We start from the raw sequence: 144179 nt of genomic DNA on the forward strand, positions 1-144179 counted from the left end.
CTTTGATTCATGCTGAAAGGACAGCATTAGTTTGCCTGGGCCAGAAAGAAAGAAACATTCACCATTTGCTAAACTTCAGCTTCAGCTTCTTAAAAAATTAACAGGGGAGAATTGAAAAAGATAAGGGGGGCCATTTTAATTCAATGAATAATCTGTGTTTTGGGGGCCTCTTTTATTGATGCACAGGGGAAAAGGTTCGGGAATAGTTAAGGTCAAAGCTTTCTCAGAATTGAAATGGGTAAGCTCTACTGGGTTTGGCATAATCATCAATAGGACTCAACTCAGCAAAGGGCGTGCTATTCCATTTAATCTCCAGGGCATGCAGCTCTGTGTAACAGGCTTTGACACACACTGTAAGGCTGCAGCAAGTTACCCCGAGCACAGACAGGCCTGCTTTTAATGTGTGTGACAAAATGAGTGAGAGTGAAGCAGGTAGGGTTGAAACCATGGTTTTTATTGTCGATTTGTCAGTTGCTTTTTGAGGCCAGGATTGGCGTGTTTGTCTTGTAGCCACAAGAGAACTGATGTAATTCATTTTGTTTCACTCTGTTACTCTGTTAACACTTTGTAGACTGCAGTAACATTGCTTCATTCAAGGAAGGAATATAACCGTGTCATGCAAAAATATTGAGTGAAATGGTCTTTGCTCTTGTTTTCTTGAACTCTATTTCACAGTAGTTGACTTTACAGATGTACAAAGAATGGTTTATACTTTGCATCTTTACAGAGGGGGTCTGTGACAGTCCGTCGAAACTGATGCCATTTTCTCAACATGAATTTGGATACAATGAAGATTTTAAGTAGACAAACATTAATTTTGAACCCCTTTGGAATTGGATGCTCGTGCTCCTTTCAAACAAAAGCCACAACTTGTCATACTGGAATAATTTGATGCTTCCCCTTTTTTGCCCAGTGAAGAAGGCAAGAAACCAACGTATTTACTTACTGACCACTGAAACCTTCCAATCAGATGCAAGAAACACCACGAGGGCAGATTGCTGTGAGCCCGCTCCTTCATGTGCCCTGTAAAGTGGGAAAGTGACTTCCCCCAGCTCAACCTCCTGGATGGGGAATGAAAGTCAATTTTCAGGACTGGATCAGCCAATGGATATATGTAGGTCAGCAAGTACCACCAGACCTCTGACCATCACTGCCCATCGCTCAGGTTAATGAATACATGAAGACTGCTGTTGCCCAATTGCGAATGTGTGTATATGTGTGTGTGTGTGTTTGTGTGTGCATGTTTGTGTGTATGTGTTTGTATGTATGTGTGTTTGTTTGTTTGTGCATGTGTGTTTGTATGTATGTGTGTGTTTGTGTGCGTGTGTGTGAGTCCATAAATCAAGTTCAAATTCAGCTGTGAGGCCTTCCAATGGTTGAAGTCTTCTAACATCCACTGTCATATCAAGATTGGCATTTGGACAAAGGAAGCAAAAAGGCTGCCGGTGCTGCGGAGGGGTACCTCACATCGAGTCACTGAGGGGGAGGAGAAAAGGTCGGAGGAAAAGAATTGATTCCAAATAAAGCTTTGGCTCATCAGTAACAAAGTAGGCCTGGACCCTACTTCACGTGGCCACAGATAGCTGATAAGTTTAACACCATGGTCCCCTGTTTGCAACTGGAGGTGGGTATAATGCACATCTCTGATAATTTGTGGCACTACTGACAAAGATTCATTGAAAAATCACAATAGAAAACAATGGAAATCATGTGATAGTTTGCAGGCAGTTAATTTGCAAGCGAGTCAAAGAATTTGAGCTTGTGGAGCAGCCAGAATTTGACTTGCCTTCCATCACCACTTTAAGAGCGTTTTACTAGAAGACAATGTTGTAGGATTGGCTAGTAACCATAGGAACTGGAATTCCTGCCCGGAAGAATTAGTTACAATTACTTTTGAGTCAGAAAGTTTCACTTGCAGTTCAGAAGAACCAGCAGTCTTGGAAATGATAGGTAAATAACGGGAATAATGAGGACATGACAGCAATGCAAATGTCGGAGACATTTAATTTCAGGGATAAAGCCAAAGCTTTTATTTGATTCATGCTGGGGAGCAAAGGGATGGTTAATAGAATTAAAACTCTATTTAATAGGATTAACTTCTATGAGCAGAAGCACACACATGCTGGTAAACTAATGGAAAACTAAAGTGAAGCAATAGAGTTTGGTGCCTCTGAACCAAGATGGAGTGGACCTAAGTTCCCCAGCAGGTGGGCAAGGAGAATTGAGAGAAATCAAAAGAGCAACTGAGGGCAATGAAGGCCAGTATTAGCAATGCTACAATTTATAGTGGAAAACCATAGTCGCAATGGTGAACTATTTTCCAGTTATGTTCAAAGTCAGGAATCAATCAAAGACAGTATTGTTCCTTTGAGATATTTATGAGGTCAGGTTAGGTATGAGGCCAAATAAATGAGTGCTGAGCTAACTGGGTGCTTTGCATCAGTTTTTACTTCTGAAGATGATGCTGTAGCCATAGTACAGAAAAGTGTAGAGCTAAAGTCGAGATAACCTCAGAAACTGAAGATTAAGATGCTCATGGCTGATTGGGGTAAATCGAATCTGGTCCAGATTAAAGAGTGCTTAAGGAATATGTAAGTCACTGATTCATGTAATCAATAGCATGCCAAAGTTTGGGTTATTTCCCATGAATTGGAAGAAAGTTAATGTGTTCCTATAATTTAAGAAGGGGAACAATTCAGACCCTGGCAATTATCTGTTTGACATAGAGTAAACATTATATGTGATTTCTGATCACTTAAAGAGCTTGCTAGTTATTAAGGATTCTTTATATTGATTCAGGTTGTGTAAGTCCCATTTCATTAACCTAATTGAGTTCCTTAAACAAATGATCAAAATAGTGGATCTTGGCATTCCTATTGATGTTGTATACATGATTTCAAAAAAGCCTTCAATAAAGTTGATCAGAGAGGCTTATTGAAAGATTAGACTTTAGGGGATTAGAGGGCAGATATTAGGCAAGATAGGAAATCTGTTATCAACATATCTTGTGAACAAGAGTGTTATATCAAGGGGAAGCTTTGAGCGAAACCCAGTCATAACAAGGCTCCATGCTGGGACAATTCACCATGTTCATCCCTGATTGGCTGACAGCACGAATGGAACTAATTCGGATTTGACAGATAAAACAAAAATTGTGCATAGGGGTTAATAATTGAGATGGAATCAGTCAGCTAACCTATCTCAGGTAGGAGAATGACCTTGTGAATGGCAAATGCACTAAAATGTGCAGAATGCAGAATCATCAGCTGTCCCTTGATTCGGGAGCGACATCTACTCAGAGTTGCAAGTTTCCGCCATGGGTTTTCATGTGACTGAACGGGCCAATCCCCGACCCACAGATCTTTGAACAGATGAGGCAGGACGTCCACTGAGGTAGTGGGATCCGGAGGCCCGGATTTGCCTCCTTTACTTTCCTTCTTTGCTGCCATTCTGCCTCATCATTAAGCTGTTGGGACTTGAAGTGTGATGCAGCTTGATGGACAAGTTGTCACCATTCTGAGTGATTGGTAGCAAATTATTAAGGCCAGTTATTCAGAATGCAGAGGACTGGGCTTAGATTGATTACACCATGCATTACAGGCAATGAATAACACAGATGGAGTAGATGTTTGCATTTTCAGAGTGATTTAGAAAGGCAATGAGGGCTGCAGTCACTGATTATGTACATAGAGAGACATTCTGGTTTCACTGAATAAGCAAAGGGACGAAAGTGTCAGCAACACACCACAAAACCAAGAAAGGACAAAGCCAATTCTGGAATGGGGAGTTAACAGAGACTAATATTCAGCTACGAGTGCGAAGCAACTCTGGACCTCGTATTCAGGTTAGAAACCTGGTGTTCTGCTTTGGCGGAGACAAACAGCCTCAGTGATATGGAGTCAAACACACGATATTATCCAATTGGTTTCAACTCCAGAAAATAGAGCCCATGCAGATGTAGCTCCTCTTCTGTACAATTTTATTGTCACTTTATTGCCTTGTATCCTCATGCTTTGTCCTTTTCTTGGTCTCAGCTTGCCAGAGACACAGTGACTGGAGAATTGCAATTGACAGTGTCAAAGAAAAACCTTACTTGAATGTTCAGAGGCACAGCAACAGCAATGTGGGGCATTTAGGACATGAAGAACTTCAAATGTGACTGGGATCTAAGGCTGGTGCACTGTTCTGTTTGCTCATTATGCCACTGGTGTTTGGCAATATCCATTTTCAACTGATGATCCCAAAAGCAATACCTTCATTCTAAACTTTGTATAAACAACAAGGTTGTCAAAAAGTGAATTGTCCTGTTTATGGAGCACAGGGTAGTCCAATGAATTGAATATTTGATCCACAAATTGATTGGAGATAAGAGTTCATTGAACAGAGATCCATGGAAAGAACAAGCTTATGTTCAAAGATGCATGGACGTTGTGGTTTCAGCAAATACTTGATAGTCTCCCTTAGACAGGATGTTACTCTAATGTGATGTGTTTGGATGTCCCTCTGTTGTATACAGTGTCCCCTGCTGCTGAACGCCTGAGATACATTCTAGGAGAAGATTACGATGGCCCAACTCCAACACTTTTTACAGAGATGGATACCCTGCAGCATGATGGGGATGAGCTAGAATGGAAGGAATCTGCTAGGTGAGTGATTAAAGTCCAGTGAGATTTACTTCTGTTAAATGAACCTTTTCTAGGTTGTTGTTCAGCTTCTTTGTTTTAAGTGCCAGCCAGTATGATGGAACTGTTGTGGTGCAAACAGTGGTTTGCTGGGTTACTATTGCTGTATTTGAAGCACATTGAAACCATGTGAAGGAATACTATACAAATAAGTAGCAAAAACAAGACACAAAAAGATTAATGTCACCAATGCCAAGTCTATGATCAGAACAAGTTCTATAAATGTACTTTAAGCCGGTTAAGACTGCAGCAAAACTAAAGAAAATGAGAACTGTTTGTTCTCGCATCCTGCAATCTTGACTGTCAGAATCCCTCTAAATTATCTCTGCTGGGAATGTAACTCAGAGTGACACGACAGTTACCAAGGCTATTGAGACCACACAAATTCTAAACTTCAGCTTCCTTGTGTAAATCATTGCCATGGCAATGGAGATCCCATCTATTTATACAAAGGAAGAAAGAGTACCTGATTGGTGGGGTGCAGGAGGAAGGGGCGGCAAGAGGAGAAATACAGGGGGCTAAATTAGATAGCCCCCTGAAAACAGGCATGGGGATTGCAATGTATGTTGAGCCTGTGCCCATTCATTGTAATGCAGGCAGCTTGCCAATCTCACACTGCCTGCTCATTTGAATGATTGCTGTGTGCAGCCACTGCTAACCGTGCTCTTCATTGGCTGGACACATCAGCAGGGGGCCCAAAATCGTAATTTCCTAGAACCACTTAAAGCTAGACTGCACTGATTAAAGGTGGCCTGCGCCTCTGAAAGGGGAGGTTCATTGTGGCTGCAGCAGGTACTGGCAGTTGTGCAGGAGGTGAGTTTAACCTGGGAACCGACGAGGAGTGGCACAACATTGGAGAGTGCAAGCTCCAAGGTTTTCAAAGCCTGCATGGAGGCCCGAGTGAAACAGATGGAAAGGAGGAGAGATGTCATCTATCCTCAGGAGGCTAGGAGGCCCTCCAGAGGGAGCAGTCAAATCCTAAGGACCAGGATGCAGTGCCACAGGAAGCTCAGTGATCTCACACTAGCGTTCATGGTTAGAGAATGCATGTTCTTTGGGTCGCTTTGCTCAGCGAACATGGTCGCACATCTATCTACTGGTGACTGAGTTGGTAAACAAGATACTGCAGACGCAGAGACCAATGTAAGGTGAACCACATGCTGTTTATTAACATAAGTAACAGAGCACTAACACGTGTGCTTCTCTAACCAGACCCTATTCTAAACTACTGATTAACATTGTAGTCCACATTACACAGCAATTGAGTCACGTGGTCAATGTGCTCACATTCTCTTAAAGGTGTATTGCACCTCAGATTACCACATTCCTCCCCCTTTACTCAAAAGTATAATTTACAATCTTTACAATATATCAACTATTTACATAAATAAACTATTTACAAATCCAGTCTCTCTGGAGGCTCCTTCAAACGTGTCGAACGTCGTAGTTCTACAACTTCGGATGTTTTATCCGAGGCCTCCCTCTCAGGAGTCATCTGTCCACTAGGCTCTCCAGTAGGAACCTGTAAGTTTGTTTCTTCAGACTCCCTCAGGCTTAACAGATCCTATAGGCACTTCCAAACCAAGTGGAGTTCCTTCCATATGTGGTGTAGACTCTAACAGGAATGCTTGGCACATCCTTTCTTGTAGATCTGTTTTCCTTTTCCTGATGTGATCTACATGTCTCCTAATTATCCGACCTTCAACCGATATGTGATAGGAAAGGGGTCCTGTCACTACACTAACTTCACCTGATAGCCGTTTGGGCTCAGCTCCAAAGTTCTTTGCAAAAACTGTGTCTCCAACGATGAAGTTACTTTCACAACTGGTAATCGTGTCCATTTTTCTGGGCCTCCTGACTTCTCTCTACTCTCTCTGAAATTCAGCCTTATGAGACTCAAAACGTATCCTGAGACATCTCTTCATAAATAACTCTGCGGGGACAATACCGGTGTGGCGTAGTCCTATAGCTGTGTAGGAAACTTGATAATCTAGTTGCAATAGAGTCTCCATCCAGTTTTTTCATTCCGGACTTGAAGGTCTGGACAGTCCTCTCAGCCATACCATTGGATGCCGGGTGGTATGGTGAGGTCTTAACATGTGTTATGCCATTGAGGCTTGTAAATCTTTGGAATTCCCCGCTGGTGAATGCCATTCCATTATCAGACACTATTATGTCTGGTAAGCCTTGTATCAGAAAACTCTTTGACACAGATGTGGGTAATCGCACCTCGTATACATCCATCCACTTCAAGTAGGCGTCTATAATCAAGATGAATATTGTGCCCAAAAACAAACCCCAGTATTTAATGTAGAGGCGAAGCCATGTCCTTCCTAGCCATTCCCAGGGATGCAATGGAGCAGAAGGGGGCCATTTCTGTACCTATTGGCAGTGTATGCAGCTCTTGACTAAGTTTTCAATTTCTGTATCCATTCCTGGCCACCATAAGTAGCTGCGTGCCAACATTTTCATTCTAGAGATGCTGGGGTAAGCACTATGCAATTCGGACAATAATGACTTTCTTCCTCTCGATTCCCACAGCAAGATGCCATCCTGGCAGGTGAGCTCGTATCTCCTATTAAAATAGGGCTTCATTTCATCAGACTTTGGCTCATTAAACCATCCCTGTAAGACTTGTTCCCTTACGTGAGACAAAACTGGATCGCGGTCTGTCCACTTTCTGATTTGTTTGGCATGTACTAGTGATGAATCCAGAAAGTTTAATAACAAGACAAGTTCTTGAGGAATTGGGGTGTTCACATTGCTGTCTTTTAGAGGTAATCGGCTCAGTGCGTCGGCATTTGCAATCTGGCTTCCCAGCCGGTGGATAAAAGTATATTTGTAAGCAGCTAGAATCAGTGCCCACCTTTGGATGCGTGCAGAGGCAATTGGGGGTATTGCCTTATCTTCCCCGAACAAGCCTAGCAGTGGCTTGTGATCGGATACCATGGTGACGTGGCAACCATGGATGCATTGATGGAACTTCTTAATGCCACATACAATGGATAAGTCTTCTTTCTCTATTTGTGAGTATCTTCGTTCTGCAACATTGAGTGTTCTTGAGACATAACCAATGGGCCGTATGGAACCATCCGCCATCTGGTGGGAGTGTACTGCCCCTACTCCATAAGGGGATGCATCACAGGTCAAAATTAATTCTTTCTTTGGGTCAAAGTGTACCAACAAGGCCAATGAATGCAACAACTGCTTTACTGTCATAAAAGCCTATTGTTGTGGAGCATGCTAAGTTCACCTGTGGTTTTTCTTGAGCAAACCGTATAATGAAGCCAGTACGGTTGACAAATTTGGGAGAAAACGGCCATAATAGTTAATCATTCCTAAGAAGGACTTGAGCTTTATGGCGTTTTTCGGTGCTGGCGCCTCACGAATAGCTCTCACTTTGTCTTCTACTGGATGAAGGCCCTGCGAGTCGACCCTATGATCCAGGTAAACCATTTCTTTAGCTTTGAGGATACATTTTTCTCTTTTCAAACATACTCCGGCTTGTGAGAAATGCTTCAGTACCTCATCCAGGTTGGCCAGGTGTTCTTCATCAGTTAGTTCTGTTGCTAGGACATCATCGAGATAAACCACAACATGGGGCAAACCTTGAAGTAAATTTTCCATTGTCCGTCGGAAAATGGCACAAGCCAAAGAGACTCCAAAGGGTAACCTGGTATATTGATATAACCCCCTACGTGTGTTGATAGTCACAAAATCCCGAGAGGCCTTTTCTAGCTCGACTTGCTGGTAAGCGTGGCTCATGTCAAGTTTCATATATGCGGTTCCCCCTGCCAGCTTGGAGTACAATTCATCAATTGCCGGTATAGGATGCTTGTCAAGTCTGGCCACTTTGTTAACGGTCAACTTGTAGTCACCGCATATTCACACGCTCTGGTCAGTCTTTAGTACTGGAACTATGGGTGCTGCCCATTTGGGAAATTGTACAGATTGTAAGACTCTCAAGCTTTCCAGCCTGTCCAATTCAACATCAACTTTTTCTTGAAATGCATAGGGACTGGCCTCGCCTTCAAGAATATGGGGGTTGCCACAAGGGATCGACATGGATTTTAGCTTGCAGCCCTTGAATCTTCCCAAGCTCTTCCCTGAAGATGGAGGCATATTTCTGTAATAGTTCTTGCAGATCTTTCATTCTGAGTTGAAAAATCTCCATCCACTCCAACTTTAATTCCCTCAGCCAGTACTAACCAAGTAGACTTGGATCCTTCTCTGCTACTACTGTTAGGGGTAAATTAACAGACTGATTTCCATATTGTATTGGAACCTTTTAATATACCTATTACTCGTATGTCTTCAGTAGTATATGTCTTTAATTTAGCATCTGAGTTTTCCAGATTTAATGGGTGGTCTCCCCCATTCAGATATTTGAACGTATGTTCACCTATAACTGTCGTGGATGCCCCTGTATCCACCTCCATTTGGATGGGTTTCCCGTTGACTTCCACTGTCATGTAGATTGGCTTTGTTTTACCAATTTTTTAGTTGTGTAGTGAGTAAATATCTGACTCTTATTCTTCTGGTTCTTCTATTATCTGGATTTTACAATTTCTACCTTTTTGCTTAAAGTTTTGTCTTAATCTGTCTTTACAATATCGCGTAATGTGCCCATTACGATTGCAGTAGAAACATTTGGCTCTTTTAAATTGTCATTCATTTGCAGGCTGTCTGGTTCCATTTCTGGCATTATTATTGCAGGTTTTTCCTGTTAAACCATTGCTTTTTGCTGGCCTGTTAATGGTGGCTATTTCCCGCCCACGGAGCCCTGCACTTCCACGCCATTTCTAACTGATGCTTCCCTCCCAATGTGAAGTACGACGCCATTTTGTGCTCCCTTTATTGCTTCTGAATCCTTGACTGTGCTTCCCATTGCGGGTGCCAACTCCAGCACCTTGCTGAAGTCTAAATTCGTTGCTGACAACAACCCTTTTTGAATGCCGTCTTCATTAATCCCACATACTAATTGGTCTCTTAACATGTCGTTAATCGATGTCCCGAACTCACAGCGCTCTGTCAGTTGTTTTAAGGCTGCTACGTAGCAAGCGACTGTCTCTCCATGGGCACGACTCCTTGAATTAAATTCAAAACACTACGCTGTTACAGAGGGTTTCGGCTGAAAGTGGCTTTTTGCAAGATTTACCAACTCATCAAAGCTCTTGGAATCTGGGACGTTGGGTGTCGTTAGACTACAAATTAGGCCATATGTTTTACTGCCACATGTCGATAAGAGGACCGCTCACCTCCTCTCCTCCCCTGATATGTCATTGGCCAAAAAGAAGAATGCAAGGTGTTCAATATAATGTGATCGGTGGTCTGATCAAACGGTTCGATATGATCAAACTGTGGCATACTGGAGGAGATAACTTCGACGACTATGGTGAAGGCTGTCCTTATAGTCACTTTGCAAGGTACAACTGATTTACTTCTGTTGAATTTCCGTGGCTTTCTTTGGCAATGTTAACTGTTCGTGTTTTGCCTCGTCACCAGCTGGTATGTTCCTGCTGTCGGGGCGCTTTGCTCAGCGAACACGGTTGCACGTCTATCTACTGGTGAGTGAGTTGGTAAACAAGATAACTGCAGACGCAGAGACCAATGTATGATGAAGCACATGCTGTTTATTAACACAAGTAACAGAGCACTAACACGTGTGCTTCTCCAACCAGGCCCTATTCTAAACTACTGATTAACATTGTAGCCCGCGCTACACAGCAATTGGCTAAAACAGTCACGTGGTCAATCTGCTTACATTTTCTTAAAGGTGTATTGCACCTCAAATTACCACAATTCTCAAATTCCATATCCTTCCAACTGTCTCTAGCATCAGATACTGCTTAATTCACCACCTTCCCATCATTCATCTACGAACAATGTCAGGACTCATAGCTCACATTCATAACTTTCCCAAACCTTAACTCACTTGGCACTGCTACAAGTCTGAAACTCACATCTGACAGCTTGCACACTTCCCGCTAGTCAAACATGACAGCTACATCAGCAAAACACATTACATAACATTCACTGAGAGACTTCCCTCTGCTTTGCAGAAAATGGTAGCGCACAACTGGAGCTAGCAGCAATTAACCAGAGGGAGACAGGCATGCCTGCATGTCCTAACCCCATTAAGGAGACATTGCTGGCCATTATTAGGATGGCCATTGCTGAGGCTGTGATCAGCAACAGGACTGAAACCATTGAAGATGATGGCACCCTCAGAGCTAATCCCTCTTCTCACATCCCACTTTCCTCTCACCACACAATCTCTTCTGGTTTACAAACCAGATGGCGTCAACATTCCCCCTCCACTCGTCTGCTTTTTCAATGGTGGAACATCAAGAAGTGAGTGATGATGAAGGCACAACACCATCAACTGTTTCATAATGGCAGCCACCAGCTCAGATACTGACACAGCGAATATCTGAGAGGATAGGTCAGAGGTGGAGTCTGCTCGCGGTGAGACACTGAGCACAAGTGGGCAGCAGCTAGGGCGGGGGGCAAGAATAGCGCTGGTGCCAGCTCACCAGAGTGTGGGGTCACACACGAGTTCCTCTGCAGAATAGGAGTTTAGAAGAGTAAGAGGTGACTTAATTGAAACATCTAAGATCCTGAGGGGTCTTGACAGGGTGGATGTGGAGAGGATGTTTCCTCTTGTGGGAGAATCTAGAACTAGGGGTCACTATTTAAAAATAAGGGGTCACCCATTTAAAACGGAGATGAGGCGAAATGTTTTCACTCAGAGGGTCATGAGTCTTTGGGACTCTCTTCCTGAAAAGGCAATGGAAGCAGAGTCTTTAAATATATTTAAGGCAGAGTTGGATAGGTTCTTGGTAAGCAAGGGAGTGATAGATTATCGGGGTAGGCGGGATGCAGATTTGAGAATACAATCCGATCAGATATGATCTTATTAAATGGCGGAGCAGGCTCGAGGGGATGAATGGCCTACTCCTGCTCCTTGTTCGTATGTTCATATGACATTGATGGAGCAGTTTACAGAAGAACAGTGATGGATATGCACAATGAAGGGCTTGGGGCAATGGGAAGCCTGCTGGAAAGCAGTCAATATCAAAGAGCATGGAGGAGTTCAGCACTAACTTGGCACAGAGCTTGGAGGCCATCCTTTCCAGTATGTATAACTCTGTTCTCACACTTCTAGACCCAACAGTGATGCAGGCACATGATGGCCAATGTTACAACTTCCATTGCAACATGTTTTTACAGTATCTCCTGCAGTTTCTAATCCAATGACTATGGCATCTCAGGATTTGTTTGCACATTAAACAAAGACGTCACGAGAATGGGAAGTTATTCAGTCAAACACCATGATTTGTTTATTGAAAATATATTTTCCAAACACAACTCTTTGAAGTCAATAAATAGCTGTAATCTGCAGCATGACTTAAATCATAATTTAGACTTTAGGATTAACAGTTTTGCTTTTCTAGAAAGGGCCCTTTGTGCCGGTTTAATTATATTTTGCTCTGATACCTGTGTACACCACTAAATCACAAGAAGACCAGTCTGTACCAAGGAAGCCAGAAATCATGTTATAATTAAATTATGGTTTCCTAAGCTTTTTTTCTTGCACGTTTTGCTGGAGCCTTGGCACCCAATTGGCAAACTATCCTGGATGGATCTAGTGTACCTTCAACACCTCTTTGTCCTTTTGTCTGTGACATCTTTTGGTTATCTCCACCTATCACTGGCCCTCTATCCAGCTCTACTTGTCCCACCCCCCCCCTCCCCCCCATTAAACCAGCTTATATTTCACCTCTCTTCTATTTTTACTTAGTTCTGTTGAAGGGTCATTCAGACTCGAAACATTAACTGTGCTCCTCTCCACAGATGCTGCCAGACCTGCTGAGTTTTTCCAGGTATTTTTGTTTTTGTTTTGGATTTCCAGCATCCGCAGTTTTTTGCTTTTATCTTAGTGTACGTGGCTACCTAGAGTAAGAGCGAGAGGGAATTAACCACACTCCATTGTTTTCAATACATATTTAAGGGTTTGTTTTAGATTAGAATGCTCAATTAAACACATTGTCATAACTTTTAAAAGGAAAGTGGATCAATAAAGAAATAAATACTTACATTTATGTAGCACCTTTCACAACCTCACGATATCCCAAAATGCTTTTGAAGTAATTTTGAATTAAAATCAAATGTATTTGAAATTGCATTTATTTTTGACAAATCAATTAAGCAGAGCATCAATGTTGTAATGTAGGGGCTGAAGAAAGATCAATTTAAAAAGGCTAAAGGGAGAATGATGAGCATAGAAGGGCTCCTCTAGGGCAGTACAGGCAGCGACAATGCTGTTTAAGCACTCCAGTGGTGCACTCAATTCCATGTGGCAGCTTGGCTTTCATTATATTCATGCTGTGCTTCAGTTGCAGAGGTCTGTCATGGGCAAGGTGGTTAGCGGATAGCCCTTCTTGCCCAGTAGTCACCCTGTAGCTCAGTATATTGGCTCAAATACTTATGGTACTGCCCGCTGGCAGAGAACAAAAGCATCAAGAGTACTACCAGGCATTCACCTACATGATGTGCTGGGCATTGTCACATACCAGCTGCACATTCAGGGAATGGAAGCCTTTCAGGTTGTGCATCTTTGGTACCCTGCCAAATGTGGAGAGGCCTGCACTCATGGCAAGGCCACATGCACATCCCACCTGCTTCTATCTGGTCGAAGAGAATGCAGTATTCTTCCTTCTCCTGGCGTGCAGTATGCCAGTCAGCTCCCTTCTACAACAGTGGATGGCAAACGGGCAGATGTTTCAGACATTGCTGGCTTCAGCCTGGAAGTATCCTAACACAAATATCCTGGCCATTGCCATCCACACAGCCAATGGCAGCGCCTTCCTCACCCTACTCTGAGGCTGCAGATCTACTTCAAGAGGTAGGTTTCAGTGAGTATCTCCATCGTAACACTGTTCTGTGGTGAGGTTGAGGAAAGAGACTCTGCAGACCCTGGGTGCATGATAAGGCTCCCTGCTGCAGCCCTTAATCTCTCCCTCCTCCCTACCCCCACCGTCCCTCTACAAGCACCTTATCTTCTTCTGTGTTGCCTCTGATCAATCTCCCTGTCAGACTGTTATTAAAGGAGATGTAACTCTAGCACCCATGACTGGCAGCAAATGGTCTAAAACCTTCAAGTCCCGAAACAAGCCCTTCACCACATGCAGCACCGCTTCCTGACCACTCCACCAACTTTAAGTAGCAGTATAAACCTTTAAACAAACTCAGACAGAGCCAATGGGAATCAATTAGCGACTAACATAAGAGTGGTTGATGATGCCTCTGGTTCTTTGTGCTGCTGAACACATGTTCAGCTTTGCATGTTTGAGAGACAGTGTTAGCTGGAGGTTGAAAATGGCAGCACTGGTGTTAAATCAGCATACACACTGACTGATGTCAATTTTGGACATATGCTCCTAACACCAGGGTTAATTTTCTCACCAAAATAGAGTCCTGCATAGGCTACACCAGAAGCAGTACACATGCGCTGATGCCATTTTTTACCCAAGTCAGCACCTCAAGCATCATAAACAGATGTGCCAAGGAGTGAAATTTTGCAGCCTGTGATTTTGTGTGTGAATAACATGAATGCGTCTAGTGAGAAGAGAAAGATGCCCTTCTGCTAAAATGTTCAAATGCTGCAGCAATGCAAAATTAACCAAAGACCATCCCTATTGCCTTCTCCCCTACCTCTGAGTAAGTGTGACTTGATCCACCCCTCCCCAGCTCATGACACAGCTACAAGCAGCAGCTGCCTGTGCGAGCAGTGGAAGAAACTTCAACTCACCTCCTGCCTTGTGGCGCTGATGACAATATAGCAATAGGGCACCTTCCTTGCTCTTTATTTTGATTGTGTTTATTAATTGCCATGAGATCAAACTGCCGCAGTGAGTGGTGTGAGTTTGTGGTGTGAAACCCAGTTTGTAAGTAGAATTTGTAGATTTCCAGCAAAACATTCCATTAGCTGCTAATGGGTTTCTGATCCTGCGCACAGGAATCGCTTGCCAATCCCACACAGTTTAATCGACTGGCATATTCTGGTATGCCTTGTGGAATGTCCACTTAATGCAGCTTTATCACTACAACAGCAGAGGAGTGAGATGTCACACGTAAGGACCACAACTTCTGTCATTTTCCTGCGTTGCCAACATCATAAGTTTAAATTATAACCATGATCTCAGAAAGCAGTTGCTGTTAATGACACGGCTGTAACCATTTACAGCTTCTCTAGATCAACCTTTCGCTTCTTTGTTTGTCTTGTCACCATCCCTGTTGCCATGTGTATTGTCATTTAATCACTCCTTCCTACTTCCCTATCACAGCACCATTGCACACCCTCAGCCTGCCCCTTCCCCCCTGCACACCGCCCACTATCCCACCGCAACCACCAACCCCATCCCCCACCAACCCCCAGCCTCCACTGGTTCTTTAATTGCTTCTAAATTGCCATATTCTCTAACTTCATCCAGTTCTGATGAAAGGTCATTGAACTGAAAAGTTCACTCTGTTTCTCTCTCCACTGATGCTGCCTCACCTTCAGAGTGTTTCCACCATTTTCTGTTTGCATGTCGGTGATGTCATGTTGTATAATTTTCTAACTTATGTTGTGAAGCATTTAACATTGCTTTGTCTATCATCAATTACACAACTTTTGTCCCTGGTGAGTTGAAACAGTGAGTTGGAGGCTTGCTCTTATTTATATCTTCGTGTTTTTCTCTCTATTTCCCCTCTGACCTTATGTGCAGCAGCACTCCCCACTTCCTGTTGTTCCACCATTGGCCTCGACCTCTGGAATTTCCTCCCTAAAACTCTCGGCCTATCTATTTCTCTCTCTCCTCCATGGAGACTGTACTTTAAAACTTTGTTGATCCTAATGTCTCCTCTTTTGGCTAAGGGTCAATTTTTCTTTGTTCCTGTGAAACACCTTGGGATGTTTTACTATGTTAAAGGCGCTATATAAATGTTGTTCACATTGCAGGTTGATGACTTGTCATCAGGTCATCGACCCAAAACTTTAACTTTGTTTCTCTCTCTACAGATTCCTCCTGGTCTGCTGAGTGTTTCCAGTATTTTCTGATTTTATTTCTGTCTTCCAGCGTCCATAGTTCTTTGTTTTTATATATTGTTGTTGTAGATTGTTTTTTACTCACTCCTGGGATGTGGCATCACTGTCTAGGTCAGCATTTATTGCCCATGCCTAATTGCCCTTGAGAAGATGGTAGTGAGCTGCCTTCTTGAACCGCTGCAGTCCATGTGGTGTAGGTACAGCCACAGTGCTGTAGGGAGGGAGTTCCAGGATTTTGACCCAGCAACAGTGAAGGAACAGTGATATATTTCCAAGTCAGGATGGTGTGTGGCTTGGAGGGGAACTTCCAGGTGGTAGTGTTCCTATGTGTCTGCTGCCCTTGTCCTTCTAGATGGTAGTGGTCATGGGTTTGCAAGGTGCTGTCTAAGGAGCCTTGGTGAGTTCCTGCAATGCCTCTTGCAGATGGTACACACTGCTGCTACTGTGCGTTGGTGGTGGAAGGTGTGGGTGTTTGTGGAAGGGGTGCCAATCAAGTGGGCTGCTTTTTCCTGGATGGTGTCGAGTTCTTGACTGTTGTTTGAGCTTCACTCATGCAGGTAAGTGGGGAGTATTCCATCACATTCCCAACTCGTGCCCTATAGATGGTGGACAGGCATTGTGGAGTCAGGAGGTGAGCTATCACCGCAGGGTTCCCAGCCTCTGACCTGCTCTTGTAGCCACAGTATTTATATGGCTAGTCCAGTTCAGTTTCTGGTTAATGGTAACCCCAAGATGTTTATAGTAATAGCAGGGTTGTAGTAATATCAGAGTTTGGGTTACTAATATACAATGTTCTGGACAAGGTCCGAATTCCTCTTGTTAAGCATAGCTAAAGAGCCTGTGCTAAATCTTTTTCACTCTCTTTTTCAGATGGGTAAAATTTGAAGAGAAGGTAGAAGAAGGAGGCGAGAGGTGGAGTAAGCCTCATGTGTCTACATTATCTCTACACAGTCTGTTTGAGCTGCGGACATGTCTCCAGACAGAGACAGTACTGTTAGATTTGGATGGATATTCATTGCCACAGATCATAGGTAAAACATTGTTTTTTCTTCTGCTATGAGCTGGTTAAAAATCTTTCAAACCAAGTAAGTCAGTGCACATGACCTGGACTATAATCTGTGTGAAAATGTTTCAAACTGAATTAAAGTAATGCAGAACGCCTTCTAGCTTCTCCCACACATCAACATACCAAAGCCAACATTATTGTTAATTCTGTTAAATGTGACACTAAGCATACACTGAGTATGCTCAATTGGCATTCTGATAAGATTTGGGCAAGCTGAAACTCTTCTGCCTTCAAAACAGATGCAGCAGGTGGATCCTTGTATAGGTGTACAAAATATTTAATGGGATAGAGAAAAGAAGCTTAGCACAACACTTTCAAATACAACAGAATAAGAGGTGGGAGAGTTTGAAGGGCAAAATTAGAACAGATGCCAGGAACATATCAATAGCTGAGGCATGTTGCCAGGAAGGCTTGTTGGGGCTGGTACACTGTTATAATGGTAGATTTAGCATTTTGAAACAAGAAGATTAAATGGACTGAAATATTTTCATCCAAGACTTATCTTCTGATCTTACAGGAAAGTGACAGAGTTACAGCAGAGTGTGGAAGGATGTAAGTTTGCAACCTTGGTTTCCCACCTGTTAATTGAGAGATCACAGATAACTTGAAACGCTAAAAGGTAGAAAAAGGCAATTTGGCCCACTAATGCCGAGTCAGTGTGACTAAATGACCAAAATATCTACAATTGCAGATGACATCATTGACAAGCAAATTGAAGATGGACTTATTAAAGCAGAGGTTCGAGACCAGATATCATACATCCTCCTGAGAAAGCATCGCCACCAAACCAAGAAACCCATCCACCGCTCACTGGTCGACATCGGGAAATCATCAACAGCATCATCAGGTAAGGAGAACTGCCCAAGCCCATGCATGAGGTGTCACTGAGGTCTTCATGACAAACATTAATGACAGTTCTTGAATAAGAAATCAACCGTTAGGGATGGGCTTTATCTCTCTTTTCATTTCTCCGCGTTAACAGATTTCACATTTGGGGTAATTGCCACACTGGGCAGCAATGTCTCGGTTTGAGCAACATTCTGACTTTTGCTGTGGCAAGGGTCTCTGTTATCAAAAAACCCTGCGTTATTCTCGCTTTTGTCATCAGCTGACTTCCTTCTAATTTGTTACTGTCCTGTTACACTCAAAGCCCTTTTAGCAATTAAAATAATGTCAGATTGTGTATTTTATAAATTGCTTTAAAGGCAGAGGTCCCCAAAATTCTTCTAGTCTGCAGTTTTGTGTTGGTCAGTTTCTGGATACTCAGTGTCTTTTGTGACTAACTTGTACCTCCTGTAACTTAGAGATAATTTCTGAACATACCAAATTGGAGGTGCTTCTCATTGCCACTTCAGTGCCTGCCCAAAATATAGTCAACTTAAGAGAAGGGGACTGCACTTATAGAAACAGGAGTTGGCCACTCAGCCCCTCAATCCTGCTACACCATTCAATTAGATCATAGATGACCTTTGCCACAACTTCATTTACCCACTTTTACCCTTGATACTCTCACCTGAGAAAAATACATTGATCTCAGTCTTGAACATTTCAATAAACTCAGCATCTACAGCCTTATGTGAGAGAGTTTCAGAATTCCAGTAGCTACTCTAGCAATAGCAGTAAATATGGTGGATTTGGACCGAGTACGGAGGACAATTAGCTAATTGTCATGTATCAGGGTTGGCAATCTGGTGGATTGAAGAGGCTAGAAACGCCAGTCTGCTTACCTAAATATCTGAGCTCTGATACATGAGAAATAAAAAAGATTCTGACCGGCAAGGTAGTAAAACATAATGATGCTCCACCAAACTGTGCCAGTGGACAAAAAGAAAATGCATTTGCTGCTGCTCCTTCCCTACATGCTGATATCCTAATATCTGTCTGAACAATCTTAGGGAGGTGTCAAGCAGAAGTAAGGCCCCATTTGGAGGGATTGCTGAGAAAGGAAACTTGAGGGGCAATGTTCTTCTGCACTTTACTGCAGCTTGCTTTAGAAGAGTAATGAGACTGAAGCTTGTTGCTTGCTAAATTTCGCTCTGACATTTGGTACAGTGTGTGAGATTACAAAGGGAGTAGCTCAAAAACCAATGTCATCTTCAAGTGTGTGATTGGACATCCTGTATTGATGGTGCTTTGTGTATTGGATCATCTCATTCTCACCTTGTGCTACATTATGTACAAGTATAGGATCTCTGCACTTCTCTAATTCTGGCCTCTTGCGCATCCTTAATTTGCTTTGCTCCACCATTGGTGAGTGTGCTTTCAGCTGCCAAGGCCATGGTCTCTGGAATTCCTGCCCTGAATTACCCCACTTCTCTACACCTCTCTTCTCCTTTAAGACACTCCATAAAACCAATCTCTTTGACCAAACTTTTGGTCACTTGCCTTATAATTCCTGATGTGGCGTGATGTCAAAGTCTGTTGGGTAATGCCACTGTGAAGCAGCTTGCAACATTTTACTATGTTAAGAGGTGCCACATTATTGCAAGTCACTTTTGTTGTGTTACTTCATGGCTCCAGATAATGCAGCGAGACACGTGAATGGAAAAGATACGCGGGAGTTCCTTTCCTCTGAACACTATCTGCCCATCGGAAGCAAAACAGAGCTTGAGAAAGATTCTTTTCCACTCTCAGCTAGTGTGAGGTTTCAGCACAAACAGTGCCCAGGAGGATTTGCAGCCTGGCTGAGGCAGAAAAATGAGGCTGGTGTACGAAATGGAGATTGTCTCACGGATGGGCCAAGGATTAAGGCAGCAGAGAGCGATAGGTTTGCTTGTGTATGCTTTCTTTTTTATAATGCTGAGACTGGCAGCCAAAGTGGGAAAGACATTCCAGTGCCCAGTAAGAACAGAGAGAGAGAAAATTCTTGCCATGCTTGTTTCATGTAGACACGTTCCAATGATCCCCCTCACTAACTATATATCTTTGTTTCTTCCTTTACTAACTGTTTGAATTACCACGTTGCCTGCAGCTCGCAGTCCCAACCGAATCCCTGGCACTGGGACAAACTTTTACCGATCCACTGAAGACTTGGGAATGAGGCAGGCTCCCAGTTATGGACGGCTACGTAAGTCACCTACGCAAGTTACCCAGTGACCGGGTAACTAAGATGAAGGCACCGCATGTAGCCTACATGCATGCAATCTTTCCTTGGTTAATGTCCAAACAAACTTGCCAATGAATTGAAGGATTTCCTTCAGTTCCGAACCACCAACTCATTCGTTCCACTATCCCCTCAGCCCTTTCTTTTTCTGTTAGAGATTATCCTTGTGTGTTCCAAATTGAGTAAGATAATTATGTATTTTTTCTACGTTGCAGGTCGTGCTCAAAGTAGAAGCATGAATGACATTGCAGATACTCCCAGCACAGACCAGGTAAGTCTCAATCATGGCCTATGGATGGAAACCATCATCATGCACTGGTTATTTGAACTGTTAGATGATTTCCGTTTTGAAGTTAAATTAGCACCATTTTCATGATCATGTTAGCTGAATTTTTCCTGCCAGACTCAGCAAGACTCTCCTCTCTCCCTGGGGTGAAGGTTTCCAGCATGCTGTATTTGCCAGGGCACAGCAAGGGCAACTATAACTGGCCTCAGTTCCCTTGGCTGTGAGGAGCAGCATAGAAAACTTAACCTGAGTTGCTTTTCCTGAGAGGTATCCCATGAACCCTGCTACAATGTAAGTGTGTATGGACTCCAGTTAAAGACAGCATTGACATCAGATGCAATGCTCTTACTGCATCACTGCTAGTGGCTAGCAACTGGAAAAAATACTGCACTTGGTGCATTTACAATGTTGAAGTGAAGGTGTATTTGTTAAATAACTAACAAATTATATCATGGATGAAGTTGCACATCTCTTGGGAATCTTAGGAATTCACGTGCGTTGTATTTCCTGGACTGAGTCCTCAACACTTCCAAGTATCCCATCACTGAAAATAAAGCAGCACAAGTCTCAAAAAATGTTCATTGGAAGCCTTTGCAGGTTTGTTCATTGACTAGGATATTTACCTGCATCCCTTTGATTCTAGCGTTGTCATCACCTCCAGTTATCCACCAGAAGAACAGAAAACATTTCAGTCATTAAAGTATTATAATTAAATTCTACATTAAGACAATCCCGTGGCACCATTCAAAGAAGAGCAAGCAGTTCTCCTAGAATTCTTATCAACGTTCTTTACTCTTCCAACACTTGGAACAAAAGATATATTGTTCATTCACCTCAATTGTTTGTGGGATCTTGGGAAAATTGGCAGCCACATTTATCCAATGTAACAGTATTGACTATACCTCAAGAGTAATTCATTGGTTATGAAGCTCTGAAGATTTCTTGAGAAACTTTTTTACTTTTAAAAGGGAACTCTGTATCCATTAACAATTGGCTGAGGAAGGAGATGATCCAGCTGTGTTGTGCCTTCAGAAACGATGGGCTGAATAATGCGCTCCAAAAATGGGAGCGATTTCCATATCAGGCATGTTATCGGGTGTGATGACGTCAGGCGGCGTTTCCAACATCATCACCCCGGTTTCAAATAATGCAGTATGCAGTCAGGCCTAAAAGTCGGAACTCCATCAATGCTATGATAATCTCAATTAAAAATGTAATTAAGGTCGTTAACAACCCAATTGACTGCCATAATACGGTCTGAAGGCAATAATACAGCCTTAGTATCAGAATCGCGCCCAATGGGGAATCCATTTTTTAATGGGTAAGCTTGTTAGGGTGGGTTTAATAGCTGCAGCTGAGCAGAGTCTCAGCTTAGCAGTTAGTACATCAGTGATTGCAGGGAGTGCTCATTTGGGTGAGTACACTAAGCATTCTGAAATCATTTGAGTAGAGGCCTTTTCTTGGCTGTGGAGTGCTCTGCTGAACGCTAGATTTTGTTCCTGCCCATCTCACAGGGCAATAAAGTATCTGTGACATATAGGCATTGTGGTCTCAGTGGGAGACACGACCTCCAGTGAGGAGGAGAGGAGAATGAGGAGGAGGGGGAGAGTTAGGGGAGGAAGGGCAGAGCGGGAGGTTCAGGATGCAGTGGTGGTGCTTGAAGGGGCCAGAGCAGTGCCAGAGCTTAAGGGTCCGGAGCCACTCAGAGATCCTCAGTGGAGGCGTAGAAGGTCTCATTCAGCTCCTAGAGTCTACAGACAGTGATTGAGCTATCTGTAATTGTCAGACACTCAATGCAGGAGAAGACTCAGGCTATCAGGAGCTATCAAGAGCCACAGTCACATCACTCTGTGACATGCTCACAGGGGAGATCTCCTCCAACTGCATAGGGGGGCACCCGATGCCTGTGGCTCTGAAAGTTACTGTCGAGCTCAACCTCTTTGCAATAGGCTCATTCCAGGCAGACTGTGGAGACCTTAGTGATATCACACAACCTTCTGCACACCACTGCATTCACCTTAGAAGCCTGTAAACTATTAAATCACACTTCTGCCAGAGACCTTTTACTCGATGCTGCATATGCTGGGCCCCTTGACACTGTCCCATGCCAGGGTGTCCTTTAAAGTACTGGCCGTGACCTGGTCCCAGGTCACGAGCTACGACTTTGGAGGCTGGACACCCCACCCTCCAGTACTCATTAGACGAGATGAAGACCTCAAACCCATCCTATGGCTTGATTAGCCCCAGTCAATGTATTATCGGGCGCGTTCTGAAGGCGGGACCGGAAGTCGAAAGGCCGCCAAATTCCGGGTGCGGAGCCCGCCCTCAGTGCCCCAGCATTTTATTCAGCCCGATGATGAGCTAGATTTATCTGCAATGCAGTCAAGAAGTCCACATATTGAACTCTGACCTTTTGGTTCATTTCATCTTTGAACCTCAAGTCCTATTAACTTCAGTGTATCAGGTAGAACATGAGGGAACCCATCGTTATGTACAATGTGAACATTCGCTCAGTTCCTCACACTACTGGGCTCAGAGTTTTCCTTGGCCCAGAGGCAGTATTCAAAAACACAGGCACAATAAATATGCTGGTACATAATTGCTCTTCAGCATCAAACATAGAACTTAGTGAGGTGAAGTCTTTTCCAAATGCACTGACTCTTGCTGAGAGGTGAATGCATCAAAGCTGCCACCAGAAGTGGTTATTCTTCATTATTGAGCTGAAGCATAGTGCTCACAGGTTATCCAACATCCATACATCACTGGTCAGGATTGAAAGTAATTGCTCATTCTTCTCCTCCCTGGGACCAAATGCTGTTCTCAGCTGAGAGCTTGGCACAGTGTGGGAGTCAAACCTCGGACTGTCTGATGTGCTTGAAAACAAATGATATCTTCACTTAGCCTTTGAGGGAGCTTAAAGATTTATTTGAAAGAAATTCAGGCACAAAACATAAAAGTGAAAATATTGGTATTGAGTAGTGCAAAGAACAGATATATTCAATAACTTGATGCAGTTCACCTCAAGACTTATATTAAGTCACTAACTAAACCCACATTGAAATGATCACACTGAACGTGAACTTTTTTGCCTGTGATTTTCAAAGTTGGCAGCTCAGAAAGAAAAGTTATAGCACTATGGTCAACAAAATAAACAAAACCATCAAGTTCGATTTACCATGGTTTAGTTTTAATAAAATATGCCACATTTTTGAATTGTTAATCAGATTATGAAGTAGCAGATTGCCATTGATTGGAATCACGAGAATGGAGCTTAGTTCTGTGCTCACATTCCTGATTTTACACCCTGCTTATAGACCTCAACATGTTGGCTGGCGTATTGAACAATATAGGGTCCAGCAGCTGCCAATATCTGTGGGGAGTTTGTGTAAAGGTTTCCCTGTTTGTTTTACAAAGTGAGTTTGAAGCTCAGTTGCTGTGCTTTACTGCAAATCCTTTTTTAAAAGAGGAGGCTTGGTTCTTGTCCAACCCCTGCATCTTCAGCTTCACCACCTTTATGGGATGTTTAATGATGCCTGGGTTATGCAGGTATCTGCAGCTAAGTACCCTCAAAGCCACAAAGAACTGTCATTTGTCAATCACTGGTTCAGTTGTCTTAGCAAACCCAGGATTGTAGGTATTGCAATGTCTTATCATTATTAAATGAACCATCCTGCCATTGCAACATTCAATTTTGGTAACAAGTGATTTGGACAGATGATAGCACATGCAACAAGCTTGGGGAGATGGTGGCAATGTCACTGAACTAGTCACTCAGAGGACCAGGTTAATGAATGCTCTGGGGACATGGGTTCAAATCCCCCCATGGCAGCTGGAGAATTTAAATACAGTGAATAAAAAAATCTGGAATTGAAAGCTAGCCTCAGTAATAGTGACCATGAAACTATCATTGATTGTTGTAAAAACCCATCTGGTTCACTAATGTCCTTGAGGGAAGGAAATCTGCCTTCCTTACCTGGGCTGACCTACATGTGACTCCAGATCCACAGCAACATGGTTGACTCTTAACTGCCCTCTGAAATGGCCCAGCAAGCCATTCAGTTCACTTAGGGCAATTTAGGGATGGACCTTTTGGCTAAGATCAAGTGTAGTCGTGAAGCGATGGCTATAACCAGTTGAGCCCCATACCATGGAGTACGTAACACCGTCCGGATGACGGTGAAGGACAGCGAAGGAGGAGCACCCATGGATCAGGCCTTCTTCATCAAGCGGATCCTGTTGAAGGCGTGTGGATTTGAAGCGGTGGAGATCTACTCCCTGCAAGACTTTCCCAGCGCTGGATGTTTCGACGTGACTTTCAAGCGTGTGGCAGCTTGCGTCAAGTTCCTGAAGGTGTTCGAGGAGAAGAGAGACCAGCCAGAGATGAAGATACTGATGGTGGAGCCGCTCTTTGCACTGCCCTTGCAATGGGACCATGTGGTGACTGTACATCTCTACAACCCCTACGCCCCTGTCGCCGACATGTTCACCTTCCTCGCCAGGTACGTCGACAAGGTCGGGAGCTGCACCGAGGTTAGAGACGCCTTCGGGATTTGGACATGCAAACACCAGGTTAAGGTCACGCTCAAGACTTATGGGAAGGGAGCCATCTTCCACCCTTCTTCCAGCTTCGCTATCGGGGGAAGCCGTGGCTACCTTGTCTACGCTGGGCAGCCCAAACTTTGTAGCTTATGCGGCAAGTCTGGTCATGTGGCAGCCAACTGCAGCGCTGTCCTCTGCAAGAACTGCAAACAGGAAGGGCACCAGACAAAGGACTGCAAACAGGCTAAGTGCTGCAACCTGTGTGGCGAGGCAGGTCACCTCTACAGGACCTGCCCCAAACGCTGCCTCACTTATGCACAGGCAGCCAAAGCCAACGAAGGGGAAGCAGAGGAAATGCTTCGTGTCACTGCTACCAAGGATACTTGCAACACTCCAACCACCAAGGCCCCCAGTGAGAACAACGGGTCAAAGGAGGACACAGAGAGAGACAAGGTGGAGGAAAAGATTGAGGCAGCAGACAGCCAATCAACAGCACTGCCCCCTGAACCTCCCACTCCTCAGGAGAGCGAATCAATGGAGGAGGAGGAAGCAGCAGAAAATCAGCAGGGGGAGTGGCAGCTGGTGAAGAGAGCCAAAAGGAAGAAGGGGCTAAGAAGGGACCAAGCCACTTCCCAGACAAGTGGCAAGAGGCATCTCCCATCCGACATGGATGACAGGGGCAGCTGCTCTTCGGACGAAGAAGAGAAAGGGCGGCATCTACAGAAGAAGCGGCAAAGCTCTAGGGAGTTGGAGGACGAGACACCCGAGCTCCAGAACATTGGAGACAATGAGGAGACCAGCGCATCCCAACTTTGCCCACAACCCGAAGAAGCCAGCGCACTCCAGCCCCAGGAATCTGGGAGCAGTGAAGCGCTTAGCGCACCCCAGCTCCGGGAAGCCGGGAGCAGCAACGCCCCAGAGGAGGAGAGGATTGGAGAAGCTTCTCCAACAGAGGACATTTCATATCCCATTCTCTGCACAAACCCCCAGATGCCACCTGAGCAGAACATTGCCAATGGGGTGGTTCAGGACAGTTTCCTCAGCCCATCCAAAGTGAGGCAATTTGTGAACACTATGGCTATGCAGGAGCAGACCAAAGGTCTGGGACTCTCAGAGACAACAGGTTTGGTAAGAGACTAAATGCTTTAAAATGGGTGTAAAGATTGTATCCATAAATGTGCGTAGCATTAAATCTGCTATGTGATGTGTTGTGACCTTGGACTACCTTGCCAAGGTCAAAGCTGACCTGTTTCTGCAGGAGTATGCGATACCGCACCTCAGCTCCTACAGGCAATGGTCACGATGGTGGTCCCATGGGCCATCGATCTGGTCGGGAGTAAACGACTCTCATTCCTCCAGCCTGGGTATTCTGCTGCGGGGAGGCAACTTCACCATCTCCGAGGTTAAGGAGGTGGTGGGCGGGCGCCTCCTCATAGCAGACGTAATGTACAAGAATGCTCCACTCCGGTTAATTAACATGTACGCCCCGTCACAAAAGGGCGAGCGGCTGGAGGTTTTTCAGCAGCTCCCACTGCTGCTGGCGACCTCCAGACCGGTCATTCTGGGCAGTGACTTCAACTGCATCATCGATGCGGCTGGACGATCCAGCAGGGCCGACAGCAGATTGGACGCAACGTCCAGATCCCTGATGGAAACAGTTAAGGATGCCAAGCTGCACGACATCTTCAGCAACCCTGCAGACGGAGCGCAGCATAGATACACCTGGTCGCGGCCAGACAGGTCCATACATTCCAGGATAGACTTCCTGTTTGTGTCCCGCGCGTTCGCAGTCAGATCCACCGACGTCAAGCTGGTGTTCTTCTCTGACCACTGCCTCCTACTGGCTGACTGCCACTTAGAGAAAGACCAGAGGGTGGGCAGGGGGTGCATGGAAGCTATACATGCAACTGCTGACCCCAGAGAACATTGAGGAGCTCAAGAGGGATTATAAAGGTTGGAGAACCGTGAAACCCCTCTTTGAGTCCTTGACACACTGGTGGGAAGTGATCAAGGGAAACATCAAGAGGTTTTTCATCCCCAAAGGTGCCCAGAAAGCTAGAAAGGAACAGAGGGAAATGTCCCCACTCCAGAAAAACATGCAGAACCTGCTCCGGCTGCAGTCGATGGGGGTCGATGTCAACGAGGAACTCCAAGAGGTGAAGAGCCAGCAAGCCTCGGTCTTTGCCTCGGAGGCCTCCAAGATCATCTTCCGTTCCAGAGTCCGCTCCGTGGAGCAGGATGAGACGTGCTCACGTTTCTTCTTCCAAAAGGTACACAGAGAGAGCTCTGTGATCAGCAGCCTGAAGGAAGAAGACGGCTCAGTAAAGTCATCGCAGTCCGACATTTTGAGGATCAGCAAATCCTTTTGTGCCGGATTGTATGACGAGAAGCCCACAGACAGCACAGCCTCCCAGTCCTTCCTGTCCTCTATCATGGAGGTCTTAGACGACAGTACACGGGAGAGCCTGGACAAACTGCTAACTCCTGACGAATTGACTAAGGCACTTGAGTCCTTCGAGAAGAGTAAAACTCCCGGAAGCGACGGCTTGCTGGTGGAGTTGTATTCGGTTCTGTGGGACTGGATGGGCCCAGACCTGCTAGAAGTGTTCGAGAGTATGCTTCTGGCCGGCAGCATGTCAGAATCCATGAGGAAAGGCATTATCACCCTCATCTACAAGCACAAGGGGGAAAGGGAGGAAATTAGAAATTGGCGACCCATTTCACTTTTGAATGTGGACTATAAGATTCTGTCCAAGGTCATCGCCAATCGGGTCAAATCCGCTCTGGAATTGGTGATCCACCCTGACCAGACCTGCACTGTGCTGGGCAGGAAGATCTCTGACAGCCTCGCACTGCTCAGGGATACGATTGCCTATGTACAGGACAGGGGTGTGGATACTTGCCTCATCAGCCTGGATCAGGAGAAGGCCTTTGACAGAATATCGCACACCTACATGGTGGATGTGCTCTCCAAAATGGGGTTTGGGGATGGAATTCGCAATTGAATCCAACTGCTCTACACTAACATCAGTAGCGCAGTCTCAATCAATGGGTGGGAATCAGATAGCTTCCCTATTAAATCTGGAGTCAGGCAGGGCTGCCCTCTCTCCCCTGTCCTGTTTGTGTGTTGCATAGAACCCTTTGCTGAGTCCATCAGGAAGGATCCGGGCATAAGAGAAGTGACAATCCCAGGCAGTGGAGGCACTCAGATCAAAGCCTCCCTGTACATGGACGATGTCGCCGTCTTCTGCTCGGATCCGCTGTCAGTGCGCAGGCTGATCCACATCTGCGACCAGTTCGAACTGGCCTCGGGAGCCAAGGTAAATTGTGGGAAGAGCGAGGCCATGTTCTTTGGGAACTGGGCTGACCGATCCTTTGTCCCCTTCACCATCAGGGCTGACGGCCTGAAGGTGCTGGGGATATGGTTCGGAGGGACCGGGGCATGCGTTAGAAACTGGAAGGAGCGAGTGTCTATGGTGCAAAGAAAACTGGGCATGTGGGAGCAACGCTCTCTCTCCATTGCGGGTAAGAACCTGGTCATCAGGTGTGAGGCACTCTCGCTGTTGCTGTACGTGGCGCAGGTCTGGCCCATTCCAGACTCCTGCGCGATGGCGATCACCTGAGCCATCTTTCGCTTTATCTGGAGGTCAAAAATGGATCGTGTCCGCAGGGACGCGTTGTACAAGCCTCTAGATAAAGGGGGAGAAAACATGCCCAACATCGCCCTCATACTGATGGCCATCTTTGTGTGCGGCTGCATCAAGCTGTGCGTAGACCCTCGATACGCAAACACCAAGTGTCACTATGTGCTGAAGTTCTACCTGTCCCCGGTGTTGCGAAGGATGGGTCTGGCCACGCTGCCGCGGAACGCTCCAAGTAGTTGGACCGTACCATACCACCTGTCCCTCGTGGAAAAATTTATGCAGAGAAACACCTTTGACCACAAGTCCATCAGGCAGTGGTTGGCACGTAACGTCTTAGAGGCCCTGAGGGAAAAGGAGAGGGTGGACCCTGTGGGATGGTTCCCCGAGCAGACTGTCAAAGTCATTTGGCAGAATGCATCATCGCCAAAACTTTCCAACAAGCACCAAGACGTAGCTTGGCTGGTGGTGAGAAAGGCCCTCCCCGTCAGATCCTTCCTACACGCCAGGAGCCTCACCCCCTCGGCACGTTGCCCTCGAGGTGGCTGTGGTGGGGACGAGACCATTGTTCACCTCCTTGTGGATTGTGCCTTTGCAAAGAAGGTCTGGAGAGAGATGCAGTGGTTTCTGTCGAGGTTCATCCCGAGCAGTTCTGTGACACAGGACTCTGTGCTCTACGGGCTGTTCCCAGGGACACACACCGAGGACAGACATCAACTGCAGCTGGAGGATCATCAACTCGGTGAAAGACGCTCTTTGGTCTGCCCGAAACTTGTTGGTCTTCCAGCGCAAAGAGTTGTCCCCGACCGAGTGTTACAGACTGGCACATTCCAAAGTCCAGGACTACATGCTGAGGGACGCACTAAAGCTTGGGGCAGCCGCCGCAAAGGCGCAATGGGGAAGGGTCGCTGTCTAAGACCTTTCTGCCACAGTGCACCGAGGGACTGGGAACTGTTGAGAGCCCCATTGGGCTGTACAGCTCAAAATGAATGTATGCAGTGAATGCTAATTGTATTATAATTGTATTGAAGCACCTCAGAGTGCAACATGATGTATGTTGATAACTCCAATACCATTGTCTGATTGTCTGCATTGACCATATTGAAATGATTGTAATATTCATTGATTGTATTGATGCACCTTGTGATACATGTGTAAAAGTTGAATCTGATTGTACTTATGTGATGGTGATTTTGAAATGGTTTAGAATGTTCTTCCAGATATTTTATGAATAAAGTATATTTTTCAAAAAAAAAAAAAAATTTAGGGATGGGCAACAAATGCTGGCCTTGCCAGTGACGCCCACATCCCATGAAAGAATAAAAAAAAAACTGGGCAGTGCTGGAAATGCTGCTTTCTTTTCTTTATTAAAAACTATTCAAGTAAATGTTCTTCGGGAGCCAATCTTGAGGCTTTGATGTCAGCCTGCACCTTCTTCTGACTGGCTGATACATGCTGAAGACACAATGGAGCTCAGCAAAATGCATTTGATAACCAGCAGGCAAACTGCGGGAGTAATTAGCCAGTCAGCGAAACCAAATGTATTAAAAAGCAGAGTTTATAGTTCATGGTCATTCTTTCTCATCTTCTCTCAATAGAAATTCACTATCCCAAATTCTAACTCATATAGACCTTTAATTCATTGCAGCTTAAGAACAAATTCAAGAAGAAAATACCTCGTGACTCAGAAGCCTCAAATATCCTTGTTGGAGAAGTCGACTTTTTGGATAAGCCATTTGTAGCCTTTGTCCGTCTCTTGCAGTCAACGATGTTGGGTGGACTGACCGAAGTGGCAGTTCCAACAAGGTACTGGTGCACCTAGAGGGCATGTTGATGAGTCCAGTAATAAAAAATAACACATAATATAATTGAGGTGGGTGTACTGTCATTTATGGACATTTTAGAAGCGATGTTAACTTTCTATTTTGAAGGATTGTGTTGCACAGTTCTGCCTGCTGGAGTTATGATGGGTTGTAAGTTAATTTCACAAAATGAATTAATTCAAAGTAATATTATAGGTTGAGCTATAATTCAGCTGACATGGACAATTACTTGTGTTCAATTGAGAGGATAATCATCTGTTGGATAGCCAACACATGGCGCGATTGAATGCTGCAGTGCTGGTGTTTTAAGCACACTCAATCTGTCTGGGACCTCTCCACGGGTCAACAGTACTGTAAAAGCAACTAGCTTTCTGCTGAGATGCATTAGGTGATGTCAGGCTAGATACGATGCAGTGGGTATGCAGCCTAACTTATGAATGTACTTCAATTTTCCTTACATTTTAAAAACAATTCACTTAGGATGGAATGAAGAAAGAAGAATTGGCATTCATTCACAGTTTTAACATTTTGATATCTATTCCAAACAGGTTTATTTTTATTCTTTTGGGTCCTCAAGGGAAAGGTAAATCTTACAGCGAGATTGGAAGAGCCATGGCAACACTGATGGTAGATGATGTGAGTTTTCAAATTAAAACCTATTAGAAAAAGTAGAGCTCATGCTATCATACATTGAGGATGTAAAAGGAAAATGATTGCCAGTGATTTACTTCAGCAGAACCATGATTCTTGTGACTGGGTTGAGTAAATTTAAAGGCCCCAGTGAAAAGATTTATTCAATAGTTTAAGGCCATTCCTATACCATTTATCATTATGCTTTTTTATGCTGGCACTCAGCTACTCATGTCTTGCTAATAATTGGTGACATTTCTTTAATCCCAGCACTAAAGGGTTTCTCAATGGGAATTCCTGTCATTTAATTTTAATAAGAGCAAAGTTTCTCCAAGAAAGGAAAAAGTAAAGATGGAGTTTGTGCCACAAGTTGAGAAACTTAGATCCTCTTTCTCAATAACATTCATGGATACTCCTAACTATTGTGATACCAATGATTAATTACCTGTGTGTGCCTGACATTTACATTCTGCCTTCGTTGTACTGGACTCCAGCTGTTCAGTGATGTGGCTTACAAAGCGAGAGACAGAGATGATTTGATTGCCGGCATTGACGAGTTCCTTGATGAAGTCATTGTCCTGCCTCCTGGTGAATGGGATCCCAAGATCAGGATAGAGCCACCCAAGAAAGTAACACCAGCTGAGAAAAGGTAGGAATTCTTTTAATCCCACCCATTTGCAGGGCTTCTTCATTATCTTGCGTACACTTTCCATCTCCAGATAGAAGAACTGTTAAATAGATAGTTTGTCATAAGAGTAAAGATGATCCACTTGCATCACGTTCTCTGGCTGACTTTGGCCAAGAGCAAATCTGTTCTTCCACCGCTTTTGATTACCTTAAAATATAGAGATCAGAATTAATAGAAGACTAACCATCTCTCTCTTTCCCCATCCCCGTGCCTCGTCACCAGGAAGTCTGTTTACTCTCTGAATGAGGCAGGACAAATGAATGGTTCAGCAGGAGGTGGAGGAGGAAGTGACGATGAAGAAATGCCAGTACCACATGAACTTGGGGAAGAGCTGATGTGGACAGGAAGGTATACTTTTCAATTGAAGGAGATGTACTGTAGTAGCCACTGGGGCAAAATGTTGGGTTAATGAAGGGTCCAAGGCGATAGACCACTGTGGGCAAGAGAATCCTTTATTGGATGTGATATGTCAGTCTCTTAATCAGCAAGTATCACCATCATTGCTGAACCCTTTTAAAAATCCCATCCCTAGAGAACTTACAGGAAATCACCACAGCAGCTTATGGTATGCAGTGGTGGGTGGGAGCGGAATTGGGTCAGGAGTGATGGGCCGGAGTGAGAATGCCCACCGCCGCTGACCCAATCTCACTCCCACTCCTGCCCACTATTCCCCACCCATTCAGCTCCCACCACCATTCCTGACCCAATCCCAATTCCTCTTCCGTCCACCAGTCCTGACAAACAACTTATAAAGTAAAAAAGAACACTAGTATGTTCAAAAGCCTATATTGCGAGCATGTAACTTATGCATGATTTGAACCAAGATATTCTTCTGTATCAAAACACTGGTGTAAAGTCCTTTTTATTGTACAATGGAGTAACATGAAATCTGTTCAATTTACAAAATCAGCGCATAGTGGAGGGGTTTGTAACAATCTATTTAAAACTTGAAAAGAGAGAACGGCTGGGGGGAGTCCACATAGATGACAGAGTAAAGAGTAGTTGGAGGTCCTAATTTATAGTTATTTTTGTATACAGAGCAACACGCCTCCAGTTTTCCCTTAATGAACCACTGCTTCCTACTTACAACCCTGAGTTTAAGTGTTTCTCACCGACTGCAGGTTTTGTGGAGGGCTGATGCTGGATATCAAAAGGAAGCTCCCCTGGATGCCCAGTGATTTCTACGAAGCATTCCACATACAGTCTGTCTCCACCATCATCTTCATCTACCTGGGCTGCATCACCAATGCCATCACCTTTGGAGGATTGTTGGGGGATGCAACAGACAATTATCAGGTGATAACTACACCATGCTCTCACTTCCAGTCTTGTGTCCTGACTCGCCCAAATGCACATTCATTAATAGAGTGAGGCCAATAAGATCTTTTCAGCCAAAGAATAAGAGAATAGCTGATTTTCTATGATTTCTGAGAGCTCCTATAATTGAGAACAAAAACGTTTTTTTTTTGGTTTATCATTAAGTGAAGACCATTGCCTACTAGAAAAGAAAACATTTATTTCCACAATCAGCATTTGCTTCCACTCACTGAGGACCTAGCCTCGGGCTATGGTACCACATACTTTGGTAGCACTCATCATTCCTCAGCAGCTTGCGTGCAGACTATGTTTCGATGGTTACTGATCACAATATCTTTACAGTGCAAAAGGAGGCTATTCATCCCATCGAGTCTGTACTGGCTCTCTGAAAGAGCATTTCGCCTAGTCCCACTCTCCTGCCTTATCCCTTTAACATTGCACATTCTCTCTTTTCAGGTAGCAGTCCAATTCCCTTTTCAATATCTCAATCGAACCTGCCTCCACCACCCTCTCAGGAAGTTTGTACCAAACTCCAGCCACCCTCCGGGTGAAAAAAAAATTCCTCACATCACATTTACTCCTTTTGCCAATTATGTTGAATCTGTGCCATCTAGTTCTTGATGGTCTCTTGAGTGGGAACAATTTCTCACTATTTACCCTGTCCACACCCCTCAGGATCTTGAATACCTCTATCAAGCCTCCTCTCAGCCTCCTTTTCTCCAAGGAAAACAGTCCCAACCTCTCCAATCTATCCTCATAGCTACAGTTCTTCATTCCGGGAATCATTCTTGTGAATCGCCTCTGTACTCCCTCCAAAATTGATGGTCTGCTTGCCACATTAGTGAGAGGTGGAAGGGACATGGATCTGAAATCTGGTTGTATTTGACAATTTGGAGCTGCTTTATCTCATATGTGATTTTGCAAACATTATGGGGGCTCGTGTAGCCAAGATCTATCATTTTTAATGCATTTTTAGCAAGCAAATGTGTCACCAGCTGCCACGGTAACCAGCTGGTGGTATATTCATCTGTTTCCTGACACACTAGCTACAAGAGAATGAAATGCACCATAAGGAAAGCTTTAATCTGCTTTCCACTTCAACTCACTGACTTGAAGACCTTAAAAGATTATACGCAATAGTCTCCATAACAGCCAGGTCACCTTTCTGCAAATTCAAATATGTGCATTATGAGTAGCTTACAGTGATGCCAGCAGATTTTAACTGGCTAGTGGTAGCTGGAGTGGTAAATATATTCATTCCCCCATGATCTCAGGGCATTAATACACTAGCTGCATTTAATCTTGGGATGGACCTTAAAAACATTTCAAAGACTTAACCGTGGCAACATTTTGCCATTTTGATGCACTGAGTCCACTGACTGCCAAACAGACTGTGCAGTGACGAGTAACTGAAAACAGGAAATGCTGGAAAAACTCAGCAGGTCTGGCAGCATCCGTGGAGAGGGAAACAGAGTTAGTGTCTCAAGTCCGTATGACTCTTCTTCAGACCTGAAGAAGCTCCAGCTTCTCTCAGCTCTGAAGAAGAGTCATACGGAATCGCAACGTTAACTCTGTTCCTCTCTCCACAGACGCTGCCAGTCCTGCTGAGTTTTTCCAACATTTCCTGTTTTTATTTCAGATTTCCAGCATCTACAGTATTTTGCTTTTATTTATGTGCCGTGACAAGCATGTGTTTCATATTTTTTTAAAATAGCTATCGTAGATAAGGAACCTTCTCAAGGGCAATTAGGGATGGGCAACAAATGCTTGCCTTGCCAGCATTGCTGACATCCCATGAATGTGTGCAGCGAGTTGTTATGATCTGGAACGCACTGCCTGAAAGAGTGGTGGAAGCAGATTCGATAAGAACTGTCAGAAGGAAATTGGTGAAACACTTGAAAATGGCTAGGGGAAAAGAACAGGAACAGTGGGACTAATTGGATAGCTCTTTTCAAAGAGCCTGCACAGGCACGATGGGCCATCTGTGTGTGCCTTCTGTGTTATCAGATTCTACAGTGCATAAGAACTCTGTGAACAAAGTTGAAATAGCCAGGTGTTTTAATGATTACAGTGGAAAAAGCAAACAGAACACTGAGGTATTGACCCAAAACAGCATAGTCAAAGCCAAAGGAAATGATGCTTAAATTATACCATACTTTGCTCAGATCAAACTGTGAGGCACTGCAGAGAGGACTCATGAGACTGCTCCTGGTTGTCAACAGAATTGGGTTATTGTCCCTTCAAAAGGAATCAACTGCAAGCAACACTCAGTGATAAATGGGCGATGAATAACGTTGACAAGGTTAAACTAGAGCATTACTTCACAAGAAATCATGCCAATTGGACATGGGGCACAAGCTCAAATTAGTGAAAAACAAATTTAGGACAATATTGGAAAGTAAGTTTTCACACAAAGAGTTATCATCAAGTAAAATAGAATCCTGGGTAGGGCAAATGGTGTCATAAAATGCAGAATCATTGAGAAAATAGATGTATTCTATTCCAGGATGGCTGGAGGTTTGCGCTGGAAAGATGATTAGCATGGACCAACCAAATCTATCAAGTGACCTTGTGAATGAATGTATTGTTCCCTTTTACATAGTACAGCATGAACAACAGAAGCAATAACATAACCAAATGTCACAGTATGTGATGGAACAGAGGTACATGAAATGTGTTGAGTCATATTAGTTTCAGCATTGGCAATGAGTTAATAATCCTCCGTTACATTCAATTCAATTGCAGCCTAGTGACTTCTATTTCAGTCTAACAGGCTGTGTTTTTTTTACAAACAGGGTGTGATTGAAAGTTTTCTAGGCACAGCATTCACGGGAACTGTGTTCTGTTTATTTGGTGGACAGCCTCTCACCATCCTGAGTAGTACAGGCCCAATCCTTATCTTTGAAAAGCTCCTGTTTGACTTCAGCAAGTGAGTATTTTGGTCGCTTAAATTTTGGTGACCACAATGAAGGGAAAGTATGCCATTTTAATTACCTCATTGCCAAAGGGAACTGGTGCAATGTTAAGTCAGGATCTTCTTTCAACAGGGCAGCAATTCTGAGGGAGGACTCCACCTTTAGCAAGCCTTAGGGATATGTTGCACATTTTGAGTTTATGATCAGGCGGACGAGCTGGGATTTCTGTGAGGAGTCCTTCTTCTCAATATTTTATTTCAATGTCATGGGTTATAATTTTAAACTGTTCTTTCAAATGACCTTGAGAAAAAATGTAGATCTAACTATTTACAATGTTACTTTGTAACTCTAAGAGCATTGTTCTTGCTACAGAGGAACAGTTCTACACAATGGGCCCAATTCTGCTGCAAAAATAGTGCCCTGGCTAACAACGTTTACCGTTAATTACATGGAAGTTGGGCAGCAACTTCCAGTAACCATCCATGCACAGTTAAATGCAGAAATCCAGAATTTGTTGTCAGAGATGTCCAGCTACATCTTACTGTCTGATTCACTATTCAAATGTATTTAATGGGCTGAAACCCCCTATATTTACCTCATAGATATGGACTAAACTCACTTCAAAGCAAAGTTGGCCTTATCCCTTCCAGGCCAAGTACCTTTTAATAGAGTGGCAATGTTAATGCCAGACAACTTCCCTGACTGAAAAAATTTACTTCCACTATTGTTTTTATCTGTATTTATGGAGACAAAAATAATAAAGTAAATTTTTTTCTTTCTTTTTCCTCTCTCTTTATTTCACTTTCTCTACCTGACATTGAACTTGCTATTTGAACTGACAATTCCTGGTTCAGATTCTGCGCTGCTCATTAACCACTCTTCATTGGTTAAAGAAGCACCCACTATCTTACCCAGATGCTCAGTAGAGGGTACCTGGCTTTTTGGTTGGTTGGCTGACTGGTTTAGACCAAGTTTAACCCATGAAACCGGATCACAACCTCAACCATGGTGAGGGAGCTGCTTGTCCATGACTTAATATTTGTCTATTTTCATTTTAAAAAAACACAACATTTTGTACTCTGTCTTAGGAAAACCATTTGAATCTAAATCACCTTTTAAAAAACATTCAATAGTAAAATGTGGGCAATGCAGACTAGATCATAATTACTGACTGTCCATCCCTGGTTGCCCTGAATTTGCTTGCAAGGCAAATTGAGAAGACCCTAAATGTCAGTAAGGTAATGTGCAGGGAAGTGACAGGTTAGGGCAGTTGACTCCCTTCCCTGAATGAGACTGGGAACCAACTGGGCTTTCAGGACAATCCAGCAGCTTCAAGGTCACTTGTTTCTCAAGGTCACCAGTGTCAACACCAGTGGAAATGGAATTTTGATTTTCATCAATGTTACTGCAAGTAATTTATTTTTAATTAATTCATCAGAACAAATCAGCACTGGTCTACCACAATTAACCTCAACACCTAATGCTTATTGCATACTTAGCCTTGTAATATTCACTTTAAAGAGCCTATATCTCTCTTGCAGGGGTAATGATATGGACTACCTTGAATTCCGCCTCTGGATTGGTCTCCATTCTGCCCTTCAGTGCCTTCTTCTTGTCATCACGGACGCGAGTTTCATCATTAAGTACATTACCCGTTTTACAGAGGAAGGCTTCTCCATGCTCATCAGCCTCATCTTCATCTATGATGCCATCAAAAAAATGATCGGGGCCTTCAAATACTACCCCATCAACGCTGGCTACAAGCCAGACTACGTGACCATGTACAAGTGTGAGTGTGTGGCTCCAGATTCAGGTGAGTCAGGCATTAACTCAGTCAAGTGGGAAAAGAAGGAAAACAATTGAGTAGCAATGCCTTAATATCAAAGCAAGTTGCATCTTTCTTCAGAATTTCATACTTTATTTCTACTCTTTGCTCATTTGTGTTAGAGATAAACCTGAAGTGGACAATTTTACAAACTAGTTTATGTCCATTAAGGCTAGAGGATCCCATCATTTATCTCAATTATTGTGCACCAGCAAACATATGACCACTATTAACCACCCACCTGCTCTGTTCCCAAAGGCTGGGCAGGGTGTTTGGGCCTAAAGTGTTTTCACAATTTCAGAATTCCCATTTTTACCCTTTTGTGCCAGAGATCCTTGAAAGCTGCTAATGCAGAATCCACATTGCTCTCCAGTTTTTATCATGAAAGTTACTGCGTCAGCAGCTAGTGAACACCTTCAGTTAACATCAAGGTATGTCCACAGCCAGAGGTGAAAGTTGTGACTGTCGCACAACGGCTCACATGCACCTTTGCCAATACTCTGAAAACTATCAGTGCAATATATGGAGTGGATGCGACCAGACTATTAGCCAAGGGAAACTGGACTGCTTTGGTCTGAAACTGTTTTTTGCATTATTAAGCCAACTTCTGCTGGTCACAGGGAACATCTGTCTCTAAATGTGTATTCTTTGACTGGACACATTATTGTCAACTACTGTTAATTTGACTCGTGTAACTTATTATTTACTATTTTTATATCTGCTGCAAACTCTGTTTGGCTACTTTCAATCCTGGGTAAGTATCCTGAAGAAAACTCTCTTAAATCCTGTCAATCTTTTCTTTCCTCCCTCTATGTCTGACCACTTTGACCAGACCTGGACTTGAACTTCTCACATTTAGCTTTAATTTGATGATGATCGATAGTACAGGGTACCTGCCGCTTAAAACAAGTGTTGGGTCTCTAGAATCAGAAATTCTCCATTCAAATGATTGTAGATAAATCTCTCTTCCTGACCCCTCCCACTTCCTGTTTGTATATTGGAAGTCTGATTATTCTGAACCACAAAGACACCATGCATAAATTAAGTGGCATCATGAGGAGGAATATCCCTTACTGCCATTAGTAGCATTGCTGTTTAGATTACCATAGAAACAAGAGTTTGTCATTCAGCCCCTTGAGCCTAATCTGCCTTCCAATGAGATCATGGCTGACCTGTATCCTAATTTCACTTACCTGCCCTAGCTTCATATCCTTTAATATGGTTTGCAAGCAAAAAGCTATCAATCTCATATTTAAAATGATCAATTGAGCTGGCATCTTATGAGAGACAGTTCCCACACTTCTACCATGATTTGAGTGAAGACGTGTTTTGTTACTTCTCTCCTGAATAGCCTGGCGCTGATTTTAAGGTTATGACCTCTTGTCCTGGACTCCCCCACCAGCAGAAAAAAGTTTCTTTTTACCTACCCTATCAATTCCTTTCAAAATTCTAAAATCATCAATCAAATCACCCCAGTACATTCTCTATTCCAGAGCATTCAAACCTAGTTTATCTCTCTTCATAATCTAACCCTGGTGACACCCTGGTGAATACATGTACTTTATAGTGACTTTAACGCAGTAAATTGTGCCTTTTGCGGGAGTATAATGAGACAAACAATTCAATCAGATGGAGTTTCATATTTAGGGAACCATTTTAAATGTGTATAAATTGAATAGGTTGTATACCTTTAGCAACCAATCTAGGGGATTGAAATGCAATGGCCTCAGTTGATAATTCTTTAGAGGGTCGGAATTTCAAAAGAAAGATGGTTCTATGTTACACTTGTACACAGTGAAATCTTCCTTCAAGCACAAGCTAGCACTATATTTTGGGTTCTCCAGGGCAAACCTCTGTCTCTACAATGAATAGCAACATTAAATGCAGCTTTTACAAATTGAACAGCGAGACATTCGATAAATAATCTTCACTGAGACCTTTAGTGGATCAAGTTTGTGCAGATCAATGGACAAACTTTTGTTTACACTGTAAGTAACATGAATCAAATTGACTCATGCTGCCAATTTAATACAATGTTGACTTAAGATTTTCAAATGCATTTAAGATGAAAGAGAAATTAAACTGCTTATTGCAACCAGCATGGGTAATATATTTTGTTTGGTGCAGAATGTACCTTTGGATTGCACAAAAATCTTAAACAAAAAGCAGTTCAATATTTTAAATATGAGATTTATCAGTTATTTAAGTTTGTCAGAATCTTCAGTTCTAAGTAATGTAGATACTCACCCTTTTTCTAGATTACTTAAATATAATGCTAGCACTTGCGGAGTCTGATCTGCATGATGAGAGAGTAGATGTGGCCTCAGTTTAACAGATGACGTGAAAGACAGCACTCCCCACAATATAGCACTGCCTCAGTACTGCACTGGAGTGTCAGGCTAGATTTTTGTGCTCAAGTTCTGGAGTGGGGATTGAGAGAGAGAGGGAGAGGGAGGATGAAAAGTATGAAAACTCCCAGGTTTCTGTTTATAAATGAGCCATGTAGTAGGAGTCAATCCTAGCTCCAATTCAATTTCCTTTGTTGTGTGTGGCAGCAAAGTCAAACATTTTGCTCATTTGGAAAGGAAAAGAAGAAAATGGTGGGTTGTTACCGCAGCTCCCAGATCCAGATTTCATGTTTTGCTAAAGGTTGCCTGTTCATCTTATTGGCCGGGATAATTTATGAAAGCACCCTAAAAGGGAATAGGGAAGGAAATTTCAACCTAAACACAGCCTGTAAGGCTGAGATTTTGTTAATGATACTAAACACACTATTTTGTTGTCTTACAGTGAATGCAACTTTCTTCAATGCTTCAGATTCACTGGCTCTGAACAACACTAACATTTCTTTGGTAAGTTTTTAATTTCCATAATTTGACTGTGAACATTCTTTATTTCAGTAAGAACTGTTTCCTTCAGTCCCCATCAGCAGTAGGACAGGACCATTTGGATCATGGCTTTGCACAACATCAGAAAATACTGGAACTAGAAAAGCCATATTCTCTCTGTGTGTCCATAACACAAATTCTCCTGCTGTTTCTTACCATGGGTGAAAATTTCTGGAACCACAATTGCACAACTTGCAAATTCAAAAGCACATCCCAAACCTTTGGCCTTGAAAGATTAAGGCAGCTGACACATGCAAACATCATCACTTCCACACAGCACTCCGACTTAAATGTGCATAATCAATCCTTCATTGCCACTGGGCCAGTATCATGAAACTCCCTGTCCAACAGTACTGTGGAACCACTTTCAATACATGGCCCTGCAGCAGTTCAACAAGAAGGCCCACCACCACTTTCTCAAGGGCAACTAAGAATGGCCAATAAATTCTGGCCTTGCTAGTGACACCCACACCCTGAGGGTGAATTTTAAGAAAACACAATACCTAACTGGAGATAACACTTCCATAAGTCTATGCCAATGGCCTGAGATACACAATTTGCTTCACTTCCCTAGCTGCCTGGGTGGAGCAACTGACCCAGATGGTGCCAGCTCAGGTCAATTTTATTCCAAGTACAAATGCCCAAAATCAACATCTTCTTCAAAGTAGTGTCATGGGATCTTTTATGTCCAAAATATATGTTCACTTGCTATTAAACCTTTGTCATCCATGAGCTTATTGTGCATGATCACATTGAGCCTTGACAGAGATATGGCTGAGGAACAATGGCAGCTTTCCCCTGAATGCCTTTCCCACTTAACTATAGTTTCCACAATTTTACCTGCTCAAACCACCATAGTGATAGTGTAGCCCGGTAAATCACACCTTTATCTATGTGCCTATTCTTATAGCAACCTCTTCTTTGGGCACTATACAAGTGTTTGTATCCTTAGGGAGGTTGCACCACTTGTATAATTGTAGCTTATAACATCCCTGCTTAAAGCAACAAGGGTTTGAGTCTTTGTACAGCCCAGATAATGCATTGTCAGGTGAGAGTTTTCTTAAAGAACATTAATTTTCTTCTTTCTGTCCCAAGCACAACGTTTTCAATACAACAGCATTGGACTGGAGTCAACTCAGCAAGAAGGAATGTTTCACATATGGTGGGAGCCTGGTTGGAAAGTCCTGCAAGTATGTTCCAGACCTAGCCCTAATGTCTTTCATCCTCTTTTTTGGCACCTACTCCTTGACTGTAACCCTCAAGAAATTCAAGTTTAGTCGCTATTTTCCCACCAAGGTAAGTGCTCCACTGAAACACCTGTGGGTTTTGAACTGAGTGAGTTTACAATAGAATTACTTACCTCTTACTTGGGCCATTGTTCTCCCTATTGTTGGGTTTCCAGTAGCCTAATAAGATCTTCAGCCTGTTAGAAAGGCAGACTCTGTGCTCCCAAGGTCTTTCCTCAACCCAATGGCCTGTAAGGGCCAGGCATCCCCCCATAATGGCAGTAATTTTGTCATGAATTGGCATCTGCCTATCTGTGCAAGCCAACCAACATGATGTGAATCATGAAATCTTACAGATAATCGGCAGTACAAGCAGGGCACAGAATTATCCCACTGGGTAGAAAGAATCTCGCTGACTAGTACTAAGTCAGATTTGTTAAACATTATTGGAGTTGCTTCAAAAGTATAGAATCTGCTTGTTTAATGTCCGTGCTCAAATAATGTTCATTTCAATTTTGTTGTTCCAAGCTTTTGAAGAAGGTGAATTGCTTCAAACAAGTAATATTTAAATTCACAATCCAACTTCTGTCAGCCTGTTTTCCAGTAACATTTACAAATGGGATACTTGCCATTCTCAGGTTAAGCACTGACTAAGCGTTCACAAAAATTTCAATATATGTTTATTCAAAAATGAAACAAACAGAGCAGAAATCCCAAATTTTGAAGTCATCTCTGATCCTAGACACAATTCATAACCAATCTGTGAGCAACATAAAAATGAAAAGCTATGACATGTCAGTTACATTAGCAATTGCATATGGAGTGGCACATGGGGATGAAAAGGAATGTCCTTTAGCTGCTAGGCATACGTCAATGCAGCGTGGAAGATAAAGAGCAGTTATTTTTCTAGCCTTAAAATTTTTAACAAAAATCCATATATTTTACAATTCAAATGTTGAGGTTGCCTATGTATCTGCTCTGCTCCTCCCTAATTCACCTTGTAGTCTAGCAAGGGCTTCAGAGCAACCAGATTATTTTTCCTCAACACTGTACCTGCACTTGTGACCCTGAGCCTGCATATGTATACCTCCTTCCCTGCTTGCTTCCTTCCCCCATGCCGATTTATCCCTTTATTTTCTATTAGATCCGAAGCCTGATAACTGACTTTTCCACGTTCATCTCAATTCTTGTTTTCTGTGGAATCGATGCTGCTGTTGGATTGGATACACCCAAACTGCATGTTCCCAGTGAAATCAAGGTTTGAACCAAACTTGGCTATTTAATATCTCTAGTTATTTTCCTGTTGCTCTGCGTAGTTTAGAAGACATCTGCACAAATGTTTTTCAACTTAAAGCTTGCTGGTTTACATTAGTTTCAGAGTCATGAGGGCCAAACCAAGAAATCTTCAAGTTTTCACCAAGGCAACTTCTCTTCATCCATATGACTTATTGCCCAGCTTAATCATTTGCATCCCCTGTCAGAAAAACATTGACTTTTTTTATATACCATAATTATCCCATGGATTTCCTATCTGGCACAATGGTGGTAATGGGGTCGGAGCAGGATGGCCAACCTAGATTAGCTTTGGGCTGTCACTTATTCTAGCTTTCTCCACTCTGCCAAAAAGGTTTTCACTAATGGCCCTGGATCTGACACCAGCTAAGCAGCTCATTTCAGAGTATTGAGACCTGAAATGGCTGGTTCCCTGTCTAGATAAAATGTGCCAAATGTCTAGATGTGTCTAGATAAAATGTCCTCTCATGAGGACAATTTAACTGGGAAAGAATACATTCTTGTTTTTCCTACAGAGGCAATTCTTGATTTCACTGAAGTCCCTGTTCACCTCACTAACTATTTCAAGGCAATTCTAGATTTAACTGAAGTCCCTGTTCACCTCACTAACTATTTCACCTCAGCATGACAAATTGTTCATCCAGTGGGATACAGAGTGGGAACTGCCCAGGAGAGGGCAAATAGAAGCGGGAGGAAATTTACGGTCCTGCCGAAGTCAATGGACCTTTGAATGGCATTTTATGGCTCTGCCCCTGCCACGACTGGGCCGTAAAATTCCACCCAGTGTCTTTCAGTTAATTCAATGAGTTAGCACGGGTCAACTTTCTTATACAGTCTTGATGCACTCTGTAAATGAGCAACTCAAGAATACTTTCTCTCCCAAAATGTATCTTAAGAGCTTTTTTTTTTAGCACACTCGACATCATGGTTACCAAAGCTTGGTGTAACTGGGGAAGATTTGATTGAGTCACATTATTTGAGATGAAGCATAACTTCTTTCCTCTAACCAATGTTGAAAATACATCATTTAATGTTTCCTCTTTCTTTTTTCTCATTGATTCTTATTCTCTTCTCATGTGATACCTCTGTCTGGATGTTTTTGCCATCTGTTCTGTGGGTCTATCTTAGCTCCGGAAACTTATCAGTGACTTTTCTATCTTCACGTCTATTCTGATTTTTGTTGGGATTGATGTACTTTTTGGACTGAACACACCAAAACTTCAAGTGCCTACTGAGCTGAAGGTAAACTCCAAGGGCTTTTTTTAAACCACAGTTTTACACGTTGATAAATCCAATAATTAGGTAATGGCTTGAGTGGTGTACTGGTGTACTATCACACTGTCCTTTAATGTCAGGCCCTTGTTTAAATCAAGCCTTCAGTTGTGAAATTGATGTCCACTCCATGCTGGCTATAAAGATTCCACATCTATTGACTAAGCCTTGATTTACATTTTTACCGTGGAGCAGAGAATTGCTCATACTTCAACACAATTTCCCTGGCTTCTGGAATGCCTGATACCAAAACTAGTAATTGGATACTAGCAACATCAGCCATTCAGTGGAGATTGAGTTTTATGCAAATAAGTCATCTTTATTCTGCATCTAACCCTAAGCCATATTTGATAACATTCAAGCTGGATGTTATCAAGGATTTGTGTTCCATTGCCTATTAATGACATTCAGCATCTTAGGTGCACAAGGAATTAAATGCTTAGACAGCAATTTATTTTAGAAATCTCAAATCTACCACCTGAGGTTATTTATTTTCTAACTTAAAAGAAGATGTGTTATACTGTCCAGATTTTGCGTGGAGAATTATTTTGTCCTTTTCAGCACAGTACGTTTTCAAGAGAGGAAATCATTGTGTGCCTTTGTCTGATTTTTTTTGAGATACCATAGTGGAGGTTCAAGGCCCATTGTCAACACTAATAAGGTCAAAAAGGAAAAAAGGCAAGATTAATCAATAAGTAAGAATTAGATGACACTAGCTGTGCATTTCAATAGCCTGAGGACACAGCAAAATTAGGGAGTTAAAGAGTTCAGCAAATTTAAGGACCTTGCAAAATTGGGTTACAGTCTTCATTTTAACATGAGGATGTGTAATGAAATCTTCACGATAACTATTCAAGTCATGTTGGCCAAAGTTTGACTTTCATTCAAAGGTACGATGAACAATCTCAGTGCAGAGTTTTTAGCTCCATGTTACAGACCTACAAAAGTAACAGACAGGACAGACCATCAAGCCTGTTCCACATTCATGATACCTGGAGCACCCTGACTTCAACACTAGCATCCAGCACCACGCACCCCACCGCAGCCACCCCCCCCCCCCCCCCCCCCCCACCCAACCCCAACCCCCATGCCCTCCCTACCCCACCTAAGTAGCAATGACATCTCCTTGGAGAGGCAAAAATAAAAACTGGCAGATTCCTCTCAGATTTTCTCACGCAACTGAAACCAGTTAAGCAGACTGAAGACTGACACAGTAATGTTGGAATACAAACATGGAAGGTGATCTCGAATTGCAGCTACTCAGTTATAACAGATATCGACATAGTTTTACACATGAAGTGACTGTGAGACAGGTATTAATTCAAGCCCTCAGCTGATGCTGTAATTGTGACAGCAAAAATCCCCAGGTACTCCAGGCATCTTAGATTAAGATGAGTATTTTCTACTCTGACAATCTAGAGTGTAGAACAGGCATTTTGTTCTTGCATCCTTGTAAGAAGCTCTTTGGAGATATATATCATTTTAGGATGGCTTGGAGAAAGATGCAAAGATGAACATTGCACTTCATAGGAATTGCATTCAACAATCACAAATAGCGTGGGTTAAATTAATGTTCTGCAAAGGTTTTTTGTTAGGGTAGGCTGCTGAAGGTCAGGCCTGATTGAGGTGCAGTTGGCTAACTATTTCAAGTAAATACAGCTGCAGGAGGCTCTCATACAACAAACCTTCAACTTCACATTATAATAGCCTGAACCATGAAATTGGAAGGGAAGGGAAGGGGAGGAGGGTGTCCAACTGACTGAATAACTGGGCTTAGGGAGATGAGAAGGAAATGGAAATAAAAGGAATGGAGAACAATGAGCAAGGATTAATAGAAATACCAGTCTTCAGCTATACCGAGTACACTGGAGAGAAATGGGCCATAAACATTCCATTCAGGCAGACTGGGTCCCTCCCAGCTACGTTTTCTGGAATGAGATCGTTGTTCACACTTTTTGATCATTATCCCACAATTTTCCCCAGTAGCGTGCATGAATATTGGTGAAGATAAAACAATCTGTTGGAATCCCACCTTCATCACACTCAAATATCATCCTGATGCTCATCTCAAAGGTCTGGGGACCCACCACTATTTTTGGAATCATATGAGGGGATAAAAAAACTAATATTTCAAATGTTCCAATAACCTTAGTACTTCATTAGGCTTTCAAGAGTTTTATTGTTTGTGCTATTTCTAGAACTCCAGGCTGTGGTAAATGTAAAATTATGATCACGTCTGAAAAACGTATGCACTAATTAAATAAGCTACCTTTTTCAATCTTTTTCCTGCAGCCGACCCGTTCAGATCGAGGCTGGTTTGTTATTCCCTTTGGTAAGAACCCATGGTGGATCTACCTTGCCAGTGCTTTACCTGCTCTACTCGTCACCATTCTGATCTTCATGGACCAACAAATCACAGGGGTCATTGTGAACAGGAAGGAGCACAAATTGAGGGTAAGTGATAGATTGTTAAGTGACAAGCAGGATAGTTATAGATGCTTAGTTTCACTCCTTAACCTTAACCATCTGTTGCTAAGAAACCAATCTGAAACCTCATTAATATTTCTTCAGGAAACAGAAACGTTTACAGTGTTACAACAAGGCTGAATTGGATTGCTGGCAATCTGTTTTTTTGAATAACTTGCTAAATACGCTCTTTCTGTAGTTCATCTCAACAGTGTTTCACCTTTCATCAATTTGGGAATTTTAATAACCAGTCCTTCCTGATGCTTATCTTTGATTGGCTGGCATTGGTCCCTTGATGTAGCTCTTTCAGCTAGCTCAGAAAGCCCGTCAGCTATTTTTGTACCTTTCCCTGCCCCTAGCCTGCTCCCCAACCCCCTCACCCCACCCCTGTCTGCCGCAGTTAGAGCTGCCTCTGTAACTTCTGGCCTGTTCAAACTTGGTGCTTGGACTTCCAATGACCCCAAGCTACCTGCATCCTCCTGGGATCCTACTTCAGGCTTCCAACCCTGTGCCACCAGGCCCCCTGATAACCTCCATTGGACCTTAAGTGCTTGCTGTGAGCATCCATCGTCTGGCCTGGTGCCCATCACCTCAACTCCTACCTCCACCCATGAACTTCACAGGGAAACAAGGTTTCAACCTACAATGACAGCGTGCAAGCTTTTGGGAGGGTCTGCGATTAAATCTCGTACTGACTGCAGAAATATTATGCTTTGGGGAAGGCTATGAACTTGTGCTTCAGGGCTGATACAATAATAGTTGTCTTTTGTTTAATAAAAAAAAAAATGAAAAATTCCTGACTTGAATAATCACACATTCCGAAATTATTTTTGCACCTTCACATCCTTTTTATGCAGCAATAAAAAGGTGGTCTGACGCAGCATGGGAGCAGATATTTTGTTTGCAAATCCCTCAGAATTCAGTAAGTGGATTGGAGTTTGTGTGGAACATGCACAACCCTCTCCCTTCGCATCACGACCAGTATAGAAGATAATTCTCACATCTAAGGTTTCAGTGAAATATTGGATGTCAGGCAGGTTCCAGTGAAGCAATTTTCTAAATGATACGTGGCATCAAAGTGATAGAAATGAGTGTGAAAGCTGGTCTGAAGTTTTTTTTTTACATAAAGTAATATTTGACAAGTCAGCTTGTGCTTCAGTTTAAGTCTTGACTTAAACCTGTAGAGAACCAGTGTAACATTCAGCTTAACTGAACTATTTCTCCACCTCTGCTGCAGAAAGGAGCTGGTTACCACTTGGATCTGTTTTGGGTTGGTCTTCTTCTGGCAATTTGTTCTTTTACGGGCCTTCCATGGTACGTAGCAGCAACTGTTATTTCCATTGCTCACATTGATGGTTTAAAAATGGAAACGGAAACGAGCGCACCAGGAGAGCAACCACAGTTTCTTGGGGTGAGGTATGTGAGCACAGAGCTGCTAGCTTAATTGTTTTATTTTACTTGCATAGTGAGATAAAGGTAGACCCAAATTACATGTTTCTTTCCGCATTACAATGAGGACCCTCCTATAGAGGTCCCGCTCAATTTTTGAGCTTGCTAAAAAGTGATGATTCTCCTGACTTGTGTTCCCGGCTTTTTCTGTTTCTGTTTCAGATATCTGACATTTACAGTTTTGCCCCTTTCACATATTATGCAGCTTTTGTCACTGAACTATATTAGTAACTTTCCGTGTCTTTTTTTTAAAAAAAACTTCTGTATATTCTTTAAGCAGATAATAAACTCTAAACAAACAATTTTACCTTGTACACATTGGTATAACAGATTGCTAATTTCAGCATTCTGAGATGATAGGTGAATGTGGTTTCCGCATTCTTGAGTGAATGAACCACCATAATTAATGGCTAATTATTAAACTTGGACAGACTTACCCCTGCACAATGGAGAATAGGGATGAAGATTTTACTTAATAAAGGATGAGAACCATCATCTAGCTGTGAACCAGAGGAAAAAACCTGAACTCTAACATTCTTTGTTCAGCTAAATATACAGATTAAGCCTGGGATGATACAAGATGGAGAGGTACCAATAACCACTGCTGCTTTGTCAGCTTTAACAATTCTAATTAGCAGTCTCTCTTTAGCAAAGTGCTGTCGCATACTTGGACAATTAACATACTGAGAATTATTTCCTTGACGGCAACATTCCCTGTAACAGCCATTCAACATATATTTTGTGGTTCTTTTCAAGTCTATTACAAGAAACTTGTTCAGCCTAAAGGGTTTTCTGCTTAGAAGATAGCACATAATGTAAAAATTAGCCAATATCCAGAGTAGATGCAGAATGATGCCACCAGGCAGGTTTATTGAGGGTTTATTGAAGAGGGTGGGAAATAACATTCATTTCTGACTATCAGCAGGTAAACAATGTCTGCCCCATCCACACAAATTATTCCACTTATCTTCAGTCATTAAAACAATGTATGTGATCAGATAAAATCCAAAGGAAATTGGGTGACATATTAGCATGGATAGAAGATTGGCTGGCTGGCAGAAAGCAGAGAGTAAGCATAAATGGGCATTATTCTGATTGGCAGGATGTGATGAGTGGAGTCCCACAGGGGTCTGTACTGGGGCCTCAACTTTTTACGATTTACATCAATAACTTAGATGAGGGGAGTGAAGACATGGTAGCTAAATTTTCAGATGACACAAAGACAGGTAGGAAATTATGTTGTGAAGAGGACATGAGGCGATTGCAGATGGATATAGATAGGTTGAGTGAGTGGGCAAAGATCTGGCAAATGGAGTTTAACGTGGGAAAATGTGAAGTTGTTCACTTTTGCAGGAAGAACGAAAAAGCTGAGTAGTACTTAAGTGGAGAACGGCTGCATAATTCTGAGGTGCAGAGGGATCTAGGTGTTCTAATACATAAGGCCATAAAATGCAGGAGCAGAAGTAGGCCAAATCAAAAAAAGTTAGTATGCAGCTACAGCAAGTAATTAAGAATGCTAATGGAATGCTATCCTTTATTACGAGAGGGATTGAACATAAAAGTAAGGATTTTATGCTTCAGTTATACAGGGCATTGGTGAGACCTCACCTCGAGTACTGTGTGCAGTTTTGGTCTCCTTATTTAGGGAAGGACGTAAATGCATTGGAGGCGGTTCATAGGAGGTTCACTAGATTGATACCTGGAATGAGTGGGTTGTCTTATGAGGAAAGGTTGGACAGACTGGGCTTGTTTCCACTGAAGTTTAGAAGAGTGAAGGATGATTTGATTGAAATATACAAGATGGCCTTGACAAGGTAAGCGTCGAAAGGCTGTTTCCTCTTGTGGGTGAGTCCAGAACTAGGGGGCACTGTTTTAAAATTAGGGGTCACCCTTTTAGGACAGAGGGTTGTGCGACTTTGCAACACTCTGCCTCAGAAGGTGGTGGAGGTGGGGTCATTGAATATTTTTAAGACAGTGGTAGACAGATCCTTGTTAGGCAAGGGAATCAAAGGATATTGGGGTTAGATGGGAATGTGGAAATCGAAACACAAGAAGATCAGCCATGATCTTATTGAATGGCGGAGCAGGTTCAAGGGGCCAAATGGTCTACTCCTGTTCCTACTTCTTATGTTCTTATGTCCAATTTATCAACTTGTACCATTCAAGTCAGGGTATTCAGGGATCTATTTTCTGAGTTGGTTGCTGGAGGAGGAAATTCATGTTTGACATTTTTTCTCTTAGACATTGACAGCATCTGAAGTTAACAGTGTACAGGGAAAAGGACAAGATAGATAACTTCCACAGAGCTGGCACGTGGCTGCCTTCTGTGGTGTAACATTCTTGGATTTTATCACTTTCCTTATAATTCACTTCCATGAGCGGATTCCTGCATTGAGCCAGACGGAGTTGGAAAGTCTCATTTTGAATTGCAGAGTTGACTGATGTCTGTCAGGGCAGCAATAGTGTCCTACAATTGGCCTCAGTGCCCTGAAGTAGGTTGGTTATGTTGTGGGGGGGGCAGGGCTGGTGGGGAGGAAGAGTGACTGGTTCTGATATCTATCCAATAATCTCATTTGCAGACAAAATTGTACTCTGTTGTAATGCTTCCCACAATCAAATGCCCAGTCCACAATAACAGAAATAATGGTCTTTTGAACAAAATCAAGAAGAGTAATCTGTCATTGTAGAACTGTGTGTTCACAAGAAGTCGATGCCTTTAAAAAGGTGGGGAGTAAAAAGAGATTGCCCTTTATATAAAATACGACACATACCAAGGAACTGGATGGTAGTCTGTAAAGATTTATTGTATATTGCATAGCACTTAAACGTTTATTTTCCTTTTCCAGGGAGCAAAGGCTCACTGGTATTGTTGTGTTCATTCTGACAGGAGTCTCTGTGTTTTTGGCTCCAATTCTGAAGGTAAGCTTTACAGACCGATTAGCAACAAAGCTGAGCCATTCCATTAAAGCACATTTAATAAACTTGCTTTCTTTAATCACAAAGGAGTCAGCACCTTTTTAAATAGAGCCAAAGATTGCCATAGTATTATTCATAGCTATCCAAGCAATAAATGGACATAGAGATTGGCTCACTTGCTTCTGTTTCATCTTTGAATTCATTTCTGCAATTAGAGCATCAGCTATTCAATAAATGAGATCTGAGACTCAAAGGAACTATATCTTACTGTCTTTCAAATGAAACATTAAACTGAGGACCCATCTGCCCTCTCAGTGGGACACTAAAGATCCCCTGGCACTTATCAATAAAGAACGGGGGAGATCCCCCTCCGTGTCCCAGTCAATAATTAGCCCTGAACCAACATCACTTGCCTTACTGTGTGTGATACATTGCTGTGTGCAAATTGGCTGCCAGATTTCCTACATTAGAACAGTGACTTCATTTCAGAGATAGTTCCTTGGCTGTAAGTAGTTCATTGGCTTTGGGTCATCCTAAGATTATGAAAGGTTATTAATGCAAGCTCTTTCATTTGTTATCACTCATTGAAAGTATATGTCGGTGCAGTAGCATTCTATACCAGCAGAGAATTAGGTTGTCAGAGATTGGGAATGGGAGTGTTAAAGATTTAATTGCATTATTTCTCATTTTAACCACTTTCTAGAGTTTTAAACTATTTAAGCAGCAGCATGTTCTTCTTTCTAAGCTTAATGACTAATTTTGTTCATTCCCAGTACATTCCGATGGCAGTGCTATATGGAGTATTCCTTTATATGGGTGTGGCCTCTTTAAATGGTATTCAGGTAGGTCTGTCTTTACATTAAATTATGTCTTCTCTTTGATTGCCTTTGAACACTCAGCAGAAGCATGAAACCATTAGTCAGATTAGCACTACTGGAAAAACGGTTTAGGGGAAACATGCTTAGAATTTTTCAGTTAACACTTGATGTCCTCTCGTGTTAATCATGCACAAACAAATTCTCTCTCTCATGCTGTTCTCATGTCCCACCCTCTATTTGTTCATTCCTGGGTTCTGTCTACTATTCTACCTGGCTCTTCCCCACTATACTATGTTTCTCATACAGTGCCATTTCTCCTTCTCATTTTCTCTCTTTCTTCAAATCTCTCCTTCAGTAAGCCTTTCGTATGCCCATCCCCTCTCAGTCAGCATGTTTCATCTCCCACAGGCTCACAGATTCAGGCTCCAGCCCTCTGACCGATATATAATAAATAACACGATAGCAAAGCACATACCAGTTGTTAGAACCTCCAAACTAGAAACCAAAAGCAGTCTAAAATTAGAGTTGCATTTGGATAAGTGATCAGATTGGGACAGACCTGCACACCAACATTCATGTCATTAACCCCAGATAGATCCTAACATCTATCCAGGCTGAACAGTAGGTCTTGGCAGCTTCCCTAGACTACAGCTTGCACTGCAGATGACACTCACTCAGTGGTTACCCACATTCTGGCTCCACCTTTATTCCTGCTGACACCTTTTAACATAATGTGCACAGAGGGAGGTCTGACATTACCTCAGAGTCATGACACTAAATGTTAGGAAGAGTGTAGGATATTATTGAGGCAATCAAACAAAGTATTTCTTAAATGAATGATTTGAAGTATGTTCACCTTTATTGTGATTTCAAACTTTGGTCCTTATTAATATTTTCTCTTCCAGTTTTGGGATCGGTGCAAACTATTCCTGATGCCCTCCAAACACCAACCAGATTACACTTATCTTCGCCATGTGCCCTTGCGCCGGGTCCATTTATTCACCATGGTGCAAGTCATCTGTTTGGCTGTTCTCTGGGTTTTGAAGTCAACTGTAGCAGCGATCATTTTTCCTGTCATGGTAAGAGGGCACTCTTGCACTCAAATTCACATTTGAAATGGAGCAGTCAAACAATCTCCCCTTCTTTGACGTACTAATTGATAAACCTGCCAGGGGGTTCTCTACCACAAATCTACCTTCACCAGTCAATATACGCATTGGGACTCTTACAGTTCCACGTGCTAGAAGATTGACCTTATGGCATCCTCATAAATAGGGCCTGAACCATTTGCTCACTGTGCAAGCATGATGCTGAAATAGGGTGCATCAAAGACATTCTGCTGGATAATGGCCACTCTGATCAGATCATTTCACACTGTATATCGCGTAAGCTTATGAACGGGCCCAAGGCTGTCACTTTCAGCCCTGAAAAGTGTCCAGTCTACTTCAGATTACCCTGGAAGGGTAAGGTACCTCAAAAATTTGAGCAACAGGTGAAGCTAGCTGTTTCACACTGCTACTATGCAGTAACAACACGAGTGTTATTCAACACTAACAGGATGCTGTATCAAGCCAAAAAGATGTTCTGCCTATCACCCAAATGAGTAATGTGGTATATGAATTTCAGTGGCAGTGTGATGCTGGGTATGTAGGCCAGACGTCCAAAAGTCTTGTGGAGCGTATCAAACAGCACGTCCCTTCCACTATTTGCAATGGGCAAGGTACAGACTGTACCCTACCAGCCTGTGCTTGCAAAACTCAAAACACAGTGTCCGATGTTAAATGTGATTCGTGATTAGACAACATTTGCTAAATAATCCTCAGTGTGCTTAGAATTATGCTGACAACCAATTTAAGATTGTCAGTCAGGCTCAAAGTGTGGTGCAATTGTGTGTACTGGAAGCTACATATATTAATACACAGGGCCCTGTTCTTTGCAGACAGAAAAGAACATGTACACACGTTGCACCTGTTTCAGCTAAACAAAATAAGTGACAGCTATTCTCGTTGGTTCATTCCTCAGGGCAATGCCTTGACTAATCAGAGTCAAGCTGCCCGATTTAAATTTAAATTTCAAACAATGCTTGGCAGTTAACTGTCAGTCACCATCAACTGGTGTGTTCTCCATGGTAACACCTCTACCAATCAGAGTCCACTTGCCAACCAATCAGCACTCCCTGCTCATACAGTATAAATTTTTTGTTTGCCGTATCAGGACAATTTGCAAGAATACCAATGTGAGTGCAAGAAGAAAAGCATCGACAAAATAAATCTCCTTTATTCAGCAGTATTTCAAAATTAGAATCACATGTGGAGAAACTTATTTTGGTCAGATGTAGCTTCAAACATTCACATCATTAACTCCTGATGGACTCTAAAAAATAGCCAGAACAATGTCATCCAGCAATTGTTAAAGAAGCCTAGTCACATCAAAGAAAAGACTTATACCTCCAGAAGAAACTTCGACGCTGATTACAAGTTCAGTCCATATTTATTTACTTCCACACACAGTAACATAGGAATGGTCTCAAATTTTAGATTGTATTTGTTTAAATCTAAACAGTGTCATACCAGGGCTTGGAGCTTATCAGTGGCATAATGCGTCCTGATAGCAATATTTTAAAAAGATGAAAGTGGATTTATTTCCCATTTGAAATTTATAGTGTCCAATGACTTCTTGTCACTCTGTGTTATATTGCACTTCACCATGCTGTTTAATGGCTTTCTTTAAAGCTGTAATGAGAAATTGAATTTAAGATAACTGGCAGTAGAACCATCAGGGAGATGAGGAAACTTTCTTTATTAACCAACGAGTTGTCATGATTTGGAATGTACTCCTAATGGGGTGGTGGAAATAGATTTAACACCGATTGTCAAAAGAGAATCAGAGATATACTTGAAAAGGGAAAAATCTTCAGGACTGTGAGAAAAGTGCAGAGGAGTGGGACAAACTGGAAAGTTCTTTGAAAGAGCTGGCACAGATATGATGGGCCAAATGGCCACTTTTGTGCTGTATGATTCTACAAAGTAGAACTGGTTCTAATTCCTATCACCTCACTGTGCTCTCACACATGCAATGTTACTTACTTTCAAACATATTTTTACTGTCTACATTGCTGCATAACAGTAACTATACTTAAAAAGCGATTCATTGGTTGAAGCAGTGGGTTATCCCAAGGGCACGATAAGGTGCCAAGTAAACTCACATAGTTGTGTTCCTATCAGCACTCTGTTAGACAAAAAAATTGGACTCTTCCTCTCTAACCGAAATAGGTGTGAATTTGTACCAAGTGAATGTTTCCCTTTGCAGTTGAGCTCGAGTGGAAGATTTTGATGTTATGGTTTGATTCTACAATTTGATATTCAATTTGCTTCTTTCCATTTATCATGGACATCTTTGCTAGGAATATCTGCAAGAGCCTTGTTCTAATCTCCAGAGCTGAAGGGGAATGGGGACTATGTGATTACTGTTAAGAAAAGCTGTGGTGGCAAGGGGCAGGACCTCACATATAGCAAGGTTTAGAAGTCTTCTGCAGCAGCTGACTGGTTGCACACCATGTTAAATAAACCCACGTGTTGCATGACTAAACAGCCAGAGCCAAGAATATACCTTCCATTTACCAAGAGGTAAATTCAGAAACCACTGAAACCCACAGCTACAGGCTCCAAGCAGTAATGTGGCCACAATACTCATGTGCGCCATCATGAACAGCATCTTTCTGCCTTTGTATGTCACATCTCACCATCACACTTCTGTAAGCTTTTCAGCTTTGCTTTTAGGAATTAGAACGCAACAGCAAAGTGGGGAAAAATACTGACTTTCCAACCCGTAAAAGTTAACTCTTTGCAAATTCTGTGATTCGTGTCAATTTACTTCTGTAGTTTGTAATAGTTTTGCACAGATGTTCACCTGCAAAGTCTTCTTGCTTATTTCCATCAACATGCTAGATCCTTGCTCTCATTCTTGTGCGGAAGCTCCTGGACTTTGTTTTCTCCCAGCATGACCTTGCTTGGTTAGATGATATCTTACCTGAAAAAGACAAAAAGGAAGACGACAAGAAGAAAAGAAAATTGAAGACCAAAGACCAAGACAGGGACAGCATAGATGAGGTAAGCAAAGCAGCTGCAATGAAACACACACCATTTTGCCATTTGATTTACGCTTCATTCTTAATGTAGTTTTCACCCACTGCGATGAACAGGTTCAAAATCAGAAACAAGCAGTTAGAAGCTTTGACAGTAAATCACACAGCTACCGCACTACCAATTACATGATCGTTCATCCACTGGAGTTAGTAACAGCATCTGAAACTTTCAGGGCAGGGGTTCAGATCTTGCCCAGGCTGATCTGATTGGAGTTCTTTAAAGTCAGTAAGGGTACACACTAAAATTAGCTTGGCTAGTGGGATCTATAAAACCACCAAACTTTCTGGGTTCAATTTCCCAATACAGCTCTCACTGTTGGCTAGGACAGATGTAATACCCTGTGCTGTGGCAAGGCGCAGCTGCTTCATGGATATACTGTACCAGTATACTGGTGAAGCATTCATGTCAATCTGATTGAGCTACAGTCTTTCCCTTGGTAATTATGGCTCTGTCCCACACACTCAGCCAAAGGATGAGCTCAGACATCTGCTTGTACACTGAAGGATGAGTAACGGAAGAGGCAGAGGATCCTCGATTGGGACATTTCAAGCAACTCCCATCCCCTGCACCCACCACCCTCCCCAGAACCTCAGCCAACAACCCCCTGGTGTAGAATGCCAGCACCACACACCACCATATGAATACACAATGCACAACTACACAAGAGACAATTGTATGAGCTGTTGTTTCCACCAGGGAGTGACATTCACAGGGAGCAATGTATTGTGGTATCATACTGTAATGTCAAAACACACTGCAGATTGGTTAAACCAAACAAAGGCAATTTTTATTTAAAAAATTGATAGTTTGAAGTTATTGATGGACAAATAGAACAAATGCCAGAAAAAGTATCTAAATGGCCAAACATTCTTGTGTCCTTTTACAATATTCAAGACATGGATTTGGTGAAATTGAAGCAAAGTTTTAAATCTCAGAAAAACTCAGGGAATGGTGGAGGGTGCACTGGTGGAGTTGGAGGGAAAAGGATAAAGCAGATTGTGGGGATCTTGACTATATTTAGCCCAAGCTGTGGAACTGACTTGCATAGGATGTACGAACCTAACAATTCTTCCATTCTGAATGTTGACACTTCCTTGATTCAGTGGCACCATGCCATGTCCGAAGTAACTATTGTTTGTGTGAGGCTGGACAGCAGACTCGATTACAGCCAAGCTCAAAGCTCTTCTTATCCAGTGCCCACACTTTCTGTCAGAATTGGAAGGATAGTGATGAGAAACAGCAAATATCACTTGCCCAAGAGAAACTGAACCCAATTAGTGTTGTCCTTATTTCATCACAGATCAGAATAAAACTTGCCACCCTGTATCTGAACTTTAATAATATATCCACATTGCCTCTACTTAATAATTCAGGGAACTCAACATTGCCATTTTAATTGGCATCATAGCAGTAGACATTGGATTATATTTCTGACACTATTATAAGCTCAGGCATGCATTCCACAAGTACAATATATGCTCCTGTCAATTCAGGAGTTAAAATCTGTTATAATAACAATAGTAGCCATTGCTACCAATGACTGGTCAACACTGAATGTCGGTTAAATAACCAGGTCACCTCCAGAAAGTGCCAATGGCTTTGGCCAGATGAATGCCTGGACGAAGGAGCCTTGATGAAGGAAACTCGAACAAAAGGTGGATGAGCTAACCCTTGAATTAGCCATGACACCCACAGTCTCTAAACTCTGCTGAAGAGATCAAGTCAATGAAAGAACAACAGTGGACACAACATCAAGGTTCAGGTCCTGCCTTATAAACAGGTAGTGGACAGTCATAATGCCAATGATGCTGCTGTTAATATACCCACTGTCAATTTTAATCTCTGGATGCATCATCATTCTATACATTTAGGAAACACAGTATTCATTGCTTAGTGCAAATCACGTGGAGTGTACTTGCAGTCAACATTTGTTTAAACACAGTTAAATCTAAATATCTTCCCATGAATTATCAGTGTTTATAGTCCAACAATGGAGGTCTAGTGGCACTCTGGGCCATAAGCTCTGGGATCAAGTGCCACACGAGGATTTGTTGGAGAACTCATGATGTGGTTCAACAGGCTGATCCTCACCACCTCCCCATTATTCACCAAAAAGGGGAAAAAAAGTGAGTATACACTTAAAAATAGTTCAACAATATTAAATTAAACCCTGGGTTCATTTGAAAGGAGGAATCTGAATCTTTTAAATTCATTTCTGTAATTATTCCTGGGAATCCATTAGCTGTATGTAACCATCTCAACTGGATTCCTGTCTTGAGGGAGGAAATTCCTTCTTGCAAGATTCAATCCAGCATCACTTGTATTACAGTGCACTCTGCTGGTCTCAGACCAGCATTACATCAAAAGCATAAGCTGACAGCTTATTCATAAAATTATTCTGTCCATCACTTAAAACTGAAGTATTAGAAAGAAGCTATTGAAGTATTTCTCCTCCCCAGCAGGACAACAATTTGTATTTATATGGCACCTTGAACACAATAAATCATCCCAAGATGCTTCACAGAAGCATAACCAGAGAAAAATTGACACCGAGCTAAAGGCAGTATGAGAACAGGCCACCAAAAGCTTCGTCAAAGAGATCGATCTTAAGGAGCATCTTAAAGATGGAGGGAGAAGTGAGGGGGAGTGGTTTAGGACACTGTCAGCTCTCCACAACCTGACATAAGTCATCAGTTTTGATCATTCAATCTTGGTGTTGGGTATGAGCAGATTATTTTCCATGAGCACATCATAGCTCATACTTATCTTGTCCTCACATGACATGCACATATATGAATTCCTCAGCACAGCCACTGGTAAACCTCAGGCGGTCTTTTCCCCTCTGCTCACCAAGGATAGAGTACATGCACTTCTTCCAACAAAAAGCCTGGGATCTTCCTGATCTGTACAGGAAATCCTGATTTCCAAAAAGTAGGACTAAATAGATAGCTCTTTGAAATATCTGGTGCGGATTCGATGGGCCAAATGGCCTTCTGCTGTGTTGCACTATTCCAAGATTCTATGAAATTGGGGCTCTTTTCATTGAAACAAAAAGAAAGAAAAGTCTTTCATCTATTTAGCACAATTCACAACTTCAGCACCTTGCAAAACACTTTATAACCCATCAAGTAGTTTTGAAGTGTAAGCATTTTTATAAAGTGGGAAACAAGTTGGCCAATTTGCACACACAGTAAGTTTCTCATATAGCAATGTGATAAGCAGATTTTTATTGACTGGGATTAGTATTGGCCAGGACACTGGGGAGAATTCCCCTGTTCTTCTTTGAATAGTGCCATGGAGTTTTTATGTGCACCTGAGAGACAGTCAAAGCCTTGGTTTAACATTTCATTGTAAAAAAACGGCACTTCTGACAGTGCAGCACTCCCTCAGTACTGAACTGGAGCATCTGCCTAGATTTTGTGCTCATGTCTCTGGCAGAAGGATAAGAGGAGAAGTGATAACAATGTTCAGGATCTTGAGGGGATTTCATAAAGAAAATCTGGAAAACTTATTTCCACTGGTCAGTGAGTCAGTAACTAAAGGGCATGAATTCACGATCATTAAAAGAATGAAGGGATACATACGAATATATGAAATAGGAGCAGAAGTAGGCCAATCAGCCTCTTGAGCCTGCTCACCATTCAATAAGGTCACAGCTGATCTGTTTGTGTTTCAAATTCCACATTCCCATCTACCCCCAATAACCTTTGATTCCCTTGCCTAACAAGAATCTATCTACCACCACCTTAAAAATATTTAATGACCCTGCCTTCACTGCCTTCTAAGGCAGAGAGTTCCCAAGTCGCACGACCTTCAGAGAAAAAAATTCTCCTCATCTCTGTCCTAATAGGGACAGGTCCTAATTTTAAAACAGTGCCCCCTCGTTCTAGACTCAACCACAAGAGGGAACCATCCTTTCCATATCCACCTTGTCGAGACCATTCAGGATCGTATATATTTCAATCAAGTCACTCCTCACGCTTCTAAATTCCTTGATTCCAGTGGAATCAAGCCCAAGTCTGTCCAACCTTTCCTCATAAAACAAACTGCTCATAGATAGATAGATCTTCTTTTAAAGAGGGAGTTACTAGTTCAGTGCTGGAAGCAGAATTCATAATTGTTTTCAAGATGGAAGTGAATGATATTTGAAAAAAGACAAATTTTAAAAGAGATAAATGCAGGAGAACAGAAAAAAAAAGTGAACAGTTCTTTCTGAGAGCCCGAACAGAGGTGACAGCCAAATAATTCCTTCCTGCAATACAAAAATTAATGATGCTACGATGCATCTGTGATCAGCGCTCATCCGCATGAAGATGTTCGACCAACTGTTCTGTTTGTTTTCTCATCCATTCCAACATCTGTCTCAGCAAGATGGTTTCCAGCCCAGGATACGAAGAGCTTCCATTCTGAAAATTATTTGCAGGAAGGTCCTAGGCAGTTCTGGTGAATTGACAATTGTTTTGAGTGTCAGGTTTTCACAAAGCATATTTTGAAGATGTCCGTTCCTGTTCCTTCAGACTTCGATTTGGCTCAAATTGTAACTACATCTTAAACTCAAATGTTTATATTGCATTTAAGTCAATATATTGGTGAGTCCTTACTTGCATGCGCTGATCAGAACTTCTTATTTGACCACAATTTAAATCAATGCATGACCAATGCTCATCCGAAGCCCAGCGAGCAGGCAGGTGATTTACTCCAAGGCTGGAATCTCACCATTCTCCCTCCCGCCCAAGCAACGCTATCCATTAATGTCTGCTGTACAACACTGATTCATAGATCCAAAATTTATGTGAAAGAAAATTAACTTCCGAATCCTCCTTATTCTTCACAGGATTACCTGTAGTCCGGTGTAGCACATATCATTTTCAAATCAGATACAGAGTACCCTGAACTTAACAGGCCCTAACTAGGCATAGCTTAGTCCGAGTGCACTGTTGATTCAAGATTTTTCAGGTTGACAATTAGAATCACCCAATATCTCAATGGGTGAACTGATGATGAAAGCTGCACGTGAAAATCAGGTGTTTGCAAAGTTGACTAACCTCAGTGAAAGATTCCACAGTTAGTCTTCACCTTCTTTGGCTAAGAAAAAGAATAACGGCCGAATTCCCTAACCTAACAGGAGCTCAATAGTCTCTGCTGGAAGTACATCCATCAAAAAAGGTTAATCTAATACTTTGGCCAAGGCGATCACTGAGGTTCAGTCTTACATGTCAAGAGCACCACTTCTACAAGATAACCTGGAGCCAGACTTCACAATTGAAATAATTGGCATAGCACGAGTTGCTCCACTTTGGGATAGAAGCAAAATTTGAAAGGAGAAAAAAAAGTATAAAATCAGAGGGCTAGTTGGATGAGAACTTGTACTGGAAAACATACATAGAAGAAACACCCAGATTCAGTATGAAAGGTGACCAAATGACAACACAAAAAATCAAAGCTGAAGGTTTGATCATCTTCCAAACCTGAAATGAGACTTGCTTGCAGAGCCATTCTGTACATGTCATACCATAAGGCATCAACTTGCAATCTGAAGAATAACAGGTACAAGACTGGCCTTCTACTATATGATAGCACAGTAGCTTGGTAGATCAATGGTCTGATTATTAGGACTTTCTACTCTATAACTTTTTTTTAATTCGTTCATGGGATGTGGGCGTCGCTGGCCAGGCCAGCATTTATTACCCATCCCTAGTTATCCTAGTTCAGAACGCACTTAAGAGTCAACCACATTGCTGTGGGTCTGGAGTCACATGTAGGACAGACCAGGTAAGGATGCCAGATGACAATTGACAATGGCTTCATGGCCATCGTTAGCCTTTTAATTCCCGATTTTTATTGAATTCACCATCTGCCATGGCGGGATTCAAACCCGGAGCACTACCCTGGGTCTCTGGATTACTAGTCCGGTGACAATATCACTACGTCAGTTTCCTTTGTTGTCAGATTCAGAATAACAATGCTGCATCTATTAAACCTTCTGCCTGAAATTCTAGGTTTCCTTCCAGCCCAAGACTCGCAATCCCTCAGTGCCAGTAAAGATTCCAATGGAACAAATTGAACCACAGAAAAATGGCTCGCAGGGTCCTGCTAGTGAGTAAAGTTCTCAACAACAGATGCTTGTTTTAAATATCTTAACTGGATACTCAACTAATCAACTAGTCTCTTCCATGCTTTTAAAGTCAGTAACCACTTTCATTAAAATCATTTAACAATTTAATCATCTCTACTCCGCTTTAACAATTGAATCTTGAAGCGCACTCACTACATTATCGGTATTCTTGGCTGATTTTAGCTATTTCATTACCTTCTTCATTTCCCCAACTTCCTCTTTTGTCCACTCTAGCTCCACAGACTATTTTGCCAAAGTGATCAGTTTTCCCTGTGGAGCTCTGAACTACTAAAGCTAATTGTTGTGGCCAAGTATCACCATGGCTGGGGTCAACTACCTGGATATTGCTTCCACAAATCTAGCAGGCAGCATGGGAAATCTCGTCTTTTATCTTGGTGTCTGATTTGACAGTTGTCACTCAATTTTTAAAGGCATTAACTGCAAAGAACAGTTTAAGTGAATAAGAACTTGATGGCTTCTTGAATAATACATTTCTTAAATACACCATTTCACCTCAGAAAATAAAGAACAAACTTTGCCTGTTCGATCACAACATGAAGACTTTACTGTATTTCATAAATGCAATCATTATTTTGTTGAGAATACTAAGATTTCTTTAAAAGTTCTGTAGTGACCTGCAGCTTGGTGAGCTGTGAAATAGTGCACAAGGAAAACAAGTAGAAAAACTGGTTCGCTGTAGGAACCAAATTAGACGCGGGCCTCTACCATAATCATGTGATACTTGTCCCTGCAAGACTTTCTTCAACAAAGATATCAGAACCAGCTCTTGAAATCTGTCAGAAGCACAGATATGCATCAAGCCTTTACTTGCTTATCCTTTTGTCAGATTGTGCAGAGTTCCAGCGTTATTCCAGTGTTCAAAAAGAAGAACCTTATTATCTCACCAAGGCTTTCTAGCAGGAAGATAAATTTACTCCGCCATTCACTTTTGTGTTGATGACTCCACTACAACAACTCACATTTACATAATGTAGTAAAACGCCCTAAGGTGCTTCACAGGAGTGAAGATTGACACTGAGCCAGATAAGGGCAGATGACCAAGAGCTTGATCAAAGGGAGGGATTTTACAGGGTGTCTTAAAGGTGGAAAGAGAGGTAACTAGGTGGACAGGTTTAGGAAGAGAATTTCAGAGCTCAGGTCCTTGACAACTGAAGGCATGCTTGCCAATGGTGAAATGATTTGTGTTCAAGAGGCCAGTTTTGGAGATGCACAGATATCTCAAAGGGTTGTGCAGCTGGAGGAGATTGCAGAGATAGAAAGGGGCAAGACCATGGAGAGATTTGAATAAGAGAATGAGAATTTTAACATCGAGACGTTACTCAACCAGAAGTCATTGTGAGTCAGCTAGCACAGGGGTGCTGTGGCAAGCTAGGAGATAGGCAGCAGAATTTTGAACTCAAGTTTATGGAGGGTGGAAAGTGGGACTCATTTAACTGCCTTTAGTTCCATTTGCCTCTAGCTTTTTTCGCTCACTTTCCAGAACCACTTTATTCAACTCAGGCTCATGGGGAGTCAGAGTCTATCCCAACAGATAATGGGCACTAAGCGGGGTACGTCCAGGACGCGACACCAGTTCATCACAGAGTGAACACAGAAACACACACACAGGGGCAATTTAACCGTAGTCAATCCACCTTTTTTGGACACCGGGAGGAAACCGGAGGATCGGGCGGAAACACACCCAGTTTTTCTCTTTAATTGATATTTCTGCAGTCATTTCACTCTGTTCTTCTTAAACTCCAGTGTCAAAACCAAGGCTCTTAGTAAACTCATCCTTTCCCAGCAGCTCTAGGTGCTTATCAGTCTTTCTATTGCCACCTAGTCATTACTTGCTCATTTATCTCATTCTCTTTTCTGCTGCTTTTCACTTGTACCATGCTGTAGGTTTCACAGTTTGAAGGATAACTTAGTGTGGAACAAATCAATGGCTTGTTTCATTGGGAGTTGTTATCATTGAGAGTGACAGAGCATTTTCCTTTTGGAATAACACAGGAACTGCTTGAAATACAGAGTCAGCATCTTAAAGATAGTTTGGCATGCTGGGTGGGACCCTTCACCACAACAGTTTCACCTGAACTGTTCTTTCAGATGCTTGCTGTGCAGTTCCAGCATTTGAGTTTTTTCCATGTTCTCTTTATTAAGATTCTAGCCTGAGACTGATCCACCCGGAGGCTGAAAAGAGCAGGAGAGATAACAATGTAAATGAAGAGGTTTCGATAAAGTGACACTGAATGTATTTATCTCTCCAACTTTATTTTTGTCTTTTGCTGAGAGAAAGAATGAAACAGATAGAACAGGGTATGGGTGGGGGCCTCTGCTAACTAGGTCAAGAGCATCCCAACGCAATTGATTATATTTTTACAAAGGTAAAACACTGCAGATGTGAAAAAATTGAAACATAAACAGGAAGTGCTGGACGTATTCAACAGGTCAGGGAGCATCTGTGGGGAAAGAACAGTTAATGTTTCAGGTTGATGACCTCTCATCCGAACTGGATCAAGTTGGACATGTAGTTAATTTTAAGCCAGAGACAGAGAAAGCTGAGAGAGGAGGAAAGAACAAAAGGCAAAGTCTGAGATAGGGTGGAAGACAGGAGAGATTGAATGACAAAAGGAATAATGGTGCAAAGACAAAGGGGATGGTAATGGAACAAGGAAAGAAACAAAAGGTGGTTTAGAGGAGGTGCGTAGGGGAATAGCAGCTTCGGTTCAAATAAATGGGAGCAATGGTTATCATCCAAAATTGTTTAACTCAATGCTGCATCCAAAAAGTTGGAAAGTGCCAAATCTAAAGATGACATTCTGGTCCTCGAGCTTCCATTATGTTCTATTGATAGAAGGTTGAGGACAGAGATATCAGAGTGGGAGCAGGGTGGAGAATTAAAATGGCAAGTGGCTGAGAGTGATCACCCAATCTGCGTTTGGTCTCCCCAGTGCAGAGGAGACTGCACCTTGAGCAGTGAAAGCAGTATATGAAATTGAAAGTAGTGCAACTAAATTGTAGTTTCACCTGAAAAATGTTCCAGATGTAACAGGTTTCAAGCAAACTCAGAGACAGGGAAAATGCCTTTGCTGAACTCTGCTGTCCTGGAACTTGCCTCCCCTCTGCCCTTTCCATGCCTCTGTACTAACTTAAAACCTGTTACATCTCTAACTTACCAGGCAGAGTTCAGTTAAGAATCATCCATGATGGTTTGGTGCTGAAGTCCCACATAGGCCCAGAGCAGGTAAAGTCAGCAGGTTTCCCTCCTCTGTATCACTGTAGGAACATTGTTGGGTGAAGCCATGCCTTGCCAGAGGGAGGGACCAGGATTTGGTTTTCTGATATTTCTCATGTGCCAATTTTCCACAGAGTACAACTTAGTGATTTACAAAATGTTCCACATTAAACCGTAGATAGAAGGCCTGTCTCAGTGTCCACTCCCTTCTAACCTTTCCCTGCCACATCAGTCATTTCATCAAATTATTTTTCATATCGGTCCTGGCCATGATCTACACCCTAGCTTTTCACCCTCAACTCAGATGATAGCAGAGAAATGACATCATGGGTAGCAAACATCCTTTACCTCAAACCAGGAATTTCCCATCTACATGACTTTTGTCAGTTTGCATGAGTACAGGGCATCTTGCTGAACCTGCTGTGTGTTAAATGGCTGCAATTCAGGGCATTGATTCTCCATAAAGCAAGAAAGTCAGCTGATTTTGCCAGTTCAAGGGATTTCACTTTTCTCCATGGTGCCGTTGGATATCTCAATGGAACTACGCCAAGTTGAGAGGTACAATATGGAGTCTGTTTAATATCTTTACTTCACCTGAATTGTGAATGTGATTGATTACCAGGAGAAAGGTCCTCTAGCTGGAGCTATGCAAGCTGAAAAGTCATCCTACAACTCCGATTCACTCGACCGCAGGTACTCACTGATCTTTTTATTTCTTTTTACAAGATAAAATATTGCCAAAATTCCAGATCTGAGTGCACCATTTTGCATTGACTAGCTTCCTGTTTAGATTGTATTCCTCTGTGTGGCCTAAGTGCAGAACAGAGAAATAATAAAGTTGTTTTAATTGCTTGTATTACAGTAAAAATGTTGTTGTTTACCTAAGTAACAGTGACTGTATTTCAAAAATGGTTCATTGGTCAAGAACAATGATGGAACTCTGGGTTTATTCACAAGAAGTATAGAATATAAAATATTGACTGTTTTTGTTAGGTAAGTATATCAAAGGATATAGAACCAAGGTGTATAAATGGACTTGCAGTAGATCAGAAACAATCTAATTGAATGGTGGAACAGGTTCTAGGAACTGAATGACCTCCCCGCTCCTAAAAGCCAAGAGGTAATGATAAGTCTACATAAAACCTTAAGACGACTTCAGCATGAGGAGGGTGTGCAGTATTGGGCTCTACACCATAGGATGGATGTTGAGGCTTTAGGGCACAAAGCATATTCACGAGCAGGCTGACTGGTATGAGGAAATACAATTAAGAAGAAAGAGCATTTTTGGCTAGTTTAACACCGATTACTGCACAGTAATTTTGGAAGCATTTATAACAATGAAAAGATACAACAAGGTAGATAGAAGTAGAAAAATGCTGGAAAGACTCAACGGGTCAGGCAGCATCTGTGAAGAAACTAAGTTATAATTTCAGATCGATGACCTATCATCAGAACTGGAAGATGTTAGAGGTTTAACAGCCTTTAGACAAACGTGTGAACTGTGAGTACCAGCAAGCTAATAATTTGCATTTGCATTACAATACTTTAAATGTAGAAGAACATCCCAAAGTTCTTCATAGAGGCATAATCAGTTCTTCATAGCCCAAGCTGATCTGGTCTACATACCTTATTCAGCAAACATTGCTAGATCTGGAGTGAGAGCTCAAGCTGATTTCTGACCTTGCTGTCACTGTATTACGGCTGGCTCTCATGTTCCTACTGGCTGACACCAGCTCACAGACCACAGATTGGTTCAGGGACTTTTTTTTTCCAATTCACTCATGGGATGTGGTGTTGCTGGCTAGGACAGCATTTATTGCCCTTCCCTAATTTCCCCATTACTGTGGGTCTGGAGTCACATATAGGCCAGGTGAGGATGGCAGATTTGCTTCCCTTTAGGGAATTAGTGAACCAGATGGGTTTTTAACAACAATCAACAATGGTTTCATGGTCATCATCATTTTTAATTCCAGATTTTTTCTTTTTTTCAAAAATTAAAATTTCACCATCTGCCATGGTGGGATTCGAACCAAAGTCCCCAGAGCATTACCCTGGGTCTCTGGAATACTAGTCAGTGACAATACCACCGCCTCCCCACTTGTGCCAGAATGCCTACTAATACAGCTGTTTGAGGTGATCTCTGTGGCACACTTTAGGGGGAAAAAAGTGTAAATGAAAAGAATAACGTTTTCTTCTTTCTAAATCTCTCCACAGTATAACTTTACACCTCAAGATTTCCTGCCCATCTTCCCCTGCTTTCAACTACTCCCGGAATGCCATATGCTCTGTCCCACAGGTCAAGATAGAAATGGAGTCAGATTATGATGACACAGACACTGAAAAGGCTCGGAGAGACACAGGCGGTGAGACTACTTTGTAGCCTGGTCTGCTGGGTCCTGTCAGACACACTTTGTTAGCACATGGACCTCGTGAACTGTTGATGGGCTGACAGATCAGGGCCACAATTTGTGCATGTTAACTTTCTGAGAACTGCACTTTGTCCAGACACAATACCAGACCTGAGTGTCTACCGCAAGTGAAGATTTATATGCATCTATGTTGTCTTTTGCTTGCATGTGTTGTGTAAAATATGTTTTTAAAGGATATTGACATTATTATTAAAGATTAGGAAACAACAGATAGTGCCAGTCAGACAAGACTGCAGTTTATACCAACAAATTCCAGGAATTAGGAAATTGCTTTGACGCAATTGTAATTTTTAAAGGCAGTTCTCTTTTGAGATTTAACTTTGATGTTGTGAAGAGATTGACCCAGCGTTCATGTAAATGCATCCTTTGCCACCTTCCTGCCTGTAAGCTTTTCTCCTTAAGATCAATGCTGTTGAGAGCAAGTTTTGCTCCATTCATTTTAACAGGATTGCAATTCTGATGAGAACAATTTACTGCTTTTACAGATTGTTTTTAATTATATTGCACAGGGCGTTAAATGGAGGGAACTCAAAGTGTAGGTCAACTAGCTCTTAACCATCTAGTAGCTTTTCAAAAGTTCCTGGACTGTAGATTTTCCATTTGATGTTGGTGGAGTTTATTCCTATTTAAGTGGTACAAAAGCGGGAATACCTGATCAAACTTTATGATTTCTCATGGCAGATTAAGATTGCTCTACAAATGTCAACCATGTATTTCTTTACTCTCCTTAATTTATTTTGTAATTGCTGTATTTGAAATTATCTGTACAAAATAACTATGCATGACAAATTAATGCTGTGACTTTTTTTCTGGCAGTCCATCTTCATGCTAAGAGCGCTTCAGACAGTGAAGAATCAAACAAAATAGACCAGAAAGATGGTATATGTTCCTACCATTGGGCCTTCAGATACTTCAGGGTTTACTTTCTCCTGAATTTGGTTTAAAGAAAAATCATTTGAAATAACAAGCAAATTTGTGCTTTTTCAATGCAAAAGTGAAACAGGTTTGGAATCAGATTAACTTTTGAGTTCAATCAGCAAAATAATTTTGAAAGAGAAAAAAAAAACTTTATGTAAATAATAAAACACTCACCACTGTCCTCCCAAAGGGTACAGCTAAAAGGAGTCGAAGTGCATCATTAGCCGTGTCCTCATCGCCTGTTCCTTATGTTCTCCTTAGTTCATCCGTCAGTCGATAGAAGATTAAGTAGGCCCAAACAGTTTGCCAACATTTACAATTGGGTTTGAAATTAATGTTTCAGTTGGTAATTAGCAGGTTTAATCATGAATGCAGAAAGATTGGGGGCACGTGTGGAAATGTAAAACCACTCCAGGTGTCAGTCTCAATTTCACAACTCAATACTAGATTCACCTTTCCTCATGTTCACTTTGACAAAAGCAACATTTGCTGAAACTGTGGAAGTGAATCCTTCAGGGGCGTGTATCACAGTACTTCTATCTAGACAAGGACTGGTCACAGAATCCAAATAGGAGTTCCAACTTCCATTCCATAATGTATAATATGGTGAATGGTCTGTTTATGGATCCAAGACTAGGAAAGTCCTTGAAAGATAAGCAACCAGTAAAAGTTGTAATCCAAGATCGGGGTCTGGATCTGAAGAAGTAGGGAAAGCACAGGACTGAAGGTTCATAGTGGTCCATTTTTGCATGAAATTAACAACACCAGTTCCTTTAGGTAGATGAAATAATGGATATGATCAATAAACCCTCCAACACACTTGCATACCGTTAATCTTCTGTTGAGTTTAATATATCAAAAATGTATTGAAATTGTAGGACTCACATCTGCTGACCAATGTGTAATTAAGCCAACTGATGAATACTTGCCACAACAAAACTAACCGCTAGTATGGAAAACTTTCTACGACTTGCCAATGCTACATTTACATGAGCAACTTTAGTATAAAACATGTCATCAAATGCTGATTACTAAATGGGCAAATTGACTCAGTTGACATGATTCTCTTGTCCGGTTGTAAGCTTGTGGATTTGAATCCATAACATGGTATGTTCTTGTAACCTAGGCCAATACTCAGGTGCAGGGCCTGAGGGAATACAGCTTTTTTGAGGTGCTCATTGAGAACTCACAAATGGCACACCCATTCCCATTTTCTTCCTGGGTCAGAATGCACATGATGGATCCAAATCCATTCAGGAAATGGTGGTCTGCAGAGGGAGGAAATGGGCTATCCTTGAACTCAGTCCTTTACGAGGCTGCACAGATTACATCTTTCCTAGTCATTTTGTCATTCCTGCCTATGTGAGGAGTTAAATGATTGACCTGGGAGTAAATATAATTTAAATTAGATGTAGGCCAAAATAAACTGTTGAAACTTCCTTGCAGGAACTCAGCTGCATTACATGATACAAATTGCAGATGGGCTCGTTCAACAATAGAGATCATTGCAGTTTATTTGCACAAATGTAAATACACACAAACACAATGTTCCCAGATATACATATGTACACATGCAAATTCCTACAATTGATTCATTTTGCAGGGTGAAGAGATGGATGAGGTGTTAAACCAAGGGCCTATAAATGTTGATGTGCAAGATCCTATGGTAAGGTTTTAGGAAGCACAGGGGAGTTCTCCCCAGTGTCCTGGTTGATACTTACCCTCAACCAACATCACTGAAATAGATTTTAATACAGATCATTTATCTCATTGCTATTGGTGGGACCATGCTGTGCTCAAATTGGCTACCATGTTTGTCAACATCACAACCTTGACAATGTTTCAAAAGTATTTCATTGTTTATGAAACACTTTGGAGATTCTGAGGACATGAAAGGTGTTAGATAAATGCAAGTTCCTTTTTCTATGATTGCCAGGAATAAAGTTCCATTCCTCTTTTAATGAAGTGTCTGTTCTTCCCTGTAACCAATAATCTAAGACTAAGATTGCATCTTCAGAAACTACCTACTTTGAAGCCATCTATGCCTACTACTTTGATAGCAGATTAATTAGAAGAACATTTCAAATTCTTCTTTTTTGTTAAAGGAGTAGTTGAATTCACTGTGTCTTTGGCCAAGAACCAAGGTACATTAACTTAATAACCAGCCCTCTTCTGCTAGGACATTACGAGCGAATGCATATGGGAACCATGGTGAGCTCCCTCTGATTTATCCGAGTTTAACCTCTGCTTTGGTTCTTCCTTAGACATCACTGCTGACTTAATGCACGGTCCCTCCTTGTTGCTCCGTCAGTTTTCGTAAAACCACCTGACATGTACTCACTGTAACAACTTTCTGAGAAAGATTTCAGTTTCCATTATAAAGCTGAATGTCTCCTTCGTTGATACTAACAACTTTTATTTATATGGTCCCTAAGATGCTTTACCGAGGCATTATAAAGGAAAATATGATACTGAGGCACATAAGGTGATATTAGTGCAGATGACCAAAAGCTTGGTTGAAGAGGTTGGTTTTAAGGTTTCGCAAGATAGAGAGAGAGGGGGTGGGGTGGGGGGCTGCTTTGGGAAGAAAATTCCAGAGCTTGGAGCCCAGGCAGCTAAAGGCATGACTGCCAATAGTACAACAACTAAAATTGGACATGGTCAAGAGGTCATGAATTAGAGGAGCGTAGATATCTCACAGGATTGGGGGCCTGGATATTACAGAGATAGAGAGGGACGAGACCATAAAGGGATCTGAAAACCAAGAACCACTGTAGGTCAGCTTGCACAGGAGTGATGGATGGTACAGGATTTAGTGTGCATTAGAACACAGGAAGCAGAGTTTGGATGACCTCAAGACCATGGAGGGCAGAATGTGGAAGACCGGTCAAAAATAGTCAAGTCTAGAGGTAACAAAGACATGCATGAGACTTTCAGCTACAGGTGAGCTGAGGCAGGAATGGAGTCAGGTGACATTATGCCTGTGGATATAAGCAGCCTTAGTGATGGCACAGATATGTGACCAGAAGCTTATCGCTTGGTCAAATATGACACCAAGGTTGGGAACAGCCTCAACCAATCACCAGGGGAAGAATGGAGTTGGTGGCTAAGCAGTGAAATTTGTGGTGGGGACCAAAGATAATGATTTCAGTCTTTACAATATTTAATTGGAGGAAATTACTGCTCATTCAGTATTGGATGTCAGTCTGACAATTCAGAGATATTAGAGAGAGGTGGCGTTAAGCAGAGCTTGGTGCCATTAGCGTACGTTTGGATGATGTCAACAAGGGTTAGCATGTAGATGAGAAATAGGAAGGGTCCAAGGATAGTCCTGGGAGAATACCAGAGTTAATGATGTGGGAACAGGAAGAGAATCCATCAAAAGGTAATTTTCTGACTCAGGTTAGATAGACAAGAATGGAACCAAATGTGTGAAGATGGAAGATGAACGACATCAAATAAACTTTGTAATGTCATTCTCAAATCCCGAAAAGATATGCATTAAAAAATATGCATTAGAAAATTTGCATTCACGTTGTTGCAATTGCTTGGTCCTGTACTTGTACTGTTACAAAAATGCAATTCCTGGTGAATGACTGATTTGGGAAAACATTAAACAGATGCATTTGAAGGACTTGGCATCTTGATGGGGTAGACATTGAGAGGTTGTTTCCCCTGGCTGCCGAATCTAGAGCATGGAGGCAGAGTCTCCGGATAAGGGGTCCATCATTTAGGATCGAGATGAGAAATTTCTTCAAAGGGTTGTGAACCTTTAGAACAAGTTGAATGACATTGATTTGATCATTTTACTTCTCCACAAAAAAATGATTTGATAATTCTTCTCAGGGTGTTGAAAGCAGAAGCTGTTGGAAAGGTAAATAAGGGACACAGCAAGAGAGATCATCAGCAGAAAACACTCCCAAATGGCACATGGTAATGTCAGTGGTGAGCCTGGTTAAGCAGAATTAAACCTGGTTATTGTTGTGGTCTGCATGGTTGTTTATCTTTTTAACAGAAAGGCACCACGAAACACATCCCCCTCTTCCCACCCAGCATTCCAAAGGGAGTGTTCCTTCCGCAACACCCTGGTCCACTCCTTGACCATCAACCTCAGCTTCCCAAACAAGCGCAAGGGCAAGACCTGTCCTTTCACCTCCTCCCTATACACCGTTCCAAAGCCCCTAACATCCCAGGTAAAACAGCAATTTACTTGTATTTTCAATTTAATGAAGTGTATTCTCATCTCACAGTGCAGTTCCTCTACATTTAACCATCTAAGATTGGTCTCAATCTCTAACTTTTCCCAGTTCTGAAGAAAAAATCAACCTGAAACGTTAACTCTTTTACCTCTAACCACAGACACTGCTTGACCTAAGTATTTCCAGCATTTTGTGTCTTTTAAAATTAAAGTTTATTTTAATTTGGTGACACCAATTAGCCATCGGAAGCAGGAAACCTGGTTGATATTATTCTCCCCAAACCATGGCCTTAGATTAACTGTTGATTCAGTACAAACCAGCCCCTGGACCAGGGTTATTCCTACTTTAATTTTGCTCCTTCCAATTAAAACAAAGCTCTAGAAATTATTTGAGCTGCTTATTTTCCTTGTCAACATCGTTAGGACTCAACAATTACTGAACAATGCAATTTCAATTCTTACAAATTAATTAGATGGATTTGTTAAGATTGGTGGCTCCTTGGTATGAGAAAGCATTCACCATTTTTTTTCTACTCCACCCTTCCTCCTCCATCATTTGGTTTTCCCCATTCTTGAAGACGGCAACAGTTTGCTGCAGTATAGTTTCAGATAAAATCACCCAGGTAACCATTTCTCATGAAGTAGAGATTATTGAGGGGGGTGTGCTGGGGGGCTGCAGAGCAGGAAATAAGGAGGAGAAGCAAATTGGGAGATTATGGCAGAGCCTACTCCATCCTTGTTTTTATACATTATCTTCCATCAAGGCTTGTTGAGATAAGGAATGCTTGAATAGTTTGCTCACGAAGCCAACTGCGCTGCATCCAGTTTTAGCACATATTAGATCCAGGATCAAACCAGGTATCAGTTTCCTTTTCAGTTGTATTTAAAGGGCTTTGTCAAATAGAACCTGCATGATTGGTAAAACTCATGGTAACTTTCAACAGGATTTTAGTATAAAGGTAATGTAACTCCGTAAAACATGCAGAATTGGCAATGTAGGGACCTCATTCCAACTGTGATCAATTGCTCTGTAAAACAGCAATAAATTGCAGTATAAGTGTTGTACATTTGACTAATTTGGCATGGAGGGCTCAATGGGCCATGGGGTGGGTGGGGCATAAGTTTGGCATGAACTGTGTGCAGACTGGGGGTGAGGACTAGACAGCTGGTTTTGGTTTTACTGTTTCTATCATAACTGGGACAAAGTCTCAAAGGAGCAGAGGTGGACCTTTCAACCAGCCTGCCGCAGCGCTCAGCAGCATCTCTGCGATTGCCTCTGCACTGTTTCCAGGGGGAAAATGGGCCAGACTCCAGTTTGCACCCGTATGCCCCATACACCACAATAAAAATAAGACCTTTCAGGGAAGTTTCTCCCAAGTTAGATTTGCAGAAGGGAAATTTCCCAACTCTGCCTATCCGACTCAAGAGCAGAAATTCGGCCCTTGGTCTCTGGGAGTTTGTGGCAGCTTCACAATGACAGAACCGAGATTTACTTTTGAAATTTTAAGAAACTTTAATTCACAGCCCGAACCACTCTTACCATAAATAGGCATGTCAATAATACACATTATGCCTCAATGCGTGTATGTCTGGCATGAAACAATAAAAATGCAGATTTTACCAAGCGTTAGATTGGTCACTACATTCTTCAAATATGCTGACTGCACAACTTTTAATCTGTTGAAACAGTTGATATGACCATGAAAATTTAGATTTTTATCAAAATTACTGCATGGTCATTGTTTGTAACAGCCTGGGAAGTCAATCTTGCCAGCTGCACAACAGCTCCACCTCCAGATTTGTAGTTCACAGCGCTGTGAAAAATGCAAACATCATAACTATGCCAGTTTGTAACAGATATGAAACATGAAAACTTTCAGTATCCAGCATTAGCCTCTTTTGAAACACAGCACTCTTACTTAGCCCAACAGCAGCCTGCTCACCTCACCAAAACTGACCAGCCAGCAGTATGACAGGCCTTTATGATCCACCAACTGCCTACTTGGGTGGGAGGAGAAAGGAGGATTGCCTGGTATTCACCTGGCATGCAGATCACAAAGGCTCTGTCTCAACCTTCTGTGGAAGGGCATGGTGATGTGCCAATGCACGACATCACCAACCTCGTAACCATGGTGTTTCAATAAAATGACTGTCCTCAGCTATTCTAACGTATTTACATTATTTGAACTTAATGGAGTCTGCCCAAATAATTTATGGAATTTCTGTTGGCTTTCCTTCCTCGAGAATAGAGTACTGCAAAATGATACTGGCTATTTTATGCATCACTGTAATACTGTCTACATTTAAAATGTTCCTGGTGAGTACCAAATGACTGAATCAGCATTTTTGCTGGACTGCCTTCATAAACACCTTTGAACACATAATAAGTTGTACACCAGGGCTTTTTCCGGCATGCAAAATTCCATGTCTGCTCATTGCAACTTCAAAACCAGCTTTTCGTATCATTTAAGGGAACAGATATAACCAACAATTGATCTAAGGACTTGCGTTACTGAGAGGCTTCCTACACAAACTATAAAATTGCACATAAGTTTAGATTCTTAACTAAGGTATTTGTAACTAAATTACATTCAATGCAAAATGAAAAATGCAACACCCTCAAGCACAATAAGAAAATAAATAAATTGCTCAATTGTTAGCCTTTGGTATGTGTAGATGTAAAACAGTACATTGGAATGTTCAAAAGAGTACTTTGTCCCATTTCTCTGTGGCACTACCATGGGGTAACAATATGTTCAGTTCTCCCTCAGCTTCAAAAGTTTCTTGGCTGCAATGATGGTGTTCTTCATCAGCATTGCAACTGTCATGGGTCCAACTCCTCCTGGTACTGGTGTTATAAAACTGGCTTTCTTCTTCACCTCTGAAAATGGCACAAGTTGAAAAGAATATTGTAAGATCACTTTTTTTTTTTAAATCTCCCCATCATGAAGCGTGACCTGCACTTAATGCAGGGTTAGATTGCAGGCTTTCCAAATGCATTCAGTTAGGAAGTTCATAGGTGGAGCACTCATTTAAATGCTAATTAGTTTTGATAGTCTAGTAATAAAACAGGCAGTATTCAGCCCATGTACACTTAGTAACCAGTCTTACATTCTAATATTGTACAACAATCCATGCCCAAATTCCCAAAAGGTGAAAATCCTACAATGAACAATGACAAGTTTATTCACTCTATAATGTAGTCTCATTCCATTGTCATTTATTTCCCAGTTCAAGAAAATTGAAATCACATGCAAAGTAAGTAGAGGCATTGAACAAGTCACAAGCTAGTTCATAACTCAATTCACTAATCTAATGAGGTTGACCAGAATTTGAAAATTTACAAGCTTCTCCAGCCTCAGTTGGCAGGCACGAAAATTAAAATCAACATTCTAAAAACTTAGCCTGAGATTTTAATGCGCGGCCTTGCTTTTTCTTGCACCTTAGAATGTTTGCTCACAAACAATTGTGACTATTAAATTGAATGTATGGAAATTTCATCTACCAGGTACCTACTAATCCATGTGAACCATTTGTGCCACCTGCATTCTGAAAACATGATATAACTAAAGTTTATTAAAGCAATCTTAAAAATTGATGTGCAGAATTCAACTTGTTGGTTCAAACAGTGCATGCATTGATGCTCAATCCTGTATGTTTGCAGGACTCCAGGTTCAGGTGTACTGTAATGAGCCAGGGGAACTGGTTTCTGCCAGGGCTGTTACAATTGTTTTACCATGTTTATTTCTGAAGTTGGGGATATGAAGATAGGGTTTGGCTGTGTGACACTCACATCTTGGCTCGGAGGTGAAGAATGAAAACCATGAAGACAGACCTCCTACTAGAGCTCTCTAACGCCTGAACTTGAGTAAAACTGTGATATTTTGTTTTAAAACCTACCCTGAAGTGAAGTGAGCATAGCAGTGGAGAGGCTGGGTAATAACTGACACGACACTTCTCTCCTTTTAAATTTGCTAAATTAGCTCTCCAACCAGTTTTACGACCTTGCCACAGTACTAAAATGGCCCTTAGCAAAGTCAAAAAGACACTGTTACCATGCCAAACTATCCGTACAGCCTTCATCTTCTTCACCATTGTCCAGCTGGATGGAACTGACTTTGCTTTGTTCTATTCTTATCAAATGGTACACAGAGAATCACCAGCAATGCCTTCTCTTCCCACTTCTGCATTGTTCCCTTCAGTCCTCAAGGATCTATTCTTGGTCCCCTTCTATTTCTCATCTATATGCTGCTCTTCAGTGATATCATGCAAAAAAAAATGTTTCATTTTCACGCTGACGACACTTAGGGGCCCCCTCACCATCACCTTTGAAGGCCTCAGATTTGTCATACTGCTTGTCCAGCATCCAATGTTGGATCAGAAATTTCTTCCATCGAACTATTAGAAAGACTGAAGCCACTGTTTGTCATCCCTGCCACAAACAGTTTTCTGACCACCCAGCAAATGTCTGAAGCCTAGCTTTGGTGTTGAGTTTGACACCACTAAGCCTACCTACTTCTATCTCCAATACACAGTTTTGGCTCTGACCCCGCCTCATTTCAGCTCCTTCTGAAACTCTCCTCCATGTTTTGGTTACCTCCAGACTTCACTACTCCAATGCTCTTCTGCCGGCCTTTGATCTACCATCTTACATAAACTTATTCTCATGGTGTCAATTAAGATGTGGGTAACAAAGTCTCATTTATCCATCACCTCTCCCCCACTCCACCCCCCCACCTAATCTGGAAACCTCTTCCAGTTCTACAAGCCTTCGTGATCTCTACACTCTTCCTATTTTGGTCTCTTATATACCCTTGATTTTCATGAATGAGCTGGACTTCCCTCCCTAGGCTTCTCTGCCTCTCTCCTCCATTAAGATGCTGCCTAAAACCTACCTCTTTTATCATGCTGTAGATAATTTGTCCTGATAGCTTGTGTGGCTTGGTGTCAAGAACGTTTTATCGTTAACATTCACTAAGTGACTTTATTATGTTAAAGGTGGTATATAAATGCAAGTTGTTGTTAAATTCAATGATAAGGTAAATTTCTTTAAACTTATTTCAAATTACGAGGTACTTTTTTAAAGCACTAAACAGAATTAGCAGTAGACTATATTCTCTTCTGCAGCTGACTAACCATAACTCAATTTATCAGACAGACACCCAAATACACATTCTCCACATTTCATGTGCTATTTTAATAACTGTTTGCTAAGCCTCCATTACCTTCAAAATCAACATCACCAACAAGCTTTGGCTTCCCAGTGACAGGGTCCTGGATACGATTAATACCAACATCAATGACTGCTGCTCCTTCTTTAATCATGTCAGCTGTGATTAGCTTAGGAATACCTGCAATGCACAAGGGAAGCTGATCAAGTCAGAATACTTGGAAAAACAACATTCATTTATACTGAGATATGGAGTAGAATGAGCCCATCTTCTTTGGTATTTAGAAGAAGAGGTGATCTGATTGAAACATATAAAATTTACAGCAGAGTCCAGAACTAGGGGTCACACTTTCTAGATAAGGCGTTGGTCATCTAGGACTGAGATGAGGAGAAATTTCTTCATACAAATGGTTACCAATCTTTGGAATTCTCTACCCCAGAGGGTTGTGGATGCTCACTCAATTAATGTAATCAATAGGTTTTTGGATACTACGGGAATGAAAGGAATGCAGAGAGGCAGAAAAGCGGAGTTAATGTACAAGTTCAATCGTGAGCTTATTGAATGTCGAGCAGGCTGGCAGGGCTGTATGGCCTACTGTTGCTCCTATTTTTTGTGTTATGATTACACAACCTCCTGCAGGTAAGCAATCCTGAACTCGTGCTAATCCAGGCTTTCTAAAAAAATATTAAGTTACTACTGGGGATTTACACCCAAGTTAAAAGGTTGCAAGATACAAACGAAACTATTGACTAATAGGGTTTGCACATTAGTCATAGTCACTGAATAGTCACAGGATATTGCATAACTGAGCCAGTTCCAATTACTGATGGCAAAAAAAACTGCCAAGTTCACCCAACACAGCAATTTGAGAAAAAAGTTTAACTGAACTTGCCTTCACCTCAATGAAAATAAAGATTTCTCTTGAAAGTAAAGATTAGATCCCGCAAAAATATTAACAATGCTTAGACTTTGGTTAAGATGTGGTTGAATGGTACTGTCAAATGGTCACATACTAGAGTTAACACTTTTGGGGATATTCTATTTGCTGTTTTTGACTTATCAAAACATTATGAATACAATGCTCGCTTTGCATTCGAAACCAAACCACATTTGACACCTACTTGAAGACTCCAGTCTCAAACATTCCTGAAGTTTGAAACCTCACCTGCTGCAGCCACAACAATATCAGCAAGCTTGGTGTGTTCCCTCAGCTGGTCTTTGGGCGTGTATCGATGAGAGATGGTCACCGTGGCATCCCCTGCAATACAACACTTGTTATATTTCCAGTATGTCGGGAAATTGATATTTAATGATTAGTTTTAGTTTAGTTTAGATCACACAATAAAAGTATACTGATCAGTTAACCTTATGATATACTATCCTTTTAAATTGTGACCAATAGAAGACTCCAGCATTTAATATCATGTGACTCTACTTGGCTTCATTTGACAGGAGTTAACATACTAGTGAGTTAATTACAGAACAACTGATGAAGAGGCCCCTTTTGCACTTATCTCCATTTTACAGAGCCACATAGACTTACTGCCTACAAGGCTGAATGGGCAAGTCTACATCCCCTCCCATCGTAAAACTTTATCAGAACCTGGTGTTATCAGAAAAGGAAAGTTGGGAGGGATCTATTATATAAAGAGGAGTGAAAGAATAACAATAGTTGTGTTCTACGTTAAGTTAGTTTAATTTGTAGTGTTTCAGAAGAAAGTAATTACATTTGGCTCAATTTATTCTTTGTATTAAGAACTAACTTTTGTAGACAGTGTGTGACTAGTTTTGCAGCCGTATAATCTTTTGAGACTTTTATCACTAAAGACTATGCAATAATTGAATGTATAAGGAGACTTTACTACTTTTATTTTAAACACTGATTACTGCTATGCACTTCAATTTTATACAAACTCTGCATAATTTTCAAGTATTACTTATTTTGTAATCGTTTATATTAGTATTTTGCAATCTTTTGTATTACATGGTTTTAAGGTTATAAGCAACTTTTACAAAGCATCCTTTTGTTTTAAAAGTAAAGTAACTCATTCCAATTACCAACAATTAGAAAAACATCACCTAGCAGATGGCCTGCAAAGACAGTTATCGATAAAGGTTTTGATTTAATGAGTAACCTGTACCAATTAAGCAGAGTCTGAGATGATGAGCTCAGGGCATCATTCATGAGGACACGGCAACATACCTCCCCTATCCTAAACAAATGGTCAAAGGAAGATACCATATAAAAAATCCTTTTGTCTTAGCAAGAAGTTACTAAAATGACAGAAATAAACTTTAATGAGGGGGATGACCCTACAGGTAATTGGCATTTTAAGAAACCAGTCAGAGAATAGTGAGAAGTTACATAAATTGATGTCCATCACCATTGGGACCAATCACAGACTGATCACACACCCCTCAAGCAAATTAGAAAATAGCCTTGCCTTGTTTAGGCCAATCAGAATACAATATCAATGATCATGCTGTGGGTTGTGGCTTGGAAGAGTTAATAAGCAGCAGCTTTCATTGCCCAACGCACGCAGAATTTGAAACTGAAGACTGTTTGTCAGCTGAAAGCAGATCAGAAGATTCCAGGGAGGGAGAGAGAGAGAGAGAGAGAGAGAGAGAGACAGACAGACAGACAGACAGACAGAGTCGACCTGCGCCCAAAGCTGAACCAGGAAGCAAGAACCATAGTACACCTGTAAAATTGCTGCCCTGCTGTGATAAGTATCAACTTACAAAACTGATTAAAGTTTCCTGAGTTCACTTCACTAAATTGTCTCCCGTTGCCTGAATGCTTAAAGTCTCAAATGAACAAAATTGGAATTCAAGTTCAAAAGTACTTACAAGTAGCAATCAAAGCAACAAATCCCTTGCTCTACAAGGTGAAGGGGAGATACAAGAACTCTTAAATGGGCGCTTGAAGCTAAATATAACGAGATGTGTGAACGGGTCTCATTGCCTTCTATGTGCCGCTAGTAAAATGGAGCTTAAAAGAAAAAGGCAACATTGCAAGATTAAGCTCTTCAAACTGAAAGGGACATTGTAAGAATAAAGACAGTGATCCATATCAATGGGATAAGTTCTTTCCTAAGTTTTGAAGCTATGTCTCTGAAGGGATGCCGAGGTACTGCCTTAATTCTCCAACCTAATTGTGATGAAAACAGATTTTCTCATGCGGTAAATAGGGGGAAAATATTCATTTTTTTATGACTTCAGCAATTAAAAAGAGGTTAAATTAATTTGAAAAAAGTGTGCTTCTGGGTAACTATCTTTTATCAAGTTTTTATTAAGCTTTGTCAGGACAATAGTCAGTACATAAACGTTTACTGAGACTACTCGGTACCTACAAGAGGCAACCAGTCTTCATGGCACAGGCAGGTTGTTTGACATACATTAGTGAAGCAGCAAAAGCTTGGAACCAGTTCTTATGGAAAAACAGATAATTATTTCTCGACTCAAATTGGATATTGAGAATCGTGGCTGCTGTAGTCAAGAGTAAATCATCCAAAGACAGCAGATTGCTGTTCACATCATATCACTTAAATCATCACCCATGTAATGGTTCATTGGAGAAACCATCGAAGGCCACTTTTTAAAAAAAAAGCGTCTTGTTTTAAAAAGGTTTACAAAAAGGTAAATTCTTATAAAGATGGTCAAAAATGCAACAGGGGATGAGCAGTGTATGATTGAATTTTAGCTTGAATGTAATAACTGTGTGTGCAATACAGTCTTAATAAAGAACTATGGTGGGCAGTCACCATTGTCAGTGGTTGTTAAGATGGCAGCAATTGGTAACCTTTGCTATGAAGTCCAATTCATTACATGCACAACAGCGCAAGCTTCAGGTCCCAGGGGATTCAGTCTTGCTGCAAAATTAAAAGCAAAAGCAGCATAATCCTACAGCTAATCTTTAAGAGTGGTTTTCTTTTCCCAAGTACATAAAAAAAGCTATACAGGCTTCTAATGAGTCATTTTTCCTGAAGTCACGGTCAAACCATTTCTGCTTTTACTAACCAAGATTTAGGAGTCGATTAAAATATGATGGTATTTGCAAAGTTTCACCATGGGAGTCTCATTTTGCACAATAGTTAAGAAGGATAAATAAAATTAGATGGAACTACAAAATGAAGTTCTGTTAACTTTTTAATTCTTCGCAGTACATCATTTTCACTCCTTACCTCCAGGTCGCTCGTGTGCACCATCTGTATGCAGCAGCATAGCGATGGGCATTCCCACATTTTTTGACCGTCCAGCAACAACAACATTCTTGCCGAGAGTTGGAATTCCTGGTTGGAAAAATGTTATCCTGTTAATTCACAAAAATGAGTACAACTTATATTCTTAAATATTGGCCACACATTTCCCAAAACAATGCAATCTTTTTGTTTTGCCACTGGCTATAACCATAATCTGATGAAGCCAAACAACACAGCTACCACCATAAAAATTTGATATCATCTTTCCAGAATACCAACTCTGCCATCTCCCTTTATAGAACTAAGTCCCCAGACTTTAGCTGTCCTTCCAGGTGGCGTACAAAACTGTTGATTGCCTGCTATATTAAGAAATATTCCCACATCAGTCAAAAATTTGTCTTGCCACACTGAACCTGTGCCTTCCTGTCCTCATCCACCTGAAACTTCTGTTTCTCTGTCCTATTAAGTATTATACATATGCTTAGAGGCCAAAGCTTCCCAAATCTATCAAGTTGTACACTATTGCTCTTCCTGTCAACACCAGTTTCATGTTTCTGGTGATGTTGGTGAAGGGGATTGCTGTGGGGAGTCACACACACACACACACACACACACACCAAGAGAACACAATACTCTTCAAGTAGTGCCACACAATTCACATAACCATGCAGATGGTTCAGCATTAAATCTGAAATCCAAACCCTCCCTACAGTGAACTTTCAGTCTACTTTAAACATGAGGCACAAGAATATTAAACTCCTCAATAAGTTCAAAGATTTTTAGATAGGAAGCTATATCTAAAGATTTAAATATTGCTGCTCAAGTAAGCTGTCATTATAGTACCGTGAAAATCAAGGGCCAAGAGATGTTCATTTAAATCACCTGTTCTTTTGATTATTTCCCACACTCCCCAAGGTGTAGCCGGCAGCATGGACTTCTGGTCAAGGCACATGCGACCTACGTTGATCACGTGAAATCCATCTACATCTTTAGCCGGAGACACTGCATTGCAGATCTTGCGTTCATCAAGGTGTTCTACGAAAGTAATTCAACATTGAACCAACCCATTAGGATAATTCACTACTTTTAAAAACTAGTGTACTTCACTTTATCCTTTTTAAGATTCAAACCAGACTGTCCTATCAAGCACATTCAATCTAACGAGCACAAAACCAAGGCAGACATTTTGACCTTGGTTTCCAAGGCTACCAGTGTTTTGGTTTCCAAGGCTACCAGTGTTTTAAGGGGAAAATAGAAAAGAACAAGGGAGAACAAATAGAAGGGCATGTTGGTAGGTTGAGATGAAGTTGGAATGAAATTGAAAACATTGTGGAGCATAAACACTTGCACAGACCAATCGGCCCACTCCATTTACAAAATTAAACCCTAGGAATGAACGCAAAGCAGTGATCTGATCATAGGATTCGAGAGAAAAACTGGAACATAACACTGAACCACTGAGGTGGTGTTACAGTATTTTAAGCTTAGTTTCTTTTTTGTACCCCATACCACCAAACACCCTGGTAAGCAGAAGGAAGAGCTTTGCTCTCCAAATATTGGGTTGATATTCAATAGGACATTTGTTTCTGATGGGAGTGAAGTGGCGACCTCCCCTCTCAAATCCATCTCATCTTGCCAGTGCTCCCAAACTCAAGCCCTATATTCATTTTCACCTCTATATTCATTTTTTTTTAAATTTAAAAAAAAAGGTCATCATAAGAAAACAACCCAGACCATGATCTTCTGAATCCAAGAGCAGTGGAAGCAGTGGGTTATTTCATGTGCCACTAGGCATGGGCAGAGAAGAAAAAAAAGATACCATCAAGTGGTTGCTCTGTTCCAGGTCTCATTCTGGTATGCCTGTGGTTCCAAGTGTTAAAACTAGTCTCCAATGCATTCCATGTCACTGGCAAAATGCTAAGTGAGAAGCAGTGAATATAGTTCAAAAGAATGAAGAAAATCTAAACACCACATGAAAGTTAGCAAATATTTTGCCTGCTTCCCTCCCCACTGCTTTTCTTTGGTCTGCCCCTGCTAAGCACCACATGCCGTGAAAATTTCTGACCATTCACAGCCAGGCTAAAGGCATTGCTTATTCTTCAGTATTCTCCAGGCAGCTATTGACTGACTATTCAGTATGGCAGTAAGTGTATCTTTTCTGGGATAGGCAACTCTGAAGGAAGATACAATATTATCAGGTGACAAATACGTTTAGCTTTTTTCTTTAAGCGCAACAAGTGTATTTTACACAGAAATTTCTGCCAAATATCCCTGGTCCTAATTTGGTCATGTAGATCTCAATACAATTTCTATACTTTGCAATATTCCTACAAAACAAACAAGACAGGGGCAGGTCAATCTGGATTGCTCCTGTGCAGCGCTTGCAGCCTTAAGATACTTTGTGGTTTCAGGATAGTCTTGGGAATAAAAAAGGGGGGGGGGGTGGGAAACAGCATTTTGTAAGTTTCCTTCGGAACCTGGAAACTTTCAAGAGTATTTCTTAGTCAGTGCCACGCACACATTTGTTCTTGACATGTTTTCAAATCCATGTTGTACAATGTCATAGACTGCTGATGACACTGGGGGGGGATATGACAGCCAGCACAGCGCGGAGTGCAAAAGACTTTGCTAAGCCACAAATAGGTGTAACTTAATTTAACGAAGTACAATTTATATCAGAGAAGATGCTGATAATACATTTGAACAAATAATAAGAGGGTACACAAATAGTGATTCATAAACACTGTTTAAAGGCTCTGGATATGAAAAGACTCTTCTACTCAGTGGCTGAAACAATTCCTCGAAATGTGAATTGCTATTAAATAAAACAACTGAGGCAGAGACGAGTGCATCTTTTAAGGGAGTGGATAAATGTGAAATGGGGGAAGATACAGGGCTACGGTCAAAAAAAACAGGGCAGTGGAGTTAGCTTTAGTAACGGGCCTGAACATTCACAATAAACCGGATGGCCTCATGCTGTGCTGTAAACATCTTTGGTTATAATACTTCATGATGAGGCTCATTTAACCACCTTTTAATATGCAATGACAGCATTCATATGGATCTGTACTAACGGAACTAATAAAGAATAAAACATTTAAGCTCTTTATACCTAGGTGTGGAAATTGCCTAGCAACCAAGTCAGACTCTTTCTCGGCTCATCAGATGGGAAGGCTGAAGCTTTGTATTGTTTATAACTTACAAATGCTCTGGCAGCACACTGTTCAAAATAGCCTCTGCCCCACATCGTCTCTGAATAAAGGAAATGCCATCTGTAGATGTGATTAGTTGTTTTAAAAAAAAAGTCTTTTAAATAGTTTTTATGTCTCAATTTTTTTTAAAGAAAATGATTTATTGTGCTGCACTGTAATGTGTATATTGTAATAAAGCAAATGACAAATTCACTGTTCACCTTCACTGTCTGACCATTTTACTGCTATTGCAATGTAACTTGGCCCAACAGCTAAAATGGTTAAAAGAACAGAATGGTTAAGTTAAGAAAACTTGGAAAAAAATCATTATTCATTTAACCATTTCAGTGCATACTAATACGGCATCTGAATTTCCAGATACTCAGCCAAACAATTGAATGAGATACCATACTCAACTTGCAACAATAGTCCAACAACAAAAACACACCTTTTTGTTCAATTAATTATTCAAGTAAATAGTTCATTTGTATGACAATCTCTTACCAGGTAGAGGTAGCTGCACAAGCAACCCATCGACTTTATCATCATTGTTGAGCTTGGAAATCAGATCCAGCACTTCCTCCTCTGTGATGCTGGCTGGCTTCAGAATTGTCTCACTTGTGATACCTGTTCATTAAGTCAAAAGAACAATTACTACAAAGAAAACATCCAAGATTCTATAATCTATGGAATTCATTGCCACAGAAGGCTGTGGAGGCCAGCTCATTGAGTGTATTTAAGACCGAGATAGATAGGTTCTTGATTGGTAAGGGGATCAAAGGTTACGGGGAGAAGGCGGGAGAATGGGGTTGAGAAACTTATCAGCCATGATTGAATGGCGGAGCAGATTTGATGGGCCGAATGGCCTAATTTCTGCTCCTATGTCTTATGGTCATATTCAAATGCTTTGCAGTCAAGAGGAGCACCAATCTCCCAGTCAATGATTGTACCAACTTGTTTTAACATTTATTATTGTCTGTACTAGTCAGTGCTGTCAATTTGAGAGTTAATCAAAATATAGTTAGCTCACTCATGCAAATGCAAAATACTGTAGAAGCTGGAAAAATGAAATAAAACAGAAAATGCCGGAAATAGAAGGTCTGGCAGCATCTTTCGAGAGAAACGGGGATAACATTTCAGGCTGATGGACTTTGATCAGAATTGGGAAAAAGTTAGAGACGTGACAGGTTTAAAGCAAATACAGAAGCAGGAAAAGAGGGAAGACAAGATGAAACAAAAGCAAAAGTCTGTGATAGGGTGGAAAACAGGAGAGATTAAATGGAAAAAAAGGTTCATGGTGCAAATTGGAGATAATCGGACTAGTAAAGAAACAAGATAGTTTGGGAAGAAGTTAATGAGAGCAAAATTACTGAACTGGAGAAAATTCAAAACCAAAAAAAGGGATCAGAAATTGTTGAAGTCAATGTCTATATCTAGAGCGCCTCAAGGTCACCTTAACACTTAAAAATATCTGATCTATGAATTTCCACTCCCATTTGCCTACTCTTAAGTTTTACTTCCTCAGTCTTATTGCTTCTGGGCATGGAATGAATGCATGTCTTCAGAAAGAACATTGGCTGCTGTTGTACTTTACGTGTCAGATCATGTCCTTGCTCAAAATTCACAGAGACGCTCTTATGTTAAGTCCCTCGCTATGCAGCTGTCAAAAGCTGGCTATTTTCTCCCTCTCTTACTTACGGCCATCTCCCTAGCACAGTCTGTTTTGTGGAATACCAATGTTGAAAGCACTCAGTTAGTTCTCAGTGTATCGACTGAACTTAAGACTTTTCATTGCAGAATGCAGAAATCACATCCTTTTCATCACATTTCAATAGATGTGGGTTTTCAGGAACCTGCTGTTTGAGTACTTCTACTGATTTGCAGTTTTCTTCTGTGTTTGCAGCAAGGGGGTATTGCTAGGAAATTTGAAGAGCTAATGTCATTTACATTTGTCCACAAAACTTAATGCATTATGGAACAAAGGTCCAAGATGAAACATTTTGACCTTCTGGAAGCTAACATCATAATACGGGACTTGAACTGCACATGACTAAATCTACTTCTACACCACTGATTTAGCTTTTAGTACAATCCTGGAAAGCTAGTATATTCAGAATTACCATGTTAAAGCTGAAATTCATTGGAGCAAAGCAAAATTTTAAGGCGTGAAACCACTCTGGGATTTTCAAAAAGACTTTTAAATGGCTTTATGTTAATCGAGAAGAAGAGGGGCAATATTTGCAAGTGCAAATTTAGTATTGTGACTGGAGTGTTTCAAGAATGCCTGTGTTGTGAGGTGATGTATGTTGGAGAACAGAAGTAGGCCTGTAATGAAAAGAGCAGCAACCGCAGGTGTACAATTACTTTCTTGCCTAACATCTCCTCCTCTGGCTCAGTGTCAACTTCTGCTTGTGAAGCACCTTATCCTGTTTTTCTACTTTAAAAGGAGTAACACAAATTTTTCCAGTAAATCCGCTTTCTTCCTTCCTTTTGTAGACCAACAAACTGAATGAATAATCAAAATCAAAATAAATTTAACCCTATTACTATCCTTTTGACTACAAACTCAAGAGAAAAGAAAGTTCATCAGGGTAGGGTGAGTAGAGGAGTAGAATGTTCACTTTTATAAGGGCAGTATTGAATTCTTTGTAAAGCTGGCTTATTTGTAGGCATGCAAGCACTTGCAACTTGGCAAGCTATCTTGTCAGCTCCAGCTAACTATTACTGACCAAACTTCTTGCTACCAAATGGACGTTGAATTTAATCACAGGTTACATATCCTATCATAATGGGATACAGTGGACTAAATTTAGTTTTAAGACCACGTGTTTCACTTTGGGGCATTTTATTAGTTTAAAAGCTACAAATAGATGTTGTCATGGTTGTGTCAGCTGTGGCTCAGTTGACAGTACTCTTGCCCTGAGTTTCAAAGTTCTTAAGGTGCACACTTAAGGACTTGAGTGCAAAAATCAAGGTTGCCACTCCAGTGTAGTACTGAGTCATTGCTGGTACCATCAGAGGTGCCATCTTTCAGATGAGGTATTAAACCAAGGCCCCATCTGCCTGCCCGAGTTCATTTTGAAGGGCAGGTGAGTTATGCTCAATGTCCTAGCCAATATTTATCAGTCAATCTGCATCACAAAACAAGATTTTCTGGTCATTACAATGTTGCTGTTTGTGGGAGCTTGCTGTGTGCAAATCGATTGCTGCATTGCTGCAACAGTGACTATGCTTATTAAGTGATAGTACTTAATAAGTACTTTGGCTGTAAAGCACTTTGAGATGTTCAGTGGTCATGAAAAGGGCTATGCAAATGCATTTCTTCTAACAATAGTTTTAGATGTCTTCTCTGAAGGAGTGCTGCTGTCATTATTCCCCAGTCCCCCAACTTTTCCACGGTGCTCTCAAGTGGATTTGGTTTTGTTAATAATTCTGCCTAAAAGATACTTGGCTTTCCTGATGGCCCAGAGGGGAGCTGAGTCATAGATAACACAGACAATGCATCGAGATCCATACCTACATCAGCAGCAGCTTTTGTTTTGTTTTTCACATAGGAATGACTGGCTGGATTATCTCCAACCAGGACAACACTTAGATGTGGTCTCCTGTTCCCATCAGCAACCCAGTTCTCCACATCAACCTTGGCCTCTCTTTGGATCTGCCTCGCAAGCCTTCTTCCAGAGATGATCACTGCCTCGGTTCTGAAATTAGAAGAGGAATTTGACAAGAATATTTGACAGGTTGGAGGACAGGAGTACTTGTGAAGGCTTTCCTTTGAGTTAAGATTTTAAATTAGGATCACCAAGGCAGAAATTTAACCAAATACATTAGAGCCAACTTAGAAATTTTGCTTCACCTTAATTTCATTTCTTGTTCATTTACAGAATGAAACACAGGCCGATGGCTAATAATCAATCATGAAAACCATGCATTATGCATGTATCAGCTCTTAGCCGATACACCAATTCACCAAGGCTCCTTAGACAGCCCCTTCCAAACCCACGACCACTACCATCTAGAAGGACAAGGGCAGCAGATAAATGGGAACACCACCAATTGGAAGTTCCCCTCCAAGCCACTAACCATCCTGATTTGGAAATATATCACTGTTCCTTCACTGTCACTGGGTCAAAATCCTAGAAATCCCTCCCTAACAGCACTGTGGGCGTACCTACAGCACAGGGATCTCAGCGGTTCAAGAAGGCAGCTCACCAACACCTTCTCAAGGGCAACTAAGGATGGGCAATAAATACTGGCCCAGCCAGCGAAGCCCACATCCCATGAATGAATTTCAGTCCTGCTCCTTACCCTGCCTCTTCAACTTCAAATATTTATCTAATGTCACTTTGCCCCATCCCCAAGATGATGCAACAGTGTCCCTGCTGCAACAACCCTCAATATACGAGATATCCTCTTAACCTCTTTCCTCAATCTTAAAACACCAACTTCTCAAGCAGAGGATATCATTCTTTGCTATTCACTACCAAAACCCTTCAGGATATATTTTTTTAAAAAGCTTAATAAAATTACTTTCTAACCTCTTCTGCCCTGATGGGAATATTACAAGCAGCTCAAGTCTTGCCTCATAATCACAGTTTGCCATCCTCCCAAAATCAGCTAATTAGTTTATGTTCTATGGCTTCTGCTCCCTTTCATGGTTAGGCAACCAAAATTGTACACAGTGCTCCTATTGTGGCCAAACCAATGTCTTATACTAAATTTATTACTTTCCTACCAAGCTCATTCTCTTTTCCCCCATCCGTAAGATCCAAAATACTGTTGGGCATTTTTTGTGACCTTTTCTGCCTTTCACCATCACTTTGAGAACACCAGATATTTCATCTCCTACATCTAGCTGTTTAGCCACAGCATCTTTCAATTATATGTACATTTGCATTTTTTTTTAAATCCTAAAACGTACCACTTCACACTTGAACAAAGACTGCAATTTCTACCAATTTACCCATTCCTTGGGTTATATTCCTCTAGTCTTTTAATGCCACTCTCACTGTTTACCAAGCCATATATTTTGCTTCATTATAGTTTGAGGTTGGGCTTCCCATGTCAAACCCCAATCTTTTTTAAATTAAAATAATACACAAGTGCATCAGAACACCAATTCCTGGGGGGTTACACTACCTCCAATCCTTTTCTAGTGCAACATTTATTTATCCCAACTATTTGTTTTATGCCCATTAACCAATGTTCTACACTGCTACATTTATTCTTAGATCATACGCCTGAATGTTCAATTTCAAAATATTCTGATGGACATCTTCTGAACATTCATAATTACTATGTCTACTGTATTCACTGCACATATCCAACTGGTCACTTCTTGAAATATAAGCTGGCCTCATCAAATCCAAGCTGGTTGCCCTTAATTCATACATTTCTAAACTAATTGCATATTTAAGGACTTTGCACTTGACATCAACATGGCTTCAAGGTAATGCAGAGAAACAACCTAAAGCATTCTGCAGGAGCAGCAATGAGGAAGAATGACTGAAATTTTGGAAAAGAGGGGAGGGGTCTTAAAGGAGGTGAGAAATTTACTGAGTAAATTTAAGTAGCTACAATCATGGTAAGTGAGGATGGAATAACATACAAGATGCCCGACTCAAAGGAACAGAAATCTTGATGGAATGATGGGACTGTAGGGCTTTTGCAGGTTAGAGTTCAGGGGGAGCAAGGCCATGGAGGGATCAAAATACAAGGGTGGCAAGGAAAAATTATGGACATTGGAACCAGGAGCCAGTATAGGTGGAAAACAGGGGCAATGGGGGAAACTCTTACGAGTTATCAACAGTCACAGATTGCAACTCTTTTCGAGTACAATCAGAGTTCTTGGTTTCCGGGAGTGGGACATGAACCCACAACCCTCTGATTCAAAGGCGAGGGTGCTATGAACTGAGCCACAGCTGACACCTCAAAAATTCTTTCAAGTTATCAACAGTCACAGATTGCAACTCTTTTGAGTACAATCACAGTTCTTGGTTTCCGGGAGTGGGACATGAACCCACAACCCTCTGATTCAAAGGCGAGGGTGCTATGAACTGAGCCACAGCTGACACCTCTCGTATCACAGATTGCAACTCTTTCGAGTACAATTACAGTTCTTGGTTTTTTTTTCCGGGAGTGGGACATGAACCCACAACCGTCTGATTCAAAGGCGAGGGTGCTATGAACTGAGCCACAGCTGGAAGAGGGACAGGATATGGCTGTGTCAGCGTAATATTATTCATTAGCAGATTGAAAAGATAGGGACAACAGCAGCCAGTTGAATTTATATAGACCTTCAATGTAGTATTTATTCCCAAGAGGTTTCACAGCAGCATTAAACAAAATTTGACACTGATCCACATAAGATATTAGGGGTGACCAAAAGCTTGGTCAAAGAGGTAGGTCTTAAGAAGTATCTTAAAGGAAAGAGAGGGGGTGGGGGAGGGGCAGACAGGTTTAGGGAAATTTCCAGAGCTCAGGGAATGGTGAAAGGATTTAAAAATCAGGAGTATCCAAAAGAACAGAACTAGTCAGAAGGTTCCAAGACTGGAGGGGAGGCCAGGAGGGATTTGAAAACAAGCATGAGGTGAATTGAAGTGTTGTTTAACTGTGAGCCAATGCAGGTCAGCAACACAAGGGTGATTAGGACTTGGTGCAAGTCGGGACACAATGAGCAGAGTTTTCGATGACCTCAAGTTTAAGAGGTTAGAACATGGGAGGATGGTTAGGATGTGTCAGGATAGCCAAGTCTAGAGATGAAAAAGGCATGAACAGATGCTAGAGGTGGAAATAGGTAATCTTAGTGGTTGCTTGAATAGGTGGTCAGAGGTTCATTATGGGGTCAAATAAGACACCAAAATTGTAAACAGCCAGGTGGTTAGTGGTTAAGGAACAGTGTTTGGGGTGGGGACTGAAGAGAATGACTTTGGTCTTCACAGTATTCAGTGAAGGAAGCTTTTCCTCATTCAGCAGTGATCATCAGACAAGCGGCCTGACAAGTGAGAGGCAGTGGAGTGGTAGAGAGAGGTGCATGAGGTAGAGCTGGATGTGGTGTAATCATGGAAACTGACACTGTCTCCCCGGAGGAAGTATATGGACAAGAAACAGGAGATAGCTAAGGATAGATCCTTGGAATCATCTGAGGTAATGATGATATGCAGTACATGCAGTCTTACATCTAGAAGCTTGCACGTAAAGATGCCTCCAAAATCAGATCAAGGCCGTACATAATACCTCGCCTTTAAGGCAGATAAAGTTCCCAAGTTTTGCTACGTAGCACTCTTTTATAATATATTTTAAACAAACAATCATAGAATCAATGTCCAATGAGAGGTTATCCACTTGGACAGGAGGAACAGATGCACAGAGTATTTCCTAAAGGGTAAGAGATTAAAAAGTGTAGATATACAAAAGGACCTGGGTATCCTGGTCAATAAGTCACTGAAGGCTAACATGCAGGTGCAACAAGCAATTAGGAAGGCTAATCGTATGTTGGCCTTCGTCGCAAGAAGATTTGAATGCAGGAGTAGCAAAGTCTTGCTTCAATGGTTTAGAACCTTGTTTACACCACCACTGGAGTACTGTGTCAGTTTTGGTCCTCTTGCCTTAGGGAGGATATTATAGCCATAGAGGGAGTACAACGAAGATTCACCAGACTTGTTCCCAGCATGGTGGGACCGTCCTATAAAGAGAGATTGGGGAAAATGGGCCTATATTCTCTAGAGTTTTGAAGAATGAGAGGTAACTCATTGAAACCAACAAAATAGTTAAAGGGACAGGGTAGATGCAGGTAAGAGGTTTCCCCTGGTTAGGGAGTCTAGAACCAGAGGACAATTTCAAAATAAGGGGAAACCACTTAGAACTGAGATGAGAATTTTTTTTATTCAGAGGGTTGTGAATCTTTGGAATTCTCTACCCAAGAGGGCTAAGAAAGCTCAGCCATTGAGTATGTTTAGATTGGTATTTAGAAACCTGTCAATTATGTAATTATGTGTAGAGGATTATTGATATGGATGATCAGTCATAATCATATTGAATGGCGGAGCAGATTCGATGGGCTGAATGGCCTACTCCTGCTTCTATGCTCCTAATAGATTTATGAACATTTACACCCGTGGGGTACATCCTATTTCAATGTCAAAAAAAATCTCTCTCCTCAAAAGCCATTGTGTTTAGAGGAAAATTGGCAAAAGCACATGGTTTAAAGTAATTCAGCCTACTCTTGTGGTTTAAACATAATTGCTATGTTAGCTGTATCCCTTCAGTCTTGAACTCTATTACAGCCATTTCCTTCTGCTCATCCCCTCTCCTCCTTCCCTGCTTCTGTATTTGCTTAAAACCTCTTATATCTGTAACGTTTTCCAGTTCTGAAGAAAACTTATTAACCTGAAATGTTAACTCTGTTTCTCTCACCAGAGAGAACCTGACCTTCTGAGTATTTTCACATTTCCAGCATCTACACTGTTTTAATTTAGTTTTGTATTCATTCCACATTAAACACAATGTAAAATCATTTCCATAATCTTACAGGCCACAAAATGCTGCATATGGGTATGAAGCTCAGTTTGGGGGTTTAACAGTGCATCAAAGCTACAGTCTAGTCCAGCCCAAGACAGTAATGGAATTGATAGTGAGGAATCGGGATTGCAGCTGGGTCTACATCTAATAACATTTAGCTGCATGAAATTGGGGTTCATTCAAGACCAGTGAGCATGTTCAAGACAGAAATTGATAGATTTTTGGATACTAATGACATCAAGGGATATGGGGATAGTGGGGGAAAATGGCAGAGAGATAGATGATTAGTCATGATCTGTTTGAATGGCTGAGCAGTCTTGATGAGCCAAATGGCCTACTCTTGCTCCTGTTTCCTATGTTTCTAACATGGACTCAAACCAACAGTCTTCTTACTACCAGCAGCACAGATTGAGAATCTCACAGAATATCACTTCCTTGCCCATAATGAAGACATCCCTTTCATTTAATGCAGTTTAGGAACACCAAGGGATGTGAAACATACAAGTCTGATTATTGATGAAGCAGATTCTATACTATCCACTAAAATCAAAGAAATAACAGCAGATGGTGTGATTCCCTATCTGTGATCAATCAGTTCAAGGGCAGGGCCGTGGTACTACAATTGGTCTCAGTAAACTAGGTCAAGAGGAGGGAAGGTTGGCTTGGATCCCTGCTCCTGATCTTTGTCCAATGACCCGATTGGGGAGTGCTTATGGGGACAAAGGATGAGAACCAGATCAAACGTGGTTTTAATACTCATCCAGTGCTCAATGATCTACAGGCACTAACTGTCTAAGCTTTCACTTAAAACAAAAATCACTTTGGTCATGGGAGTAGAGGGCTGCCAGAACTCAAGTCCTATTTCTCAGAAGTCAGGGCATTTAAAGGATTGAAAAAGAGAAAAAAAAACTCTGACTGGTTTGATAGTACTTGAGAATTTTGATCAAACTATATAACATTGGGAAATAGAGTAACTTTCCAAAAAGCATAGACTCTATGTTTTAGTGCTTTTTTACCATGAGTTGAAGCTTTTCAGGAAGCGTAATAAGGAGGAGCTAGAACAGGAAAGTCCAGCGAAGACGAGCAGACACTGCAACAGATCAAAGCACGTCAACCAGTCAGAAGAGAAACTTCACAAAACTTGGGTGGTATTGTGCTCATACAAGGAAGGGATTCATCTGTCCCTTTATTTTAAATAATGGCAATGAGAACTAACCTTTAGCTTGTTGACCTCCGATTACAAGGGCTGACAACTTTGTATGGGGAGTCGGGTGGAATAATTAGAGTGTGGAACAAACATTAATATTATATCAAGATTACTTCAACCACTATTTGACTTCTCAGTTTGGAGGTTTTAACTAGCCCAACACACTGGGCTACTTAATGCCTTCATTCCAAATAGGCCCCATGTCATCACCAGTACTCATTGTTCAAACAAAATATCACCCCTCCCCCAACAAGGAGGATTGCTCCTTGTAACAATGTGTTGAAGGGATACTACCACATTGAATGCAATGCTATGCTTGCTTAAAATATATGCACAAATAGTAACAAGGAAGCTTGACACAAACTCCCAAGTTGGTTTTGGCATTCAACATATTAATTATGATTCAATGTAACCAGATAACCAAATCTGGTCACCAAATATCAATTATTAAGTGATTCCCATGGTAGAAGTGTGTGCATGGTACAAGAAATGGTCAAATATAGTAATTTGATACAAAAACAGAATTACCTGGAAAAACTCAGCAGGTCTGGCAGCATTGACGGAGAAAAAAAGAGTTGACGTTTCGAGTCCTCATGACCCTTCAGCAGAACTGAGTAAAGTTAGGAGAGGGGTGAAATATAAGCTAGTTTAAGGTGGGGGGTGGATGGTAGTAGGGACAAGCAAGCAGTGACAGGAGCAGATAATCAAAAGATGTCACAGACAAAGGAACAAAGACGTGTTAAAGGTGGTGATATTATCTAAGAGAATGTGCTAATTAATAATGGATGGCAGGACACTCAAGGTACAGCTCTAGTGGGGGTGGGGTGGAAAGACTGACAGGGCATTACCGGTATAGATTTAAAAAAATCTATTTTTTATATATATATATATCTTACACCCCCACTAGAGCTGTACCTTGAGTGTCCTGCCATCCATTATTAATTAGCACATTCTCTTAGATAATATCACCACCTTTAACATGTCTTTGTTCCTTTGTCTGTGACATCGTTTGATTATCTGCTCCTATCACTGCTTGCTTGTCCCTACTACCAGCCACCCCCGCCCCCCCCCCCAACTTCTCTCCCCCCACCCCACCCCCCACCTTAAGCCAGCTTATATTTCACCCCTCTCAGTTCTGCTGAAGGGTCATGAGGACTCGAAACGTCAACTCTTTTCTTCTCCGCTGATGCTGCCAGACCTGCTGAGTTTTTCCAGGTAATTCTGTTTTTGTTTTGGATTTCCAGCATCCGCAGTAGTTTTTTGTTTTTATCTCTATAATAATTTGATGTCCAAAAAGCGCTGCAGTATCCATGGCAAGTTTATTATACTTTGCCATGACACCTCACCTACTAAAAACATTTCAACAGATCTGATACTTACATTAGCCATGGACTGGACTTAAACAGATCTTTCTGGCAGTGTAACTCACACTTCCTGGAAACTGATAGAACTGAGGTAGAGTAACTGTCCAAGCTCCTGATTTAGAATCGACAGCTGCTATTTAGAAGTGGACCTTTAAAGATTCCCATGGACTTAAAAAAAAATGGCAATTGGAGATTGTCGAAGAACTTCACAAATTTAACAAGTCTCCTATGGAATCAGTCTTCAAGATAAGCTATTGTCGAAAGCCTTCTCAACTGAAATGCAATTAAACAGCACTGACTTATGCAATTATTTGCTCTATACTTAGCTTTTCATTCAGTACCATGGTTTCATTCAGCAGCCACAAAATAGTCTTACAAACAAATTGTACTTGCAAATACAAAAAACAACATTCAGATAGAATATCTGGATCACTCTGCCAGCAAATGGACTTAGTTGGAGAAAGGAAATGGACTGACCAAGATCCTGATTTAAGTTGGGATCCACGACAGATAGCGCAAGCTACATACTTTACCGCCCTTGCCAGTAGGAAGAGCTGAATAGCATGTAGTTCAAATATTGGCACTAACCGATCAAGAAACTTGATACATTCATAAATTTAGATTATACATTTGAGTTTATTGGAAAAAATTGGCTTTGCTGCAGTTTCTGAACTCGGGGCATTGAGATTTCTTCATAAACAGAACACGTTTTAATAAACATGAGACTGAGCAAGAGGTGATCGGATAACATTTGAGTAACAACCTCAACCAGGAATCAGCCTATTTAACAAAACAGAACTTTAGTAAGATCGTGGTTTTTATTTAAAAGGAGTTGGTAACTTTTACTTCCACCCCCCCACCAGAAAAACGTAGAAAAAAAGTGGTGGTGGGGGGGGGGGGGGGAGGGGGGTTAGCAGACGAATGGAAACATAATTCATAAATCGTCTACAGTTCTTGGAAGTTTTATTGCAGCTCCAATGAATGAAGCTTCTTATCCTCTCCCTCAAATAAAAGGCAGCCAAACGTTAACTGGAATCAAGGCAGCGGAAGTCTGCTGATCGGGAGCATTTTGTTTCCACGTCGTCTCGGAAGTTTTTTTGCTGATTTGCAGACAATGAATTATAGATGTGTATATTTTATAATTAAAAAGAAAGCCTCCCGCCCATGTTGAATTGGGAGCGCGATTCGGGGTGGCTCTCGCGCAACCGGCTGGAGATATTTCATCATGCGGCAGCTGCCACATGCCCCCCACCTCCCGGCGTACATTAAACAGCGAGGCTGAGGGAAGCACCCCCCCCCACCCCACACACACATTCAACGGTCACGATCCTCAGCCCTCACCATGGCGAAGGGGAAAGGATACCCACCTGCGGACGCTGAGGTGTAGTTGTCGGTGCTGAATACAGAACCTGCCCAGGCTGCTGCAAAGGTGAAAGCTGCTATGAGCCATGCTTTTTCTTTAATTATGACTATTATTTTTTTTTGCCGCAATTAGCAGGAAATAAGGATGCGCCGCCGCCTACCTGCCTTTTACATCCCTTTGACGTTCGCAAAAGGCGGGCGGCGGGACTCACGCGGGGCCCACCTCCGACTGAGTCCCATTGGCTGCTCCGGCGATGCGCTGCTGCCGGCAGCTCGCTGCTGATTGGCCAGGCGGCCGTCAATCGCCGGTTCCCCCGATTCGGTTGCCGCGCAACAAACGGACGTCACAAGTTTCGTCGTTCTCCAAGAATTGGCGGCGGGGGGAGGAGGGGACATATCCTCCGTCGCTGAAGTCGTGACAGCTTCGCTAATTCAGAAAGTGGAACATTTTATTCTGTTGCGGAAAAGTTCATGGTTAACGCAGTCGATCATCAATGCATTGGAAGGAACCAAACAACTACGCTCGGCAGCTGCAAATCTCAGCATTCTCTCTTTTTTTGCCTGAAACCCGAAGCTGCTGGCAGATAGATAGAGCCAGCTGCCTGACCATCATCAAATCCATCATCCGCTCCAAGAAAAACCCACATTATCCTCTTTGTACTGCAAGCAGCGATTTTTGTCAAAGGATATTTTCATTACTCCGCCCGCAATGCAGTGCACACAAACGTATCTCTTAAAAACAAATCCTGCACATCTCATAATGTGATTAACAAGCTCCAGCATTTAGCGCGGGTAATGACTGGCCACAGGGGTGGTTCTAAATCCTAATAGCCGCTGCTTCACGCTATGCGTATCTTATTTTCATTGGATCTCTGCTTTACCAACAAGGATTGAAAACTAGCTCCCAGGGGATACTCGGCGTCGGGGACCACATCCCTGTCAGAAAAGCAGCCCGAGGCAATATGAAAGCTCCCAAGTTAAATGGATTTGTGTTGTACCACGCAGTACAGTTAAAAACCTGGTCGCCACAAAGATCAGTGGGTAAGGTATATATGGTGTGGCACTGAGCCAGCGAGCGGAGTTAACAAACATTGGAAACTCGCACCAAACACAAATAAAAACAAAAAATACTGGAAAAAGTCAGCAGGCCTAACAGCAAACGTTTCATGACTGTGACCTTTCACATTGCCAGCATCCGCAGCTCTCTGTTTGTGGGAAGGTAACATTTTTTATTCGTTCATGGGATGTGGGTGTCGCTGGCGACGCCAGCATTTATTGCCCATCCCTAGTTGCCCTTGAGAAAGTGGTGGTGAGCTGCCTTCTTGAACTGCTGCAGTCCATGTGGTGTAGGTACACCCACAGTGCTGTTAGGGAGTTCCAGGATTTTGACCCAGTGACAGTGAAGGAACAGTGATATATTTCCAAATCAGGATGTGTGGCTTGGAAGGGAACTTCCAATTGATGGTGTTCCCATTTATCTGCTGCCCTTGTCCTTCTAGATGGTAGTGGTCATGGGTTTGGAAGGGGCTAAGGAGCCTTGGTGAATTCCTGCAGTGCATCTTGTAGATGGTAGACACTGCTACTACTATGTGTCGGTGGTGGAGGGAGTGAAGGTTTCTGAGGATGTGGTGCCGATCAAGTGGGCTGCTTTGTCCTGGACGGTGTCAAGCCAGGCAAGTGGGGAATATTCCATCACACTACTGACCTGTGCCTTGTACATGGTGGACAGGTTTTGGGGGAGTCAGGAGGTGGGTTACTCATACACTATTCCTTGCCTCTGACCTGCTCTTGTAGTTGCAGTATTTATATGGCTAGTCCAGTTCAGTTTCTGGTCAATGGTAACTGCCAGGACAAAAACAGAATTACCTGGAAAAACTCAGCAGGTCTGGCAGCATCGGTGGAGAAGAAATCAGTTGATGTTTCGAGTCCTCACGACCCTTCGGCAGAACTGAAGTATAGTTAGGAGAGAGGTGAAATATAAGCTGGTCTAAGGTGGGGGGTGGGAGGCGGGGGGAGAGAGAAGTTGAGGGTGGGGTGGTTGTGGGGATAAGAAAGCAGTGATAGGAGAAGATAATCAAAAGATGTCACAGACAAAAGGATCAAAGAGGTGTTGAAGGTGGTGATATTATCTAAGAAAAGTGCTAATTAAGAATGGAAGGCAGGATACTCAAGGTACAGCTCTAGTGGGGGTGGAAAGACTAACAAAGTTTTAGTTTTAGATTTAAAAAAATGGACATGGGTGGGAAAAGAAGAATCTATATAAATTATTGAAAAAAAAGGGGGAGGGGAGAGAAACGGGGTGGGGATGGGGGGAGGGGGAGTTTAAGATCTAAAGTTGTTGAATTCAATATTCAGCCCGGAAGGCTGTAAAGTGCCTAGTCGGAAGATGAGGTGCTGTTCCTCCAGTTTGCGTTGGGCTTCACTGGAACAATGCAGCAAGCCAAGGAAAGACATGTGGGCAAGAGAACAGGGTGGAGTGTTAAAATGGCAAGCAACAGGGAGGTTTGGGTCTTTCTTGCAGACAGACCGCAGGTGTTCTGCAAAGCGGTGGCCCAGTTTGCGTTTGGTCTCTCCAATGTAGAGGAGACCGCATTGGGAGTAACGAATGCAGTAGACTAAGTTAGGGGAAATGCAAGTGAAATGCTGCTTCACTTGAAAGGAGTGTTTGGGCCCTTGGACGGTGAGGAGAGAGGAAGTGAAGGGGCAGGTGTTGCATCTTCTGCATGGGCATGGGGAGGTGCCATAGTTGGGGGTTGAGGAGTAGGGGGTGATGGAGGAGTGGACCAGGGTGTCCCGGAGGGAACGATCCCTACGGAATGCCGCCAGGGGGGGTGAAGGGGAGCTGTGTTTGGTGGTGGCATCATGCTGGAGTTGGTGGAAATGGTGGAGGATGATCCTTTGAATGCGGAGGCTGGTGGGGTGATAAGTGAGGACAAGGGGGACCCTATCATGTTTCTGGGAGGGAGGAGAAGGCGTGAGGGCGGATGCGCAGGATATGGGCCGGACACGGTTGAGGGCCCTGTCAACGACCGTGGGTGGAAAACCTCAGTTAAGGAAGAAGGAGGACATGTCAGAGGAGCTGTTTTTGAAGGTAGCGTCATCAGAACAGACGACAAGGGGGACCTTATCATGTTTCTGGGAAGAAGGAGAAGGCGTGAGGGCGGATGCGCGGGATATGGGCCGGACACGGTTGAGGGCCCTGACAACGACCGTGGGTGGAAAACCTCGGTTAAGGAAGAAGGAGGACATGTCAGAGGAGCTGTTTTTGAAGGTAGCGTCATCAGAACAGAGGACAAGGGGGACCCTATCATGTTTCTGGGAAGGAGGAAAAGGCGTGAGGGCGGATGTGCGGGTTATGGGCCGGAGACGGTTGAGGGCCCTGTCAACGACCGTGGGTGGAAAACCTCGGTTAAGGAAGAAGGAGGACATGTCAGAGCAGCTGTTTTTGAAGGTAGCGTCATCAGAACAGAGGACAAGGGGGACCCTATCATGTTTCTGGGAAGGAGGAGAAGGCGTGAGGGCGGATGCGCGGGATATGGGCCGGACACAGTTGAGCAAAACCCCCACCTATGGCCGCCAACTCCTGCATGATTCCACCACCAAACACATCTTCCCTTCACCCCCCCTGGCGGCATTTCGTAGGGATCATTCCCTCCAGGACATCCTGGTCCACTCCTCCATCACGCCCTACTCCTCAACCCCCACCTATGGCCGCAAACTCTAGCATGATGCCACCAACAAACACATCGTCCCTTCACCCCCCCGGCAGCATTCCGTAGAGATCGTTCCCTCTAGGACACCCTGGTCCACTTCTCCATCACCTCCTATTCCTCAAACCCCACCTATGGCCGCCAACTCCAGCATGATGCCACCACCAAACACATCTTCCCTTCACGCCCCCTGGCGGCATTCCGTAGGGATCGTTCCCTCCGGGACACCCTGGTCCACTCCTCCATCACCCCCTACTCCTCAACCCCCACCTATGGCCGCCAACTCCAGCATGATGACACCACCAAACACATCTTACATTCACCCCCCCCGGCGGCATTCCGTAGGGATCGTTCCCTCCGGGACACCCTGGTCCACTCCTCCATCACCCCCTACTCCTCAACCCCCACCTGTGGCCGCCAACTCCAGCATGATATAAATCAAGCATGATGCCACCACCAAACACATCTTCCCTTCACCCCCCCTGGCGGCTTTCCGTAGGGATCGTTCCCTCCAGGACACCCTGGTCCACTCCTCCATCACCCCCTACTCCTCAACCCCCACCTATGGCCGCCAACTCCAGCATGATGCCACCACCAAACACATCTTCCCTTCACCCCCCCTGGCGGCATTCCGTAGGGATCGTTCCCTCTGGGACACCCTGGTCCACTCCTCCATCACCCCCTACTCCTCAACCCCCACCTATGGCCGCCAACTCCAGCATGATGCCACCACTAAACACATCTTCCCTTCATCCCCCCTGGCGGCATTCCGTAGGGATCGTTCCCTCCAGGACACCCTGGTCCACTACTCCATCACCCCCTACTCCTCAACCCCCACCTATGGCCGCCAACTCCAGCATGATCCAACTCAAGCATGATGCCACCACCAAACACATCTTCCCTTCACCCCCCCTGGCGGCATTCCGTAGGGATCGTTCCCTCCGGGACACCCTGGTCCACTCCTCCATCACCCCCTACTCCTAAATCCCCACCTATGGGTGCCAACTCCAGCATGATGCCACCACCAAACACATCTTCCCTTCACCCCCCCTGGCGGCATTCGGTAGGGATCATTCCCTCTGGGACACCCTGGTTCTCCCCTCCATCACCCCCTACTCCTCAACCCCCACCTGTGGTCGCCAACTCCAGCATGATCCAACTCAAGCATGATGCCACCACCAAACACATCTTCCCTTCACCCCCCCTGGCGGCATTCCGTAGGGATCGTTCCCTCCGGGACACCCTGGTCCACTCCTCCATCACCCCCTACTCCTCAAACCCCCCTATGGCCGCCAACTCCAGCATGATGCCACCACCAAACACATCGTACCTTCAACCCCCCTGGTGGCAGTCCGTAGGGATCGTTCCCTCCGGGACACCCTGGTCCACTCCTCCATCACCCCCTACTCCTCAACCACCACCTATGGCCGCCAACTCCAGCATGATGCCACCACCAACTACATCTTCCCTTCACCCCCCCTGGCGGCATTCCGTAGGGATCGTTCCCTCCAGGACACCCTGGTCCACTACTCCATCACCCCCTACTCCTCAACCCCCACCTATGGCCGCCAACTCCAGCATGATCCAACTCAAGCATGATGCCACCACCAAACACATCTTCCCTTCACCCCCCCTGGCGGCATTCCGTAGGGATCGTTCCCTCCGGGACACCCTGGTCCACTCCTCCATCACCCCCTACTCCTAAATCCCCACCTATGGCTGCCAACTCCAGCATGATGCCACCACCAAACACATCTTCCCTTCACCCCCCCTGGCGGCATTCGGTAGGGATCATTCCCTCTGGGTCACCCTGGTTCTCCCCTCCATCACCCCCTACTCCTCAACCCCCACCTGTGGTCGCCAACTCCAGCATGATCCAACTCAAGCATGATGCCACCACCAAACACATCTTCCCTTCACCCCCCCGCTGGCGGCATTTCATAGGGATCGTTCCCTCCGGGAGACCCTGGTCCACTCCTCCATCACCCCGTACTCCTCAACCACCACCTATGGCCGCCAACTCCAGCATTTTGCCACCACCAAACACATCTTACCTTCACCCCCCCCCCGGCGGAATTCCGTAGGGATCGTTCCCTCCGGGACACCCTGGACCATTCCTCCATCACCCCCTACTCCTCAACCCCCACCTATCGCCGCCAACTCCAGCATGATGCCACAACCAAACACATCTTCCCTTCACCCCCCCTGGCGGCATTCCGTAGGGATTGTTCCTTCCGGGACACCCTGGTCCACTCCTCCATCACCCCCTACCCCTCAACCCCCACCTATGGCCGCCAACTCCAGCATGATACCACCACCAAACACATCTTCAGTTCACCCCCCCGGCGGCATTCCGTAGGGATCGTTCCCTCCGGGACACCCTGGTCCACTCCTCCATCACCCCGTACTCCTCAACCCCCACCTATGGCCGCCAACTCCAGCATGATCCAACTCAAGCATGATGCCACCACCAAACACATCTTCCCTTCACCCCCCCTGGCGGCATTCGGTAGGGCTAGTTCCCTCCGCGACACCCTGGTCCACTCCTCCATCACCCCTACTCCTCCACCCCCACCTATGGCCGCCAACTCCAGCATGATGCCACCACCAAACACATCTTCCCTTCACCACCCCTGGCGGCTTTCCGTAGGGATCGTTCCCTCCGGGACACCCTGGTCCACTCCTACATCACCCCGCTACTCCTCAACCCCCACCTATGGCCGCCAACTCCAGCATGATCCAACTTAAGCATGATACCACCACCAAACACATCTTCCCTTCACCCCCCCTGGCGGCATTCGGTAGCGCGCGTTCCTCCGCGACACACTGGTCCACTCCTCCATCACCCCTACTCCTCAACCCCCACCTATGGCCGCCATCTCCAGCATGATGCCACCACCAAACACATCTTCCCTTCACCCCCCCTGGCGGCATTCCGTAGGGATCGTTCCCTCCAGGACACCCTGGTCCAATCCTCCATCACCCCCTACTCACCATCCCCCAACTATGGCCGCCAACTCTAGCATGATCCAACTCAAGCATGATACCACCACCAAACACATCTTCCCTTCACCCCCCCTGGCGGCATTCGGTAGGGCGCGTTCCTCCGCGACACACTTGTCCACTCCTCCATCACCCCTACTCCTCAACCCCCACCTATGGCCGCCATCTCCAGCATGATGCCACCACCAAACACATCTTCCCTTCACCCCCCGCCCTGGCGGCATTCGGTAGGGATCGTTCCCTCCGGGACACCCTGGTCCACACCTCCATCTCCCCGTACTCCTCAACCACCACCTATGGCCGCCTACTCTAGCATGATGGCACCACCAAACACATCTTCCCTTCACCCCCCCTGGCGGCTTTCCGTAGGGATCGTTCCCTCCGGGACACCCTGGTCCACTCCGCCATCACCCCGTACTCCTCAACCACCCCCTATGGCCGCCTACTCCAGAATGATGGCACCACCAAACACATCCTCCCTTCACCTCCCACTGGCGGCATTCCGTAGGGATCGTTCCCTCCCAGACACCCTGGTCCACTCCTCCATCACCCGCTACTCCTCAAACCCCACCTATGGCTGCCAACTCCAGAATGATGCCACCACCAAACACATCTTCCCTTCACCCCCCCTGGCGGCATTCCGTAGGGATCGTTCCCTCTGGGACACCCTGGTTCTCCCCTCCATCACCCCCTACTCCTCAACCCCCACCTGTGGTCGCCAACTCCAGCATGATCCAACTCAAGCATGATGCCACCACCAAACACATCTTCCCTTCACCCCCCCTGTCGGCATTCCGTAGGGATCGTTCCCTCCGGGACACCCTGGTCCACTCCTCCATCACCCCCTACTCCTCAAACCCCCCTATGGCCGCCAACTCCAGGATGATGCCACCACCAAACACATCTTCCCTTCACCCCCCCGACGGCATTCCGTTGGGATCGTTCCCTCCGGGACACCCTGGTCCACTCCTCCAATACCCCCTACTGCTCAACCCCCACCTATGGCCGCCAACTCCTGCATGATGCCACCACCAAAAACATCTTCCCTTCGCCCCCCCTGGCGGCATTCCGTAGGGATCGTTCCCTCTGGGACACCCTGGTTCTCTCCTCCATCACCCCCTACTCCTCAACCCCCACCTGTGGCCGCCAACTCCAGCATGATCCAACTCAAGCATGATGCCACCACCAAACACATCTTCCCTTCACCCCCCGTGGCGGCATTCCATAGGGATCGTTCCCTCCGGGACACCCTGGTCCACTCCTCCATCACCCCCTACTCCTCAACCCCCACCTGTGGCCGCCAACTCCAGCATGATGCCACCACCAAACACATCTTCACTTCACCCCCCCCCGACGGCATTCCGTAGGGATCGTTCCCTCCGGGACACCCTGGTCCACTCCTCCATCACCCCGTACTCCTCAACCACCACCTATGACCGCCTACTCCAGCATGATGGCACCACCAAACACATCTTCCCTCACCCCCCCTGGCGGCATTCGGTAGGGCTCGTTCCCTCCGCGACACCCTGGTCCACTCCTCCATCACCCCTACTCCTCCACCCCCACCTATGGCCGCCAACTCCAGCATGATGCCACCACCAAACACATCTTCCCTTCACCACCCCTGGCGGCTTTCCGTAGGGATCGTTCCCTCCGGGACACCCTGGTCCACTCCTACATCACCCCGCTACTCCTCAACCCCCACCTATGGCCGCCAACTCCAGCATGATCCAACTTAAGCATGATACCACCACCAAACACATCTTCCCTTCACCCCCCCTGGCGGCATTCGGTAGCGCGCGTTCCTCCGCGACACACTGGTCCACTCCTCCATCACCCCTACTCCTCAACCCCCACATATGGCCGCCATCTCCAGCATGATGCCACCACCAAACACATCTTCCCTTCACCCCCCCTGGCGGCATTCCGTAGGGATCGTTCCCTCCAGGACACCCTGGTCCAATCCTCCATCACCCCCTACTCACCATCCCCCAACTATGGCCGCCAACTCCAGCATGATCCAACACAAGCATGATACCACCACCAAACACATCTTCCCTTCACCCCCCCGGCGGCATTCGGTAGGGCGCGTTCCTCCGCGACACACTTGTCCACTCCTCCATCACCCCTACTCCTCAACCCCCACCTATGGCCGCCATCTCCAGCATGATGCCACCACCAAACACATCTTCCCTTCACCCCCCGCCCTGGCGGCATTCGGTAGGGATCGTTCCCTCCGGGACACCCTGGTCCACACCTCCATCTCCCCGTACTCCTCAACCACCACCTATGGCCGCCTGCTCTAGCATGATGGCACCACCAAACACATCTTCCCTTCACCCCCCCTGGCGGCTTTCCGTAGGGATCGTTCCCTCCGGGACACCCTGGTCCACTCCGCCATCACCCCGTACTCCTCAACCACCCCCTATGGCCGCCTACTCCAGAATGATGGCACCACCAAACACATCCTCCCTTCACCTCCCACTGGCGGCATTCCGTAGGGATCGTTCCCTCCCGGACACCCTGGTCCACTCCTCCATCACCCGCTACTCCTCAAACCCCACCTATGGCTGCCAACTCCAGAATGATGCCACCACCAAACACATCTTCCCTTCACCCCCCCTGGCGGCATTCCGTAGGGATCGTTCCCTCTGGGACACCCTGGTTCTCCCCTCCATCACCCCCTACTCCTCAACCCCCACCTGTGGTCGCCAACTCCAGCATGATCCAACTCAAGCATGATGCCACCACCAAACACATCTTCCCTTCACCCCCCCTGTCGGCATTCCGTAGGGATCGTTCCCTCCGGGACACCCTGGTCCACTCCTCCATCACCCCCTACTCCTCAAACTCCCCTATGGCCGCCAACTCCAGGATGATGCCACCACCAAACACATCTTCCCTTCACCCCCCCTGATGGCATTCCGTTGGGATCGTTCCCTCCGGGACACCCTGGTCCACTCCTCCAATACCCCCTACTGCTCAACCCCCACCTATGGCCGCCAACTCCTGCATGATGCCACCACCAAACACATCTTCCCTTCGCCCCCCCTGGCGGCATTCCGTAGGGATCGTTCCCTCTGGGACACCCTGGTTCTCTCCTCCATCACCCCCTACTCCTCAACCCCCACCTGTGGCCGCCAACTCCAGCATGATCCAACTCAAGCATGATGCCACCACCAAACACATCTTCCCTTCACCCCCCGTGGCGGCATTCCATAGGGATCGTTCCCTCCGGGACACCCTGGTCCACTCCTCCATCACCCCCTACTCCTCAACCCCCACCTGTGGCCGCCAACTCCAGCATGATGCCACCACCAAACACATCTTCACTTCAGCCCCCCCCGACGGCATTCCGTAGGGATCGTTCCCTCCGGGACACCCTGGACCACTCCTCCATCACCCCCTACTCCTCAACCCCCACCTATTGTCGCCAACTCCAGCATGATGCAACCACCAAACACATCTTCCCTTAACCACCCCTGGCGGCTTTCCGTAGGGATCGTTCCCTCCGCGACACCCTGCTCCACTCGTCCATCACCCTACTCCTCAACCCCCACCTATGGCCGCCAACTCCAGCATGATGCCACCACCAAATACATCTTCCCTTCACCCCTCCGGCGGCATTCCGTAGGGATCATTCCCTCCGGGACACCCTGGTCCACTCCTCCATCACCCCCTACTCCTCAAACCCCACCTATGGCCGTCAACTCCAGCATCATCCAACTCAAGCATGATGCCACCACCAAACACATCTTCCCTTCACCACCCCTGGCGGCATTCCGTAGGGATCGTTCCCTCCTGGACACCCTGGTCCACTCCTCCATCACCCCCCTACTCCTCAACCCCCACCTATGGCCGCCAACTCAAGCATGATCCAACTCAAGCATGATGCCACCGCCAAACACATCTTCGCTTCAACCCCCCTGGCGGCATTCGGTAGGGCTCGTTCCCTCCGCGACACCCTGGTCCACTCCTCCATCACCCTTCTCCTCAACCCCCACCTATGGCCGCCAACTCCAGCATGATGCCACCACCAAACACATCATCCCTTCACCCCCCCTGGCGGCATTCCGTAGGGATTGTTCCCCCCGGGACACCCTGGTCCACTCCTCCATCACCCCCTACTCCTGAACCCCCACCTATGGCCGCCAACTCCAGCATGATCCAACTCAAGCATGATGCCACCACCAAACACATATTCCCTTCACCTCCCCTGGCGGCATTCCGTAGGGATCGTTCCCTCAGGGACACCCTTGGCACTCCTCCATCACTCCCTACTCCTCTACCCCCACCTATGGCCGCCAACTCCAGCATGATGCCACCACCATACACATCATCCCTTCACCACCCCTGGCGGCTTTCGGTAGGGATCGTTCCCTCCGGGACACCCTGGTCCACTCCTCCATCACCCCCCTACTCCTCAACCGCCACCTATGGCCGCCAACTTCAGCATGATCCAACTCAAGCATGATGCCACCACAAAACACATCTTCCCTTCACCCACCCTGGCGGCATTCGGTAGGGCTCGTTCCCTCCGCGACACCCTGTTCCACTCCTCCATCACCCCTACTCCTCTACCCCCACCTATGGCCGCCAACTCCAGCATGATGCCACCACCAAATACATCTTACCTTCACCCCTCCTGGCGGCATGCCGTAGGGATCGTTGCCTCCGGGACACCCTGGTCCACTCCTACATCTCCCCGTACTCCTCAACCACCACCTATGGCCGCCTACTCCAGCATGATGGCACCACCAAACACATCTTCCCTTCACCCCCCCGGCGGCATTTCGTAGGGATCGTTCCCTCCGGGACACCCTGGTCCACTCGTACATCACCCCCTACTCCTCAACCCCCACCTACGGCCGCCAACTCCAGGATGATGCCACCACCAAACACATCTTCCCTTCAACCCCCCTGGCGGCATTCCATAGGGATTATTCCGCCCGGGACACCCATGTCCACTCCTCCATCACCCCCTACGCCTCAATCCCCAGCTATGGACGCCAACTCCAGCATGATGCCACCACCATACACATCTTCCGTTCACCACCCCTTGCGGCATTCCGTAGGGATCGTTCCCTCCGGGACACCCTGGTCCACTCTTACATCACCCCCTACCTCTCAACCCCCACCTACGGCCGCCAACTCAAGCATGATGCCACCACCAAACACATCTTCCCTTCAACCCCCCTGGCTGCATTCCGTAGGGATCATTCCCCCGGGACACCCAGGTCCACTCCTCCATCACCCCCTACTCCTCAACCACCACCTATGGCCGCCAACTCCAGCATGATGCCACCACCAAACACATCTTCCGTTCACCCCCCCGGCGGCATTCCGTAGAGAACGTTCCCTCCGCGACACACTGGTCCAGTCCTCCATCACCCCTACTTCTCAACCCCTACCTACGGCCGCCATCTCCAGCATGATGCCACCACCAAACACATCTTCCCTTCACCCCTCCTGGCGGCATTCCGTAGGGATCGTTCCCTCCAGGACACCCTGGTCCAATCCTCCGTCACCCCCTGCTCACCATCCCCCAACTATGGCCGCCAACTCCAGCATGATCCAACTCAAGCATGATGCCACCACCAAACACATCTTCCCTTCACCCCCCCCAGGCGGCATTCGGTAGGGATCGTTCCCTACGGGACACCCTGTTCCACTCCTCCATCTCCCCGTACTCCTGAAACCCCACCTATGGCTGCCAACTCCAGCATGATGCCACTACCAAACACATCTTCCCTTCACCACCCCCTGGCGGCATTCGGTAGGGATCGTTCCCTCCCGGACACCCTGGTCCACTCCTCCATCACACGCTACTCCTCAAACCCCAGCTATGGCCGCCAACTCCAGCATGATGCCACCATCATACACATCTTCCCTTCACCCCCCCTGGCGGCTTTCCATAGGGATCGTTCCCTCCGGGACACCCTGGTCCACTCCTGCATCACCCAGTACCCCTCAACCCCCAGCTATGTCCGCCAAGTCCAGCATGTTGCCACCATCAAGCACATTTTACCTTCACCCCCCCTGGCGGCATTCCCTAGGGATCTTTCCCTCCGGGACACCCTGGTCCACTCCTCCATCACCCCCTACTGCTCAACCCCCGCCTATGGCCGCCAACTCCAGCATGATGCCACCACCAAACACATCTTCCCTTCACCACCCCTTGCGGCTTTCCGTAGGGATCGTTCCCTCCGGGACACCCTTGTCCACTCCTCCATCACCCCCCTACTCCTCAACCCCCACCTATGGCCGCCAACTCCAGCATGATCCAACTCAAGCATGATGCCACCACCAAACACATCTTCCCTTCACCCACCCTGGCGGCATTCCGTAGGGATCGTTCCCTCCCGGACACCCTGGTCCACTCCTTCATCACCCCCTACTCCTCAACCCCGACCTATGGCCGCCAACTCCAGCATGATGCCACCACCAAACACATCTTCCCTTCACCCCCCCTGGCGGCATTCCGTAGGGATCGTTTCCTCTGGGACACCCTGGTTCTGTCCACCATCACCCCCTACTCCTCAACCCCCACCTATGGTCGCCAACTCCAGCATCATCCAACTCAAGCATGATGCCACCACCAAACACATCTTCCCTTCACACCCCCTGGCGGCATTCCGTAGGGAACGTTCCCTCCGCGACACCCTGGTCCACTCCTCCGTCAACCCCTACTCCTCGAACCCCACCTATGGCCGCCAACTCCAGCCTGATGCCACCACCAAACACATCTTCCCTTCAACCCCCCTGGCGGCAGTCCGTAGGGATCGTTCCCTCCGGGACACCCTGGTCCACTCCTCCATCACCCCCTACTCCTCAACCACCACCTATGGCCGCCAACTCCAGCATGATGCCACCACCAAACACATCTTCCCTTCAACCCCCCTTGCGGCATTCCGTAGGGATCGTTCCCTCCCGGACACCCTGCTTCGCTCCTTCATCATCCCCTACTCCTCAACCCCCACCTATGGCAGCCAACTCCAGCATGTTGCCACCACTATACACATCTTCCCTTCACCCCCCCTGGCGGCATTCCGTAGGGATCGTTCCCTCCAGGACACCCTGGTCCTCTCCTCCATCACCGCCTACTCCTCAACCCCCACCTATGTCCGCCAACTCCAGCATGATCCAACTCAAGCATGATGCCACCACCAAACACATCTTCCCTTCATCCCCCCTTTCGGCATTCCGTAGGGATCGTTCCCTCCGGGACACCCTGGTCCACTCCTCCAATACCCCCTACTGCTCAACCCCCACCTATGGCCGCCAACTCCAGCATGATCCAACTCAAGCATGATGCCACCACCAAACACATCTTCCGTTCACCCCCCGTGCCGACATTCCATAGGGATCGTTCCCTCCGGGACACCCTGGTCCACTCCTCCATCACCCCCTACTCCTCAACCCCCACCTATTGTCGCCAACTCCAGCATGATGCAACCACCAAACACATATTCCCTTCAGCCCCCTGGCGTCATTCCGTAGGGATCGTTCCCTCCCGGACACCCTGGTCCACTCCTCCATCACCCCCTACTCCTCAAACCCCACCTATGGCCGCCAACTCCAGCATGATGCCACCACCAAACACATCTTCCCTTCACACCCCCTGGCTGCATTCTGTAGGGATCGTTCCCTCCGGGACACCCTTGTCCACTCCTCCATCACCCCCTACTCCTCAACCCCCGCAAACGGCCGCCAACTCCAGCATGATCCAACTCAAGCATGATGCCACCACCAAACACATCTTCCCTTCACCCCTCCTGGCGGCATACCGTAGTGATAGTTCCCTCTGGGACACCCTGGTCCACTCCTCCATCACCCCCTACCCCTCAACCCCCACCTTTGGCCGCCAACTGCAGCATGATGCTACCACCAAACACATCTTCCCTTCACCACCCCTGGCGGCTTTCCGTAGGGATCGTTCCCTCCGGGACACCCTGCTCCACTCCTCCATCACCCTACTGCTCAACCCCCACCTACGGCCGTCAACTCCAGCATAATCCCACCACCAAATACATCTTCCCTTCACCCCCCCGGCGGCATTCCGTAGTGATCATTCCCTCCGGGACACCCTGGTCCACTCCTCCATCACCCCCTACTCCTAAACCCCCACCTATGGCCGTCAACTCCAGCATGATCCAACTCAAGCATGATGCCAACACCAAACACATCTTCCCTTCACCACCCCTGGCGGCTTTCCGTATGGATCGTTCCCTCCGGGACACCCTGGTCCACTCCTCCATCACCCCCCTACTCCTCAACCCCCACCTATGGTCGCCAACTCCAGCATGATCCCACTCAAGCATGATGCCACCACCAAACACATCTTCCCTTCAACCCCCCTGGCGGCATTCGGTAGGGCTCGTTCCGTCCGTGACACCCTGGTCCACTCTTCCATCACCCCCTACTCCTCAAACGCCACCTATGGCCGCCAGCTCCAGCATGATGCCACCACCAAACACATCTTCCCTTCACCCCCCCCTGGCGGCATTCCGTAGGGATCGTTCCCTCCGTGACACCCTGGTCCACTCTTCCATCACCCCCTACTCCTCAAACGCCACCTATGGCCGCCAGCTCCAGCATGATGCCACCACCAAACACATCTTCCCTTCACCCCCCCTGGCGACATTCCGTAGTGATCGTTCCCTCCGGGACACCCTGGTCCACTCCTCCATGACCCCCTACTCCTCAACCCCCACCTATGGCCGCCAACCCCAGCATTTTGCCACCACTAAACGCACCTTCCCTTCACCCCCCCTGGCGGCATTCCGTAGGGATCGTTCCCTCCAGGACACCCTGGTCCACTCCTCCATCACACCCTACTCCTCAACCCCCACCTATGGCCGCGAACTCCAGCATGATCCAACTCAAGCATGATGCCACGAACAAACATATCTTCCCTTCACCCCCCCCGGCGGCATTCTGTCGGGATCGTTCCCTCCGGGACACCCTCGTCCACTCCTCCCTCACCCCCTACTCCTCAACCCCCACCTATGTCCGCCAACTCATGCATGATGCCACTACCAAACACGTCTTCCCTTCACCCCTCCCTGGCGGCATTCCGTAGCGATCGATCCCTCCGGGACACCCTGGTCCACTTCTCCATCACCCCCTACTCCTCAAACCCCACCTATGGCCTCCAACTCCATCATGATGCCACCACCAAACACATATTCCCTTCACCCCCCCGGCGGCATTCCGTAGGGATTGTTCCCTCCCGGACACCCTGTTCCACTCCTCCATCACCCCCTACTCCTCAACCCCCACCTATGGCCGCCCACTCCGGCATGATGCCACCACCAAACACATCTTCCCTTCACCCCCCCGGCGGCATTCCGTTAGGTATTGTTCCCTCCCGGACACCCTGGTCCACTCCTCCATCACCCCCTACTCCTCAAACCCCACCTATGGCCGCCAACTCCAGCATCATGCCACCACCAAACACATCTTCCCTTCACACCCCCTGGCGGCATTCTGTAGGGATCGTTCCCTCCGGGACACTCTGGTCCACTCCTCCATCACCCCCTACTCCTCAACTCCCGCAAATGGCCGCCAACTCCAGCATGATCCAACTCAAGCATGATGCCACCACCAAACACATCTTCCCTTCACCCTCCCTGGCGGCATACCGTAGGGATAGTTCCCTCCGGGACACCCTGGTCCACTCCTCCATCACCCTACTCCTCAACCCCCACCTATGGCCGTCAACTCCAGCATGATCCCACCACCAAATACATCTTCCCTTCACCCCCCCTTGCGGCATTCCGTAGGGATCATTCCCTCCGGGACACCCTGGTCCACTCCTCCATCACCCCCTCCTCCTCAAGCCCCACCTATGGCCGTCAACTCCAGCATGATCCAACTCAAGCATGATGCCACCACCAAACACATCTTCCCTTCACCTCCCTTGGCGGCATTCCGTAGGGATCGTTCCCTCAGGGACACCCTGGTCCACTCCTCCATCACCCCCTACTCCTCTACCCCCACCTATGGCCGCCAACTCCAGCATGATGCCACCACCAAACACATCTTCCCTTCACCCCCACTGGCGGCATTCCGTAGGGATTGTTCCCTCCCGGACACCCTGGTCCACTCCTCCATCACCCCCTACTCCTCAAACCCCACCTATGGCCGCCAACTCCAGCATGATCCAACTCCAGCATGATGCCACCACCAAACACATCTTCCCTTCACCCCCCCTTGCTGCATTCCGTAGGGATCGTTCCCTCCGGAACACCCTGGTCCACTCCTCCATCACCCCCTACTACTTAACCCCCACCAATGGCCGCCAACTCCAGCATGATGCCACTACGAAACACATCTTCCCTTCACCACCCCTGGCGGCTTTCGGTAGGGATCGTTCCCTCCGTGACACCCTGGTCCACTCCTCCATCACCCCCCTACTCCTCTACCCCCACCTATGGCCGCCAACTTCAGCATGATCCAACTCAAGCATGATGCCACCACAAAACACATCTTCCCTTCACCCACCCTAGCGGCATTCGGTAGTGCTCTTTCCCTCCGCGACACCCTGGTCCACTCCTCCATCACCCCTACTCCTCTACCCCCACCTATGGCCGCCAACTCCAGCATGATGCCACCACCAAATACATCTTACCTTCACCCCCCCTGGCGGCATTCCGTAGGGATCGTTCCCTCCCGGACACCCTGGTCCACTCCTCCATCACCCTACTCCTCAACCCCCTCCTATGGCCGCCAACTCCAGCATGATGCCACCACCAAACACATCTTCCCTTCAACCCCCCTTGCGGCATTCCGTAGGGATCGTTCCCTCCCGGACACCCTGCTTCGCTCCTTCATCATCCCCTACTCCTCAACCCCCACCTATGGCAGCCAACTCCAGCATGTTGCCACCACTATACACATCTTCCCTTCACCCCCCCTGGCGGCATTCCGTAGGGATCGTTCCCTCCAGGACACCCTGGTCCTCTCCTCCATCACCGCCTACTCCTCAACCCCCACCTATGTCCGCCAACTCCAGCATGATCCAACTCAAGCATGATGCCACCACCAAACACATCTTCCCTTCATCCCCCCTTTCGGCATTCCGTAGGGATCGTTCCCTCCGGGACACCCTGGTCCACTCCTCCAATACCCCCTACTGCTCAACCCCCACCTATGGCCGCCAACTCCAGCATGATCCAACTCAAGCATGATGCCACCACCAAACACATCTTCCGTTCACCCCCCGTGCCGACATTCCATAGGGATCGTTCCCTCCGGGACACCCTGGTCCACTCCTCCATCACCCCCTACTCCTCAACCCCCACCTATTGTCGCCAACTCCAGCATGATGCAACCACCAAACACATATTCCCTTCAGCCCCCTGGCGTCATTCCGTAGGGATCGTTCCCTCCCGGACACCCTGGTCCACTCCTCCATCACCCCCTACTCCTCAAACCCCACCTATGGCCGCCAACTCCAGCATGATGCCACCACCAAACACATCTTCCCTTCACACCCCCTGGCTGCATTCTGTAGGGATCGTTCCCTCCGGGACACCCTTGTCCACTCCTCCATCACCCCCTACTCCTCAACCCCCGCAAACGGCCGCCAACTCCAGCATGATCCAACTCAAGCATGATGCCACCACCAAACACATCTTCCCTTCACCCCTCCTGGCGGCATACCGTAGTGATAGTTCCCTCTGGGACACCCTGGTCCACTCCTCCATCACCCCCTACCCCTCAACCCCCACCTTTGGCCGCCAACTGCAGCATGATGCTACCACCAAACACATCTTCCCTTCACCACCCCTGGCGGCTTTCCGTAGGGATCGTTCCCTCCGGGACACCCTGCTCCACTCCTCCATCACCCTACTGCTCAACCCCCACCTATGGCCGTCAACTCCAGCATAATCCCACCACCAAATACATCTTCCCTTCACCCCCCCGGCGGCATTCCGTAGTGATCATTCCCTCCGGGACACCCTGGTCCACTCCTCCATCACCCCCTACTCCTAAACCCCCACCTATGGCCGTCAACTCCAGCATGATCCAACTCAAGCATGATGCCAACACCAAACACATCTTCCCTTCACCACCCCTGGCGGCTTTCCGTATGGATCGTTCCCTCCGGGACACCCTGGTCCACTCCTCCATCACCCCCCTACTCCTCAACCCCCACCTATGGTCGCCAACTCCAGCATGATCCCACTCAAGCATGATGCCACCACCAAACACATCTTCCCTTCAACCCCCCTGGCGGCATTCGGTAGGGCTCGTTCCCTCCGTGACACCCTGGTCCACTCTTCCATCACCCCCTACTCCTCAAACGCCACCTATGGCCGCCAGCTCCAGCATGATGCCACCACCAAACACATCTTCCCTTCACCCCCCCCTGGCGGCATTCCGTAGGGATCGTTCCCTCCGTGACACCCTGGTCCACTCTTCCATCACCCCCTACTCCTCAAACGCCACCTATGGCCGCCAGCTCCAGCATGATGCCACCACCAAACACATCTTCCCTTCACCCCCCCTGGCGACATTCCGTAGTGATCGTTCCCTCCGGGACACCCTGGTCCACTCCTCCATGACCCCCTACTCCTCAACCCCCACCTATGGCCGCCAACCCCAGCATTTTGCCACCACTAAACGCACCTTCCCTTCACCCCCCCTGGCGGCATTCCGTAGGGATCGTTCCCTCCAGGACACCCTGGTCCACTCCTCCATCACACCCTACTCCTCAACCCCCACCTATGGCCGCGAACTCCAGCATGATCCAACTCAAGCATGATGCCACGAACAAACATATCTTCCCTTCACCCCCCCCGGCGGCATTCTGTCGGGATCGTTCCCTCCGGGACACCCTCGTCCACTCCTCCCTCACCCCCTACTCCTCAACCCCCACCTATGTCCGCCAACTCATGCATGATGCCACTACCAAACACGTCTTCCCTTCACCCCTCCCTGGCGGCATTCCGTAGCGATCGATCCCTCCGGGACACCCTGGTCCACTTCTCCATCACCCCCTACTCCTCAAACCCCACCTATGGCCTCCAACTCCATCATGATGCCACCACCAAACACATATTCCCTTCACCCCCCCGGCGGCATTCCGTAGGGATTGTTCCCTCCCGGACACCCTGTTCCACTCCTCCATCACCCCCTACTCCTCAACCCCCACCTATGGCCGCCCACTCCGGCATGATGCCACCACCAAACACATCTTCCCTTCACCCCCCCGGCGGCATTCCGTTAGGTATTGTTCCCTCCCGGACACCCTGGTCCACTCCTCCATCACCCCCTACTCCTCAAACCCCACCTATGGCCGCCAACTCCAGCATCATGCCACCACCAAACACATCTTCCCTTCACACCCCCTGGCGGCATTCTGTAGGGATCGTTCCCTCCGGGACACTCTGGTCCACTCCTCCATCACCCCCTACTCCTCAACTCCCGCAAATGGCCGCCAACTCCAGCATGATCCAACTCAAGCATGATGCCACCACCAAACACATCTTCCCTTCACCCTCCCTGGCGGCATACCGTAGGGATAGTTCCCTCCGGGACACCCTGGTCCACTCCTCCATCACCCTACTCCTCAACCCCCACCTATGGCCGTCAACTCCAGCATGATCCCACCACCAAATACATCTTCCCTTCACCCCCCCTTGCGGCATTCCGTAGGGATCATTCCCTCCGGGACACCCTGGTCCACTCCTCCATCACCCCCTCCTCCTCAAGCCCCACCTATGGCCGTCAACTCCAGCATGATCCAACTCAAGCATGATGCCACCACCAAACACATCTTCCCTTCACCTCCCTTGGCGGCATTCCGTAGGGATCGTTCCCTCAGGGACACCCTGGTCCACTCCTCCATCACCCCCTGCTCCTCTACCCCCACCTATGGCCGCCAACTCCAGCATGATGCCACCACCAAACACATCTTCCCTTCACCCCCACTGGCGGCATTCCGTAGGGATTGTTCCCTCCCGGACACCCTGGTCCACTCCTCCATCACCCCCTACTCCTCAAACCCCACCTATGGCCGCCAACTCCAGCATGATCCAACTCCAGCATGATGCCACCACCAAACACATCTTCCCTTCACCCCCCCTTGCTGCATTCCGTAGGGATCGTTCCCTCCGGAACACCCTGGTCCACTCCTCCATCACCCCCTACTACTTAACCCCCACCAATGGCCGCCAACTCCAGCATGATGCCACTACGAAACACATCTTCCCTTCACCACCCCTGGCGGCTTTCGGTAGGGATCGTTCCCTCCGTGACACCCTGGTCCACTCCTCCATCACCCCCCTACTCCTCTACCCCCACCTATGGCCGCCAACTTCAGCATGATCCAACTCAAGCATGATGCCACCACAAAACACATCTTCCCTTCACCCACCCTAGCGGCATTCGGTAGGGCTCTTTCCCTCCGCGACACCCTGGTCCACTCCTCCATCACCCCTACTCCTCTACCCCCACCTATGGCCGCCAACTCCAGCATGATGCCACCACCAAATACATCTTACCTTCACCCCCCCTGGCGGCATTCCGTAGGGATCGTTCCCTCCCGGACACCCTGGTCCACTCCTCCATCACCCTACTCCTCAACCCCCTCCTATGGCCGCCAACTCCAGCATGATGCCACCACCAAACACGTCTTCCCTTCACATCCCCTGGCGTCATTTGGTAGGGGTCGTTCCCTCCTCGACACCCTGGTCCACTCCTCCAGCAGCCCCTACTCCTCAACCCCCACCTATGGCCGCGAACTCCAGCATGATGCCTCCACCAAACACATCTTCCCTTCAACCCCCCTGGCGGCATTCCGTAGGGATCGTTGCCTCCCGGACACCCTGGTCCACTCCTCCATGACCCCCTACTCCTCAACCCCCACCTATGGCCGCCAACCCCAGCATTTTGCCACCACTAAACGCACCTTCCCTTCACCCCCCCTGGCGGCATTCCGTAAGGGTCGTTCCCTTCAGGACACCCTGGTCCACTCCTCCATCACACCCTACTCCGCAACCCCCACCGATGGCCGCGAACTCCAGCATGATCCAACTCAATCATGATGTCACCACCCAACACATCTTCCGTTCACCCCCCGTGGCGTCATTCCGTAGGGATCGTTCCCTCCGGGACACCCTGGTCCACTCCTCCAACATCCCCTACTCCTCAACCCCCACCTATGGCCGCCAACTCCAGCATGATCCAACTCAAGCATGATGCCACCACCAAACACATCTTCCCTTCACCCCCCCTGGCGGCATACCGTAGGGATAGTTCCCTCCGGGACACCCTGGTCCACTCCTCCATCACCCCCTACCCCTCAACCCCCACCTATGGCCGCCAACTCCAGCATGATGCTACCACCAAACACATCTTCCCTTCACCACCCCTGGCGGCTTTCCGTAGGGATCGTTCCCTCCGCGACACCCTGCTCCACTCGTCCATCACCCTACTCCTCAACCCCCACCTATGGCCGCCAACTCCAGCATGATGCCACCACCAAATACATCTTCCCTTCATCCCTCCGGCAGCATTCCGTAGGGATCATTCCTTCCGGGACACCCTGGTCCACTCCTCCATCACCCCCTCCTCCTCAAGCCCCACCTATGGCCGCCAACCCCAGCATTTTGGCACCACTAAACGCACCTTCCCTTCACCCCCCCTGGCGGCATTCCGTAGGGATTGTTCCCTCCAGGACACCCTGGTCCACTCCTCCATCACACCCTACTCCTCAACCCCCACCTATGGCCGCGAACTCCAGCATGATCCAACTCAAGCATGATGCCACCACCAAACACATCTTCCGTTCACCCCCCGTGGCGTCATTCCGTTGGGATCGTTCCCTCCGGGACACCCTGGTCCACTCCTCCAACATCCCCTGCTCCTCAACCCCCACCTATGGCCGCCATCTCCAGCATGATGCAACCACCAAACACATATTCCCTTCACCCCCACTGGTGGCATTCCGTAGGGATCGTTCCCTCCCGGACACCCTGGTCCACTCCTCCATCACCCCCTACTCCTCAACCCCCACCTATGGCCTCCCACTCCAGCATGATGCCACTACCAAACATATCTTCCCTTCACCCCCCCCGGTCGACATTGCGTAGGGATCGTTCCCTCCGGGACACCCTCGTCCACTCCTCCATCACCCTCTACTCCTCAAGCCCCACCTATGGCCGCCAACTCCAGCATGATGCCACTACCAAACACGTCTTCCCTTCACCCCTCCCTGGCGGCATTCCGTAGGGATCGTTCCCTCCGGGACACCCTGCTCCACTCGTCCATCACCCTACTCCTCAACCCCCACCTATGGCCGCCAACTCCATCATGATGCCACCACCAAATACATCTTCCCTTCACCCCGCCGGCGGCATTCCGTAGGGATCATTCCCTCCGCGACACCCTGGTCCACTCCTCCATCACCCCCTACTCCTCAAGCCCCACCTATGGCCGTCAACTCCAGCATCATCCAACTCAAGCATGATGCCCCCACCAAACACATCTTACCTTCACCCCCACTGCCGGCATTCCTTAGGGATCGTGCCCTCCGGGACACCCTGGTCCACTCCTCCATCACCCCCTACTCCTCAACCCCCAGCTAAGGCCGCCAACTGCAGCATGATGCCACCACCAAACACATCTTCCCTTCCAACCCCCTGGCGGCATTCCGTAGGGATCGTTCCCTCCGGGACACCCTGGTCCACTCTTCCATCACCCCCTGCTCCTCAACCGCCACCTATGGCCGCCAACTCCAGCATGATGCCACCACCAAAAACATCTTCCTTTCACCCCCCCTGGCGACATTGCGTAATGATCGTTCCCTCCGGGACACCCTGGTCCACTCCTCCATGACCCCCTACTCCTCAACCCCCACCTATGGCCGCCAACCCCAGCATTTTGCCACCACTAAACGCACCTTCCCTTCACCCCCCCTGGCGGCATTCCGTAAGGGTCGTTCCCTTCAGGACACCCTGGTCCACTCCTCCATCACACCCTACTCCGCAACCCCCACCGATGGCCGCGAACTCCAGCATGATCCAACTCAAGCATGATGCCACCACCAAACACATCTTCCGTTCACCCCCCGTGGGGTCATTCCGTAGGGATCGTTCCCTCCGGGACACCCTGGTCCACTCCTCCAACATCCCCTACTCCTCAACCCCCACCTATGGCCTCCCACTCCAGCATGATGCCACTACCAAACATATCTTCCCTTCACCCCCCCCAGCGACATTCCGTAGGGATCGTTCCCTCCGGGACACCCTCGTCCACTCCTCCATCACCCCCTACTCCTCAAGCCCCACCTATGGCCGCCAACTCCAGCATGATGCCACTACCAAACACGTCTTCCCTTCACCCCTCCCTGGCGGCATTCCGTAGCGATCGTTCCCTCCGGGACACCCTCGTCCACTTCTCCATCACCCCCTACTCCTAAAACCCCACCTATGTCCTCCAACTCCAGCATGATGCGACCACCAAACACATCTTCCCTTCACACCCCCTGGACGCATTCCGTAGAGATCGTTCCCTCCGGGACACCCTGGTCCACTCCTCCATCACCCCCTCCTCCTCAACCCCCACCTATGGCCGCCAACTCCAGCATGATCCAACTCAAGCATGATACCACCACCAAACACATCTTCCCTTCACCCCCCCTGGCGGCATTCGGTAGGGCACGTTCCCTCCGCGACACACTGGTCCAGTCTTCCATCACCCCTACTTCTCAACCCCCACCTATGGCCGCCATCTCCAGCATGATGCCACCACCAAACACATCTTCCCTTCACCCCTCCTGGCGGCATTCCGTAGGGATCGTTCCCTCCAGGACACCCTGGTCCACTCCTCCATCGCGCCCCTACTCCTCAACCCCCACCTATGGCCGCCAACTCCAGCATGATCCAACTCAAGCATGATGCCCCCACCAAACACATCTTACCTTCACCCCCACTGCCGGCATTCCTTAGGGATCGTTGCTTCCGGGACACCCTGGTCCACTCCTCCATCACCCCCTACTCCTCAACCCCCAGCTAAGGCCGCCAACTGCAGCATGATGCCACCACCATACACATCTTCCCTTCACCCCCCCTGGCGGCATTCCGTAGGGATCGTTCCCTCCGGGGCACCCTGGTCCACTCCACCATCACCCCCTACTCCTCAACCCCCACCTATGGCCGCCAACTCCAGCATGATGCCACCACCAAACACATCTTCCCTTCCAACCCCCTGGCGGCATTCCGTAGGGATCGTTCCCTCCGGGACACCCTGGTCCACTCTTCCATCACCCCCTGCTCCTCAACCGCCACCTGTGGCCGCCAACTCCAGCATGATGCCACCACCAAACACATCTTCCCTTCACCCCCCCTGGCGACATTCCGTAATGATCGTTCCCTCCAGGACACCCTGATCCACTCCTCCATGACCCCCCACTCCTCAACCCCCACCTATGGCCGCCAACCTCAGCATTTTGCCACCACTAAACGCACCTTCCCTTCACCCCCCCTGGCGGCATTCCGTAAGGGTCGTTCCCTTCAGGACACCCTGGTCCACTCCTCCATCACACCCTACTCTGCAACCCCCACCGATGGCCGCGAACTCCAGCATGATCCAACTCAAGCATGATGCCACCACCAAACATATCTTCCGTTCACCCCCCGTGGCGTCATTCCGTAGGGATCGTTCCCTCCGGGACACCCTGGTCCACTCCTCCAACATCCCCTACTCCTCAACCCCCACCTATGGCCGCCATCTCCAGCATGATGCAACCACCAAACACATATTCCCTTCACCCCCCCTGGTGGCATTCCGCAGGGATCGTTCCCTCCCGGACACCCTGGTCCACTCCTCCATCACCCCCTACTCCTCAAGCCCCACCTATGGCCGCCAACTCCAGCATGATGCCACTACCAAACACGTCTTCCCTTCACCCCTCCCTGGCGGCATTCCGTAGCGATCGTGCCCTCCGGGACACCCTGGTCCACTCCTCCATCACCCCCTCCTCCTCAACCCCCACCTATGGCCGCCAACTCCAGCATGATCCAACTCAAGCATGATACCACCACCAAACACATCTTCCCTTCACCCCCCCGGCGGCATTCGGTAGGGCACGTTCCCTCCGCGACACACTGGTCCAGTCTTCCATCACCCCTACTTCTCAACCCCCACCTATGGCCGCCATCTCCAGCATGATGCCACCACCAAACACATCTTCCCTTCACCCCTCCTGGCGGCATTCCGTAGGGATCGTTCCCTCCAGGACACCCTGGTCCACTCCTCCATCGCCCCCCTACTCCTCAACCCCCACCTATGGCCGCCAACTCCAGCATGATCCAACTCAAGCATGATGCCCCCACCAAACACATCTTACCTTCACCCCCACTGCCGGCATTCCTTAGGGATCGTTCCTTCCGGGACACCCTGGTCCACTCCTCCATCACCCCCTACTCCTCAACCCCCAGCTAAGGCCGCCAACTGCAGCATGATGCCACCACCATACACATCTTCCCTTCACCCCCCCTGGCGGCATTCCGTATGGATCGTTCCCTCCGGGGCACCCTGGTCCACTCCACCATCACCCCTACTCCTCAACCCCCACCTATGGCCGCCAACTCCAGCATGATGCCACCACCAAACACATCTTCCCTTCCAACCCCCTGGCGGCATTCCGTTGGGATCGTTCCCTCCGGGACACCCTGGTCCACTCTTCCATCACCCCCTGCTCCTCAACCGCCACCTGTGGCCGCCAACTCCAGCATGATGCCACCACCAAACACATCTTCCCTTCACCCCCCCTGGCGACATTCCGTAATGATCGTTCCCTCCAGGACACCCTGGTCCACTCCTCCATGACCCCCCACTCCTCAACCCCCACCTATGGCCGCCAACCCCAGCATTTTGCCACCACTAAACGCACCTTCCCTTCACCCTCCCTGGCGGCATTCCGTAAGGGTCGTTCCCTTCAGGACACCCTGGTCCACTCCTCCATCACACCCTACTCTGCAACCCCCACCGATGGCCGCGAACTCCAGCATGATCCAACTCAAGCATGATGCCACCACCAAACACATCTTCCGTTCACCCCCCGTGGCGTCATTCCGTAGGGATCGTTCCCTCCGGGACACCCTGGTCCACTCCTCCAACATCCCCTACTCCTCAACCCCCACCTATGGCCGCCATCTCCAGCATGATGCAACCACCAAACACATATTCCCTTCACCCCCCCTGGTGGCATTCCGCAGGGATCGTTCCCTCCCGGACACCCTGGTCCACTCCTCCATCACCCCCTACTCCTCAAGCCCCACCTATGGCCGCCAACTCCAGCATGATGCCACTACCAAACACGTCTTCCCTTCACCCCTCCCTGGCGGCATTCCGTAGCGATCGTTCCCTCCGGGACACCCTCGTCCACTTCTCCATCACCCCCTACTCCTAAAACCCCACCTATGGCCTCCAACTCCGTCATGATGCCACCACCAAACACATCTTCCCTTCACCCCCCCGGCGGCATTCCGTAGGGATTGTTCCCTCCCGGACACCCTGGTCCACTCCTCCATATCCCCCTACTCCTCAAACCCCACCTTTGGCTGCCAACTCCAGCATGATGCCACCACCAAACACATCTTCCCTTCACACCCCCTGGACGCATTCCGTAGGGATCGTTCCCTCCGGGACACCCTGGTCCACTCCTCCATCACCCCCTACTCCTCAACCCCCACCTATGGCCACCAACTCCAGCATGATCCAACTCAAGCATGATGCCACCACCAAACACATCTTCCCTTCACCCCCCCTGGCGGCATACCGTAGGGATAGTTCCCTCCGGGACACCCTGGTCCACTCCTCCATCACCCCCTACCCCTCAACCCCCACCTATGGCCGCCAACTCCAGCATGATGCTACCACCAAACACATCTTCCCTTCACCACCCCTGGCGGCTTTCCGTAGGGATCGTTCCCTCCGCGACACCCTGCTCCACTCGTCCATCACCCTACTCCTCAACCCCCACCTATGGCCGCCAACTCCAGCATGATGCCACCACCAAATACATCTTCCCTTCACCCCTCCGGCGGCATTCCGTAGGGATCATTCCCTCTGGGACACCCTGGTCCACTCCTCCATCACCCCCTACTCCTCAAACCCCACCTATGGCCGTCAACTCCAGCATCATCCAACTCTAGCATGATGCCACCACCAAACACATCTTCCCTTCACCACCCCTGGCGGCATTCCGTAGGGATCGTTCCCTCCGGGACACCATGGTCCACTCCTCCATCACCCCCCTGCTCCTCAACCCCCACCTATGGCCTCCAATTCAGGCATGATCCAACTCAAGCATGATGCCACCGCCAAACACATCTTCCCTTCAACCCCCCTGGCGGCATTCGGTAGGGCTCGTTCCCTCCGCGACACCCTGGTCCACTCCTCCATCACCCCTACTCCTCAACCCCCACCTATGGCCACCAACTCCAGCATGATGCCACCACCAAACACATCATCGCTTCACCCCCCCGGCGGAATTCCGTAGGGATTGTTCCCCCCGGGACACCCTGGCCCACTCCTCCATCACCCCCTACTCCTCAACCCCCACCTATGGCCGCCAACTCCAGCATGATCCAACTCAAGCATGATGCCACCACCAAACACATATTCCCTTCACCTCCCCTGGCGGCATTCCGTAGGGATCGTTCCCTCAGGGACACCCTTGGCACTCCTCCATCACCCCCTACTCCTCTACCCCCACCTATGGCCGCCAACTCCAGCATGATGCCACCACCAAATACATCTTGCCTTCACCCCCCCTGGCGGCATGCCGTAGGGATCGTTCCCTCCGGGACACCCTGGTCCACTCCTCCATCACCCTACTCCTCAACCCCCACCTATTGCCGCCAACTCCAGCATGATCCAACTCAAGCATGATGCCACCACCAAACACATCTTACCTTCACACCCCCGGCGGCATTCCTTAGGGATCGTTCCCTCCGGGACACCCTGGTCCACTCCTCCATCACCGCCTACCCCTCAACCCCCAGCTAAAGCCGCCAACTGCAGCATGATGCCACCACCATACACATCTTCCCTTCACCCCCCCTGGCGGCATTCCGTAGGGATCGTTCCCTTCGGGGCACCCTGGTCCACTCCACCATCACCCCCTCATCCTCAACCCCCACCTATGGCCGCCAACTCCAGCATGATGCCACCACCAAACACATCTTCCCTTCCAACCCCCTGGCGGCATTCCGTAGGGATCGTTCCCTCCGGGACGCCCTGGTCCACTCCTCCAGCAGCCCCTACTCCTCAACCCCCACCTATGGCCGCGAACTCCAGCATGATGCCTCCACCAAACACATCTTCCCTTCAACCCCCCTGGCGGCATTCCGTAGGGATCTTTGCCTCCGGGACACCCTGGTCCACTCCTCCATCGCCCCCCTACTCCTCAACCCCCACCTATGGCCGCCAACTCCAGCATGATCCAACTCAAGCATGATGCCACCACCAAACACATCTTACCTTCACCCCCACTGGCGGCATTCCTTAGGGATCGTTCCCTCCGGGACACCCTGGTCCACTCCTCCATCACCCCCTACCCCTCAACCTCCAGCTAAGGCCGCCAACTGCAGCATGATGCCACCACCATACCCATCTTCCCTTCACCCCCCCTGGCGGCATTCCGTAGGGATCATTCCCTCCAGGGCACCCTGGTCCACTCCACCATCACCCCCTACTCCTCAACCCCCACCTATGGCCGCCAACTCTAGCATGATGCCACCACCAAACACATCTTCCCTTCCAACCCCCTGGCGGCATTCCGTAGGGATCGTTCCCTCCGGGACACCCTGGTCCACTCTTCCATCACCCCCTGCTCCTCAACCGCCACCTATGGCCGCCAACTCCAGCATGATGCCACCACCAAACACATCTTCCCTTCACCCCCTCTGGCGACATTCCGTAGTGATCTCTCCCTCCGGAACACCCTGGTCCACTCCTCCATGACCCCCTACTCCTCAACCCCCACCTATGGCCGCCAACCCCAGCATTTTGCCACCACTAAACGCACCTTCCCTTCACCCCCCCGGTGGCATTCCGTAGGGATCGTTCCCTTCAGGACACCCTGGTCCACTCCTCCATCACACCCTATTCCTCAACCCCCACCTATGGCCGCGAACTCAAGCATGATCCAACTCCAGCTTGATGCCACTACCAAACACGTCTTCCCTTCACCCCTCCCTGGCGACATTCCGTAGCGATCTTTCCCTCCGGGACGCCCTGGTCCACTTCTCCATCACCCCCTACTCCTCAACCCCCAGCTAAGGCCGCCAACTGCAGCATGATGCCACCACCAAACACATCTTCCCTTCCAACCCCCTGGCGGCATTCCGTAGGGATCGTTCCCTCCGGGACACCCTGGTCCACTCTTCCATCACCCCCTGCTCCTCAACCGCCACCTATGGCCGCCAACTCCAGCATGATGCCACCACCAAAAACATCTTCCCTTCACCCCCCCTGGCGACATTGCGTAATGATCGTTCCCTCCGGGACACCCTGGTCCACTCCTCCATGACCCCCTACTCCTCAACCCCCACCTATGGCCGCCAACCCCAGCATTTTGCCACCACTAAACGCACCTTCCCTTCACCCCCCCTGGCGGCATTCCGTAAGGGTCGTTCCCTTCAGGACACCCTGGTCCACTCCTCCATCACACCCTACTCCGCAACCCCCACCGATGGCCGCGAACTCCAGCATGATCCAACTCAAGCATGATGCCACCACCAAACACATCTTCCGTTCACCCCCCGTGGGGTCATTCCGTAGGGATCGTTCCCTCCGGGACACCCTGGTCCACTCCTCCAACATCCCCTACTCCTCAACCCCCACCTATGGCCTCCCACTCCAGCATGATGCCACTACCAAACATATCTTCCCTTCACCCCCCCCAGCGACATTCCGTAGGGATCGTTCCCTCCGGGACACCCTCGTCCACTCCTCCATCACCCCCTACTCCTCAAGCCCCACCTATGGCCGCCAACTCCAGCATGATGCCACTACCAAACACGTCTTCCCTTCACCCCTCCCTGGCGGCATTCCGTAGCGATCGTTCCCTCCGGGACACCCTCGTCCACTTCTCCATCACCCCCTACTCCTAAAACCCCACCTATGTCCTCCAACTCCATCATTATGCCACCACCAAACACATCTTCCCTTCACCCCCCCGGCGGCATTCCGTAGGGATTGTTCCCTCCCGGACACCCTGGTCCACTCCTCCATATCCCCCTACTCCTCAAACCCCACCTTTGGCTGCCAACTCCAGCATGATGCGACCACCAGACACATCTTCCCTTCACACCCCCTGGACGCATTCCGTAGAGATCGTTCCCTCCGGGACACCCTGGTCCACTCCTCCATCACCCCCTCCTCCTCAACCCCCACCTATGGCCGCCAACTCCAGCATGATCCAACTCAAGCATGATACCACCACCAAACACATCTTCCCTTCACCCCCCCTGGCGGCATTCGGTAGGGCACGTTCCCTCCGCGACACACTGGTCCAGTCTTCCATCACCCCTACTTCTCAACCCCCACCTATGGCCGCCATCTCCAGCATGATGCCACCACCAAACACATCTTCCCTTCACCCCTCCTGGCGGCATTCCGTAGGGATCGTTCCCTCCAGGACACCCTGGTCCACTCCTCCATCGCGCCCCTACTCCTCAACCCCCACCTATGGCCGCCAACTCCAGCATGATGCCACCACCAAACACATCTTCCCTTCCAACCCCCTGGCGGCATTCCGTAGGGATCGTTCCCTCCGGGACACCCTGGTCCACTCTTCCATCACCCCCTGCTCCTCAACCGCCACCTGTGGCCGCCAACTCCAGCATGATGCCACCACCAAACACATCTTCCCTTCACCCCCCCTGGCGACATTCCGTAATGATCGTTCCCTCCAGGACACCCTGATCCACTCCTCCATGACCCCCCACTCCTCAACCCCCTCCTATGGCCGCCAACCTCAGCATTTTGCCACCACTAAACGCACCTTCCCTTCACCCCCCCTGGCGGCATTCCGTAAGGGTCGTTCCCTTCAGGACACCCTGGTCCACTCCTCCATCACACCCTACTCTGCAACCCCCACCGATGGCCGCGAACTCCAGCATGATCCAACTCAAGCATGATGCCACCACCAAACATATCTTCCGTTCACCCCCCGTGGCGTCATTCCGTAGGGATCGTTCCCTCCGGGACACCCTGGTCCACTCCTCCAACATCCCCTACTCCTCAACCCCCACCTATGGCCGCCATCTCCAGCATGATGCAACCACCAAACACATATTCCCTTCACCCCCCCTGGTGGCATTCCGCAGGGATCGTTCCCTCCCGGACACCCTGGTCCACTCCTCCATCACCCCCTACTCCTCAAGCCCCACCTATGGCCGCCAACTCCAGCATGATGCCACTACCAAACACGTCTTCCCTTCACCCCTCCCTGGCGGCATTCCGTAGCGATCGTGCCCTCCGGGACACCCTGGTCCACTCCTCCATCACCCCCTCCTCCTCAACCCCCACCTATGGCCGCCAACTCCAGCATGATCCAACTCAAGCATGATACCACCACCAAACACATCTTCCCTTCACCCCCCCGGCGGCATTCGGTAGGGCACGTTCCCTCCGCGACACACTGGTCCAGTCTTCCATCACCCCTACTTCTCAACCCCCACCTATGGCCGCCATCTCCAGCATGATGCCACCACCAAACACATCTTCCCTTCACCCCTCCTGGCGGCATTCCGTAGGGATCGTTCCCTCCAGGACACCCTGGTCCACTCCTCCATCGCCCCCCTACTCCTCAACCCCCACCTATGGCCGCCAACTCCAGCATGATCCAACTCAAGCATGATGCCCCCACCAAACACATCTTACCTTCACCCCCACTGCCGGCATTCCTTAGGGATCGTTCCTTCCGGGACACCCTGGTCCACTCCTCCATCACCCCCTACTCCTCAACCCCCAGCTAAGGCCGCCAACTGCAGCATGATGCCACCACCATACACATCTTCCCTTCACCCCCCCTGGCGGCATTCCGTATGGATCGTTCCCTCCGGGGCACCCTGGTCCACTCCACCATCACCCCCTACTCCTCAACCCCCACCTATGGCCGCCAACTCCAGCATGATGCCACCACCAAACACATCTTCCCTTCCAACCCCCTGGCGGCATTCCGTTGGGATCGTTCCCTCCGGGACACCCTGGTCCACTCTTCCATCACCCCCTGCTCCTCAACCGCCACCTGTGGCCGCCAACTCCAGCATGATGCCACCACCAAACACATCTTCCCTTCACCCCCCCTGGCGACATTCCGTAATGATCGTTCCCTCCAGGACACCCTGGTCCACTCCTCCATGACCCCCCACTCCTCAACCCCCACCTATGGCCGCCAACCCCAGCATTTTGCCACCACTAAACGCACCTTCCCTTCACCCTCCCTGGCGGCATTCCGTAAGGGTCGTTCCCTTCAGGACACCCTGGTCCACTCCTCCATCACACCCTACTCTGCAACCCCCACCGATGGCCGCGAACTCCAGCATGATCCAACTCAAGCATGATGCCACCACCAAACACATCTTCCGTTCACCCCCCGTGGCGTCATTCCGTAGGGATCGTTCCCTCCGGGACACCCTGGTCCACTCCTCCAACATCCCCTACTCCTCAACCCCCACCTATGGCCGCCATCTCCAGCATGATGCAACCACCAAACACATATTCCCTTCACCCCCCCTGGTGGCATTCCGCAGGGATCGTTCCCTCCCGGACACCCTGGTCCACTCCTCCATCACCCCCTACTCCTCAAGCCCCACCTATGGCCGCCAACTCCAGCATGATGCCACTACCAAACACGTCTTCCCTTCACCCCTCCCTGGCGGCATTCCGTAGCGATCGTTCCCTCCGGGACACCCTCGTCCACTTCTCCATCACCCCCTACTCCTAAAACCCCACCTATGGCCTCCAACTCCGTCATGATGCCACCACCAAACACATCTTCCCTTCACCCCCCCGGCGGCATTCCGTAGGGATTGTTCCCTCCCGGACACCCTGGTCCACTCCTCCATATCCCCCTACTCCTCAAACCCCACCTTTGGCTGCCAACTCCAGCATGATGCCACCACCAAACACATCTTCCCTTCACACCCCCTGGACGCATTCCGTAGGGATCGTTCCCTCCGGGACACCCTGGTCCACTCCTCCATCACCCCCTACTCCTCAACCCCCACCTATGGCCACCAACTCCAGCATGATCCAACTCAAGCATGATGCCACCACCAAACACATCTTCCCTTCACCCCCCCTGGCGGCATACCGTAGGGATAGTTCCCTCCGGGACACCCTGGTCCACTCCTCCATCACCCCCTACCCCTCAACCCCCACCTATGGCCGCCAACTCCAGCATGATGCTACCACCAAACACATCTTCCCTTCACCACCCCTGGCGGCTTTCCGTAGGGATCGTTCCCTCCGCGACACCCTGCTCCACTCGTCCATCACCCTACTCCTCAACCCCCACCTATGGCCGCCAACTCCAGCATGATGCCACCACCAAATACATCTTCCCTTCACCCCTCCGGCGGCATTCCGTAGGGATCATTCCCTCTGGGACACCCTGGTCCACTCCTCCATCACCCCCTACTCCTCAAACCCCACCTATGGCCGTCAACTCCAGCATCATCCAACTCTAGCATGATGCCACCACCAAACACATCTTCCCTTCACCACCCCTGGCGGCATTCCGTAGGGATCGTTCCCTCCGGGACACCATGGTCCACTCCTCCATCACCCCCCTGCTCCTCAACCCCCACCTATGGCCTCCAATTCAGGCATGATCCAACTCAAGCATGATGCCACCACCAAACACATCTTCCGTTCACACCCCCTGGACGCATTCCGTAGGGATCGTTCCCTCCGGGACACCCTGGTCCACTCCTCCATCACCCCCTACTCCTCAACCCCCACCTATGGCCGCCAACTCCAGCATGATGCTACCACCAAACACATCTTCCCTTCACCACCCCTGGCGGCTTTCCGTAGGGATCGTTCCCTCCGGGACACCCTGCTCCACTCGTCCATCACCCTACTCCTCAACCCCCACCTATGGCCACCAACTCCAGCATGATGCCACCACCAAATACATCTTCCCTTCACCCCGCCGGCGGCATTCCGTAGGGATCATTCCCTCCGGGGCACCCTGGTCCACTCCTCCATCACCCCCTACTCCTCAACCCCCACCTATGGCCGTCAACTCCAGCATGATCCAACTCAAGCATGATGCCACTACCAAACACATCTTCCCTTCACCACCCCTGGCGGCATTCCGTAGGGATCGTTCCCTCCGGGACACCCTGGTCCACTCCTCCATCAACCCCCTACTCCTCAACCCACACCTATGGCCGCCAACTCCAGCATGATCCAACTCAAGCATGATGCCACCGGCAAACACATCTTCCCTTCAACCCCCCTGGCGGCATTCGGTAGGCCTCGTTCCCTCCGCGACACCCTGGTCCACTCCTCCATCACCCCTACTCCTCAACCCCCACCTATGGCCGCCAACTCCAGCATGATGCCTCCACCAAACACATCATTCCTTCATCCCCCCCTGGCGGCATTCCGTATTGATTGTTCCCCCCGGGACACCCTGGTCCACTCCTCCATCACCCCAACTCCTCAACCCCCACCTATGGCCGCCTACTCCAGCATGATACCACCACCAAACACATCTTCCCTTCACCTCCCCTGCCGGCGTTCCGTAGGGATTGTTACCTCCCGGACACCCTGGTCTACTCCTCCATCACCCTCTACTCCTCAACCCCCATCTATCGCCTCCAACTCCAGCATGATGCCACCACCAAACACACCTTCCCTTCACCGCCCCAGGCTGCATTCCGAAGGGATCGTTTCCCCCTGGACACCCTGGTCCACTCCTCCATCACCCCCTACTCCTCAAACCCCACCTATGGCCGCCAACTCCAGCATGATACCACCACCAAACACATCTTCCCTTCACCAACCCTGGCGGCATTCCATTTGGATCGTTCCCTCCCGGACACCCTGGTCCACTCCTCCATCACCCCGTACTCCTCAATCCCCACCTATGGCCGCCAACTCCAGCATGATGCCACCACCAAACACATCTTCCCTTCACCCACCCTGGCGGCATTCCGTAGGGATCGTTCCCTCTGGGACACCCTGGTCCACTCCTCCATCACGCTCTACTCCTCAACCCCCACCTGTGGCCGCCAACTCCAGCATGATCCAACTCAAGCATGATGCCACCACAAAACACATGTTCCCTTCACCCCCCCGGCGGTATTCCGTAGGGCTCGTTCCCTCCGCGACACCCTGGTCCACTCCTCCATCACCCCTACTCCTCAACCCCCACCTATGGCCGCCAACTCCAGCATGATGCCACCACCAAATACATCTTCCCTTCACACCCCCTGGCGTCATTCCGTAGGGATCGTTGCCTCCGGGAGACCCTGGTCCACTCCGCCAGCAGGCCCTACTCCTCAACCCCCACCTATGGCTGCCAACTCCAGCATGATGCCACCACCAAAGAGATCTTCCCTTCACCCCCCCTGGCGGCATTCCGTAGGGATCGTTCCCTCCAGGACACCCTGGTCCACTCCTCCATCTCCCCCCTACTCCTCAATCCCCACCTATGGTCGCCAACTCCAGCATGATCCAACTCAAGTATGATGCCACCACCAAACACACCTTCCCTTCACCGCCCCAGGCGGCATTCCGTAGGGATCGTTTCCCCCGGGACACCCTGGTCCACTCCTCCATCACCCCCTACTCCTCAAACCCCACCTATGGCCGCCAACTCCAGCATGATACCACCACCAAACACATCTTCCCTTCACCAACCCTGGCGGCATTCCATATGGATCGTTCCCTCCCGGACACCCTGGTCCACTCCTCCATCACCCCGTACTCCTCAACCCCCACCTATGGCCGCCAACTCCAGCATGATGCCACCACCAAACACATCTTGCCTTCACACCCCCTGGCGTCATTCCGTAGGGATCGTTCCCTCCGGGAGACCCTGGTCCACTCCGCCAGCAGCCCCTACTCCTCAACCCCCACCTATGGCCGCCAACTCCAGCATGATGCCTCCACCAAACACATCGTCCCTTCAACCCCCCTGGCGGCATTCCGTAGGGATTGTTCCCTCCCGGACACCCTGGTCCACTCCTCCATCACCCTCTACTCCTCAACCCCCATCTATGGCCGCCAACTCCAGCATGATGCCACCACCAAACACACCTTCCCTTCACCGCCCCAGGCGGCATTCCGTAGGGATCGTTTCCCCCGGGACACCCTGGTCCACTCCTCCATCACCCGTACTCCTCAACCCCCACCTATGGCCGCCAACTCCAGCATGATGCCACCACCAAACACATCTTCCCTTCACCCACCCTGGCGGCATTCCGTTGGGATCGTTCCCTCTGGGACACCCTGGTCCACTCCTCCATCACGCCCTACTCCTCAACCCCCACCTGTGGCCGCCAACTCCAGCATGATCCAACTCAAGCATGATGCCACCACAAAACACATGTTCCCTTCACCCCCCCGGCGGCATTCCGTAGGGCTCGTTCCCTCCGCGACACCCTGGTCCACTCCTCCATCACCCCTACTCCTCAACCCCCACCTATGGCCGCCAACTCCAGCATGATGCCACCACCAAATACATATTCCCTTCACCTCCCCTGGCGGCATTCCGTAGGGATCGTTCCCTCCGGGACACCCTGGTCCACTCCTCCATCACCCTACTCCTCAACCCCCACCTATGGCCGCCAACTCCAGCATGATACCACCACCAAACACATCTTCCCTTCACCAACCCTGGCGGCATTCCATATGGATCGTTCCCTCCCGGACACCCTGGTCCACTCCTCCATCACCCCGTACTCCTCAACCCCCACCTATGGCCGCCAACTCCAGCATGATGCCACCACCAAACACATCTTCCCTTCACCCACCCTGGTGGCATTCCGTAGGGATCGTTCCCTCTGGGACACCCTGGTCCACTCCTCCATCACGCCCTACTCCGCAACCCCCACCTGTGGCCGCCAACTCCAGCATGATGCCACCATCAAATACAGCTTCCCTTCACCTCCCCTGGCGGCATTCCGTAGGGATCGTTCCCTCCGGGACACCCTGTTCCACTCCTCCATCACCCTACTCCTCAACCCCCACCTATGGCTGCCAACTCCAGCATGATGCCACCACCAAACACATCTTGCCTTCACACCCCCTGGCGTCATTCCGTAGGGATCGTTCCCTCCGGGAGACCCTGGTCCACTCCTCCATCACCCCCTACTCCTCAACCCCCACCTATGCCCGCCAACTCCAGCATGATCCAACTCAAGCATGATGCCACCACCAAACACATATTCCCTTCACCTCCCCTGGCGGCATTCCGTAGGGATCGTTCCCTCAGGGACACCCTTGGCACTCCTCCATCACCCCCTACTCCTCTACCCCCACGTATGGCCGCCAACTCCAGCATGATGCCACCACCAAACACATCATCCCTTCACCACCCCTGGCGGCTTTCGGTAGGGATCGTTCCCTCCGGGACACCCTGTTCCACTCCTCCATCACCCCCCTACTCCTCAACCCCCACCTATGGCCGCCAACTTCAGCATGATCCAACTCAAGCATGATGCCACCACAAAACACATCTTCCCTTCACCCACCCTGGCGGCACTCGGTAGGGCTCGTTCCCTCCGCGACACCCTGGTCCACTCCTCCATCACCCCTACTCCTCTACCCCCACCTATTGCCGCCAACTCCAGCATGTTGCCACCACCAAATACATCTTACCTTCACCCCCCCTGGCGGCATGCCGTAGGGATCGTTCCCTCCGGGACACCCTGGTCCACTCCTCCATCACCCTACTCCTCAACCCCCACCTATGGCCGCCAACTCCAGCATGATGCCACCACCAAACACGTCTTCCCTTCACACCCCCTGCCGTCATTCCGTAGGGTTCGTTCCCTCCGCGACACCCTGGTCCACTCCTCCAGCAGCCCCTACTCCTCAACCCCCACCTATGGCCGCCATCTCCAGCATGATGCCTCCACAAAACTCATCTTCCCTTCAACCCCCCTGGCGGCATTCCATAGGGATCGTTGCCTCCGGGACACCCTGGTTCACTCCTCCATCGCCCCCCTACTCCTCAACCCCCACCTATTGCCGCCAACTCCAGCATGATCCAACTCAAGCATGATGCCCCCACCAAACACATCTTACCTTCACCCCCACTGCCGGCATTCCTTAGGGATCGTTGCTTCCGGGACACCCTGGTCCACTCCTCCATCACCCCCTACTCCTCAACCCCCAGCTAAGGCCGCCAACTGCAGCATGATGCCACCACCATACACATCTTCCCTTCACCCCCCCTGGCGGCATTCCGTAGGGATCGTTCCCTCCGGGGCACCCTGGTCCACTCCACCATCACCCCCTACTCCTCAACCCCCACCTATGGCCGCCAACTCCAGCATGATGCCACCACCAAACACATCTTCCCTTCCAACCCCCTGGCGGCATTCCGTAGGGATCGTTCCCTCCGGGACACCCTGGTCCACTCTTCCATCACCCCCTGCTCCTCAACCGCCACCTGTGGCCGCCAACTCCAGCATGATGCCACCACCAAACACATCTTCCCTTCACCCCCCCTGGCGACATTCCGTAATGATCGTTCCCTCCAGGACACCCTGATCCACTCCTCCATGACCCCCCACTCCTCAACCCCCACCTATGGCCGCCAACCTCAGCATTTTGCCACCACTAAACGCACCTTCCCTTCACCCCCCCTGGCGGCATTCCGTAAGGGTCGTTCCCTTCAGGACACCCTGGTCCACTCCTCCATCACACCCTACTCTGCAACCCCCACCGATGGCCGCGAACTCCAGCATGATCCAACTCAAGCATGATGCCACCACCAAACATATCTTCCGTTCACCCCCCGTGGCGTCATTCCGTAGGGATCGTTCCCTCCGGGACACCCTGGTCCACTCCTCCAACATCCCCTACTCCTCAACCCCCACCTATGGCCGCCATCTCCAGCATGATGCAACCACCAAACACATATTCCCTTCACCCCCCCTGGTGGCATTCCGCAGGGATCGTTCCCTCCCGGACACCCTGGTCCACTCCTCCATCACCCCCTACTCCTCAAGCCCCACCTATGGCCGCCAACTCCAGCATGATGCCACTACCAAACACGTCTTCCCTTCACCCCTCCCTGGCGGCATTCCGTAGCGATCGTGCCCTCCGGGACACCCTGGTCCACTCCTCCATCACCCCCTCCTCCTCAACCCCCACCTATGGCCGCCAACTCCAGCATGATCCAACTCAAGCATGATACCACCACCAAACACATCTTCCCTTCACCCCCCCGGCGGCATTCGGTAGGGCACGTTCCCTCCGCGACACACTGGTCCAGTCTTCCATCACCCCTACTTCTCAACCCCCACCTATGGCCGCCATCTCCAGCATGATGCCACCACCAAACACATCTTCCCTTCACCCCTCCTGGCGGCATTCCGTAGGGATCGTTCCCTCCAGGACACCCTGGTCCACTCCTCCATCGCCCCCCTACTCCTCAACCCCCACCTATGGCCGCCAACTCCAGCATGATCCAACTCAAGCATGATGCCCCCACCAAACACATCTTACCTTCACCCCCACTGCCGGCATTCCTTAGGGATCGTTCCTTCCGGGACACCCTGGTCCACTCCTCCATCACCCCCTACTCCTCAACCCCCAGCTAAGGCCGCCAACTGCAGCATGATGCCACCACCATACACATCTTCCCTTCACCCCCCCTGGCGGCATTCCGTATGGATCGTTCCCTCCGGGGCACCCTGGTCCACTCTTCCATCACCCCCTGCTCCTCAACCGCCACCTGTGGCCGCCAACTCCAGCATGATGCCACCACCAAACACATCTTCCCTTCACCCCCCCTGGCGACATTCCGTAATGATCGTTCCCTCCAGGACACCCTGGTCCACTCCTCCATGACCCCCCACTCCTCAACCCCCACCTATGGCCGCCAACCCCAGCATTTTGCCACCACTAAACGCACCTTCCCTTCACCCTCCCTGGCGGCATTCCGTAAGGGTCGTTCCCTTCAGGACACCCTGGTCCACTCCTCCATCACACCCTACTCTGCAACCCCCACCGATGGCCGCGAACTCCAGCATGATCCAACTCAAGCATGATGCCACCACCAAACACATCTTCCGTTCACCCCCCGTGGCGTCATTCCGTAGGGATCGTTCCCTCCGGGACACCCTGGTCCACTCCTCCAACATCCCCTACTCCTCAACCCCCACCTATGGCCGCCATCTCCAGCATGATGCAACCACCAAACACATATTCCCTTCACCCCCCCTGGTGGCATTCCGCAGGGATCGTTCCCTCCCGGACACCCTGGTCCACTCCTCCATCACCCCCTACTCCTCAAGCCCCACCTATGGCCGCCAACTCCAGCATGATGCCACTACCAAACACGTCTTCCCTTCACCCCTCCCTGGCGGCATTCCGTAGCGATCGTTCCCTCCGGGACACCCTCGTCCACTTCTCCATCACCCCCTACTCCTAAAACCCCACCTATGGCCTCCAACTCCGTCATGATGCCACCACCAAACACATCTTCCCTTCACCCCCCCGGCGGCATTCCGTAGGGATTGTTCCCTCCCGGACACCCTGGTCCACTCCTCCATATCCCCCTACTCCTCAAACCCCACCTTTGGCTGCCAACTCCAGCATGATGCCACCACCAAACACATCTTCCCTTCACACCCCCTGGACGCATTCCGTAGGGATCGTTCCCTCCGGGACACCCTGGTCCACTCCTCCATCACCCCCTACTCCTCAACCCCCACCTATGGCCACCAACTCCAGCATGATCCAACTCAAGCATGATGCCACCACCAAACACATCTTCCCTTCACCCCCCCTGGCGGCATACCGTAGGGATAGTTCCCTCCGGGACACCCTGGTCCACTCCTCCATCACCCCCTACCCCTCAACCCCCACCTATGGCCGCCAACTCCAGCATGATGCTACCACCAAACACATCTTCCCTTCACCACCCCTGGCGGCTTTCCGTAGGGATCGTTCCCTCCGCGACACCCTGCTCCACTCGTCCATCACCCTACTCCTCAACCCCCACCTATGGCCGCCAACTCCAGCATGATGCCACCACCAAATACATCTTCCCTTCACCCCTCCGGCGGCATTCCGTAGGGATCATTCCCTCTGGGACACCCTGGTCCACTCCTCCATCACCCCCTACTCCTCAAACCCCACCTATGGCCGTCAACTCCAGCATCATCCAACTCTAGCATTATGCCACCACCAAAAACATCTTCCCTTCACCACCCCTGGCGGCATTCCGTAGGGATCGTTCCCTCCGGGACACCATGGTCCACTCCTCCATCACCCCCCTGCTCCTCAACCCCCACCTATGGCCTCCAATTCAGGCATGATCCAACTCAAGCATGATGCCACCACCAAACACATCTTCCGTTCACACCCCCTGGACGCATTCCGTAGGGATCGTTCCCTCCGGGACACCCTGGTCCACTCCTCCATCACCCCCTACTCCTCAACCCCCACCTATGGCCGCCAACTCCAGCATGATGCTACCACCAAACACATCTTCCCTTCACCACCCCTGGCGGCTTTCCGTAGGGATCGTTCCCTCCGGGACACCCTGCTCCACTCGTCCATCACCCTACTCCTCAACCCCCACCTATGGCCACCAACTCCAGCATGATGCCACCACCAAATACATCTTCCCTTCACCCCGCCGGCGGCATTCCGTAGGGATCATTCCCTCCGGGACACCCTGGTCCACTCCTCCATCACCCCCTACTCCTCAACCCCCACCTATGGCCGTCAACTCCAGCATGATCCAACTCAAGCATGATGCCACCACCAAACACATCTTCCCTTCACCACCCCTGGCGGCATTCCGTAGGGATCGTTCCCTCCGGGACACCCTGGTCCACTCCTCCATCAACCCCCTACTCCTCAACCCACACCTATGGCCGCCAACTCCAGCATGATCCAACTCAAGCATGATGCCACCGGCAAACACATCTTCCCTTCAACCCCCCTGGCGGCATTCGGTAGGCCTCGTTCCCTCCGCGACACCCTGGTCCACTCCTCCATCACCCCTACTCCTCAACCCCCACCTATGGCCGCCAACTCCAGCATGATGCCTCCACCAAACACATCATTCCTTCATCCCCCCCTGGCGGCATTCCGTATTGATTGTTCCCCCCGGGACACCCTGGTCCACTCCTCCATCACCCCAACTCCTCAACCCCCACCTATGGCCGCCTACTCCAGCATGATACCACCACCAAACACATCTTCCCTTCACCTCCCCTGGCGGCGTTCCGTAGGGATTGTTACCTCCCGGACACCCTGGTCTACTCCTCCATCACCCTCTACTCCTCAACCCCCATCTATCGCCTCCAACTCCAGCATGATGCCACCACCAAACACACCTTCCCTTCACCGCCCCAGGCTGCATTCCGAAGGGATCGTTTCCCCCTGGACACCCTGGTCCACTCCTCCATCACCCCCTACTCCTCAAACCCCACCTATGGCCGCCAACTCCAGCATGATACCACCACCAAACACATCTTCCCTTCACCAACCCTGGCGGCATTCCATTTGGATCGTTCCCTCCCGGACACCCTGGTCCACTCCTCCATCACCCCGTACTCCTCAATCCCCACCTATGGCCGCCAACTCCAGCATGATGCCACCACCAAACACATCTTCCCTTCACCCACCCTGGCGGCATTCTGTAGGGATCGTTCCCTCTGGGACACCCTGGTCCACTCCTCCATCACGCTCTACTCCTCAACCCCCACCTGTGGCCGCCAACTCCAGCATGATCCAACTCAAGCATGATGCCACCACAAAACACATGTTCCCTTCACCCCCCCGGCGGTATTCCGTAGGGCTCGTTCCCTCCGCGACACCCTGGTCCACTCCTCCATCACCCCTACTCCTCAACCCCCACCTATGGCCGCCAACTCCAGCATGATGCCACCACCAAATACATCTTCCCTTCACACCCCCTGGCGTCATTCCGTAGGGATCGTTCCCTCCGGGAGACCCTGGTCCACTCCGCCAGCAGGCCCTACTCCTCAACCCCCACCTATGGCTGCCAACTCCAGCATGATGCCACCACCAAAGAGATCTTCCCTTCACCCCCCCTGGCGGCATTCCGTAGGGATCGTTCCCTCCAGGACACCCTGGTCCACTCCTCCATCTCCCCCCTACTCCTCAATCCCCACCTATGGTCGCCAACTCCAGCATGATCCAACTCAAGTATGATGCCACCACCAAACACACCTTCCCTTCACCGCCCCAGGCGGCATTCCGTAGGGATCGTTTCCCCCGGGACACCCTGGTCCACTCCTCCATCACCCCCTACTCCTCAAACCCCACCTATGGCCGCCAACTCCAGCATGATACCACCACCAAACACATCTTCCCTTCACCAACCCTGGCGGCATTCCATATGGATCGTTCCCTCCCGGACACCCTGGTCCACTCCTCCATCACCCCGTACTCCTCAACCCCCACCTATGGCCGCCAACTCCAGCATGATGCCACCACCAAACACATCTTGCCTTCACACCCCCTGGCGTCATTCCGTAGGGATCGTTCCCTCCGGGAGACCCTGGTCCACTCCGCCAGCAGCCCCTACTCCTCAACCCCCACCTATGGCCGCCAACTCCAGCATGATGCCTCCACCAAACACATCGTCCCTTCAACCCCCCTGGCGGCATTCCGTAGGGATTGTTCCCTCCCGGACACCCTGGTCCACTCCTCCATCACCCTCTACTCCTCAACCCCCATCTATGGCCGCCAACTCCAGCATGATGCCACCACCAAACACACCTTCCCTTCACCGCCCCAGGCGGCATTCCGTAGGGATCGTTTCCCCCGGGACACCCTGGTCCACTCCTCCATCACCCGTACTCCTCAACCCCCACCTATGGCCGCCAACTCCAGCATGATGCCACCACCAAACACATCTTCCCTTCACCCACCCTGGCGGCATTCCGTTGGGATCGTTCCCTCTGGGACACCCTGGTCCACTCCTCCATCACGCCCTACTCCTCAACCCCCACCTGTGGCCGCCAACTCCAGCATGATCCAACTCAAGCATGATGCCACCACAAAACACATGTTCCCTTCACCCCCCCGGCGGCATTCCGTAGGGCTCGTTCCCTCCGCGACACCCTGGTCCACTCCTCCATCACCCCTACTCCTCAACCCCCACCTATGGCCGCCAACTCCAGCATGATGCCACCACCAAATACATATTCCCTTCACCTCCCCTGGCGGCATTCCGTAGGGATCGTTCCCTCCGGGACACCCTGGTCCACTCCTCCATCACCCTACTCCTCAACCCCCACCTATGGCCGCCAACTCCAGCATGATACCACCACCAAACACATCTTCCCTTCACCAACCCTGGCGGCATTCCATATGGATCGTTCCCTCCCGGACACCCTGGTCCACTCCTCCATCACCCCGTACTCCTCAACCCCCACCTATGGCCGCCAACTCCAGCATGATGCCACCACCAAACACATCTTCCCTTCACCCACCCTGGTGGCATTCCGTAGGGATCGTTCCCTCTGGGACACCCTGGTCCACTCCTCCATCACGCCCTACTCCGCAACCCCCACCTGTGGCCGCCAACTCCAGCATGATGCCACCATCAAATACAGCTTCCCTTCACCTCCCCTGGCGGCATTCCGTAGGGATCGTTCCCTCCGGGACACCCTGTTCCACTCCTCCATCACCCTACTCCTCAACCCCCACCTATGGCTGCCAACTCCAGCATGATGCCACCACCAAACACATCTTGCCTTCACACCCCCTGGCGTCATTCCGTCGGGATCGTTCCCTCCGGGAGACCCTGGTCCACTCCTCCATCACCCCCTACTCCTCAACCCCCACCTATGGCCGCCAACTCCAGCATGATCCAACTCAAGCATGATGCCACCACCAAACACATATTCCCTTCACCTCCCCTGGCGGCATTCCGTAGGGATCGTTCCCTCAGGGACACCCTTGGCACTCCTCCATCACCCCCTACTCCTCTACCCCCACGTATGGCCGCCAACTCCAGCATGATGCCACCACCAAACACATCATCCCTTCACCACCCCTGGCGGCTTTCGGTAGGGATCGTTCCCTCCGGGACACCCTGTTCCACTCCTCCATCACCCCCCTACTCCTCAACCCCCACCTATGGCCGCCAACTTCAGCATGATCCAACTCAAGCATGATGCCACCACAAAACACATCTTCCCTTCACCCACCCTGGCGGCACTCGGTAGGGCTCGTTCCCTCCGCGACACCCTGGTCCACTCCTCC

At 47.3% G+C, this 144179-nt stretch overlaps 2 protein-coding genes across 5 annotated transcripts; one reads left to right on the forward strand and one right to left on the reverse strand.

Moving 5' to 3' along the window:
• The first annotated feature begins 303 nt into the window (after positions 1 to 303).
• LOC144694900 (electrogenic sodium bicarbonate cotransporter 4-like) lies at positions 304 to 70741 on the forward strand. 4 transcript variants are annotated; one of them, XM_078565635.1, is made up of 25 exons: positions 304 to 432; positions 4517 to 4646; positions 16645 to 16805; positions 17532 to 17687; positions 19812 to 19907; positions 20159 to 20214; positions 30058 to 30215; positions 30781 to 30868; positions 31357 to 31511; positions 31773 to 31898; positions 32672 to 32846; positions 35663 to 35796; positions 37324 to 37595; positions 40398 to 40459; positions 41591 to 41791; positions 42866 to 42979; positions 44143 to 44256; positions 46579 to 46740; positions 47990 to 48168; positions 51048 to 51120; positions 51891 to 51959; positions 52841 to 53014; positions 55883 to 56044; positions 66056 to 66126; positions 67648 to 70741. In XM_078565635.1, the coding sequence occupies exons 1-25, from the start codon at positions 414 to 416 to the stop codon at positions 67811 to 67813; spliced, it is 3273 nt and encodes a 1090-aa protein (XP_078421761.1). In that variant the 5' UTR covers positions 304 to 413; the 3' UTR covers positions 67814 to 70741. The 4 variants fall into 4 exon arrangements, with proteins under 4 accessions (XP_078421761.1, XP_078421763.1, XP_078421762.1 ...); XM_078565637.1 differs by lacking the exon at positions 44143 to 44256 and adding an exon at positions 62080 to 62176; XM_078565636.1 differs by lacking the exon at positions 44143 to 44256.
• A 3725-nt stretch (positions 70742 to 74466) lies between these two features.
• On the reverse strand, positions 74467 to 98184 carry mthfd2 (methylenetetrahydrofolate dehydrogenase (NADP+ dependent) 2, methenyltetrahydrofolate cyclohydrolase). The gene is made up of 8 exons (XM_078565639.1): positions 98001 to 98184; positions 89059 to 89243; positions 86047 to 86169; positions 83234 to 83386; positions 82334 to 82441; positions 79315 to 79407; positions 78204 to 78329; positions 74467 to 75859 (listed from the first exon to the last, which is right to left on the reverse strand). Exons 1-8 carry the CDS (start codon positions 98081 to 98083, stop codon positions 75735 to 75737), a joined length of 996 nt encoding a protein of 331 aa, XP_078421765.1. The 5' UTR covers positions 98084 to 98184; the 3' UTR covers positions 74467 to 75734.
• Positions 98185 to 144179: the final 45995 nt, after the last annotated feature.

Source organism: Cetorhinus maximus, chromosome 20 (genome assembly GCF_964194155.1).
Source record: "Cetorhinus maximus chromosome 20, sCetMax3.hap1.1, whole genome shotgun sequence".
NCBI lineage: Eukaryota > Metazoa > Chordata > Chondrichthyes > Lamniformes > Cetorhinidae > Cetorhinus > Cetorhinus maximus.

Coding starts and splice junctions, on each gene's coding strand:
- mthfd2 (XM_078565639.1), bottom strand. CDS start 98,083: ATGGCTCATAGCAGCTTTCACCTTTGCAGCAGCCTGGGCAGGTTCTGT. Junction 82,442..83,233: donor GGAAATAATCAAAAGAACAG/GTGATTTAAATG, acceptor TTTTCCAACCAG/GAATTCCAACTCTCGGCAAG. Junction 79,408..82,333: donor TGCACACGAGCGACCTGGAG/GTAAGGAGTGAA, acceptor GTTGTATTGCAG/GGGATGCCACGGTGACCATC.
- LOC144694900 (XM_078565635.1), top strand. Junction 19,908..20,158: donor TCCCAGTTATGGACGGCTAC/GTAAGTCACCTA, acceptor TCTACGTTGCAG/GTCGTGCTCAAAGTAGAAGC. Junction 42,980..44,142: donor ATGTTCCCAGTGAAATCAAG/GTTTGAACCAAA, acceptor GGTCTATCTTAG/CTCCGGAAACTTATCAGTGA.